We start from the raw sequence: 107,183 nt of genomic DNA on the forward strand, positions 1-107,183 counted from the left end.
TTTGCACTTGCTTCACCTTGACTTCCATTTTCTTGCTTTCCCTTTCTTTTTAATTTTAATTCCAGTATAAAGAACACACAATGTTAAATTAGTTTTCACGTATACAATTTTTTGTCCATTTATCAGTGGATACCTGGGCTGCTTTCATAGTTTGGCTATTGTAGATAATGCTATAAACATAAGGGTGCACATATCCTTTTGAATTAGTGCTTACCTATTCTTTGGGCAAATACCCTATAGTGGAATTACTGGATCATATGTAGTTCTATTTTTATTACTTTTAAAGATTTTATTTGAGAGAGAGAAAGTGAGCTCAAGCAGGGGGAAGCGGTAGAGGGAGAAGCAGACTCCCTACTGAGCAGGGAGCCTGATGTGGGGCTCTATCCCAAGACCCTGGAATCATGGCCTGGGCCAAAGGCAGCCGTTTAACTCACTGAACCATCCGGTGCCCAGTAGTTCTATTTTTAATTTATTAAGGAACCTCCATAGTGTTGTCTGCAATGGCTGCACTGGTTTGCATTCCCACGCACAGTGCACAGGCTTCATTTTTCTCCACATCCTCTCTAACACCTGTTGGTTTCTTGTGTTTTTTATTTTTAGCCAGTCTGAGAGGTGTGAGGTGGTAACTCATTGTGGTTTTGATTTGTATTTCCCTGGTGATGTGATGTTGAGCATTTCTTCATATATCTGTTGCCCATCTGGATGTCTTATTCGCAGAAGACATGTCTTCTGCCCATTTTTTAATTGAACAATTTTGGGGTTTTTTTGGTGTTGAGTTGCATACATTCTTTATATATTTTAGATACTAACACTTTATGAGATATGTCATTCGCAGATATTTTCTCCCATTCAGTAGGTTGCCTTTTAGTTTTGTTGATGGTTTCCTTGCTGTGCAGAAGCTTTTTATTTTGATGTAGTCCCAGTAGCTTATTTTTGCTTTTGTTTCCCTTGCCTCAGAAGACATAGCTAGAAAAATGGTCCAGCTGATGTCAGAGAAATTATTGCCTGTGCTCTCTTCTAAGATTTTTATGGTTTTAAGCCTCACATTTTGGTCCTTGATCTGTGTTCAGTTTATTTTTTTATATGGTATAAGAAAGTGGTCCAGATGCGTTCTTTTGCATGTTGCTGTCTAGTTTTCCCACCATCATTTGTGGAAGAGGCCGTGTTTTTCCCATTGCATATTCTTGCCTCCTTTGTTGAAGATTCATTGACCATATAATTATGGGTTTATTGCTGGGCTCTCTTTTCTGTTCCATTGGTCAATATGTCTATTTTTAAAAATATTTACTTATTTTAGAGAGTGAGCAAGCATAAGTGGGAGGGCAGAGGGAGGGAGAGAGACTCTGAAGCAGACCCTCCACTGATCACAGAGCCAGACATGGGACTCAGTCACAGGACCCTGAGATCATGACCTGAGCCAGAATCCAGAGTCAGACACTCAACCAACTGCACCACACAGGCACCCTGTTACTTGTCTGTTTTTATGCCAGTACCATACAGTTTTGATATTTACAGCTTTGTAATATAACTTGAAGTCTGGAATTTTTTTTTTTTTTAGATTTTATTTATTTATTTGACAGAGATCACAAGTAGGCAGAGAGGCAGGCAGAAAGAGAGGGGGGTGGGAAGCAGGCTCCCTGTTGAGCAGAGAGCCCGATGCGGGGCTTGATCCCAGAACCCTGGGATCATGACCTGAACAGAAGGCAGAGGCTTTTCCCGAAGTCTGGAATTATGATGTCTCCAGCTTTGCTTTTCTTTTTCAGGATTGCTTTGGCTATTCGAGTTCTTTTGTGGTTGCATACAAATTTTAGGATTGTTTGTTCTAGTTCTTTGAAAAATATTGTTGCTATTTTGATAGGGATTGCATTAAATCTGTAGACTGGTTTGGGTAGTACAGACTTTTTAACAATATTTGTTCATCCAGTTCATGAGCATGGAATGTCTTTCCATTTCTTCGTGTAATATTCAGTTTCTTTCATCAGTGTTTTATAGTTTAGAATACATATCTTTTACCTCTTTGATTAGGTTTATTCTTGGGTATTTTATTACTTCGGGTATAATTGTAAGTGGGATTGTTTTCTTAATTTCTCTTTCTGCTGCTTCGTAATTAGTGCATAGAAATGCAATGGATTTCTGTACATTGATTTTGTATTCTGTGACCTTACTGAATTCATTGGTAGTTCTAGTAGTTTCTTGGAGTTTTTAGGGGTTTATATATATAACTATCATGTCATCTGCAAATAGTGAAAATTTTACTTCTTCCTTACCAATTTGGATGCCTTTTATTCCTTTCTCTTGTCTGATTGCAGTGGCTAAGACTTCCAGTATGATGTTGAATAAAAGTTGTGAGAGTGGACATCCTTACCTAGTTCCTGACCTTAGGGAAAAAGCTTTCAGTTTTTCCCTATTGAGCATGCTGTTAACTGTGGGTTTTTCATATATGGCCTTTATAATGTTGTGGTATTTTCCCTCTATACCTATGTTGTTGAGGGGTTTTATCATGAGTGAATGTTGTACTTTGTCAAATGTTTTTTCTGTGCTTATTCAATGATCATGTTTTTTATCCTTTCTCTTATTGATATGACATATCATGATAGATTTGCAAATATTGAACCACCCTTGCAACCCAGGAATGAATCCCACTTTACCATGATGAATAATTTCTTTAGTTAGATTCAGTTTGCTTGTATTTTGTTGAGGACTACTTTTGCATCTCTATTCATCAGAACTACTGGCCTATAGTTTTCTTTTTATGTAGTGTCTTTGTCAGGTTTTGGTATCAGGGTGAAGCTGGCCTCATACAATGAATTTGGAAGCATTCCTTCCTCTTCTACTTTTTTCTTTTTTTTTTTTTTTAACTTTTATTTATTTATTTTTAAAGATTTTATTTATTTATTTGAGAGAGAGACCACAAGTAGGCAGAGAGGCAGACAGAGAGAGAGGAAGGGAAGCAGACCCCCTGCTGAGCAGAGAGCCTGATGCAGGACTCAATCCCAGGACCCCGAAATCATGACCCGAGCCAAAGGCAGCACCCTAACCCACTGAGCCACCCAGGCGCCTTTTTTTTTTTTTAAAGATTTTATTTACTTCTTTGACAGAGGAAGAAAACAAGCCAGGGGAGCAGAAGAGGGAGAAGCAGGCTTCCCACTGAGGAGGGAGCCCAGTGTGGGGCTTAATCCAGGCCTCTGGGATCATGACCTGAGCCAAAGGCAGACACTTAACTGACTGAGCCACCCAGGCACCTCTATTTTTTGGAATACTTTGAAAGAATAGGAATTAATTTCTTTTGAAATGTTTGGTAGAATTCACCTGAAGAGCATCCAGTCCTGGACTTTTGTTTGTTGACAGTTTTTTGATTACTGATTCAATTTCATTGCTGGTAATAAGTCTGTTCAAATTTTCTACTTCTCTCTGATTCAGTTGTGTCTCCAGGAATTTACCCATATCTTCTGGATTGTCCAATTTGTTGGTATATAATTTTTCATAATATTCTTTGATAATTTTTTGTATTTTTGTGGTGTTGGTTACTTTCCCTTTTTCATTTCCAATTTTATTTAAGTCCTCTTTTTTTTTTAATGAGTCTAGCTAAAGATTTATCAATTTTGTTGACCTTTTCAAAGAACCAGCTCCTAGTTTTATTGATCTATATATTTTTAAAATTTTTATTTATTTACTTGACAGAGAGGGAAATATCGCAAGTAGGTGGGAGGGGAACCGGCCCTCTGCCGAGCAGAGAGCCCCACGCAGGGCTCGATCCCAGGACCCTGAGATCATGATCTGAGCTGAAGGCAGAGGCTTAACTCACTGAGCCACCCAGGCACCCCTATCTATCCTTTTTTAAATTTAATTTTTACTATTTCATTTATTTCTGCTCTGATCTTTATTATTTCCTTCTTTCCTTCTATTGGTTTGGGGGTTTGTTCTTCTTTTTCTAGCTCTAGCTTTAGGTATAAGGTTTGAGATTTTTCATGCTTCTTGAAGTAGGCCTGTACTGCTAGAAATCTCCTTAGAATTGCTTTTGTTGCATCCCAACAATTTTGGACCATTGTGAGTTTTTTTGTTTTTGTTTTTGTTTTTTTTTTAGAATATTTTATTTATTTATTTGTGGGAAAGAGGGAGCACAAGCAGAGGGAGCAGCAGGCAGAGGGAGAAGTAGGTTCCCAAGTGAGCAAGGAGCCCAGTGCACAGGGCTCGATCCCAGGACTCTGAGATCATGGCCTGAGTATGCTTAACTGGCTGAGCCACTTAGGTATCCCTGGACCATTGTGTGTCTTAATTTTCATGTCTCTATGTATTTTTTGATATCCTTTTTGATTTCTTGGTTGACCTATTCATTGTTTAGTAGCACGTTATTTAATCTCCATATATTTGTGATCTTTCCAGATTTTTTTCTTATGGTTGATTTCTAGTTGCATAATATTGTGGTTAAAAAGATGCATGGGGGGTGCCTGGGTGGCTCAGTGGGTTAAGCCGCTGCCTTCGGCTCAGGTCATGATCTCAGGGTCCTGGGATCGAGTCCCGCATCGGGCTCTCTGCTCAGCAGGGAGCCTGCTTCCTCCCCTCTCTCTCTCTGCTTGCCTCTTTGCCTACTTGTGATCGCTCTCTGTAAAATAAATAAATAAAAATCTTAAAAAAAAAAAAAAAAAAAAAAAAAAAAAAAAAAGATGCATGGGGGGTACCTGGGTGGCTCAGTGGGTTGGGCCTTCACCTTCAGCTTGGGTCATGATCTCCGGGTCCTAGGATCAGGCCCTGCATCTGGCTCCCTGCTCAGCAGTGAGCCTGCTTCCCCCTATCTCTGCCTGCCTCTCTGCCCACTTGTGATCTCTCTCTCTGTCAAATAAATAAATAAAATCTTTAAAAAAAAAAAAAAAGATGCATGGTGGGACTTAGATACTTTTGATTTGTTGAGGCTTGTTTTGTGGCCTAATATGTAATGTATTCTGGAGAATGTTCCATGTGCACTTGAAAAGAATGTGTATTCTGCTGTTTTAGGATGGAATGTTCTGAATATATCTGTTAAATCCATCTGGTCCAATGTGTCATTCAACGCCACTGTTTCCATATTGACTTTCTGTTTAGATGATCTGTCCATTGGTGTAAGTGAGGGCTAACGTCCCCTTCTGTTACTGTATTACTATTGATGACTTCCTTTATGTTTGTTATTAACTGCTTTTATGTATTTGGGTGCTCCCATATTGGGTGCATAAATACTTACAATTGCTTTCTCTTCTTGTTGGACTGTTTCATTTATGATTATATAGTGTCCTCCATTTTCTGTCACATCCTATATCCAGTTCATCAGCAGAGCTCATTGTTATTCCTTCAGAATCTATCCAGAATCTGACCAGTTTTCTCTGCTTCCACGACTAACACTTTGGAATAACCTACTGTCATCTCTCACATCTCTTTCTGTTTCCATCTACATCTTTTCTACCTTCACTATTCTCTCAACACAGTAGAGATCCTCTTTTTTTTTTTTTTTAAGACTTTATTTATTTTATTTGACAGAGATTACAAGTAGGCAGAGAGGCAGGCAGAGAGAGAGAGAGACGGGGAAGCAGGCTTCCTGCTGAGCAGAGAGCCCGATGCAGGGCTCGATCCCAGGACCCTGGGATCATGACCTGAGCTGAAGGCAGAGGCTTTAACCCACAGAGCCAGCCAGGCGCCCCAGTATAGATCCTCTTTTTTTTTTTTTTTTAAACATTTTATTTATTTATTTGACAGACAGAGATCACAAGTAGGCAGAGAGGCAGGCAGAGAGAGAAGAGGAAGCAGGCTCCCTACAGAGCAGAGAGCCCGACATGGGACTTGATCCCAGGACGCTGGGATCATGACCTGAGCTGAAGACAGAGGCTTTTAACCACTGAGCCACCCAGGCGCCCAGTATAGATCCTCTTAATGCATAAATCTCATGTCATTCCTCTGCCCCAAACCCCCCGTTGGCTCTTGACTCAGAGTAAAAGCCCAAATCCTTACAGTGGCCTCCACAGTCTCTGTGATGTGACTCCTATCCTCCTCTAACCTTACCCCTTACGATTCTAGCTCCAGGCTCCTTGAACCCATCACATTTCTGCCTCAGGACCTTTGCACTTGCTGGTTCTTTTCCTTCAGGTAGATGCGTGTTGTCTCTGCTCTTCAGAGAAGGCTTCCCTGTGCACCCTACCTAGTTCTCACTACCCTCTGTTCTCCTATGCTGCCTCATTGTTCTCATGGCACTGATCACCACTTAACATATTTCTATTTGTCTACGTACTTAGCATCTCTCCTTCCCTACTCCATGAGAACAAGGACTTGTTTTGTTCATTGCTCTATCTTCAGTGCCTAGAGAAGGACATGGCACATAGTAGGCATTTCATAAATTCTTGTTGAATGGAGGGATAGATGAACAAATTACTGTTATCTCCTACACTAGTTAAGGGTAGATGCCCCCACTTTGCATCTACCCTTAAGGTAGATGCATCTACCTTTGTTCCCCAGTGTGAACTTATAAGCAGTGACAACATACGTGATTGAAACAATTTGTATTATGTAGAAACTCATTTAGCCAAGCACAGTGGAATAGGTACTAGAAACGCTGGAATTCAAGAGAGCAGAGTTCCCAACCAGCCTGTCATTCGGGAGCTTTGTGTTCTGGGAAGAACTGTCATGTGGGCCTCTCAGTTTTCTCATCTGTAAAAGCAAGTGCTGTAAAGCTTACAAGGACTAGATTTTGAAATCTCTGTCAGACTCTTGTCACAGACTTGACTGTCTGTGGTTGTAAATTTGGGGTAATTGGATATTCATTTGACAGATGTTTCTTGTGCTAGTTTCCAGGAACTAGTTGAAAAAGAAAAAGAAAAAAATATATCTTTTTTTTTTTTTTTAAAGATTTTATTTATTTGACGGAGAGGAAGAGAGGGAGCACAAGTAGGGGAGTGGGAGAAGGAGAAGCAGGCTTCCCACTGAGCAGGGAGCCCGATGTGGGACTCCATCCCAGGACCCTGGGATCATGACCTGAGCCAAAGGCAGCTGCTTAACAACTGAACCACCCAGGCGCCCCCACCCCCCACAAAAAGAGATCTTAATGTCAAGAGCTCATAGACTTAAGGAACAAAGTAAAATAGGATCAACTCAGTGCCAGTAAGTGCTGAGTGTTAGAGGCAGAAGCTGACCCTGGGGTCAAGGCTGGAAAGGGCATTTTAAGCCAAACCCAGGGGCATACAAAGGCAGGAGGCGGGGAAAATGGCATTTTAAGCCAAACCCAGGGGGCATACAAAGGCAGGAGGCGGGAAAACGAATTTTTTGGGCCAGATGGCTTTTGTATGGGGAGATGTATGCCTTGCATCCCACAAAGCTGAGGTCTGTTTCAGCCAGGAGAACATTCACTACTGGAAAACAGCCAGAGGGGGCATGCCCACAGCCCAAGTTGTCCAAGTTTAGGAAATGACTGAGCTTGTTTCCTGTAAGATCTGACTTCTTCCTCATCCATCTGCGGTGTCCCCGAGGCCACCTCACACCGTCTCCACCTGGCCAGCTGAGGACAAGCCCAAGGCTGGACACAGAGGCAAACCAGTCTTTGGTACTTGGTGGGTTTCAGGAGAAAGGGCAAGGTCTAACCTCAGGTCAGGCGCCCGGAATGGGGCAGAGCCCTTGCCCTGGGCATGACCCGACCTTCTCTAGTGGTCGAAATGGCCTAGTTACCAAGCTTGCTGCGGGGGCGAGGTTGGGACTGGCCCCTCGCTCATTGGTCGGCAGAGAAGTGCCACCGAGAACCCTTGTTATCAGAGGCTAGAAAGAGAGCCCATTGGTCAGGACACATCATAATGGCCCCCCGCAGCACGCAGGGTTCTTCTGATTGGTTCATTGTCTGCCTCGGGAGACACCTGTTGCCTAGATCCCAGGCAGGCTACTTGGTGCCCTGAAACCGAGTGCTTCCAAGCCCAGTCTTGTTCCCCATTGGCTGCTGTGGGGGCCGCCGCCATCTAATGACGAGGGAGGCGCCGAGTCCCGGAGCGCGCGCGCCCCCTGCGGCGGGATCTAGGGCCGCGGGGACTGCAGGTGCGTAAGCTGAGTGCAAGGCCTAGGAGCCCGGTACCCCTGCAGAGGACTCCGTTCTCTCGGGACCTGGCCTAGGGCCCAGCCCCAGCCTGCGCTTGGGAAGCTCTGCCTCTCCAACCTGGAACCCGACCCGGAAGGCCTCAGTAAGTTCGAAGCAGCCACGCGGCGTGGGAACCCACTCGCGGCAGCAGAGAGGGGCCTCCCGACTGCTGTGTGTGCGGTCCACGCCTCCGTTTACTTCTTGCCCTAATTGTTGACCTACACCTGAGTGTTTATCCGCTCCTTTACCGGGCGTTTTGGGGCTGCCCTGGCGGCTGCCTCTCCAAGCCCTTTGCCCCGACGGCGGTGTTTGGAAGCCCAGTGCCACAAAGAATTCGGATTGAGACCCCAGCGGAGGAGTGGTGGGGACAAGGGTGAAAGCCCGGTGGGACAATGTTCTACTATCCCAACGTGCTTCAGCGCCACACTGGCTGCTTCGCCACCATCTGGTAAGGCCTGGGCTGTGCGCGCTGGGAGGGACACCCAAGGGCCCCAGCCTGACACCCCCCACCCCTTCCAGGCTGGCAGCGACTCGTGGCAGCCGGTTGGTGAAGCGCGAGTACCTGAAAGTGAACGTGGTAAAGACCTGGTAAGGCTGGGAAGGGGAGGAGCGGGCAGGTGAGTGGGCAGGAGAGGTGGTGCTGGATGGGTGCGCCAGGCTGCGGGGCTGGGCCTTGGAGCAGTGGTGATCGGGGCACGTTGTCCCCCCAGTGAGGAGATCCTCAATTACGTGCTGGTACGAGTTCAGCCCCCGCTGCCCGGCTTGCCCCGGCCGCGCTTCTCCCTCTATCTGTCAGCCCAGCTGCAGATCGGCGTGATCCGGGTCTATTCTCAGCAATGCCAGTACCTCGTAGGTAAGGGGGGCAAGGCTCAGATAAGGGGCAGAGTCGCCTGGCCCTGCGGCAGCGAGGCGAGGCGTGCTCTCCACCTTGCCCTCCCTGCCTGCAGAGGACATCCAGCACATCCTGGAGCGCCTACACCGTGCACAGCTGCAGATTCGCATGGATATGGTGGAGACTGAGCTGTAAGTGCCCCCAGGGACTGGACCACTCAGCCTTTGGTGGGGATCCTCCCTGCTGGGCGTCAGCCCTCTGCCTCAGTGCTGGACAGCTCACATTCTCCCTTGGTCTCAGACCCAGCCTACTGCTTCCTAACCGCCTGGCCATGATGGAGACCCTGGAATGTGCTCCAGACCCCTTTTTCGGGGTGATGTCTGTGGATCCCACACTTCCCAGCCCCTTCAGTATCCCTCAGGTAGGGCTCATTTCCCACAGATGCCCCAGACTGGCGAGCTGACAGTGCGGGAGGGGAGTGCTGTTCCTGTGTCTGACCGTGGGGCTCGGGAAGGGGCCCTGCCACAGCTCTCCCCTCCAGGAGTCCGTGCTGGGGGACTGTCATGACAGACCCCTCCAGACAAAGCAGCCCTTGTCCCAACTTATCACCACACAGTTCCCACTGCCAAGGCTCTAAGCCAGGCCCTTAGCATCTCTTAGCCTTAGGTTTCTGTGCCCATGTCTCTTCCTCTATCCATGTCCTGACACGTTTACAGCTTAAGATAATGCTACTTCCTTCTTTCAAAGGCACCTCCGGCTCCCCACTGCACACAGCCCTCCATGCCCCTAACGGTCACCCTTGTTCTACACTAGTTAAGTCCCACATGTCTTTAGCAGGCCTGGCTCCAGTCATTTACCCCTTTCTATGAGGCTTTATCTCTGGTCAGAGCCAAATGTTGCTTTGGAACTGATCCCATTGCTAGTGTGCTTGTCTCACCCCTTGTGCTGACTTGCTGGGGTACTCTACACACTGGTCTTTCTGTTAGACCATAGGCTTCTTGAGATCTTTACCCCCCCAACACTTGACGTAAGGGTGCAGTGCTTCTGCACAGAAAAATGGACAAAATCTAGATAGTGAGGGCAGGAATGGAAGGAAAAGAGAGCAGATGGTGAGTGGGCTCACTGTGTGCTGGTGTCACAAAGCTGCGGCATGAAAAGGAATATTTTCATTTGCTGTCTGAATAAGGTTGTGGAGGTGGGAGAGCGGGCTGAGGATGAATCCTCCCTTTCATCCCCAATCCTCTCCCAAAGATTCGACAGCTCCTAGAAGCTGCAACCCCAGAGAGGGAGCTTGAGGAGGCCCCGCCTGAAGTCCCCGTGGAGCCTAGGAAGCCTGGTGAGTAGAGAGCCTCTTTCCTGAGAGAGGCCTCAGAAGGCCCAAGAACTGAAGACCATCTTTGAGCTTCTCTTAAGAGCCAGGCCCTGTGAGGGGCATTCCATTTGTGTCACCTCATCTCTGCCTCACAAGAGTCCTATGAGATCAGAATTCTTATTGCCATTCTCCAGAAGAGAAAAGTGAGGCCTATAGTGCTTGAGCAACCTAGCCAGGGTCAGATTGCCAGTGACTGGCCAGGTTGACTGAACCTAGGTTGACTTGATTCCAGAGTCTGTGCTTTGGCTGCCTCACGTGGCATGGGAAGCTGGAAAGCCACAGAGGGGCTGATGTGACTTTCCTGCCTTTCCAGACAGGATCTTGGTCACCTTGGTGTCTCCAGAGGCCATCACCCTCCAGGAGGCAGAGCCCATCCGCATGCTGCAGATCGAGGTAAGCTGTCCCCTTCCAGAGAGGTGAGGCCTGAGTCCTGCCTCTGGTGCCCCCGCCTGCCTCATGTTACCGTCCTGTTTGCCTGAGTCCTGCCTTCTCATCTCCATTCCAGCCCTCCCTGTGTCTGGCACTTCAGCGCACGGTGGGCCCCCTGCTGCCCGCCTCTCAGACCCAGTCTCCTAGAGCCACTTGTCCTTTTCAGCAAGGGGATTGCATCCTCTCTTCTTACTCTCTTATCAGGGTGAACAGGATCTCCCAGAGGTCAGCCGCCGAGACCTGGACCTGCTGATTGCTGAGGAAGATGAAGCCATCCTGTTAGAGGAACGGCGAGGCAGGCCTCCCAGGGAGCGAAGGGCACATCCGGCTCCAGAGGGTCAGTGCCCTGACATGGGCAGGCTGGGTCTGGGCAGTGCTCCTAGCTCCTCCTGTATGCTCTAAGCCCCAGTCTTCTTTTTGTAGAGTACAAGGAGGAGCCCCGGGCCCTGGAGGGGGAAATGGCAGTACCCTCGCTCTCACCTCCAGCTCTCGCACGGTAAGGGCAGGATCCCTTGGGCCAGGTAGGAGGCTGATGCTGGGAGGGGTGAACTCATTTCTCCTGCCCATTTTCCCCTCAGGGTGGAAGAGGCAGCAGAGCCACTTCCAGTCCTGGCTCCTGAGGAGGTGAAGCCAGTAGGCTGGGAGCCTGAGGCTCTACTTACTGGTGAGTGCCCATTGTGCCTGTGGCCTTCCTGGGGCTATGTGCATAGCTGCCACCACCCAGGGCTCTGTTGAAGGGAGGCCTTCTAGCTTCTGGCCTAGGCAACTGCTGGGACAAATGCCTGTGGCAGAGCCGTGACCTAGAGTGTTGTTGCAGAGGTGACCCCACCACCAGAGCTGCGTCTGCCAGCCCCACTCAGCCCAGAGGTTAGTAGTGCCCCTTCCAAGCTTTCTCCGCCTCTTTGTTCTCCTCTCCCAGAGCTGCTCATCTGTATTCAGATTCCCCAAGCCCTGGGCCACTGCTAGCCTATCTAGGATTTGTGCAAATTGGTAGAAAGTGCCCTGTTCACTCTCCATTTTCTTGAGCCTGCACTCCCCATATGGGCCCCCCATGTGAGGTCAGAGCTGTACCCAGAGGCCCTGCCCAAGCTCTTTCCCAGGGTGCCTCTGGAGTGGGGCCCATTTGTAGCCCACCAAAGTGACAGGAAAAGGAGTAATGGGTAGCCTTTGCCCTGCCTCCCTTCCCCATTCAGAGGCGGCAGCCTCCAGTGCCCCCATACCCTCGGAGTCCGCCTGCTCGCCGCCGCCGCCGCCAGCTACTGTTCTGGGACAAGGAGACTCAGATCTCCCGGGAGAAATTCCAGGAACAACTGCAAACCAAAGCCCACTGCTGGGAGTGTGTGAGTGCAGCCCAGGCTCTACAGGTGATGGAGGGAGGCAGGGAGGGCTCAGGGCCATAGCTGCTGGGGAGGCACTGGAAACAATCCTCAAAACGCATGTGTTCCAGGTTTACAGAGTCAACTCTCCTCGCTCCTTTAGTGACCCCACGGAGCACATGCCTGGGCACCACCTAGCAGTAGGCGGGGCAGGCAGGGGCCGGAGCCAGCATGGGGGATCAGAGGTCTTGGAACAAAGCTTTGCAAGGAAGTGGAGAAGGGGCAGGGAGGAGGGGCTCCCTCCTAACTGGGCTTCTGGCCTCCCCCTATACCCCCCATGTAGCCAAAGGTGCAGCCTCCCGAGAGGACTATCAGGAGTCCCACGGAGCTATTCCGAACCCCAACTCATGGTAAGGAGTTGGCATGTGGGGCCTTCTGAACCCACAGTCCACTGTCTTGGTGTTCCTCACACCTCAGACCCCATCCCTGCCACCCCTCCCTCCCAGCTGGCTGGCTCCCCCCAGAACTGCTGGCTCTCTGGACCCACTGTGCCCAGCCACCCCCAGAAGCACTCAGGAGAAGGCCACCCCCGGAGCCTGAGGAGGAGGTGGCAGCTGAGGAGGAAAGGAGGATGGAAACTCTGAGTGATATTGAGGTAACTGCATCCCCTTCCTCCTCCTTTGGGAGTGGCCTGCTTCACCTGAGTTCCCACAGGCTGCCTTCTGCCCACCTGAGCCAGTGGTGCCAGGTCCTGTCCTCAAGCGCAGGCCGAGACCGCGTCACCCTGCCCCAGGTGCTTCTGTGATCTCAGGGGCTTAGTTCCCATTCTCCCATCTGCAGGTCCCAAGGGAGGCCCAGGAGCCCAGTGGGCCCCTCATGCTATCTTCAGGTAGGCATCTGGAGAAGGGAGAGGGCCACCACCACAGCCACTGTCCCAGGGAATGGGTACCTTAACTGCAAACGGTTTTCACTAGAGAGAGCACTTAACAAAAGGGAGCCTAGATCTCTTTCTTCTTACAAGTCACTGCACAGCAGTCACATCTAGTGTGGCCAGGGGTCCTCAAGGTCCCGACCATTCTGATCTAAGCAGACCCACTCAGGACCTTCCCCTCCCAACAGAGCTCTCTCTAGAAGTGGTGGAGGAAGAGAAGTCCCGCACCAGTCTCATCCCCCCAGAAGAACGCTGGTAAGCCACCAGTCTGGTAAGCCACCAGTCCGGGGGAACTCAGGGTGGGGCCCTCATCCATGTTACAGCTGCCACCTCCCCTGCTCCCTGGAAGGTGACTGCCATGTTCTTCCAGGGCCTGGGCTGAGGCAGAGCAGCCCGAGCCCCCTGCACTGCCTGTGGTGCCTGAGGTCCCGGAAGTGGCCCTGGAGCTGCCTTCAGTGCTGCCCCTGGAGCCTGAGCTGCTGTCGCTGGAGGCCCTGTACAGGTGCAGGGAAACACTGCTGGGGGAGGGAGCGGGGCGGTGGGCAGGCTGGGACTCCAGCTGACCGTTACTGATCCCTACAGGGCTGTGGCCCAGGAGCTGAAGGCCAATAGGGAGCCCGATTTCGACAGCCTGGTGCCCCCACTCAGCCCCCGCTGGATGGCTGCCCGGGTATTCTACCTGCTCCTGGGTGAGTATGGGGACGTGTGGGCCCATGTGTGGGGTGAGGACACATAGGTCCAAAGGCTGCCGCAAGGATTCCCCCTGACTGGCCCCATCCTCTTCTCTTGACCAGTGCTGGCGGCACAGCAGATCCTCCGCCTGGAACAAGAGAAGCCATACGGGCGCTTCCTCATCCAGCTGGGGCCCCGCTTCCACTGCGCTTAGAACTGACAAAGCTGCCAGGAAACTGGCCACATTAAACCCGTCTTGCCTGCCTTGATTCTGAACTCTGTGTTTCCTGCTCTCAGAGCTACCGGTCAAGCAGTAACCGAACTGCCTTTATTAGGGTAGGATGTCAAGACTCCATTTGCACTGTCCCACAGCGTTAACAGACCCAGCCCCAGAGACACCCCCATAAGGCAGCAAGCGGGGCTGAGACTCCCGAGTAGCTATGAGGCCCAGAATCTTTGGTAAGGCGTGAGCTGAAACAGGGCTGAGAGGTGGTCCTGGGGCCCGGGCAGGCTCTACTCTCTCTGGCCCGGCTGCAGCCCCCGGTCTAGGTGAGGCCCAGGGCGGCCTGGAGTTCCTGAGCTTTGTCACCAGGCAGCGAGCCCAGGGCCGAGTGGAAGCTGTCAGTGTGCTGTCGGGCCAGGAATGTCAGGAGCAGCAGCAGTGTAGCCTTGGTGTCTGTGTGGAGAGCGAAGAGGGAGAGAGCGGGGAGGCCCGGCCTGTAGGTCCCTAGCTGGCCCCCACGTCCCCCGCCCCTGCCCACTGCACCCAACTCACCTGGTGGGATCTTGTTCTCAGCCAGGATGAGGCTGCAGATGCGCAGGAGCTCAGGAGCCACATCTACAACCTGCAGGGCAGGGGAAACAGGCTGACTTGGGAGTGCCAGCAGCCCTGGGCCCCAGCCCGAGGAGAGCCGGAGTCTCCTGCTAGGGATATACACTTGACACTGTTTCACATCTGAGATAACTGGGAAAACCCAAGAAGGACCCATGAAACATGGTGGGAGTAATTTTTTTCTTTGAAGGAGACAGATGGTGACCAAAAGCCCAGACACTCAGAGGAGTTCCACCAACACAGCAGGCTCTGAAGGTGCAGGAGAGAGGTGAACGACACAGGAATATGGGCACCAAGTCCAAACCTAGCTGGTTGATACAGATGAATCTCATTTAGAAACCCAAGCTGCTCTAACTGGAAGGGACAGGGAGAGTGGCCCAGAGATGTCTATGCTCTGAGGAACACTGTAGGAAGAAACCCCAGTGTAGGAAGTCAGCCCAGGGAAGCTGTGACTTCTGCCTCCCACCAGAGGGTGTACAGGGCCAGGGAGCATGGGGCCTCCGGAGAGAAAACTGCTGTGCCGTGAGGGGGCCGTGGCCACTGACCCTGGCAGAGTAAGGACACAGGAGTGTCCAAGAGCAGTTTAGGCTGTGACTGCATCAGCTATAAGGAAGGCCAAGCCTGCCTCTGGCTGGAGCTTGAAGCTCCCCTCTGACTTACCTGGTCAGGGCTGCTCTGGTACAGGAAGCTGAAGAGGTGCCCTATGGTGACCCACTCCTCCAAGTCCTCCTTAAGGGGCAGGGCATGCAGCAGGGCAGCCAGCACCTGGACACAGAGAGGCCTCAGACCCCTGTTCTGTCTCCTTCCCCCCGCCCCCACAGCTTCTGGGCCTTGCCCCCAGCCCTCACCTGGGGCTCCGGTTTCCTTGTGGGACTGGCCATCAGCAGGCGGGCCAGTGCCCCACAGATGTTGTCACGGACGCGATCGTGGCGCTCCCGTGCCAGGAGGGGCAACAGCAGCCCCAGCAGCTTGGGGAAGTATCTGGTTCCACAGTCAAGGAACAGGCCCACGGCAGACCTCTCCCATCCTAGAGCCCAGGGATACTCTCCACTCCCCACTGGCTGCCCCCACCACCCCCCACAGCCCTAGGATACTCCTGAGCAGGCCGGCCCCCATGCTCTGCCAGCACACCCAGCCCGAAGACCGCATTGCTCCGCACCTCAGGGTCAGCCTCCCGGGCGGTGCTCAACAGCACAGGGAGGAGCCGGGACACGAACTGGGCTGAGGCACCACCCAAGCCCTGAATGGACTCTGCCAGCGTCCCCACAGCAAAGGACTTCTCTGCCACAGTGCAACCCTGTTTCTGGTTGGGGGAAGAGTGCGAGTCAGGGTGGGGCCAGGCACTGGGCACACAGGCAGGACGGGGTTGGAGGCCAGGGCACAGAGCACTCACCGTCTTGCACAGAAGCAACGGCAAGAAGCTGGCGAAGAAGGGGGCAAAGGCATCTCCCCCCGCCGCAGCGGCCAGGGCAGGAATGGCCTCTCCAGCATGCTCTAGCAACATGGCATCATACTCGGCCTACGGGGCCGGGTCAGTGGCTAAGGTACCGGGGCTAGCTCTGCTGCAGGGGCCACGCCCCACCCAGTGCTCTGCCACTGCCATAGGTGGCCCCCATGGTGGGTCCTATGAAGCCCAGCTTTTGCCTCCTCTCCCCTCTTGATCCCATCCTCCCTGGCCCTAGACCCTCACCTGCAGAAAGCCTTTCCAGAATCCCCACTGCCTTCATGGGAGCAGGGATGCATTATTCAAAGCCATAACCAACCTTTTAGCAGCCCTGGCTCCCTGAGGCCAAGCCCAGGGACACTGTCCATCCCTGCTCTGCAGATACCCCAGGGACAGCCTGCTCCCACCGTGTGCCTCCCGCACTCTCACCTGCTCCTCCTCCTCCTCCTCCTCCTCAGGGTCCTGACAGGCTGTCTGCAGGAGGAGAGTTCAGCTCAGCCTGGGCTCTCTGGTCCCTTATCTCCATGATGGGGAGGTAGGGGGAGGCTGGACCTGTAGGCTCGGGCCAGGCCAGCTCCTCTCCCTGCAGCCCACCTGCCCTGCTCACCTTCTGCTGCAACACAGCCTTGAGCATGCCACAGAGCTCAGCGAGGCGCCCGGGAGGCTGCAGCGCAAGGGGCCCACAGCCGCGCAGCACTCCCGTCAGCGCCTCGAGCACAGCCATTACCACCTGGCGCTCCCGCTCACTGCTCACTGCCTGCATGTAGGATGGTACCACCCGGGCCAGGGCGACCTGCAGAGCTGGGGACATCATTGGCTGAGGCCCCGGTTAGGCCCTGCCCTCCCCCGCCCCCCACCCCACTGTCCACAGTTCCTGGAGGCCCCACTCGCTGCTGCTCACCCGCGGTGTTGGGTTCCGAGGGGCAGCTCTGACAGGCCTTGTGCAGTGCACAGCAGAACTGCCCTAGGGCCTCATGGGCTGCCTTCCGCACGTTCAGGTGAGGGCACTGTAGGATGAGGACGTGCAAGACAGGCCTGCTGTGGTCATGGCCAATGCAGGGCCCCTCACCCCAGGGACCCCACCTGCTCTGTCCGCTGGCCCTCTCACCTCCAGCAACTTGAATACTTCTTCAAAGACACTCTCCATGTACGGAAGGAAGGCCACACTGTGGATAGGCATACAGCCATGGGGACGGAGCTCCCAGGTGGGGTTCCCAGTGTCAGGAAAGGGCCAAGGCTCACCTGGTATTCACTGCGATCTCCCCCAGAGCAGCACAGGTGTCTTCCTTCTCATCAAAGAAGGCGTTCTCCACGCTGTACCTGCAGTAAGATGGGGGTTGGCAGTGATCAGGCACCTACGGGGGCAGGGGCACAGGGCCCTTGCCCAAAGCCAGGGTTCCTCTGAGGAGAATGGCACCCCTCCGCACCCTGAGATCTCAGAGTCATCCTCCTCTTCCTCATCCTTGTCCATGAGCTCCTCCTCTTCCTCCCCATCACTCTCGTCGTCAAACAGAAGGAAGGAGTTGCTTCCGTCATACTGAGGCTGGGCAGAGGAGGTGCAGCAGGGACTTGGGCTCAGCTGTGCCCAGATGATTGCCACCCCAGGGCAGCCCTTCCTGAACCAACTCCGCCCACCCATTCTCTGCTCACCACAATGCCCTCCGTGGAACGCAGGGACAACAGCATGAGCGTGGTGATCTGCGGCAGGTGGGGTGCCAGGCCCTCCCCCATGAGCCCTGATAAGGCTGCAAACAGGCTGTACCTGGTGGAGGCAGGTGGAAGCCGTACAGTCCTGCCTGCTGGAGCCAGACAAAATGGGGAAGCCCGGGGAAACCCGCAGTCCAGAACCACAGGACCGGGTTCTAGGCTCAGGGCTGGGGATCCAGTGGGCAGGCAGGCAGGAGGTGCGGGCTGGGGGCAGGAAGGGGGTTCACTCACGTGCAGCGCCGCAAGTCAGGGTCGTCTACCTGGTCACACAGGCCCAGCCCCAGCTGGCAGCACTCTTCAGCCAGGGGCCTCATGGGCTCCCCCACTGCTCGAGCCAGCACCCCAAGAGTCTCTGTGGGGACAAGGGCCAGGTTAGTACTAGGAAGCAACCATGAGCCAGACGGATACAAGGCCAAAACCTAGGGGACTGAAGATGGCAGCTGGGGGTTAACTGAACAATCCCACTGGTTTCTGGGTACATTGGGAAGAGTGCCTCCTTGGATGGGAAGATATCTGTGCTGGCCTGGGGGAGATCCTCATGAACCCCTTGGCCCTTCCCCAGCACTGAGAGCACCGCCTGAGCCCCTTATGCACCGAGGCTTTGGATCTGCACAGGCTGGAGGTCCTCGCGGCCTGTCAGCAGGAATTCCCGCAGGTGCTCCATGATGGTGGGGAAGTAGGGCAGCAGGGAGGCCTGTGCAGCTGTGGCTGAGGGACAGAAGGACAGAATCAGAGCTGGAATGAGAATCACCGGGACCACGTATCACAGGCTCCTTAGGGTAACCCAGTACCCGCCGCCTTCTCCTCACCAATGGCTCCCAGGGCGCTCACAGCCAGCTCCTTGGCCCGGGGGCTGCTGGGATTCCTCAGAGGCTGCAGCATGCACTCCATCAGCTCCGGAAGGTAGGGCTGCACTTTGGGCCCTGTGGGAAAGGGCAAGCTAATAAACAGCCCAGGTCTCCTACTTTCTGGGGGCCCCCTGCCTCCAGGCTGACCTCTAACATCCAACCCAGGGCTCCTTGGCAGCCTGCCACACACCTCTCCCTGCCGCAGGCAGCATGTCCCACCCCCTTCATCCAAAATGACAGCTCTGTCCCCTCCCTCTCACACCTACCTAGATTCTCCACGAAATTCTCCAGGGCATAGCAGGCCTTGGCGAGGTGGTTTGTGTGCCCAGGAGGCACTGACTTCAGGTAGGCAAGGAGCAGTGGCATCACCTCCCCTGCATAGCTGCTGATGTGGGGCTGGGGGAGGGGTAGGGAGGCCCCGAGTCAGCTGACCAGGGCTGTGCCCTAAATGCGCCCCACTAAGTGCAGTGGCAGCAGGGATGGGTGAAGAGATGAAGCTGAGGGGAAGCTGGTCCTGGGGACGGGTGGGGTGGCCACCCACATTCAGGGTGGCCACCCACGTTCAGCCTCACTGACCTGGAGGTTCTCTGAGAACTGGCCCAGGGCAAACAGTGCAGCATTGCGGACCACCTGGGATGGGTCCTCCAGGCCCTTGCACACGATCTGCAGCAGTGGGGGCAGCAGCCTGGGGGTGCGGAAGCCAGATTCTGGTTGAGGGGCGGGGCCAGAAAGCCCTAGGCTAAGCCCTGCCCCTTATTTCCAGGGTGAAACCAGGGCAATGTCACTGATAGCAGGCACCACCCCCTGCTCTCCACAACTGAGGTAGCCACATTATCTTTCAATCCAGAGCACCTGCAAGGGGAAATGCTCCCCATACTTAAGCTCCAACAGCCGTGAGAGACTAGGACCATCATGGGCCGTGCAGTGGTCCTCCCCATGGCCCGCCTGCCCTCTAAGACAGAGGAATAGGCACCTCTGCCTGATGTGGTCACCAGCTCCATCGGATAGTACGGCCAGCACTAGGAGGCCAGCCTTGCGCTGATACGGTCTCTCACTCCGCAAGGCTTCTTCCAGCACAGGCATCTAGGGGAACGGATGGTTCTCTGCTGAAACCCTGGTCCAAGTCTGCCCACTCCTGCTGCAGCCCTCCACACCTGCCAGGGCCCAAATAGCCTCAGTGGTGGGAAACTAGGCACACTGAGGGAGAGGGAAGGGCACCGGGAGGACAGAGCCATATTTACCAGCAAGGGAAAGAGCTTCTCCGGGGGCAAATGTAATGCCAACATGTCCACAACCTGAAAAAGATCGGGAAGACTTTGCTGGACTCCATCTCTGCCCCACAGCGACCTAACAGCCTGCCCCAACCTGTCGCACATCTCACCTGTACAGCAAAGTGCTTAGGAGTCTCTCCTACCAGCCCACTCTCCAGCTCTTCCTCTTCTGAATCCTGGTCCTCAGGATCCAGCTGGCCCAGAGCAGGCTCAGCAGCCATAATGGGGAAAAGGGTGTGTAGTAAGGGTGGCAGGAGACGATTCTTCAGTAAGGCCTTGAAAGGGAAGGTGGAACTATGTCCCTGAGAATCTGCTCCCAAGATGGACTCACAATAAAAATTCCAGCTTTGGGCACCTGGCTGCCTCAGTACGTTAGGCATCTGACTCTTTGGCTCAGGTCATGATCTCAGGGTTATGGGATCGAGCCTCACATTGGGCTCTACAGTTGGCAGAAAATCTGCTTGAGATTGTCTCTCCCTCTCGTTCTGTCCCTCCCCCTGCTCATGTGCACACAGCTCTCTAAAATAAATAAATAGGGGTGCCTGGGTGGCTCAGTTGTTAAGCATCTGCCTTGGGCTCAGTTCATGAACCCAGAGTCCTGGGATCGAGCTCTACATCAGGCTCCCTGCTTGGTGGGGAGCCTATTTCTCTCTCTCCTACTCCCCCTGCCTGTGTTCCCTCCTTCACTGTATCTCTGTCAAATAAACAAAATATTTAAAAATAAAATGAAAAATGATAATAATAAAATAAAATAAGTAAGTCTTAAAAAAATATTCCAGCCCCCTAGGTCACAAAGGGTCCAGCAAGAAACTCCCAAACTTCCAGCCAGGAGCTGGAGTGAGGCCAGATCAAGTTTTTTTTTGTTTTTTTTTTTTTAAGATTTTTATTTATTTATTTGACAGAGAGAAATCACAAGTACATGGAGAGGCAGAGAGAGAGGGAAGCAGGCTCTCTGCTGAGCAGAGAGCCCGATGCGGGACTCGATCCCAGGACTCTGAGATCATGACCTGAGCCGAAGGCAGCGGCTTAACCCACTGAGCCACCCAGGCGCCCAAGATCAAGTTTTGAAAGCTGCAAGATACCCCTGAGATGAAAAGAATGTCCCAGAAATTAGCCCAAGGATGGAAATGGGGGTGCAGTCATGTGTATCATGGAGTACTCACCTTGCTCTTGATTTTGACCAAGAAACTGAGGCAGCAGAGAATCCGTACGCGTATCGCATCACCCAGAGCCACATTTCTAGCCACCTGCCCAGAGACGAACTTGAATCAGAAACAGGCAAGGGAACTCTCAGCAAAATAAGCAGCAGAGGCTATGCCCATCCCCGGCTCACCTCCAGGCAGAATGTGAGGACCTCAGAGAGGTGGGAGGTGATGATGGGCACCTCTGACTCCAGCAATTCATCCAGGGCCTCCACAGCCTCACAAGCCTTTGCCTGCCAGCCAATCAAACAAGTCAGAGGGTAACCATGGGTTACTTCAGTGGACCGGGCCCTGTGGGCCTGTACTCTCCTCAAAACAGAGCTCCTGCCCGAATGTTGTCCTCACCTCATCTGCAGAGATCAGAGTCTGCACGGCCACAATGAGCTTGGGTACCAAAATCCGTGCAAGAGGCTGGAGGGCAAAAAGCATAATGCACGCTCACTCATCCCAGGCCCCAAAAGCTGGCTGCATCCTCAAAGCCTGGCCACAGGAGCCAGGTACAGCCACCCACAGTATCCCCTCTCAACTGCTAGGGACAACAAATGGCAGAGATAGAGTCTAAAATAGTTCTGCATCCTGCAAGGGTGAGGACACGGAAGCTCTGAGGGCAGGGAGCCAGGGAAGGGGAGGACCCGCATCTCACCACATCATCAGTGCCCAGGTAAGGGGCCATCATGGTCAGAGTGCGCAGGGAGTAGAAGAGGAGCCCAGGAGACCCCACCTCACCAAGGGTCTCATTCAGAAGCCGAAGAAGCTCCCGGTGGTGGGGCTGGAAGGCCTCAGGCCGGGAGGTCACCACCACACTTAGCAGCAAAAGCCCCATCTATCCAGGTGTAGGGGATGAGAGAGAAAAGCTTATATGGTCTATCCAGCCGCTCAGTCCCCCTCTCCCTTCCTTCCTCCCACCCACCCACCATGTGCTAGTACCTCTCTCTCTGGGATATGAGGGCTGTGGGTACTGTGTTGAAGAAGCTGCATGAGCTGAGGCCAGGCCTCCAGGCCTTCCTTTCGAAAAATGGTGCCAGAGAGCTGGGCCAGACTAAGGCTCACAGAGTGCCTGCAAACAGGAGAGATTGCCCCTGACCCCCAATCACTCTCCAATACCCTCCCCAGCACATGCTGGGCCTGCCTCCATGAGGTGGCCAGGACAGAAACCTCCAAGTGTGGGCAGAAGGTTTGCCAAATTGGGACACATAGGAGGGTGGCTCACAGGGAGACCAGCAGCAAGGTGGGTGTGTAGTCTGGTGAGCCTGAACTCAGATAGACTGAATTTCGGTTCCATTTTTCTGATTCGGGTTTAGGAGACCATCACAACCCATTCTCATGAAATTTAGTCTTCAACAATCTTAAAATCCTTGCTCCACTCTTGCTTTAGAACGGACAACATCTTTCCCCCTCCCCGGCCCTGTCCGGAGCTGAAAGACAAGGCAGAAATCCACAGAGGGTCTCAGCCTGAGTCAGTCAGGATCCCAAGAGGAGGCAGGTAGGCACTTACTCGGTCTCCCTCTGAAAGGCGGTCAGGACCAGCGACTTGAGGCTGGAACGCAGATGGCAGGTGTGAGTACTTGGCCCGCCTAGGAGCCGCCTCCGCCCGGCCCCGCCCCCCTTGGCCCCTCCCACCTTTCCCGGTGCTCGGCCGTCAGTCGTCGCCAGCGGGTGCTCAGTCGTCTGCGGGTCAGCACAGCCGCGAACTGGCGGATCTGGGACGAGGAAGCACGCATGTGAGGGTCCGGGCAGAAAGGGACTGAGCGGCCCGCAGGGGGGCAAGCTGGGGCTCGACCGGTGGCGTACTAAGGGACGCTCCGCGGGCAGGGGCAGGCGTTTCACCTGAGGATCGACCGCCGAGGCGAGCAGGTGGCAGAGGGCGGGCAGGGCGGCGGGGTCACGAAGAGCGGTCTGGAGCTGCTCGGTGGCCTGGGAGGAGTCCCAGGGTCAGAGTCGGGGCTTTCCCACCACCTCCTCCCGTTCGTCCCGGTCCGATCACCCCCCACCCCACCCCCGTCCCGTACCCGGCGGATGCGCTCGGTGTCCGGCAGCAGCAGTTCCCGCAGGATCTGCTCCAGCCCGGCAGGCTCCATGGCAGCGGCCGAGCCGCCGCTACTGGGTCGGGTGTTGGGGGGGAGGGACAGCACGTGGAAGCCCTGAAACCCGCTTCCGGCGGAAAAGGCGTTGCTCCGCGCCCTTCCCGTCGCCACGGTGATTCAACTCGCTTTCCACAGGGAGCTTCGGATTCGCCACTTCCGTCAGCTTATCGCGGAAACAGGCCCCGGCACCGCAGGTTCCCCCGGACAAGAGTTCCCAAGCTCCGCGGAGAACTCGCGTTCCGTGTGTTCCGCGGCTGACCCGGCTTCCTAAGGGACAGTGCCCATAACGGCAGGGCTTGAGTTCTTATTTCCAGACCAAGCCCCCCAACTACAGGATCCTTTTTCTTAATAAATTTTATTTTGATAATTGTAAAAAGAAAAATCAGGACGAAAACTAAAGGCAACTTAAAAAGTTCAAATATATACTCCTTATATAATAGAGATTTGTAATTTTCAGGCTCTCCGGGGGAAAGGAGGCCCAAAGGGCAAAGGGGAAGGCAACAATGCCATCACACAATTCAGTCAATTAGAAGAGACGTTGGTAAGAAAGATCAGTGGGCCTCTGGACGTGAAGAATGGGAGAGAAGAGCAATAATTTTGTCATCCAAAACTCAGTCCATCTTGAGGTTAACATAGATATAACGGATGAACTTTAGGGAAGAAAAAAAGGAGATGGTACCTAGCATGAGGAAGAAGACATAACCAGTGAGTAAGGAGTAGCCAAAAAACTCTACTGTCTGTACCGCCCCTGACATGTTGGAGCGCCGGGCATAGTAGAAAACGGAGTAGAGGAAGATGAAGAGCCCAGTGGAGCCAACACTCAGCACAGATCGCCACCACCAGCGGTAATCCTCCCCAGACAACTGGAAGTAGGTGAGCGCAATGGAGATGCATGCCCCCACGCTCAGCAGGATGGCGAAGACAAAGAAGAGGATGCCATACAGAGTATACTGTTCCCGACCCCAGACTGTGGCAAAGATGTAGTAGAGCTCCACAGAGATGGCACTGTGAAGAGAAGACACGACACACCGCATTAAAGGGCTGTGCACCGCCAGCACAGTGCCAGCTCCAAACCCAGCAACCACCCCTCCGTTGTACCAGGTCACTGTGGAAAGTGGGTCTGCTTCAGTCCCTGCCCCGGAGTGCCTGGCTCCATGGGGACTCTTCTACCCATGACTCGCCGCAGTCGTTTCAAGAACATCTGCCCTCATCAGTTCAGAGCAAGGATCTTGCCTGTTTGATTTTCAGCTGTATCATTTGCCTGGCACTAGAGGTCCTCAACAGATTGAAAAAGTAATGATTTGGGCTTCAAGCACCTTGTGCTGCCTGTGGACACTAAAGTCCGAAACCAGAAAGATGGTGAAAGGGAGCAGTGTCTCCTGAGAGCTTCCTAAGTGAGACACCCTCACCTGTGAACTGCTTCAAGCGGAGTCCTGCTTGGAGAAAGGAGGACCCATGATCTCTTACTGGTAAAGCTGAACCAGGGGTTATCACTCTTGTTGGGTTAGGGTCCTGGGAAAGGAAAAGTCAGGAACCTGAGAGTGATGGCCATGGCATAAAGGGAGGATACCTGAAAGGCAGGAAGCCTCCAACAGTCATGTGGATGAGTGTAGACTTGTACCAGGGCTGGGGTGGGATTTCCCGGGCGATGTTCTTGGTGCGACAAGGTGCGTCAAAGGGGCTAGCATTGTTCTTCCCGAAGATGCCTCCGATGACCGTGAGGGGAAAGCCCACCAGCAGCCAAACTGTCAGCAGCAGCAGTATGGTGGTGGCTGGCAGAGCCTGTGTCGAACCATTAGCCCAATGCACCGAGTTCACCACACTCCACGTCAGGAAGAAAGGCACTGCAGGGATGGGCCCCCAGAAGGAGGGTCAGCAGGGGGAAGTTGCATCCCTGGGACCACCCACTCAGACTAGCCCTGACAGGCAGAGAGGGTGTGAAGTATCCTGCTCCCAGGCAGATCTCCGCCCGGCCACAGCCTGTAGTATCCGTTCCTTATCTTACCAACATCCCCTCCCCCATCCATTATCATTAAAGTGCAAAACAACTGTTATGCTGTTACATAATCTAAGAGTAACACAATCCACCTGCCTCCAAGGCCCTATCCCTCTGTGGTATCCTATCCAGGATTCCTAGCATGAGACATCCCTTTGGATTAAGGCCTTGTCTTCAGAAAGCTCTGGTTCAAACATAAATGTGATAAAATATAAATCAGACAGGATTGGGAACACAAAAGGCTTAGAATGCACACTACTACTGCCTTTGAAAGGACAAACTGGCTTGTAAGGCTAGAGTCGGGTAGCCACCTCCAAATTAAAAAAATATACTTTTTTTAAGGGGGGGGTATCAAAAAATAAGTTCCCAAAAGAGTGTTATTTCATTCTTGATGTAATGGTCAAGAATACAGGATCTTGAGTCACAGTGCCTAGGTCTGAAACCTGCTCTACTCCCTCTTAGGAGCGTAATGTCAGGCAAATTACTTAACCAGCCAGAAGTTCATTTTCCTCATCAGTAAAATGGGGACAATATTACCTTCACATAGGATTACTGTGAGGATTAAATGAGAGGAAGGGGTGTCGAGTGCTTACCATGCTGCCTAGAACATTTTGCAAAAGAAATGCATTCTTGTTTTCTGAATGGTTTTGTTTCTTTTGCATACTTTTATTGCTTTGAAGCAATAAAAATAGAGTGCTTTGAAGCACTCTATTCCGGGTTCCACAATGTGTTCTAAGTTTCTCAAATCAGCCCACCAGGCCAGCCCACCAGGGAAAGGGCAGTCCTCACCAGAGAAGAGGCTGGTGGTAAGAATGATGTTCCACACCCAACGCTCGCCTCCAATCTGCCGGTAGAAGTGGCTGGACACGTAGCCAGAGATGCAGCAGGTCAGGGCATACAACAAGATGGCTGCTGAGTTAATGGCCCCATGACGGTGCACATTGAACATGCCCAGCAGCGCCATGACAATAATGCCTGCAGGGTGGTAGTGGAAAGCCTGTGTCAAGTCTTAGTCTCTCCCTTTTCTGGCAATTTCAGAGGAATCGGTCCCCTTCCACCCAGACCCAAGGTCTCCAGAAAACAATATCCCCTACTTCTGTTGTCCAGCAAACCCACAGCTGAATATACACATCCTTTCTTTCTTTCTTTTTTTTTTTTCCAAGTAAGCTCCACATCCAGCATGGAGCCCAAAGCTGGGTTTAAACTCATGACCTTGAGATCAAGACCTGAGCTGAGATCAAGAGTTGGATGCTTAGCTGACTGAGCCACCCAGGTACCCCATACACCTCCCCTTTGAGGCCACCCCACTCCCCCTTCGGTCTGCCCCTCACCTTGGACAGAAGAGAAGATCTGCAGATCTTTCCAGAACAAACCACCTGCTTAGTTCTACCCCTTGAGAGAAATCCCTGATTAATTTTTATCACCTCACCAGTGCCAAGGGCCAGGAACTGGGCACCCACACCAAGCACAGCACAGAGCAGACCACGGTATGGAGGGAAGCGGAAGACATCTGTATGGATAATTTTCCAGCCATTGTCACCTTGGTCAAAGTCATCACCAGAACCTGCAGACGTCGTCTCCTCATCCAAGTTGTATCGAGCCAGGTCATTTCGAAGCACACGCATGAGAATGACAGCCACAAAACCCACCAGTAAAAACACAAGCACCATGGAATTGATGATGGACAACCAGTGGATTTCCAGTGTTCTGGGAAAGAAACCACCATCATCACCTCGGCGCCTGTCACTCCGACGTTCCACTGAAGTCTCAGACCAGCGCACACTGTAGGTGTGGGTGAGGCCTAGGAACTCATCAGGTCGTAACCCATCTAAGCTGTGGGGCTTGACGTCCCGCACTGAGACATTGGCAAATATAATTCGATCTCCATGGAATTCTAGGTGGAAGTCCAAATGGGTCCAGAGCCCTATTTTGTGGCTGTGAGGCAGGAAGCCACTCTCCTCCATGTAGCCCACAAAGCCACGGATTGGCAAGTCGTCCACTACAAATTCAAAGTAGTACAGTTCCTCAATGGCCTGGCGAAGTTGTTCCACCTACAAAGAGTAAGTCAGGAGTCAGACACGGCCTCCCCAGGCAGAGGGTTAGAGCAAGGTTTCACAACCTGGACACCACTCATATTTGAGGCTGGATAATTCTTTATTGCAGGGAGCTGTCCTGTCACTATAATAAGCACCATACCTGGCTCCTTCCCACTAGGTGTCAGTAGCACTACCAACAGTAACAATCAAACTGATCTCTAGGAGACATTACCAAATGTCCCTTGAGAGACAAACTGAACTGCCCCGTGTTAAGAACCATTGGGTTAGACCCTAGTATGCTGGGATTCTCCAAAGAGAGCAATATGACTTGATAGGGGTTAAGGTGTAGTAAAAGGAGAAAGGCAAGGTGGTGGAAGGTCTGGGTAAATTAAAGAAAAGTGCCCTTAGGATCTGCTAAAGAAAAAAGCATAACGGTAAAGATAAGAGTGTAAAGGAGCTAGTTAAGAAAGCCAGTAAGTAGGTATGGAAGGAAACAAATATGCAGTAGTGACAGGTGGGACCTTATTACCAATATGCAGCTTGGAGTCAGGAGTTCTGGGCTCTAGTGTCACCTCTGTAATTCAATATCCACGCAGTCTTGGAAAAGTCTCTCATGAGCAAGTATGTTTCTTCCTCAACTGAATGCAAATAATACCATGAGTCCTGCCTACCAGTGGGGTTGTAGTTAGAATCGAGTCGGGTCATTTCCATAGAGGTGAAAACCATAAATTAGGAGGCACTCTTATGAGTCCCTGGGAGGGAGGGCTAAGCACTCGCCAATGCAGAGAGGCTGACCTGTGCAGAATTGAGCTGCATGTGGCACAGAATTCTCTTCTCCACATTCTCCCGAAAGCGTATCTCGTATAAAGACTCGGCCATTCGGTCCCCATCCAGCACTTCACCCAGGCTAAGGCTTTTGTGACGGATCTTCTCAGGGCAGCAGACCGGAAGCTGATAGTAGTGGTAAGTCTCCTGAGGGTTGTGGTAGGGTCCCACTTTGTTGACGTAGAGAATGACGGGGTCACCGGCCTTGTAGTGTGTCACACCTTCCACCCCTGGCTCATAACCTGAGCCCAGCAGCAGTATCAGGACTGGCAACCACTGGCAGCTCCAACTCCCCGGCTGCCCTAGGACTGTCATCCTTAAGCCAGTGGAACCTGTTTGGGGGGATCCTGCAGTTATGAAAAGCAGGGATCAATTCCTGACGCCCCAGCTCAGGTCCTTCGAAACGAAGCCCCATAGCTCCAATCTCTCCCCCTGGCCGCTCAAACCCTCCCTCGGGAGGCCGCCCTCCGACCCCAAAACAATCCTGTCTATCCGCCTCTGCGCTCTCGTCCTCTAGATCTGGGGTCCGCGTCCCACTGTCCGCCTGCCCCGGACCTCCCAGCGCGCCCAGCCCGTTTCCATGGCAACACCACGCGGCCTCGCGCCTCCGGCACCTTCCCGCCGCACCCGCGGGGTCCTCACCGCTGGGGTAGGGCTGGCCTCCGCGGCGCCCGCGGCCTCCGCGGCCCCGTAGCTGCCCTTGGGCTCCTGCCCGGGTCTCCCCCAGAGCGGCGCGGAGCGGCGGCCCGGAGAGGACCTGACGACCGACCTCCACGGGGTTGGCCGCCGCGGCGCCTGATCGCAGCGGCTGCGGCCGCAGCACGCGGGACGCCGCACTCGGCTGAGTGAGGGGCTCCTCGATGAGGTTTCTCCAGCCGGGAGGCCGGCCCAGCTCCGGAGAGCCCGCAAGGCTCGGCTAGTTCGCTCCCCCGGCGGGGCCACCCCACTGGCGATGTGCAGAGCAGCCCAGGACACGTCAGTCTTACCACTTCCGCCTCTCCCTCAGGGGCCTCAGCCCGGCGGAAAGCTCCTTGCTTGGAGCGGAGAGGGGACCACGCCCCCACGACTGCTGCCGTGGCGCGGCTCGGCCGACGGCTTCTCGGGCAGGAGCTACAGCTGAGGCCAGTCTGCGCGGCCGTGGACGCCCCTTCGGGGTAAGAGTCGCCTTTGGGCCGCCCGCCGGTCCCCAGGGAGACTTGGGGCCCGGGCGGAAGCCCGGGAGCCGCGTCCGCGGCCCGCGTCCAGTGACTGTCCGGAGACGGAGCCGGGTTGGTGGCTGGGCCCACACCTAGCGGACGCCCGGAGCATTTGCTGGCTGAACCAATCGGACTCGCCCCGAACTGCAGAGGGCGAACTCCGAGAGGCGGTCCGTGGCCCCCAACCCGGGCGGGGCGGTGGGAGGGGGGGCAGTGAGACTTTGGGTGTCACTGTGCTAGGACAGCTCGGGCACAGTCCATGCAAGGGTCCTGGAGTCTGGATCTCTCCTCACTGCTGCTCTCCCAATCCGTCACGAATGGTCTCCCGCCGAAAAATAAATATATGAATAAAAAATATTTTCCCGGGGCTGCACCGGAGGCCTCCCTGGCCACATAACGACTATCCCATATTCGAACTTAGGCTAGCCCGAGCCAGGTCTGGTGCGGAGGTAGGCAGAAGAGACAGGGTGTTACCCCTTTTATCTGGTGAGTTGGGCAGCCTGACAGGGTTATTGTTATTTGCAGGTAAAGAATCTGGGCATACGTTCGACTCTTTCTTTGTTTTTGTTCGTATTTACCTGTGTGGGTTCGAGCTTAATTTCGTATTGCAGGTTATTCTGGAAAAGTTTACTTTTGCCTGTCTCCGCTACTCCAAGGGCGTCTGCCATTAGGAGAGTTTTGAAAATCAGACCCAGGGGCAGTGACTTCCTTTTGGCCAGCGGGGGGCAACATTTAATGATGCAGACTTAAGGTTCCCTTTCCCCGCGGAAAGACGTTATCTAGTACAGGGGTAAATCCTAAGTGGCTTCTGACCTGAAAAGTCCTCCATTTACCCTCTTCTGCCCTCTCTGACCCAGCCCTCCTCTCTGCAGGAGGAGGAGGTGAGGTTCTAGGAAGTTGGAATTGAGATTTTTAGCTAAATCAGTGAATTTTGTAATTAGAAAAGTAACTTAGAGAAGCCAGAGACGTGGGACTGTTTCTCACTCCATCTCAATCACCAGTCTCCTCAGATCAATGCTGTTAAGCGCCCCCTGCTGCTTATTTCCTCAATATCTTCCAAATACTTGCCTTCCATGGCTACCTTAGTTCAGGTCCCATCCTCTCTGACCTAAACTACCACCACAACCACCTTGCTAGTCTCCTGGGCACCTCCCCTCTTGGGTCCATTTTCCACTCTGCTGCTGTCAAGATTCATACATCTACACACTGTATATACTATTCCCTGCAACGGTGGTTCTCAAATCTTGGTGTGAATCACATTCGGCTAGAAGCTTATTAAAAACAAGGAGCTCTGGGTCCACAAAATCAGGATCTTAAAGCTCTGAGTCCATAAAATCAGGTGGTGACTAGGCATCATGATTTTTAACAGGCCCTGACTTTGACCATTTTGATCAAAATTTGACCATGAGTACACAGGAGAAACTCCAAAAGGCTTGGTATATGAGGCCTGTCAGACCTGGATCTTTATTACTTCTCCAGGTACATTACCCTTTTGGAACCCTATTCTGGATTCAAATTAGGATCTTGAATGTCATGTTCTTTCAAGCCTGCAAGCCTCATACGATTCCTTCGGCCTAGACAGCCCAGTCTGTCGTTCCCTATTTACGTGCCTGGAGACTCCTCTTTAACAGTGCAAATGCCTCTTCTATAAAGCCTGCCTTTACATCTTCCAGTCTTTGTTTATAGCACTTTATCTCACTGTACTGTTATTTTACTTATGTGTCTGTCCTCCTTGCTAATTACTAACTACTCCTAGGAAGACTGTAATTTATCCATCTTGATATTCTCAGGACTTAGCAGTGTTTTTGTGTAAAGTAGGCAGCTTAATACACATTTTCAAATGAACTGATTTACCCACTGGACATGAGGAGGACAGAGCTGCCACCAAGCCACCTGTCCAGAGGAGCAGATGGGCAGGGCTGGGGATGGGGGGGCTTCCTGACCACGGTGTGCCCTGGACAACTCATCTTGCTAGTGTGAGAATGATCTAGCTTCCAACAAACTTTGGAATTACCCTGCCAGCAGGATCTGCAGGCTGTTCATAAGTAGGAATTTACCAGTAGCCTACCACATAATTTGTTGTTGGAATTGTTTTTGTAAGACAGCAAATCTCATTCTTCTGTTCTTTCCCTGCATGCCATGCTCCCACCTTGCTCACGCACAGTCTTATATCCAGATAACCCCTCTAGCAAGAGACCACAATCTCTTGTCCTCCGTCATTCCCTCCAGACTTGTTCTTGTTTCATGGAGAACTGCAACCCCTCCTTTTGTCCCTCTGACCTTTTTCTAGCTTGTCTTTCGAACCCATGTGGCTTAGATTCTGCATTCCATCATTTCAGCCACATTCTTGCCTGTGTTCTTGATGCCTCTCTTCCATTCTTTCATTCCAGCTAGCAGGGGAAACTTTAATCTGTTCATCTGTCAATATTCAAGCACCTATGGGGCACCTGGGTGGCTCAGTCGGTTAAGCATCTGCCTTTGGTTCAGGTCATAATCCCAGGGTGCTGGGATTGAGCCCCGCATGGGGCTCCCTGCTCAGCTGGGAGCCTGTTTCTGCTGCTCCCCCTGCTTGTGCATGCTCTGTCAAATAATTACAATCTTTAAAAAAAATACTCAAGCACCTATACCCAAGATAGTAAAAAAAAATCTTAACACTGTGTTAAAATCATGTGTCTATAAATTATGTTTTTTTTTTAAGATTTTTATTTTTTTATTTTTTTGACAGACAGAGATCACAAGTAGGCAGAGAGGCAGGCAGAGAGAGAGGAAGGAAGCAGGCTCCCTGCTGAGCAGACAGCCCGATGCGGGGCTCGATCCCAGGACCCTGGGATCATGACCTGAGTGGAAGGCAGAGGCTTTAACCCACTGAGCCACCCAGGTGCCCCTATAAATTATGTTTTTAACTTCAGTTGGACCCCCAGTGCTGCCCAGTGATCCTGCTCATTTTCCATATCAGCTCTCTTCCATTCTCCACAACCCATTCTTCTCAAACCTCTGACTTCACCTCCCTCTTCTTGTCAGCTGGACCTCCCTTACAGCCCTAGCGGGAGATGCAAGCAGAAAAAACACAATTACTATGTTATGACACTATGTTAGATGTGGTGACAGAGAAAGTACTCGGGCTCTGAGAGCACCCAGGAAGGAGGAACATCAAGTTTGGGCTTGAGCAGTCAGTAAAAGGTGTCCTTAAAATAGCTCATTAGCTAAGTCCTCAAGGAAGAGTAGGGGTTTGCCAGGACAGAGGGAACAATGAAGAAAAAGTAATTGTTTGGCTGGAGCACTGCATGTATTTTAAAAGATAAAACTGGGGGCATCTGGGTGGCTCAATTGGTTAAACATCTGCCTTCAGCTCAGGTGGTCCTGGGATCAAGCCCCTCACTGGGCTTTCTGCTCAGTGGGGAGCCTGCTTCTCCCTTTCCCTCTGTCTACAGCTCTGCCTATCGGTACTCTTTCTCTGTCAAATTAAAAAAAAAAAAATCTTGGAAAAAAAGGATAAAACTGGAGAGGTAAGCAGGGTCAGATGCTGAAGCCATATAAAAGAATTTGGACTTGATCCTGAGACGGGAGGACATTGAATTGCTTTAAGTGGGAATAAAGTAAGTGTTAATGCCTTGGGGTTCAGGGTGAACACTGGTGGGGAACAGAAAGCTTGCTAGAATTGGTGGAGGCTTGACCAAAGTGGCAGCCGCTTCAAGAGGCTGGAATGTATTATTAAAGATAATTAGGAGGCAGAAGAGGTGACAGATCAGATGTAGGGGCTGAGGCAGAAGGGAGGGTCTAGGATGACACCTGGGTGTGTAAACTGAAGATGACTGTAGAACTTAACAGAGGGTGCCTGGGTGGCTCAGTTGGTTAAGCGACTGCCTTCGGCTCAGGTCATGATCCCCCGCTCCTGAGATCAAGCCCCACGTCGGGCTCCCCCAACTCTGCTGGAAGTCTGATTTCTCCCTCTCCCTCTGCCTGCCTCTCCGGCTACTTGTGTTCTCTCTGTCAAAAAAATTAATAAAATCTTTAAAAAAAAAAAAAACTTAACAGAAAGAGGCAGTCTAGGCCAAGAACATAAAGAGTTCAATTTTGGACATGGTGAGTTTAAGAGACCTAAGAAAGACCTGTCCATGTGATGTCCAGTAAGCAGCTGGATGCTGGATCTGAAGTAGAGGACATCTGGGGTAGACATGAGATTAGGAGCAGTCAGCACTGGTTTAATAACTAAAGTGTTGGGAACGGGTGAGATCCTAACAGGAGAACATAAAGCCCAGAGGAAGTAAGGCCTGTGGCAGGATACGATGAAGGGACAAATAGAAAAGATAAGGCTCCAGTGAAGTCTGAGGAATGGCTAGAGGGATAGGAGGAAAACTACAGAACTTAGGGTCATGGGAAGCAAGATAAGAACGTGTTTCAAGGTTCACAGGTGGAGTCTCTACCATCCCTTCAATCTGAGACCTCATAACCTTGTAACTGTTTTTACTTGTATAAAGGTATGAAGGTGATGCTCTGCAATTTTGGAGCCTAGGCTTAGTTGATCGTGCAATTTCTGATTTTTTTTCCTTTTGAAATTCAGTGCTACTCTGAGGGTTGCTGGAGGGGAAGGGGGCAGGAGGGATGAGGCAGCTGGGTTATGGACATGGGGGAGGGTGTGTGCTATGATGAGTGCTGTGAATTGTGTAAGACTGATGAATCACAGACCTATACCCCTGAAATAAATAATACATTACATGGTAATTTTTTAAAAAAAAGCAAAAGAAAAGAAAAATCAGTGCTATTATGTGGAGGAACTCTGGCTAGTCTGGCTGGATGGTGAGATCATATGTGGCAGAAACAAACCATCCCAGCTAAGATGAGACTACCAGAAGAACCACCCAACTGAGCCCAGCTCAATTTGGAAAAAAAAAAAAAAAAAAAAAAAAGGTGGTTGCTTTAAGCCAAACAAACAAAAAACACTGTAAGGTTAAGATTCCTTAGAATAGGCTCTACAACGCCTTGTAATTCTCTGTAATATTCTCACATGTGTGTTTCATTCTGGATAATAAAGTCTAGGAGAACAAGGCGTTATTGGCGATTTTATCCCAGCACTCAGCATGCAGCGTAGCACACAGCGGATGCTCAATAAACATGCATGTTCGACTAGATCTATAGGGGGTCTCACCAGACTGCAGAAGTTGCCTCCGGGAATATGTTCCACAGTGCACCATTCTCAAGCCTTGTGGCCAGTGGTGGAAAGGTGAATTGTGATGTATGTGGAACATGGGACCCTGGGGAGTTCCGTAACCAGGAGGAGAAAGAAGCAACAACAGCTAGTGGAGACAAAAAGAACTGCTGCTCCCTTCTTTCCCCTCCATGTTCCTAGTGGAGAGTTGAGCCCAGCATCCCAGACTTGCGTTGACTATATAGGCAAGCATTCAGAGACTGACTTCACTTTGGTACCCTAGCCCTCAGTGGCTCAAGGTTGGCTTTCTGAGTAGATAATAGGCTTTTAAGTAGCAAAGTTCCCTGCTCTCAGCAAGCCCAACATCATGGGGAAGGGAGACACCTCGGAGGTAGCACCACCCACCTCAGCCTACCGCTCTGTCATGGAGGACTATGGTTATGAGGTGGGCAAGGTCATTGGCAATGGCTCCTATGGGACGGTGTATGAGGCTTACTACACAAAGCAGAAGGTGATGGTGGCTGTCAAGATCATCTCAAAGAAGAAGGCCTCTGAGGACTATCTTAACAAGTTCCTGCCCCGTGAGATACAGGTTGGAAAGGGGGCCGGAAAAGGGAACTGATACCTAGCTGCTTAAGACTTCTCAGAAGGGCTATGGTTAGGAGGGGGAGGAGATAAAACACACCCCCCCACCTCCCAGTCAGGGCTGAATGTCTTCCTAAGCAGATGGAGAATGATTTGATGGAAATTCAACCTCTTTCCACCCACCTACTCACCTCCAGCCCCTCACAAAGTGAAAGTCCAAAGCATAGGGTTTGCCCACAGACCATGCAGGCCTCTGGAGCTTAATCCTCTTGCAAAGTTCTAAGTTCGTTAGAACAGCAGGAGGAGGGCTGGGAGCACAGCCAGGGTTCTCCCTTCCCAGGTCTGATGGGTCCCTCTTCCGGGGCCAGGTAATGAAGGTCCTACGGCACAAGTACCTCATCAACTTCTACCAGGCCATCGAAACCACATCCCGAGTATACATCATTCTGGAGCTGGCTCAGGGCGGGGATGTCCTGGAGTGGATCCAGCGCTACGGGGCTTGCTCTGAGCCCCTTGCTGGCAAGTGGTTCTCCCAGATGACCCTGGGCATCGCCTATCTGCACAGCAAGGGCATCGTGCACCGGTGAGGGTGCTGCCACCAGGCTGGGGCCCATGGGCTCTCCAGGGGGTTTCATGCATGTTTCCCTTTTTCTGCCGCCTTTTCTCCCTTGGCCTTCCTCAGTTATCTAAGCCCCTTCATCCCCTCTATCTTAATTCTCTGCTCAAGAACATTTCTGTAGCACCCACCGTGAGCACGGCACTGTGAACTACAATGACGAGCCCCCTGTGGTCCTCAGGTACCATCCTCTCTCACCTTTGGGCTCTGCTCACAACTCCATGGCTCCTCCTCTCTTCCCTGTGTCCGCCTAATGGCACCTCTCTCCACTCTGCCTTTTCCATCTCTAGCCTCTGACCCCTGGCCCTTCAGCTCCCGGTCTAATACTAAGCCCTCTCCCCAGCCTGACCCCCAGCCTTTCTGCTGCTGGTAGGGACTTAAAGTTGGAGAACCTGTTGCTGGACAAGCGGGAGAATGTGAAGATATCGGACTTTGGCTTCTCCAAGATGGTGCCTTCTAACCAGACAGTGCACAGTAGCCCTTCTTACCGCCAAGTGAACTGCTTTACAAACCACCTCAGCCAGACCTACTGTGGCAGCTTTGCTTATGCGTGCCCGGAGATCTTGCTGGGCTTGCCCTACAACCCTTTCCTGTCTGACACCTGGAGCATGGGTGTCATCCTCTACACTCTAGTGGTCGCCCGGCTGCCCTTTGATGACACCAATCTCAAGAAGCTGCTGAAAGAGACTCAAAAGGAGGTCACTTTTCCATCTAACTACTCCATCTCCCAGGAATGCAAGGTGCTGGCTCCCCCAGGAGGGCTGAGGCCTCAGGGATGACCCATAGGGAGGGAAGACCCATCCCAGGCCTCCCCACCCTGGGGGAGGCTCTTCCCCACCAGACCCATCTCATACTTTAACCCCTGCCCTAGAGGAGTTGACTGGGAGGGAGCCCCTGGGCTCCACACCTTACATGATAGTCCTAAGCAGGTTTTAGCCTCTGTCTCTTTAGGTCAGAAGGGGATTATGCAAGTTTTCCCCCAAGGTACCCTTCCTTTCCCTCTCCTCCACAGAGTTCAATGCCTGGCTCTTCCGGATAAAATCAGGACCACACTCCCTTTCACCAGAGTGGTGTGATGGGCTCTCCTGCTTCTCTCTTAGGTCCAACTGCTCACTGCCCGTGTGGCACAATGGGGGGCGAGCTCAGCCAAGACCTCTCTTTCCCCTGCCCTAGAACCTGGTCCTCCAGACGCTACGCCAAGCCACCAAACGGGCCACCATCCTGGACATCATCAAGGATCCTTGGGTGCTCAAGTTCCAGCCTGAGCAACCCACCCATGAGATCAGGCTGCTTGAGGCCATGTGCCAACCCCCCAGCACCACTAATCGGCACCAATCCTTGGAAATCAATACCTAAAAGTGGCTGAAGGAAGGGGTTGAGAGAGGAGCAAAGCAGGAGGGTCTGGGGCTAAAAATCTTTTATACCAAAAATAAATCTGATTTAGTTTCAGCAGCTGGGGTCAAAGACACTCTTTCTACAGGGGAACATTAGCAGGGAACACTTACTGAGGGTAAGAAGTGGATTTCTTTCTTTCTTTTTTCAAGATTGTATTTATTTATTTGACAGAGAGAGAGAGATCACAAGTAGGCAGAGAGGCAGGCAGAGAGAGAGGGAGAAGCAGACTCGCCGCTGAGCAGAGAACCCGGTGCGGGGCTCTATGCCAGGACCCTGAGATCACGACCTGAGCCGAAGGCAGAGGCTTAACCCACTGAGCCACTCAGGTGCCCCAAGAGGTGAATTTCTAACCAGAGTCTGTAACCAGTCATCTTGGTATCTGTTAAATCAACAGGGTAATTCACAATGTAGCTCATACGTGGCTCATGGAGGAGAGTGCTGGGATGAACGCCCACTTTTGGGAAGCTTCATTATTCTGGCCAAGTAGATGCTCATTATTTTACATCTCTGTGCATTCTAAATGATCAAGCAGTGGGGTAGAGCCCTGGGTTGCTCTTTGGTTATGGCTCTGCCTCAGTATACAGTCCAAAGGGATGGCATTATTTGTTCTCTTTGAAATGGGTATCAAGATGGGTGAGATATCCTGGTTCCTTCTCCCTTCTCCCGATGCCACTTTAACCACTACTGAACAATCCCAGTGCATCACGGCCCCTCGTCTACTGCTCTTAGAAACAGAAATGACAAGGGCACCTGAGTGGTGCAGTTGGTTGAGCGTCCCATGCTTGCTTTCTGCTTGGGTCATGATCTCAGGGTTGTGGGATTGAGCCCTGCATCAGGCTGTGCTCAGTAGGGATTCGGCTTGGGGTTCTCTCTCTCCTCCTCCCTCTGCCCCTCCTGCTTATGTACACATGCTCTCTCAAAATAAATCAATTTTAAACAACAACAAAAGACACCAAAATGACAGTTCGAACCAAGCCTACTAATCATGGATTGTGAATAAAGGAAAGCTACTTCCTTCTTTAACCCTGTATTCTCCCTCCCTGTCCTTGAAAATGGACTTTGCAAAAGGAAAATGAGTAGTAAATCGTGGGGCTGTCTTGGCAGAGGCATGACTGGGGTTAGCAATGGCAGAAGACTCAGACAGCTCTGCATGGTTCTAGGATATATAATTCCTTTGCTTAACCTCAGCACTAAGCCAAGCACCTCTAGGACAGACCAACTTGAAAGATAACAGCACCTACCTAGAACATAGGAGGTCAAGATATCATCAACTCCCATTTGTTCCCTGTTCCAATACTTCATTATTCCCCTCATTACTCCCATTGTGATTCACTGCTTGACACAAAGCTCCAAAGGCCAGGGAAGAGTTTCAGGTTGTAGACAAGGCAGTGTAAGCACTGTGTTTCCATTGGCCCGATTTTATTGCGAACAAGGGCACCGTAAGTGCAATCACAGAGAAGGGAGCCTGGGGGCTCCTCTTTCACCATGGTCTTTTTTCAGAGTTGAGCCAGGGAGGCGAGGGCGACAACCCCTTTTCACAAGGTCAAACTATCATCCTCAGCAGGACTTCCCCAAAAGGCTTTGTTCCTTTAGCTTAGCACTTGGCACTTAAGGAAAAGGGAATAAGGCAGCACCGGGAAAACAAGCCCATAACTCATCAGGATACCCACTCAGCCAGCTGCTTTAGGGCTTCTTCATCTTCATCTGCTTCAGGAGCTTTGGGGAAAGGACACCCAGAAAAGAAAGAAGTGTTAGGGCTGTAGCAACTTCCAACAATCCTCTGCTAGAATGCTGAGTCTGCTGAATTTTGTCTCCCCAGCAAAGAACCTAAAGGTATGGTCCTCCTGCTTGGTGAGCTGCTGCTAATTCCCCAAGCACCCCCATATTAATTAGGAGAATATGCTGCTCTCTCCCAGTACCTGCAGCCTTATACCAGGGTACCCAGCTTGCCAAGTGAGGCTCAAGTGGGACTTTAGTCTTTATTCCTGCTCAATCAGGTGCCCTTATGCAGTCAACAACCTGTGCAACTATAGCAGCAGTCCTCTCTGCCTGGTTCCTTTGAAGCAGTATATAAGAGGAATAATCTTTCCCCATATCTATCCCACCTCCTCAAGTCCTTAAGACAATAGAATAGCCCTGAGTACCTGGCCCTGCAGGCAGATGTATAGAGGGTACACTGGGCAGTTCGATGGGGGGTTCTTCCTCCTTGTCACCCACAGTTAATAAGTCCCGGGCCAATTCCTCCTGCTCCAGCTCCTCTAGCTCCTCCAACAGTTCATCCTGGATATGGAACAACAAAACTGTTCAACCTAAAGAAATGAGGGGGAGCCTAGGTAGCACAGTTGGTTAAGCATGTGACTCTTGATTTTAGATCGGGTTGGATCTCAGGGCCCTGATCTCAGGGTTGTGAGATCGAGCCCCATGTCAGGCTCCGAGCTCAGCACTGAGTCTACTTTGGACTCTCTCCTGCTCCCTCTGCCCCACCCCTCCCACGATCTCCTGCTTTCTCTAATTAAAAAAAAAAAAAAAAAAAGATGAAGAAAGGGAACTCATACTTCCAAAAACATACCACTTTTGGAGTCCCTCTTCTCCCGCAAACTTGCCCCATGATTCTCTCGGGCCTTCCTTCTGGCTGGTCTCTTGCTTTCTCCCATATTTCCTGATCCCTTACTCCCAATCACCTCATCCACAACATCTCCAAAGCCCACAGGCTGAGAAATGGCATCTGAGATCTGCTGGGCCACCTCCTGTTGTTCTGTGATGTCAGCCATCAGTTCATCCACCTTGTCAATGTCCCTAAGAACAAAATATACAGCCAAGAAATCAGGCAACAACCCTCCTAACCCTCCTGTCTTGCCTGAATGAAGACCCCCGCCCCACCACCTCCTGTGGCCTGAGGCTGATAAACCCATGGCCATCAGTTAGAAGATATGGGAAATTGTACAGAGACAAGGCTGGCTTGAGGATTGACAAGAAGCCACAGTGGGGAAGACAGGCTGTACTCCCTTCTCTGAAGGGTCTTCAAAACTTAGAAAAATCATCTTTCCTCCCTATAATGATTTAGCCAGCAAGGAAACCTTACAGGAAGCAAGGAGACTGACAAAGATCTTGCTGTCCTAGACATCTGTACCATAAATTCCCATTCTGAGAGGTTTTAAGATTCAAAGTACAATACAAGCTACTTTCCCCAGTGCCTGGGCCCCCTGCTGCCCTCCCCCCGTACCCACATGTCCTGGTAGGCCTTCTTCATGCCTTGGGCAGCGAGCTCCATGGTACGAACCACTTCTGCATTGGTGGTGGCATTTTCAATGGCCTCACGCTGAAACTCCAGGGTGGATAATGTTCCATCGGTTTGTGCCAGCTGTTGTTCCAATCTTTTCTTCCTCCGCAAAGCCTGTAGGGCGGCTGATGTGGCACACACCCTGAACATCAGAGCCGGAAGCCCCTGATTCCCACCTGGGCCCACCCTGTTGGCCCCTCTCCCCCATTACCTCTCTTGTTCTTGATCCCATGCTTCTTGGCCATCTGTAGCTCCTGTTGAATCCTCTGCTCCAGAAACTCCTGTTTCTTGATCAGTATCTTCTCTGTGTCCTTCAGTTTCTGTATTGCCTCTTCGGGGGTTGGCCCCTTCTCTTTCTTCCCTGGAGTCCCAACCAAGCCGGCCCATATTGTGTGAAGGGAAAAAAATCAGCCACCAGTCACCAAGTGCAGAGTGTGCTATGCACTCAAAGGCGGTCCCGTCAATCCCTAAATGATTCTCTACAATGAATGTACTATCTTCAGTTTACAAATATGAAAAGAGGCACAAAGATGTTAAAGTGGTTTTGTATGTTTAAAATCACAACTACTGGGGTGCCTGGGTGACTCAGTGGGTTAAAGCCTCTGCCTTCAGCTCAGGTCATGATCCCAGGGTCCTGGGATTGAGCCCCCGATCAGGCTCTCTGCTCAGCAGGGGGCCTGCTTCCTCCTCTCTCTCTGCCTAGTTCTCTGCCTACTTGTGCTCTCTGCCTGTCAAATAAATCAATAAAATCTTAAAAAAAATAATAAAATCACAACTACTAAGAATGGAGAAAGAATTGAAATGTGGCTTCCGAATCCAATATTCGCTGGCTATTCCAAGCTGCCTTTCAAGTCATTTCCAAGACTTTTTGTTGTTGTTGTTGTTAAATAATAAATTTTCTTTTTTGGAGCCGGTTTAGGTTTACACTGGAAGGTAGAGTTCCCACCCACTCCCTGCCCTCACACACGCACAGCTGTCCCATTATCACATCCCCACCAGAGTTTGGTCACTTTTTATAATCACTGTTCCACTTGCTGTCCTAGGAGATGCCCAAGGTCCTGATTCCACAGGATCAAACTGAATGAAGTACAGGGGCTAGAGAAAAAAAAAAGTCTGGTCTCAATTTTCCCCTCCATCTTCTGCAGTTCTAAGAGTTATTCTAAAAAAAAGAAAAGAGAGAAAAAAAAAAAGATGGCCCTTGCCTGCTTAAAATCCTTCCAGACTCTACTGCCTACAGGATAAAAACCAAAACGTTAATGAGACATACAAGGCCATTCCTAATCTGGCCTTTGTTTACCTCTCCAACCTCACTTCCTTTTACTTTCCTCTTTTTTAGCCTGGAGTCCTACTTCAGGCTGATACTCTCAGGCTGATTTGGTTTCCACCCCCCACTGACAGAGTGACTCTTGTCCCCCTTCCCCATTTCAGCCTGAGGCACTTGATGTCATGAAGAAAGTGGCAGCTGGGTGGAGAGATAAGGCTCAAGTCTACTGAGGGGAAGTCTCCTTCCGCTCAGGATTCTCCCCAGGTTAGCGTAAGGAACACACACACACACACACACACACACGCACACACACACTCTCTCTCTCTCTCTCTCTCTCTCACGACAGCCAGAACTCCTTTCTCCTAAACACACCATACTTCTTCCTGCCTGTTTCGCACACAGTGCCATCTTCCTGGAGTCCCTCAGTTCTCCACCTGGCATACTTCTCGCCTTCTGGATCACAACCCCCGCGCTGCTTCTGTGCTTCCCCGGATAGTGGGAACATCTCCGTCAGGGAGTAGCTACACCACATTGTGTATGTCCGTTTCTGCTTGTCTTCCCCCACCACGTAGGAGCTTTAAGTAGGCAATCTTTCTTCACCACCTCAGATCCCCTCGGCCAGCATAGAAGCACCAGTGTTTTGGAAAGGGCTGGACGACAACAGGCGGAAACTCACCGCCGCAGCCTGAAGGGCGGGGAAGCCCCCACCCCCGCTCACGCTCGGGGCCGGCCCCCCTCTCTTCTTTCCCGGGTGGGGTAAGGCAGGCAGCGGCAGCCAGGCTTCCGGACAAGGCGGAGCCTCCTGGCACGTGCATCGCTGGGCAGCGGATGGTGTTTTCCGGACAGCCCGGGGCCTCCGCCTTCCCCCCAGCCCCCTTGGCCAGAACCTTCTGCCTACCGGCTCGCCCGCACTCACCCCTCCCGAAGAGTCGGCTGAGACCACTCATCGCCACCCTCGCCTCTCCCGCCTCCGCCCCACGGCGTCCTGCGACTTCCGCCTTTGCTCGGGGAGGATGCAGCCTGAGCGCTCCGAGGCCCGCCTGGGCCAATCGCTCCTTGGGGCACCCCGGCGACATCATCAACTGGAGCCGACGAGGCCTCTTCTACCACGTGACCCGAGCCACAGCGGCGCCCCTCCCCACACCCCTTTAGCGCCACTTAAAGCCGCCGCTTCGCTTGGGGCTATTAAAAAGGCCGCCGCACCCCCACCCCAAAATACAGTATTTGTTTTCATGGGAGTGTGCAGGGTCGTGCACCACACTGCTTGGCGTCAGTGGAAGAGTTCTCCAGGCCCTTGACAGTGCTCAGCAAGCGGGATGCGGCGAGCACAAAGCGGGCACAGTCGGGGGCGCCATAGATTTCTCCGGCCCAACCTGATTAAGTCTAACGCCACGCCCTCCGCTTCTTGGCCCCCAGCATAGCCGAGGCCGGCTACTCCGCTAGGCAAACAGAAACAAGCCGGAAGATCTCTTCTATCACACACAAACATACTTTAATAATTTACAAATACATCTGGAAATGCCTTCCCGATTTCCTTTCCGTTTTATGCCTCCAGTGAGGCTCAGCCGCAGGACTGGACCTCAGGGTCCAGCTTGGGCCTTTGCAAATGTCTCTAGTCCTTCAGTTAGGGTTTGAAGACACATTCCATTCTGGACAAGAATGCAGGTAACTCCTAAGAAGAAAAGAAGCCACATTTCATCAAGCCTGTTTTTCCTCTCTCATTTTTTTGGATGTCACCCAAATACTGTCACGCAAACTACCCATCCCACACACACCTACCTAACCCCTCATTGGAACCCTTTCTCCTCGTTCCCCAAATCGCTAATCTCACCACTCAGTACCCAGTTTGCTGACGTCTATGATATTCCGCTTCTCATCATCAAAAAAGATCATCTGGGAGAAAACCACTCCAGTCTTCTGCTGCAACCTGTGCAAGGAGGGACAGGGTAGGACCCCGCTGGCTTCTTAGCTCTTTCAGCCTCTCTGGGCTCCCTCCTGCTCCCCTCATCTCCACCTACCTTTCAAAGTGGGTGACCTTGCTGCCGGGATAGATTTCCCGATGAACAAAGTATCTGTCAAGGTCAAAGAGCTCCAGAAGCTGCTTGGCCCCTTCGATCTCCCCGGTCCTGCAGTAGGGTGTCATAGATGGGATCCGGGGAGCCAGAGCGGCAAGCCAAGTTATATTTAACCAGGGAGAAGTCAACTTGCTATTTTTCCAGGACAGGTAGGCATCCTAGGTCCTCATTCAACTCTTTGGCCTTCCCGTCTGACACTGGCGGCGCGGAGCCAATGTTTATTAAAAGCACGGTAAAGGGTACAATTACAGAGCAATGCAAATGAATGCAAATCCGCACAGCCCAAGGTTTTCTAGCCCAGGGGTGCCGCGAGCCGTCTCCCGCCTGCGTCCCTCAGCAGGAGAAGGGCAGAGTTTTCTCTTCGCTCTCCTTACCGTGAAGCGGCTGCCACGGGCACGCCAAGGTCCTGCAACCGTCGCAGGACATCGGGCACCTCTGGGTACAGTCGGACCGCCTGGCCCCGCCGATCCCGGACGGCCCCGTCACTGCGGGGCGAGAGCACGCTCAGCTGCGGCCTGGGGCCCAGCCCGGCGCCGGCCTCCCCAGCGCCGCCTCACCTGCTCCTGTGGGAAGGGGGGGTCTACGTGCGTGTCCACCCAGAACGGCCAGAGCGTGTAATCTGCGGGAGGACGCACGGAGAGCTCAAGCTCCGAGCGCGCGCGCCTCGGGGGCCGCCGCCGGGGTTTGGAAGAGAGCGGCCTGGGAACCTCCCCAGTCCCGTCCCCTCACCCAGATCGAAGACCGCCAGCTTCGGGAGCCGCTCCATGGTGGGCGCCAGCAGGCTGCGCGCACCGAGGCTAGGCGAGCCTTATTTTCGCGGCGGCTCAGGAAGCAGCTCCGCCTGCCTTACAGAAACCGCAACTACAGCGTCGCCGCGCCGGGCCGGGCTGTCGGCTGGAGACTGCGCAAGAGCGCCTTCTGATGGTGCGGCGGGGAGGACTGCAGTAAAGTGCCCACGCTACAGCTGGGGTGGGGGCACCGCGGCGGTCCAGCCGCTACAAGGCACCTTCTTCCCTTGCTCCTCCGCTCCGCCCAGCCTGGCCGGAGTCGGCTACATTAGAGAAGCCAGAGAAGGGAGCCCTTTCGTCTGGCACCTCTCTCTCTCATTTTATCTTATCAGTTGAGACGTAAGTGACCCATAGCTTGTCACTCCTCACACAGCCTTTCTCCAAATCTGCTTCTCTCTGTAAATACAGAACCCAGAGCCCCGTGCAGCATTTTAGCCACAATGTAGTGTCAGTAAAGCCCTTAAGGTCTTTCTTGAACCAGGCCCAAACGTCCGGCAGGGCTACAACGGCAGAGAATTCACTGTCCTTATTTCTGCCACCCACATCAGTAGTATACTGGTTAGAGTGTAACAACCACTTTGGGGGGAGGGACTGATTTGCCACTTGAGGCCAATTTAAAGCTACCAGCATGAAGGGCACCTGGGTGGCTAGGTGGGTTAAGCTGCTGCCTTCCGCTCGGGTCATGATCTCAGGGTCCTGGGATGGAGCCCTACATCGGGCGCTCTGCTCAGCAGGGAGCCTGCTTCCCTCTCTCTCTCTCTCTGCCTGCCTCTCTGTCTACTTGTGATCTCTGTCAAATAAATAAATAAATAAATAAAATCTTAAAAAAAAAAAAAAAAGGGCGCCTGGGTGGCTCAGTGGGTTAAATAAAGAAAGCCTCTGCCTTCGGCTCAGGTCATGATCCCAGGGTCCTGGGATGGAGCCCCGCGTCGGGCTCTCTGCTCAGCAGGGAGCCTGCTTCCTCCTCTCTCTCTGCCTGACTCTCTGCCTACTTGTGATCTCTGTCTGTCAAATAAATAAATAAAATCTTTTAAAAAAGGAAAGAAAGAAAAGAAAGAAAGAAAGGAAGGAAGGAAAGAAGGAAGAAAGAAAAGAAAAGAAAAGAAAAGCTACCAGCATGAAATCACTTATGGGGTTGGGAAGAGATGCCAATTATTAGATCTCCTGAGCTGGTAAGAACTGGCTCCACGCCACCCAGAGTAGACTTTCCTAGAGTCTCATAATCCCCCACCCCAAAGGCACATTCCCTCCCATTGCCCTACTTCTTCAGAGATATAAATGAGTGTGTACTGGGTCCATTTCAATTTCAGTCACATTTGTGCAATACAAGAAAGATTCCAGGAGGTCAGGAAATATTTTATTGACAACTAGGGACATGGCCATAAGAGAGGGAAGCACACAGGACTGCAAACAAAAACCCAATAGCCAGCAAGGGCCCTTTGGGCCAGGAACCCTGCATCCTGGGGTCCTCACGGTCTCCCACCAAACAAGACTGGGCATCCAGGAGAAGGGGCAGTGGCTCTGGTGTCCCACAGAGTGAGAGGATATATGATGTCTCATTTCGAGAGACAGGGTGAGGAGGTAAAATGGAGGGAGGGTCCATCACTGCCTAAGATCACCTCCTCCTCTCAGAGCCAACACCAGATGGAGGACTGAACCACCTAGGATCTTGTAATCAGCTGCTGTCTTTTCATCATTCCTGCAAGAAAAGAAGGCAAAAAAAAGTGGGGAGGGGGCGCTTAGAAACACCATCTAGAACAGGATTCATACACTGGGTTTCTTAAGTCTTTTTCCTGATCTATGAGCTCAGATGAGAAAAAAAAATTACATCTTTATTTTTACTAACCCTTACCCAAAATTTGATTATTTTGATTGCTTTGATTATTTTATTTTGAACACAAGCAAAAAAACCCAAAGTGATATTAGTGACATGTATAACTGGTTAAGAAAAGAAATTGGATATTTTCATACCATATTACAACTGTTTGCAAGTATTTTGAAAATAGGTAAAAATTAATGGTAATTAAACCCATTAGATCTTAACATATTAATAAACCACATATATTATATCAGAAATGTTTTTAATATTTTGAGAACTGTATCTCAATATAGTTTCTTTTGTAAACCTATGTATTTTATGTCTGCCAAAATCTTATTCTGAGAAGGAATTCACAGGCTTCACCAAATCACCAAAGGATCTGAGAATCCTCCACCAGTATTTGCTCCCTCAACCTCACGTTAGATTGTTACAACTCGTGAGTATCCATGTCAAACTCACATCTGTTTTCCACTGTAGATGAGCCGCTGCTGCTGTGGGGGGATTCCCTCTTTCTCCTCCACACGCTCCTTGATTCGCTCCACCTTTAAGGGTACAAGTAGTCAGGGACTGCTAAGGGGTAGAACCATGGAAGCGGAAAGAACAAGAGCTATGCAGATAGCATGAAAGCAAAAAGGACTAAATTCATCAGCATATCCAAACGAATGTGCATATAGGGAGACAGGCATTAAGTACTGGCCATACATTACCTTATCTGTAGGTTCAATGTCAATTTCAATCTCCTTTCCCGTCAGGGTCTGAAACAGGAAAGGGTTTCATGAGTCCTGCAGCCTAATATACAATTTGTCTTCTAGGTAAAGCTCCCTGTCCTGGTCTCTGGGGATCTACAACTTCCAAGAGCAGCTCATTCTCAACAAAGCTGCTCTGAAGAATCAGAGGGCTTTGACCCAAACCTGTATTTATCAAACACTTTAAGGCTGTAGACAGCTTTGACAGGGCAAGATGCTATGAGCCACTTGACCCTCTTAATCCTACAGGTTATATTACCCCCGATCTTCTACCCTATCCCATCAGAAACCATGAGAATAGTGTCATTCCTTTGGAGAGACTGCAACAGAGATGTCCTAAGGAAAGCATGCCTTTCAATCAGGATGCCCTGGTTTCCTGTATCAAAGCTAGAAACTAACATTCATATAATTCAAAGAATTCTCAAGGACACCAGAGAACACCTCTGACCAGCTTTAAAAAAAAAAAAAAAAAAAAGAAAGAAAGAAAGAAAAGAAAAAAAAATATTTTATTTATTTGAGAGAGCGAGCACATAAGAGCAGGGGGTGGGGTAGAGAGAGGGACAAGCAGACTCCCCGTTGAGTGGGGAACCCGATGCAGGGCTTGATCTCAGGACCCTGAGATCATGACTTGAGCCTAAGTCAGACGCGTAACTGACTAAGCCACCCAGGTTCCCCCAACTTGTTAAGTAACACTAAAATTGAACATTCTATTTTCCTCTTTCTCCAGACTTCTAAGTACTAAAGTGCAGCTCTAATCTTCTTGACTTCTTCCATAGGCTAAGGGCTGCTGATAATACATACAATAATTACACTGATTGTACATTTACACATGTTGCACTTCATCTAATCTAATCTCCCATTCATCCTTGCTCTTAAAGCTCTATCTGCATCAGTCTACAGTAATCCAGACCACAAACACACCAAGCGCAATCTGACTTAAGGGCATTTCTTGGAGTCTCCTGCTTCCCTTCTTGCCATACCCTTCCCTACTCTTTCCCAAATGTTCAAGGACTCTAAAATTGATGAGTGGTTCCCCAGCACACTTTAATACCTCTTGCTAGTTACTTAAGTGTTAAACTCTCTAATTTACACTCCAACCTCCTAAAAGGCAGAAATTCATCTTCCTAATCTAAGCACAAAGCACAGTTTGACATGTAAGGAGTCAATGAGTATTTGTGAAAGGGCCAAATACACCAATGAGCATGTCATGATCATAGCCAGCATTTAACGAACACTTTCCGACAGTCAGAAACTTCACTAAGCATCAATACCTTTAATCCTTCTAAGTATTCATGAGATATTATACTATTACCATCACCATTTTATAGAAGAGGAAAATGGGGCTTGGATAGGTTAAAAAGCATGCTGATGAAGTCAAAGGGAGAGTGTGGACCCAAACACAGACTCTCTGACCCCAGACCCCGAGCCTCTAAAAAGAAAAGCTCTGTACTCAGTACTGCCTGATCCTCAGTGGTCTGGTATTGGGACCTGATGTATGCTCCTGTGATAGGTTCACAAAATAACATGTTTTCTACTTATGGGATTCACATACCCAACATGATGACAGTACTTAGGACCTAATTACTCAACCATGAGAATCAATTCAGTACTAAGAATATTTTTAAAAATGCAAGAGTAATAAGAGACTCTTAATGTCACAAAACAAACTGAGGGTGGCCGGGGGTCAGGGGGTTCATGAGAGGGTGGTTGGGTTATGGACATTAGGAAGGGTGTGTGCTATGGTGAGTGCTGTGAAGTGTGTAAGCCTGACGATTCACAGACCTGTACCCCTGGGGCTAATAGTACATTAAATGTTTATTTAAAAAAATTTTTTTAATAGAGAGTTTAATAGAGAATTTTATAAATTTTTTTATAGAGAGTTTAATTTTAATTGTTTATAAAATTAAAAAATTTTTTAAAAATGCAAGAGTAACTCCTTTAGATTTAACTGTTTGGGCACAAAAGAATAAATTACAACAGTGTTTCTCAAGATTCTACCCTAATCCAAGCTGGTGTGTGTGGAAATTTATGGTAAAATGGGAAAAATAATGACAACAGTAAGATTTTCATAAAGCTAAGAAATATATTTAGGGGTGCCTGGGTGGCTCAGTCAGTTAAACTTCTGACTCCTGATTTCAGCTCAGGTCATGCTCTCAGGGTCATGAGGTCGAGGCCCAAGTCAGGCTCTGCACTCAGCTGTCTGCTTGAAATTCTCTCTCCTTAAAACAAATAATTAAAACCTTTTAAAAATTAATAAATAAAAATGGTTTTATTTTTTAATTATTTACTTATGTTTTAAGATTATGTTTATTTATTTGGCAGAGAAAGAGAAAGCAAAGCAGGAACAGAAGCAGTGGGAGTGGGAGAGAGACAAGCAGGCTTCCTGCCGAGCAGGGAGCCCGACATGGGGCTCGATCCCAGGACCCTGGGATCATGACCTGAGCCAAAGGCAGACACTTATCAACTGAACACCCATGTGCCCCAAATAAAATTTTTTAAAAAATGTCCTTTTATGGGCGCCTGGGTGGCTCAGTGGGTTAAGCCGCTGCCTTCAGCTCAGGTCATGATCTCAGGGTCCTGGGATCGAGTCCCGCATCGGGCTCTCTGCTCAGCAGGGAGCCTGCTTCCTCCTCTCTCTCTGCCTGCCTCTCTGCCTATTTGTGATCTCTCTCTGTCAAATAAATAAATAAAATCTTTAAAAAAAAAAAAAATGTCCTTTTATTAAATAATAGAAACAGTATGTGGTGGGTTTTTTTTTTAAGCCCTTTCCTAACAAAATGAAAAGTTTGCAATTCTGTGTCATCCATAAATTATTTCACTTTATTGCTCTTGATACTTTAAATGCAAAGATTCTCCAAGCAGATAATCTACTTCTAGATTAACTAGAAAGAAGGAAAAACTTGAAACTTGAGTACATATCCTAAGAGGAACATGATTACTAAATAGCACAGTTTTACTATAAAACACTAGGAAGAGTGCCTATTAATGCCTATTAATAAGGAAACTATTGAATTATGGTTACATCCACAGGATGATATATTTATTACACAGCAGTTTATACACTAACATGGAAAGATCTAAAGAATGTACAATTAGGTATCATTTTCCATATGTAGATACACACACACACACGGAAGGATTAACAGTAATTATCTTTGAAAAGAGTAGGACTGACTGAGGGGAGGGTTTATCAAGGGGAACTCTTTATCTGCACTATTAAAATTTCTAGTAAAAGTATACTCCATCACATAAATACTAATAAACAAATATCCATTCTGGTTTAGAAAATATTTTAAAGAGTAAAAAGGACACTAAGAGGGGCTCCTCGGTGGCTCAGATGGTTAAATGTCTGCCTTGGCTCAGGTCCAGGGTCCTGGGATTGAGCTCTGCTTCCATTGGGCTCCCTGCTCAGCGGGGAGTCTGCTGCTGCTTCTCCCTCTGCTCTTCCTCCTGCTCATGATCTCTCTCTCTCTCTCAAATAAATAATATCTTCAAAACAAAACAAAACCCTAAGAGGATTGTTCTCCCAAGGGTAAGATGCTTGGACATAATGACATTAAAAACAAAAAATAGTGATTTGTAAAATTTTAAAAACTCTAGGACAGTAGAAGTCTATGAATATATCCAGAGAACAATCTGGCAAAGTGGTGTCCCAGTAACAACACTTCTGGGAAGATAATCATGAATATGTTAAAAAATATCTATGACAATGGTCATTATAGTCTTTTGGTACTGAAAAATTACAAACAACAAACAACTGGGGGTTAAATTATGCCACAAACACAGAGAAAAACTACAGTCCTCAAAGAATGTGTGGAATAAGGGTACAATTCCAGTTTTGTTAAAACACACACACACACACAAAACAAATACTGTATTATTTATAGGCTTTCAAAAAAGTCTGGAAGGATATATTCATGAATGTTTTTATCTTGAGTTGTGAAATTATGGATGCTTTTAATTATATCATTTGTGCATTTCTGTATTTTTCATTTTTTTTAATACCATGGATACACTGTAATGAGAAAAACATTATTTGTAAAACAATGTTCTTGATGGGAGTATAAGGAAATGATTCTGTAAAGCAGCACTGTCCAACAGAGATATAAACATAATGCAAACTACATACACAATTTTAAATATACCAGCAATCACATTTTTTTTTAAAAGATTTTATTTATTTATTTGTCAGAGAGAGAGCGAGCGAGAGCAAGCACAGGCAGACAGAGTGGAAGGCAGAGTCAGAGGGAGAAGCAGGCTCCCCGCGGAGCAAGGAGCCCGATGTGGGACTCGATCCCAGGACGCTGGGATCATGACCTGAGCTGAAGGCAGCTGCTTAACCAACTGAGCCACCCAGGCGTCCCAGCAATCACATTTTTTAAAGGTAAAATTAAGGGTGCCTGGGTGGCTCGGTGGGTTAAGCCTCTGCCTTTCGCTCAGGTCATGATCTCAGGGTCCTGGGATGGAGTCCCGCATCGGGCTCTCTGCTCGGCAGGGAGCCTGCTTCCTCCTCTCTCTCATTCTCTCTCTGCCTGCCTCTCTGCTTACTTGTCATCTCTCTCTGCCAAATAAATAAATAAAATCTTTAAAAAATAAAAATAAAAAATAAAAATAAAGGTAAAATTAATTTTAACATTCTTAAACCCAATATGTTAAAATATTATCAATTCAATGTATAGTCAATATAAAAAGTAATATATTTTACATTCTTTTGTTCTAACTAAATGTTCAAAGTCCTGTTTCATACTTAGAGCACATCTCAATTCAGATCGTAAATTTTCATCTGAAATACTTGATCTGTATTTAAATTTCATAATTTACAGTTTAAAAAGTAGATTTACATACCTAACTTATTCCAAGCATACTTAAAAGTTTTCCACTGACTGAATAAAGTCTCAGGCTTTATATTTAAGATAAGTAAAATTAAGGCTGCCTAGGTGGATCAGTCATTGGGCATCTGCCTCTGGCTTGGGTCATGATCCCAGTGTCCTGGGATCAAGCCCCACATCGGGCTCCCTGCACAGCCAAGGAGCCTGCTTCTCCCTCTCCCACTCCCCCTGCTTGTGTTCCCTCTCTCACTGTGTCTCTGTCAAATAAATATATAAAAACTTAAAAGAAATACATATATGTATACATATATATACATAAAATTAAATACAAATAACATAAGTAATGATTAACTTCTAATTCCTCAGTCTCACTAGCCACATGTCAAGTGCTCAAAGCCCATGTGGCTAATAGTTACTGTTCAAGCATTCCAGCTAATATATGAAGCAACGATAAAATTAGATATCCCTGTTTTATTGCCTCCAATGAAACAACAGATAGAGGCAATGAATTTAAAAAAAAAAAAAAGCAAAAAAAGCTGATAGAATTACATGCCATACCATCACCTATGTATTATTCTCACAAAAACACATACAAAAGACTATTCAAGCCTCTAGATCTTACTACCAATTGACAGGAAATACTGAGGAAAGGGGAATATATTAAAAGTCAACATGGGGAGCAGCTCCTGGGTGGCTTGGTCCATTGAGCTTCTGACTCCCCATTTTAGCTCGGGTGGTTCTCTGGGTCATGAGATTGAGCCCAACATAGGCTCCCTGCTTAGCAGGGAGTCTGCCTGAGATTGCTCTCTTTCCCTCTGCCATTCCCACCTCTTGCAAGTGCTCTAAAATAAATAAATAAATATTTTTTTAAAAAACCAAAACAAAAAAGTCAACACGGGGAAAAAGTCAGCAAAATCCAAACCGGGAGACTCCATCGCACAAACAACCTACTTTATTCAAAACGAAGAGGGAGAAAAGGGGGAAGTATAGTTTTTTGTTTTTTTGTTTGTTTGTTTTTCAAAGACTTTATTTATTTGACAGACCCTGGGAATCATGACCTGAGCCAAAGGTAGAAGGCTTTAACCTACTGAGCCACCCAGGCACCCCAAGGGGGAAGTATAGACTTTTTAAAAAAATTTTTATGTATTTATTTGACAGACAGAGATCACAAGTAGGCAGAGAGGCAGGCAGAGAGAGAGGAGGAAACAGGCTTTCCGCGGAGCAGAGAGCCCGATGTAGGGCTCGATCCCAGGACCCTGGGATCATGACCTGAGCCGAAGGCAGAGGCTTCAACCCATTGAACCACCCAGGCGCCCTGGGAAGTATAGATTTTTGAAAGACACTTAGAATCCCTATCAACCAACTTCAACATATAGCTCTTAGCTGGACTCACATTCAAACTGTACAAAACAAATGAGAGGATGGGATACATTTGATGATAATGAGAAATCACTGTTAATTTTTTAGGTATGATAACTATTCTTACATTAGAAAAATAAGAACCCTTTTTTACAGACAGATACTGAAATACATACAAATAACATATGCTATCCTATTTGGGATTTGCTTCTTAAAACATCAGGTAAGGAGAGTTGGTGAATATAATTAAGATTGGCCATGAGAAAAAAAAAAAAAGACTGGCCATGAGATGATAGGTTTTGAAGCTGGATATAAGGTGCATTATATCCTTCCCTCCCCTGCTAATAAATATGTTTGAAAGTGTCCATAATTAAAATTCAAAGTGAACAATTTTAAAAGATATTCTTGATACTGTGTTTCTTCCCCAAATCTGGTCATTGTGACCTGGGAATACATCCAATGCTGTTTAGCAAGTCAATGATGAACCTAAGCTGAACATACTGCTTTAGCTACCGGAGGGATATAAAAGAAATTAAGTGTTCCAGCCCTTGTAAAAAATCTTTTCAACTGAAGATTTACAACCAAGAACAATGAGACATACAATTAATAGAACAAACCAATATAAAGGGAAATGTCATATGGAATATTACTATCCAAACACAAGGTATGATGACAAAGTGCTATGGTGGGTGAGAATCAATCAATTTAAACTTGAATGAAATTAACATTTCACACACAGTATAATAGCTAAAATAAAAATGATGGACATAACTACAAGTTAACTAGGGTACAGAGCAGCTGGAATGCTTATTCATTGCAAGTGGGAATATAAAATGGCATAACCCCTTACAAAACTGTTTGGCAGTTTCTTTTAAACTTACATATATTTACCACATGACCCAGTAATTCCATTAATAGGTATTTATTGAAAGGAAATGGAAACCTATATCTACAAAAAGCCTTGTATAGGGTGCCTGGGTGCCTCAGTTGGTTAAGTGTCTGCCTTTGGCTCAGGTCATGATCTCAGGGTCCTGGGATCGAGCCCATTCTGGGTTCCCTGATCAGCAGGGAGCCTGCTTCTCCCTCTATCTCTGCCACTCTCTCTGCTCATTCTCTCTCTCAAATAAATTAAATCTTAAAAAAAAAAAAAAAAAAAGATTTCTGTAAGTGTTCATAGAAGCCTTCTTCAAAATAGCCAGAAACTGGTAACAACCCAAACGTCCATCAATAGGAGAATGAACCAACAAATTGTGATACAGTCATCCAATGTAATCATATACAGTAATGGGAACTACACAGACGACAATAAACACAATTCTGTGTGAAAGAAATCAGACACAAAATTATATATTCTGTAACTCCATTTATATGAAATTTGAAAACAAAAAAAACTAACTTAGGTAATTTTCACAGGATGGGGATGAAAATGTTCTAGATCTTGATGCTGGATGTGGGGTCAGGGAGTATTATGATGAAAAAGAAATTTAAAGAACACTATGTAAGCTTTGATTTTTTGTATGCCATGTCTCAAGCTTAGACACTTCAAGCTTAGACTCTAAATGTTAGGGGGGGTACATGGTAGGAAAACCTGTTTGGAGGTATTATAGAGAAATAAAGATATCAGTGAATGAGACCCTACAGCAGAAAAAGGGTAATGGGAATGGAAAGAAAATCAAGCAAAAAAGAAGTTATCAAAGGAAAAATCAGGTTCAAAAGTGAACAATGACTCTAAAGAACTGGGTTCCAGATACCAGGTAGATTGATATGAGATGAATACTGGGAAGATGGCCTAACGCAGAAAGTGATGTATTTAATTTTAGAAAGACAGAAATAAGGCATCAAAAGAAGATTTAAATCAGGAGAGATTTTGTTGTATAGGACTGCAGAAAGATATGGAAAAAGTCAGCTACATGGAGATTACAGCTGAAGAATTCACAAACCCTGATAATAAAACCTATCATTTGTATAGTAACAGAAGAGCTAACTAATTGCTTTCCCATGTAGTTAGCATGATAAAACAATGCAACCTACAAAAGAGGAAAAGATGAAGGACACAGAAACCTGTATGCGGAGGCACAAAGGAAATTGTTTCAGTAAAGGAGACTGACAAATTTAGAGAAATACCAAACGAAAATGGATTCAAAAAGACAAAATCTAGAACCTTGCTAGTCAGTGCAGTCCCCAGACAAGCAGCATAAGCATCACCTAGGAGCACGTTAGAAATTCAGAATCTCAGGTCTTAACCCAGACTCACGGAATTACAATCTGCGTAACAAGATCCCCAGGTGATTCTTAGCCCTTTCAAATTGAGAAGCCCAACCACAACATAGTATTTATAAACTTATTTTTTATTTATTTTTTTAAGATTTTATTTATTTATTTCATAAAGAGAGAGACAGTGAGAGAAGGAACACGAGCAAGGGGAGTGGGAGAGGCAGAAGCAGGCTTCCCGCCGACCAGGAAGCCTGATGCGGGGCTCGATCCAAGCACCTTGGGATTACCAGCCAAGCAGAAGGCAGTCACTTAACAACAACTGAGCCACCCAGGCACCCCAACACAGTTATTTTTTTAAACTGCAGGTCTCAACCCATCAGTGGGTTATGAAATCGACTTAGAACAGAACTAGAAATACCAGAGCATATCACACATGGTAAGTTTTCATTTTCGTTTTTATGGGACATGAGGTAAAACTTTTTTAGCGTAGGGTGAGGGTTTTTTTGTTGTTGTTTGTTTGTTTTAAGTTCACAAAACCCAGCACACCTGGATGGCTCAGTCAGTTAAGCATCTGCCTTTGGGTTAGGCCATGGTGTCAGGGTCCCGGGATGGAGCCCCAAGTCCACAAGGAGCTCCTGCTCCACAAGAAGCCTGCTTCTCCCTCTGCCCCTACCCCTGCTTGTGCTCTCTCTCTCAAGTAAAATCTTTTTTTTAAACAATAAGTTAATAAAATCCTGAACACAAGTATAGTAAAAACCTTTTTTTTGACTAAGAGGATGTGAGAATCCATATCCAAAAGCATTCCAGGGTTTCTCAGACATCTTGGTGTGAATATACCAAGATTCACACCAAGAAATACATATGTACTAATAACACATACATGTGTTTAATACATATAAAGTGAAAGCAAAAATTTCGTGAAACAATACCCTGATATTTCTACTTTCTTTCTTTTGTTGTTGCTTGTGACCCATTCAATTGATTTTACATTAGTGACTCTTTTAGTCACTACTCAAAAGTTTGAAGACCCATGATTTTTAACACACTCTTTGGCCTCAAACCTCAGCTAGGAAGTGGTTTGGAAAGACTGAAGAGGTGAAGAATGGCTGCTAAGCACGGTAAACACATTGATGAAATAACAGCAGACTACTCAGCTGTAAAAGGACCAAACGGATGTTGCACTCCGTCAATTTTTAGTCTCTGTCTCCCTGTCCGAAGGTAGAAAAGAAGCAACAGCAGATAGGACTAATGAGGGTTGGGAACTGGTGAAGAACCACGGGAGATGGAGATGAAGAAACGCTGCTAGTACCAAGAACCAGGCACGGACAACCAACCTGCCTCAGCCAAGGAAGTGAGGCTGGTCCAGGAGGCCCGGCTCAGAAAGGCAGGCGCTGACTGAACACACTCCCAGCTTTGGTTCCTGAAGGCCGGCTGAGATACCGCACATTGGCGACAACCAGCAAAGGCTTACAGTCTAGCTCCTGAGAGGCCCCCGGTTCCCCAGGCTAACGTTTTTGTGCTGTGCTTGCTTGGAAGCAACTGCATTAGGGGCTGGGAGAAGCAGGTAAGGAGAGTAATGCAGAATGGAGATTACAGTTTATTCCAAGAATCCGAGAAAGGGAGCCAAGCTACTGCTTGGCCTTCTCTACGACCGCAGGGGTTCGAGTACACCTAGACCCCGGACAAAGGCGACCTCCTTCTGGGTCATGGCACAGTCCTGGCAGAGAGAGCAAGACCCGCAGAAGCCCCGGGGTTGTCAGGCCGGGCCAATCCCCAGCCCTCAATGCCCCCTTGGGGTGGGGGTGGGGGGCCCTACTTCCCATCACCCCTCGCGCGGAGCCCTGAGGCTGTCAGCACCCTCCAGGCTCGGGAAAGGCGTGGTTTTCCTTCCCCGCTTCTCCCGCAAGGCACAGCGGCCAGCCCAGTACCACAGCGTCTTGGCAAGGCTGGAGGTGTTCCCACCTTCACTTTAATTAGCATCTTCTTCCCAGTTTGGAGCTGCACACAGATACTTTGCTGCTTCTACCGCTGCGGTCGCCGCTGCCGCTCCCCAGCAATCTGCTTGCGGGAGTCACTTCTGCTTCCGGGTCACTGCCTGGCTCCACCCCTCCCTCCCCCCTCCCCTTTCCACCGGGTTCCCGAAAGGCTCAGGAATGCTCCCGCGTTTCGTTTTGGTGGCGTCGTAAATAAAAAGAAGGCGGAGGTTTAGTTACAGCAGAGATGACGCCTCCGCGATTCTTAAGAGTTTCTGGTAAGCCGGGGCTTGCGAAGCGGGGTCGGAACGAACTACTTCTCCCATCATGCCAGGGGAGAGGCCCGCGCGTTCCACCCTGGGAGTCGTAGGCTTCCGCTCCTCGGATCCAACGGCAATCTCCGTGTGTGAACCCTGTTACCCAGAAGGCCTCGCAAGACCGCGGCTGAAACTGGGATTTCCCTGTTTCTCCTTTCCCCCCGCAATTGGCGGAACCTGTTGGTGTGGCCCACAAGGCTCAGCGGGGCTGCACGAGGCTAGTTGCTAAGCAAGGGGTACTGTGGTCAACTGCCACCTGAGCCACGGCGACAGGAAGTGAGTACCCCTATTCCGGAAACTAGTTGTGGGAATATCCCCCATTCCTAATCACCCCCAAATCAGCCTCTTACCCCAAGTTGCTCTTTGCAAGGGTGGGAGAAGGAAGAGCAGTGGGGGTAAGGAATGCACATTTTGGGGGTCCTTCACGACTCCATTGCAGTTCTTCTCCCCACTAAATAGTACCTGGGATGGAGATACGTAGAGTAATTGCAACCATGGGACAGATCAGAGGTGACAGTCTCAGCCAATGCCCGACCTTCCATAATTTAAGCGGAGAGAGAGATGAGCACAGCCGTAAGATCTAACAGGGCATTTAGGCCCACGGGGAGATTGGTTCAGATCTCTCCACCTGACTTTTCCTACCTTCCAGTTCTCGGATTTGTTGCTACCCCAGGGTCCCCGCCATGCCTCACATCGACAGTGACATCAAACTGGACTTCAAAGATGTTTTGTTGAGGCCCAAACGCAGTACCCTTAAGTCTCGAAGTGAGGTGAGCCTGCTTTCCTAGCTCCTGGTGGGCCAGGACCGAGACAGATTTCTGGTTCTTGTCCTCATACAATACTCTTTAATTTGATGAATGAAATGCATTTTCCTGTTCATATCTCAGGTAGATCTCACAAGATCCTTTTCATTTCGGAACTCAAAGCAGATGTACACTGGGATCCCCATCATTGCTGCCAATATGGATACTGTGGGCACCTTTGAGATGGCCAAGGTTCTCTGTAAGGTAGGACTTCCCTTATGCAGGTTTTCCTACTGGTGATCAGTTGTGTGAGCTGACTGCAGACATAATTTGCAAACTGCCCCCCCATCGGCTGTGTGGCAGGTAACAGTCAGGATGTTCCAATTTACTATTTAAACCATTTTCTCTAATATTAATGCCCTTATCTGATAAGTTCAAAGGCACATCTGAATTAGTAAGATTCAAAGCTAAGTTTTACCCCATTTTTCTGATATATAAACATAACTTCCTTTTCTCCCATCCAGCAGTTTATACACCTTGCCAACTCTTCCACCTCCCAGGTCATCCCCTCCAAATCACATTCATCCCTCCCATTATGCCATTGGTCACGACACTGAATACCTACTGTTTTAGTCCAGAAACTAAATACAGCGTGAGCATTCAAAAATTCTTAGCTAGAAGATCCTGGAAAAGTAGCTTATTGATTTTCTTTCATGTCTGCTACCCTTTTTTATTTTTTTAATCATCCTCTTCTTTAAGTCCTAGGTTTCTGGGAATTTCTGGGATGTGCCCAAAATGGAATGTTTTTCTTATGCACAGGTTATTGTTCACTTTGAAAACAGAAGATGCTGCTCCCATCCGTAATATTACCTTCCTCTATACTTATAGCTGAGAAGGTAGATAGTTACTCTGGGCACTCAAAAAACATACGCATTCTTCTGGTTAATCCATGTAGCCCTGGTTGATGGATTCTGCTGCTGCTTGTGGCTCTGTTAGCCTTAAGGACTTCATCTCCCTTTCTCTATTTTCAATCGCCGTAAGTCTCTGTGGAATGTCTTTTGTCATTTCTCTGAGTTTGATAGTTATACGGTTTTAGTACTTTATTGCTGTTGCCGTTTACCAACTGCTTAGGAATCTTCTTCTTGTCCGTGGTCTACCTGCTCTGCCCAGTAGAGTTGAGGAGTAGTGAATCTGACTTCAGCATTAACAAACGTGCTGATATATGTGGCCCTTGTGGAGACTGTCTTAATACTTTGTGTTGAGATTGGCTTTTCAGTACTACTGATGGGTGCTGAAGAAATCAGATTCTAGAGATAGGGCCAAGTTTCACAGTAATAATAAGGTTGGATACACTCATCTTTTTTTAGATCTCTAACATGGCATGTAATTAGATGTGCCTATCATGTCCCACTATACCAGTACATCTCCAAGATCTACTGACCTCATGGAGTGATTTTTCTTTGTGTATCAACACATTGATGGCAGAGTGTTGTTGAGGAAGTAGAACTCAATACCAGCTTTAGCTAGATGGTGTTGATGAGTGAGTATAGCAATACCACTTCCTTACTGCTGATACATGACTTCCTTGGATTTTTGTCACTTGCAATATTTGTGCTATCTCTGTCAACTGCTCTTTTGCCTATGTGCATGTCTGCACCTTTAAAGCCTAAGCAGTGGGGCACCTGGCTGGCTCAGTCAGTGGAGCACGTGACTCTTGATCTCAGGGTTGTGAGTTCAAGCCTCACATTGGGGGTAGAGATTACTTAAAATCTTTTAAATAAATAAATATATAAATAATAAGGCACAGGCACCAGCATTTACAGTGGCCTCTGAATGCCTTTTTCTCAAATATTGGGTATTGTTTTGCAACTTGTTGACCCTAGGGAATATGAGTCTGATGAGTTCACTGTATCCTTGAACTTGGTTGACTGAAATAGATAAAATGAAATGGACTTTTTTGGTTGGTCTGTGTCTCCAAAAAATGTGTCCTTTATTCCAGTGGAGATGGAGAAAGAATGGGGTAGCATCTTATTAGCTCCACTGAGGGCTTACCTTTTGTGAGCATTTAGACTCACTGAATTATTGCTTTTAAGTAGACCAGAAGATACCCCAAAATAAGTGAGTTCAGTACTAGTTTATCATTGGGGGAGGAGCCAAGTCAGTGCAGGCAGACACTGGCTCTGTACAACCTCGTCATGGATCTTTCTTGTCTGCTGCTTGTCCTACTGCACCAACAGCTTGTCTTTGTCACCTTTTAAGTCAGAAGCCCTTACGTGCTGGTAAGTGAAATCCACTCCAGGTGACTCTGTACCTGACCTGTTGGAGCATTGGGCAAGCAATGGCTTATGGTAAAGCCCTACTGGTATTTGTAGGGAGAAAAATGGTTAAACTAAAATCCCAGCTCAACCTGTGGTTTCTTTCAAGTTGCTTTCCAAAGCTTCATCCTTTTTCTCCCTCAGAATACTAAAAAGATGTTTCTAGCAAAAGAGACACTAGTATAGTTCTCTCCTTTTTGATGGTTTTTTCTTCTCCCCAGTTCTCCCTCTTCACAGCTATCCATAAACACTACAGCCTCCAGCAGTGGAAAGAGTTTGCTAGCCAGAATCCCGAGTGTCTTGAGGTAATGCTGGTCCTCCCCTGATCCCTTCCTTATCCCAGTTTTCCATGCATCTCTTCTGGCTTCCCGGGGACCAACCCTCCCCTTTCCAGCCCCACTGGCTGCTCATTGGGTCACCTGTGACATGCCACTGGCCCTGTCTCTCTCAAGCATTTGGCGGCAAGCTCAGGCACAGGATCTTCGGACTTTGAACAGCTGGAACAGATCCTGGAAGCTCTTCCCCAGGTGAAATATATATGCCTGGACGTGGCAAACGGCTACTCAGAACACTTTGTTGAGTTTGTAAAGGACGTGCGGAAGCGCTTCCCTGAGCACACCATTATGGTATGTTTCTAGTGCCTGTGGCTGGTATGTTCCTCTTCCTTCCACTCTCCTGACACTCCTCTTTGTTTTATGTCAGTTCATTTCTCCTCTGCTGCATTATGATTTTCCTAGCCCACTGACTCACATCACTGGGCAATAATCCATGGTTCCAGGCTTAAGAAGTTTAGATTGGTTAGTGCAGTTAGCTCTGTCCCTTGACCCAGGCCTCGTGCCTACCTACGGTACATATTCATCTGCCCACTGAGGTGCACTAGAATCACATTAAAGGGGTCGCAGGAAAGCGTTTTATTTGTTTACAAGCTTAGAGGAGTGATGACAAGGCCGCTTTTTCTCTGTAGCATCAAGGGGTCTTTCTGTACTGTCCATTGGAAGTAAATACAGCCGTGCAGGTGGCCATTTAGCTTATAGTATCGCATCTCCCCCTTTCTCTGAAGCCAGAAACTGTATGATGTAATGGCTTAAGGACAGGATATGTTAGGGTCTCTAGGAAAGGATGGGAAGATACATCAGCTCTGGCCTTGGTCCAGTTGGACCCCAGCTTTATCCTAGTGCAACAATGATACTGGCCACTCACCCCCTTACCTCAGCTTGGGAAGTAGAGTCCTTGCCCAGTAGAGGAAACCTAGGTACGCTTCTTTGTATTAACGCTGGAAGGTCACAGTCCAGCCATGCTCTGTGTGAGAGCACGCCACCTCCTCTCTGGTTTCCGACCCTAAGAGTGCCCTGTTTTGTGCCTCAGGCAGGGAATGTGGTAACAGGAGAGATGGTGGAAGAGCTGATCCTCTCTGGGGCTGACATCATCAAAGTGGGAATTGGCCCAGGTAAGCTGCTTTACTGGGGTCCTTGGGCTACTGCCCCAGTGGCACACGCCCCGGGAGCACTTCACTGTTCCCGTGACGTTCTTCTCAGGCTCCGTGTGCACCACCCGCAAGAAAACCGGAGTGGGGTATCCACAGCTCAGTGCCGTGATGGAGTGTGCAGACGCTGCTCATGGCCTCAAAGGCCACATCATCTCAGTAAGGGCCACAGGCAGGGGAGGGGAGGAGGCTGCCACACCATTGTGTTTCCTGCTGTGTGGAAACTGTGGTAGCAGTGGATCAGGACTCCTGGGTTCCTGTCGGCTTGGAGGTGGGCTGCGGGGACATCGCTCAGAGTGCTTGGGCAGTCCATGTTCTCTCTTCACAGTGCTCCTTACTTTGCAGGATGGAGGCTGCAGCTGTCCTGGGGATGTGGCCAAGGCTTTCGGTAAGGATGCTGGGAGAGCAGGGAGGGTCCTGTAGAAGAGGATAGGTCACCTCTGAGGGTCAAGGATCAGGCTTGGAAAGGCTGAGAAAGCCATTCACATTCTTTCATAATATGAACTAGTGACCCTGAAGCTGTGGTGTCACTGGGGGCAAGGAAGCAAGGGAATCGACCAGAGTCGATACTCTGGTATCGACTGCCCAAGTGTAGGCCACGGCTATCTGTAATATCCCCTGTACTATTGGACTAAAGTTAGAGACCTTTGCCCTTGGGACACTTGGAATGAGTCTTGTTTAGCTGCACACAATGAAAAGACCAGAAAGAGGAAAAAAAAAAAAAAAAACCAGAAGCCAGGCAAGGAATCTCCAGAGGCTCTTTGTAAACTCTTGAGGAAATCAAGCCCACTAAGGCATAGAGGCCAGAGCAGAGCAGGCCTGTGTGGGTTGTGGGTCAGCTAGGGAAACAAAAGCAGGAAGATGTTAGACTCATTGTCAGGACTGAGAATTTGGCGTGAGTTGCTTCTGAGGGTGGGCACGTGGGCCACATTTAATTCATCCCCCCACCTTGTTGATGCTGGTAGGGGCAGGAGCTGACTTTGTGATGCTGGGTGGCATGCTGGCGGGGCACAGTGAGTCAGGCGGTGAGCTCATCGAGAGGGACGGCAGGAAGTACAAGCTCTTCTATGGGATGAGTTCTGAAATGGCCATGAAGAAGTATGCCGGGGGCGTGGCTGAGTACAGGTGGGTGCAAGAGAGCCAGGAGCCGAGGGTTCCTGGAAAGTGTGACTAAGTAGGGTGGTGGCAGAGCTGCTGGCTGCTGGGAGAGGCACGCACGGTTCTGGGAGGAAAAGTGGTGAATTGAGGCTCAATGCCAGACAGCAGGGGAGAGCCATCACTAGGCTTAAGGATTCCAAAAGGAAAAGAGTAAGAAGGTTTTTCCTCCTCAAAGGGCCTCAGAGGGAAAGACGGTGGCGGTCCCCTTTAAAGGGGACGTGGAACATACTGTCCGAGACATCCTTGGAGGCCTCCGCTCCACATGCACCTACGTGGGAGCAGCTAAACTGAAGGAATTGAGCCGGAGAACCACCTTCATCCGGGTCACCCAACAGGTGAATCCAATCTTCAATGATGAGAGCTAGACCTGAGCAGCTGTGCCCTCTCATGGCACTAGCCCCTGAGCACAGGGCCTCTCAAGAGGGCTCCTCACCCATCTCAGCCACTGTGGCTATTTCTTACTCAGTCAATTCCTGTCGCCTTACTCCTGAGGGCTCCCGCAGTAATACCGTACTCTGTACCCACAGAATGCCCAGGGCACTCACTGGGGAGGAAGCAAGGCAGGCAAGCTGAGAAAATGAAGTAAGACAGTCAAGTGTGAATCTGGGGATTCTCACTCCCAGCATCCTGATAATTATTAAAAGGAAAAGATGCTGATTCCTCCCTAAGCGTTTAATGGTCTGGGTCTGGAAGAGGGAGGCTCTTGAAATCATGTTTTATTAATGAGCTTCTGTCGGGAGCCGGTACAGGAGGCCTACTCTAAGAGCCGTAAGGGACTGAATATGATTGGCTGTTCATTTAGGTCCACTCTCGCGGGAGGTGCATGAGCACTGCATTGTGATTGGGTAACACTGCCTGTATAAAAACGCATGCGCCGAGGGTAGAGGGGGAGAAGAAAAAAGCGATTAAAGAAGAAGGTTCGCTGCTACGTGAGTCTCCGAGTCGTTCTTGCGGGCCGAGAGCGACAACCTTCATTAAATAGGATCTCTGAATACCTAAAAAACCCAAAAGTGTTGCCATATTTTAAATATCTCAATAAAGAGATCCCAAGGACTTTGAAGAGATTCTGGATCTTTCTGCACAAGACTGGCATCTGGGTGCTGCTCCAGGGTAAGTGGAAGTGGAGTTGGCACTGACCCAACTGAGCCAAGGACAGGAAGTACTTTTTCCATGAAGTATCTCCATTGCAGTGCCACCACCTCCAGGTAACCCGATGGCATGAGAGTTTACAAAGTACATTCTGGCATCGGGACACACAGGTATTTTTAGCATAGCAAAGGGAAACTTCCCTTCCAGACTGTCAACCTTTCTTGGCACACATGAACATTTTCCAGGGGAAGTCAAAAGGCAAAGGGATTCCTCCAGTCTTGGTGAAGCCAGTTCTAAGGAATGACCTACAATGACTTGACATAAGCCTTGACTTCCCTCCCTCACACCAAAACAGTGTTTGAACAAATCCAAATTTTAATTAACAAGGATTACAAAGTAATTTTAGCAAGGTAGTCAGGTCACCCAAGCCCAGGCTTCTGCTTTATTCCCACTAAACTGTGTAGAACTGAGGAACTCCTTCCTCAGGCAGAGAGCAGAGGGAATTCCAGTCCTATCCTAAGTGTCCAGACCTGTCTCTACTGTCAGGGAAGGGACAGACATGGCCCTGGGGCCAGAAGTGGGGAGATACTCATAGAAGGTAGGGATCAAGGTGTCAAACTTTGTCTTCTGATAGTTTTCCAGAGACTCCTGCAGAGAAGGGAGCAGGAAGATGCTATCATCATCTCATTCCCTGAGACCTCCATATTCTGGAGCATGTGGATTTCTGTCTCATTCTGTTCAGCCCCTTCCCCAGCTTTCTGTTCCTTCCTACTCACCCTTCCTTCCTTCTGGCCATTTTCTTCTTCATCAGAGTCCAAAACCAAGTCCCCTATGGTAATAACAGAGCTGCACAGAGATGGAGGACACACTGCAGGAACGAAACAGATCACAGTACCCTTCTAGGTGAACAGGCCCTCAAGACTCAGCGAGAAAGGAAACTGTCTAGCCCAGTCTGACTCAGGATACTTACATGGCTTCCTGGTCCTAGGAGGGGATAATGACAGTCTCAGGGGGTCCATGGGGCAAACCAAGCAATTCCTGCATTGGGAGCAAGCAAAAAAGATAAGGTGAGGGGAAAGCAGGCCAAAAAATGTCCTGCTAGGAGAGAGAAGCAACTGTTCCACTCACTCTTCTTGCTCTGAAGCAAACACCTCAACTGGGTTCTCTTTCAAAGCCCTTCCCCCCAGCGGCTGGGGTGGACTCTTTGGCTTTCCAGTGGAAGCTGCTCTCGTGCCCACAGCATCTGCTGGATCTGCCATGTTTGTCCCATGTTCTTCCCTGTTCTCAGGCTCAGATATTACTTGGGGTGGTGAACCCAGATTCCTAAAGGGGAACAGCATGACTGTGGGGCGCTCCTTATGGCCTCCCTTAGTGGATGCCCATCGGGACTGGATTCTTCGCCGGCCTAGAGGCGCCAGATTGAAGTGGTGGCCAGCCTTAGGTTCTGGGTCCTTCCTGGAGGTTGGTCCTTGAGGGAGGTATGGGCCAGAACTGGCTTCTGGCAAAGGGTCGTGATGTGCTAGTTTTAACTGCCGAGGATTCTGCTCCGTGGGCTCTGTCATGCTCACCGAATCGTTAACGGAGCACTCTGAAAAAGAAAACGAAGTTCCTCAGAACAGACAAACACAACTCCATCTAGTTTCTTACAGCTCAGGTCCATGTAACCCTTCTGACAGCCCATCTCAAAAGGTCTCAGGCCTGAACAATCCACCCCCAAGTTCCTAGTTCTCCCAGAGGGTCCTCATACCTGGAAGTGGCCACCCCATGTCCACAGCATACTGGCTCAAGACAGAAGAAGTAGCGATAGAAACTCCAGGCTGCATCCAACTGACCACATCCTGAAGCTGTGGGCAGAGGGAGAGAGGCATGAAGACCACAGTCCTTGATACAGCCATCCCCCACTCTGCCCTTACCTTATCCCAACAAAACCTGCTGTGTCTGCAATGCAGGCAGGGCTTTCTCTAGTTGACACAAATATTCAAAGAACAGCTTTTCCATGGCATCCAGAAAGGGTTCCCCATACTCTTGTTCAAGTTCCTGCAGTGAGGAGAAAAGCAGGTCAGAAGAGGACTAGAGCAATTTTAGCCCCATTATAGCTTCCAAACCAGCCAGTCTCACCTGCACCCTGGAAACCAAGTCCACTGGGGCCTCTGCTAGCTGCTTCACCTCTTGGCAAAAGGTCTCCTGCGCCTCCAAGACCTTCCTCAGATCCTGCTTTGTCTGTTGAGGGTAAGGAAAAGGAGACAACTTAGGGTCACTAGGACCCAGTGGCCAGAAGGAGAATCAACTTTGTAGCACCCAGTGTTAACTGGGGTATAGGGCTTGTTCCAGAGATTACTCACCGCTTTGGGGTCCCGCACTACAGGTCCAGACTCTGGGAAATGGTGATGCAGGGCATTCAGAACCTGGGCCCACGGCCGGCCCTGCTGGATCAACTCCACCACTACCTGTGAAGGGTACTAAACTCACAATCTCCACTTCGGGGCAAGCGCCCTTTTCCAACGAGTCCCAATCCCAAGCGGTCAGACCTCCGCAAGTCCCCTCGTATCCCTTCCCTTTCCCATCCAACTCCTACTAGCTCTAATACCTTGGCCTTCAGACCCATACACAGGCGTTCGTGGTGGCGGTAGCGAACTAAACCAGGGGCAGCAATGCGCAGTGATCGCAGAAACTCTAATACTCGCGGGAAATGCTCCACGCAACGTCCCCGCACGACTTGCCAGCTGGCGGCGGCGGCGAAGCGCAGAGCCGCGGGACCAGCCTCTGGGGGCGTGGCCATGGCCGCGGGCTCTGCCCCGGGGGCAGGCCCTCTGGGTTTCTAGCTCCACTGCGAGGCTTCTCAACTCCGCCTAGGGGCGAAGCTTCCGGCGGCTCTCAGCGGCTGCGCTGTTTCGGTCTGCGCTGGGTACTTCGCGATGCTATCCCTTCCATAGGCCACCGGAGTCCTGGAGGTGTTCAACGCGGGCTGAAGCCTAAATGCAGAAGCTGGCCAGCTCCAATGGCACCAGGTTCTCTATTTTCCACGCCGCCTCCCCCTCAGGCCCGAGGGCTACCTCGCTTCCGGCTCTGCGGCTAGTCTCCCTGCCCCGGAAAAGGGCGGTAATGGAGAGCCAATGGGCTACCGGGCAGGGAGACGTGACGTCGCGTCATAAGGCCACGCCCCAACAGATCGGGCGCCTCCCCGGACCGCGCTCCCTCCTTCAGTATCCTCGGGGCGGCGGGGAGTGCTGTTGTAGGGCTTCGTGACCCCTACCTTTCTTCGCGGAGCCTAGAAAGTCATGTCTTTCTCTAAGGCTGGACTTACGTGTCTGGGAAACGAAGAACATGCCCTTCCCCTCCCCATCATCGGCGCCGCTGATGTACGATTCCTTAAATCCTAGCCCGGAAGCTGCGCCTGCAAAGCCTTGCCCGGCGGCACGCCCTCTTCCGTAGAATTCAACTGTCCCTTTTGCAAAACAGTAGAGGGCGCCCACCTTTAAAAAAAAAAATACAAAGTTTGAAAAGCTACATCACGTGGTTAACTTGGTTTTCCCAGGATGATGAGACTATAGGTAGTTTTTTGTACTTTTCTGTTTTATATATATATATATATATATATATATATATATATATATAATCATGTAGTTTTAAAACAAATAAAAACAAGTTTTCCTTTTCGGATTTCTATTATGTGCTTACTCCAGCCAGCCCCTGATGTGATCGACTTGTCTCCTTGTCACCCTTCCTGGTGTCTCCCCTTATTTTCATCACCAAGTACAGAGCCTGGCATACAGTGCATAGTCTTTAAATGTCGGTTGAATGAATTACCCACCCTGACTACCTTATAGGAATGTAGTGGAACTACCATTCTTTCGGACCATCTCACTTCCTAGAGGTAGCGCCCCCTGGATCCTTCCTTGACTCACCCAAGATGAAACTTCTCAGGTGATCCACAGGGACTGCTGGACTGAGAACCGGAAGTTATCTTCCCTTTTAAATTCTGCGCTTTCTCCTGGGCCCTGTAGTTTTGTGCACAGCGCCTCTCCTCACTTGTGAGTGAGAAACCCAGACCACAGCCCTTAACTCACTCCTCCTTCTTCTCCACATCTAATTGTCATCAAGTCTAATCAGTTCTACTTCCTCTGAAACTTTACACCCCACCCCATTTTCATTCTCACTCTATCCTATTCCAGGTGTTCCTGTCTCTCACCCTCCCCACACCCAGCCCACCTCCTTTCTAATTTCTTTACCACATTGCTTTCATCATGAATCTTGTGAAATGCAAAGTTGATCATGCCATTGCTAACTGAAAGCTCTCTCTTACTTTCAAAAGAAAGCCCAGACTCTGAAATAGTCCGAAATAGCCCAAACTCTGGCCACGCTTCTCTTCAGCCATATTCCTTGCCACTTTGCATGTATGCACCTAGATGCCAGCAAACAGGTTTCATCTTCCAAATATACTATGTTGTCTTACAGGTCTGTGCCTTGCACATACTGGATGATTCCTCTGTCCTCCTTGCCTCTTGGACTTGATCCTTTCTCATCTTCTGTGGTTCATTTGATAACCACCTCCATAAAGCCCATCAGAGTTTTCTTGGAGTCCTCAGTACATCTTTTATCACCACCACTGTTGCAGAAGCTATCTTGTAAGGTGATTGTAAGGACTAAATAAATTAGTAGTTATAAAGCACTTGGAATAGTGCTTGGCTCATAGTAATTACTACATATGTTTGTATTGTTAATGTTTACAAATCCATCACCCCCATTCAGGGGGAGCCTGGGAAGAGCTGGTTCCTTTCTTGTACATTCAGCACTTTGTTCATATATTTACAGCTAATACAACCAGCCCCTTTTTAAGTCTTCTTTTTACTGCCTTAGGAGCCCATTGTCTTGGAAGCTGTCTTAAATCCAAAGGTTCAAGAAGACAAGTGGTCAGAGCTCCAAACTTTGGCCATGTAGTCTCATGGCCACTGCTGGCACAAGAAGAGTCTTGGCACAGAGATCATGGGGAAAATACAACCGAGAAGAAAAATAGAAGGTGGCTGTCCTCAATTCTTTCTGTGCATAGGAGTCCACCCCTTATTGAGCTTGTTAAAACACACATTTCTTGGCCTCTGCTCTGGTTAGTGAGGTCTACACTGGAGCCTGGAAATCTGTTTTCTTTTCTTTTCTTTTTTTTTTTTTTAAGATTTTATTTATTTATTTGACAAAGATCACAAGTAAGCAGAGAGGCAGACAGAGAGAGGGGAGGAAACAGGCTCCCCACGGAGCAGAGAGCCCAATGCGGGGCTCGATCCCAGGACCCTGGGATCATGACCTGAGCTGAAGGCAGAGGCTTAACCCACTGAGCCACCCAGGCACCCCAGAAATCTGTATTCTTACCATCTCAGTTGATTCTAATATAAGTGTCTAGAGACTAGACTTGAAGAATCCTGGGGTAAGGGAAAAGTTTCAGTCAAACCAAAACCAAATCCTCCAAGTCACCCAAAGGAAAATTTCCATGTAGAAGTGAACTATACAAAGGGTATTGACTCTCTGTCTCTGACCATTGCCTTCCCCTGCAGTTTCCTCTCTCTGGTGAAGGACCCCTGTCCCTGTGGATGGCACCCAATTGGAGTTCTCCACAAACCTGAGACCTGGGGGTTCTCCTATTACTGCTCCTCTCCTCCCTCCACCCAGACACACCCATACCTCTCCAAGTACTGTGCACTTTATCCCCCAGATATTCCTCCAAGCTTTCCACTTCTGTCTCCAGCACCACCCTTCTGGCCCAAACTACTTACCATCTCTAGCATAAACGACTACAACTGCCTTCCAATCAGTGTCTGCAACCACTCCGACCTTGCTCCAATCTATTCTTGACACCACAGGTGGAGTCATCTGTTCAAAACACAACCTGGTCACATCAACTCCAATTCCTTAATGCTTTCAAAGGCTTCCCACTGCCCTAGGGCAGAAAAAGATCCCTAATCTGGCCTATGAGGCTCCACAAGGCATGGTTGGCCCTGTGCTCCTCAACTCCACATCCTCCACTCTGCCCTTTGCCCTTGCTGCCTTAGCTACACCATCTTTCTTTGTCTTGTTTACTCTTCCAGACTCCCTTCCACCTCAGGATCTTTTCACAGGCTATTCCTTTGATCTGCAGTGATCTCCCTTCCCTCTCCCTTCTCTCTCCCACTCCCTTCCCTAGATATCCTGCGGGGTCACCATAAAAGTTTGCCTAAGGACCACCACCATGTCAGATCAGTGCCTTTAGTGTTAACTTCAAAGTTATTTACTCTACTTTATTTCATGCAGTTACTCTGTTTCTTTCTCAGGCTGCAAGCTCCATAAGGCAAGAGCTAGGATTGTCCTGTGCTCTGGCACTTAGTCCATTGCTTGGGACACATCACTGAATATTTCTTAAATGGGTAAAAGAATGGGTCCATTAGCCACTACCATGGCTGGACCCTGCCAGTCAGAGTCTTCTGTAAAATTCTGGTTCACCTGTGGACAAAAATTCTCTTTCCAAAAAGAACCTTAGAATGGCCGAAGGTAGCCATTATTTTTAAAAATTAACTTTATTTAAAATAAAGTACAATCACTGTGGTCTTTTTCATAAATATGGGAAGCATTTATAAGTCACATCTTGTAAACTTTTGTTTTTATATTTGTGATTAACTCCATATGGTGTATTATCAGGAAAATAAAATCTTCCTTTTGATGTCTTTACTTCTTGCAGAATTTTCAAGCAGTCCACCCTAAAGAGCCAGCCTTCCAGCTTCCATGATTATTTGGGGGAGATTTATGCTTTCCACAGGGTCTGTCATACTTCTTCCACCCATTCAATGTCCCCTTAGAAAATCAGCCACAGAGGGGCATGTGGGTGGCTCAGTTGGTTAAGCACCTGCCTTTAGCTCAGGTCATGATCTCAGCGTCCTGGGCTGGGATCAAGCCCCGAGTCAGGCTCTCTGCTCAGTAGGGAACCTGCTTCTCCCTCTGCCTGCTCTGCCTGCCACTTCCCCTGCTTGTGCTCGCTCTCGCTCTCTCTCTCTTTGACAAATAAATAAATAAAATCTTTAAAAAAAGAAAATCAGCCACATAGGTTGGTACCTGAGCTCTCAGGCTTTGACACCCAGTCCAGACTGCTCCCTGGACCAAGGGGCTGCAGGAGATTCTAGCATTGGCCACAAGCTTTGCCAAATGAAACCCACTCAGCTAGGGTTCAGGGACCCTCAAGGCTCGGACAGTTCTCAGAGCCTAGGATGGGCCCCTTCTCTGCTATTAGGCCTCAGCTGAAGCTACCACAGTCCACACTAATGTTCCTAATTTTAAATCTTGGGGCAGAAGTGATTAAAGAGAATTCTGGTTCTTTATACTCAGGAAACCCTGGGCTATTGAGGCAAAAAGTCCATCTCCTCCCTAGTGGTCATCTTTGTATACCAGGTGTCCCAGGGGAAACAAAACAGGTCACCAAGATACTCAGACAATGACTGCTTCATCAGTCCAGGGGCACCAACTAGGAGAGCAACCCTAGTGGATTTCCTAAAACCGAGATTAAGGATACCTTCTTTTTATTAAAAATAAGGTGGGGGGCAACTGGGTGGCTCAGTGGGTTAAAGCCTCTGCCTTCGGCTCCGGTCATGATCCCAGGTTCCTGGGGTCGAGCCCCGAATCGGGTTCTCTGCTCAGCGGGGGGCCTGCTTCCTCTCTCTCTCTCTCTGCCTGCCTCTCTGCCTACTTGTGATCTCTGCCTGTCAAATAAATAAATAAAATCTTAAAAATAAGGTAGGGATTGCCTGGGTGGCTCAGTTGGTTGAGTGTTTGACTTTTTATTTTATTTTATTTATTGGAGAGAGAGAGAGAGAATGAGCAGGGGGAGGGGCAGAGGTGAGGCAGAAGCAGGCTCCCTGCTGAGCAGGGAACCCAACAGAGGGCTCCAACCTAGGATCCTGGGATCATGACCTGGACCAAAGGCAGATGTTTAACCAACTGAGCCACTCAGCAGCCCCAAGTCTGTGTTTGCCTCTTAATTTCAGCCTAGGTCATGATCTCAGGGTCATGGGATGGTGTATCAGACTTCAGGCTCAGCCTGGATTCTGCTCGTCCCTCTTCCTCCCCCTGCAAAATTAATTAATTAATTCTTTAAAAAAAAAAATACCACTCTGTAATATAAAGAAAGAGGTCAAGGAAATAACCATATAAATAAACATAAACACGCATAAAGTTGGTTTCCTTGGTATAGTCTTCTGAGGTAAGTCCCAGTAGGAGTCTGCACTGATGGTTATTACTCAGCCCGCCAGGTACCCATTTAGGGATCCCCCAGGTGCTCTTTCCTAGAGCTGGTCTAGTCACCCATCATACATTCTTCTCCCAAATGCCTCAAAACACAGTCCACTGCTCCCCCCAGCTCCCAGGCTCCCCTTCACAGTTCAACCTACTTCCTCATCCATTCAGCAGATAACTTGCGGAACACTTGCTGCATGTCACCGACTGAATCAGCCTTAAGTAAGAGAGGGAGGTCTCTGTCCTCACGATGATGTTCTAGTAGACAGGACCTAGAGGCCTGCAGCCAAAGCACAGTAGTCACGACACCAGGGATTCTAATGCCCACCTCCACAGAATTGAAGGAGATGCCCCTCTAGAGCCCCCAGCTGGAGCTTAACCCATTGTGGGAGCTCAGTATGTACTTGTTTCTTTCTCTCCAGCTGTTTGGAGAACAGAATTGCCTTGCCATTTTTTGTGTTTCTGTATTTCTTTTTGAGGATATGGCGCATTTTTGAGCTCTAATAAACACAGGGAACCAGGGTAAAATGAATAAATGTGAAGCAAGTTACAAAGTTATTAGAAATCTTAAGCTCTCACATTTTCTCCCCAGTGTTCAATTAAAAAAAAGATACTGTTGTGTTGCTGCTCCAGCTTTCTGGAAACTATTAAAAAAATGTATCCACCACCTTAAATATGCTCTAACCCTTTACCCAAAAATTCTCACTCTAGGGTTTTTTTTTTTTAAGGGAAATTAAAAAATAAGCACAAAGATATATGTGTTTGAATAAGAATATTTATGCATGTAATAGCAGAACATTGCAAAGACTTAAACTTCCAGGAAGAAGGGATTAATTTAAAAAATCAGGTCATCCTATGGGACTGAATTTGTTCATTTGTTATTAAAAATGGGAAAACTTGGGGTGCCTGAGTGGCTCAGTGGGTTAAGCCTCTGCCTTCGGCTCAGGTCATGATCTCAGGGTCCTGGGATTGAGTCCTGCATAGGGCTCTCTGATCAGTGGGGAGCCTGCTTCCCCCTCTTCTCTGCCTGCCTCTCTGCCTGTGATCTCTCTGTCAAATAAATAAAATCTTTTTTAAAAAATGGGAAAACTTTTAAAATAAAATAAATAAAAACATTGGGAAGCCACTGGAGTTTACTCCATAAATTCAAGGAACAATTAAAGGTCACATCTTGCAAGCTGCTGCCTTTAAATTTTAAGGAGCAAACACCTCTTGCACTGCTTGGTGCTAGGCCCTGTTCTGGGTCTTGGGGCTGTGGAACCGAGACACAGAATGTCTCAGTTCTTCCAGAACTCACATTTCAGAGAAAAGGGACAATTTAATAAGCAGGAAAACACCCCAGTGTCCAACAATGAATGCTAGGCAGGACATGAAACAAAATAGGATGATAAAGAAACCAGGGGCCAGGAAAATAATCAGATGGAAGGTCAGGGAAGAGCTCCCTGACGAAGTGGCCTGTGAGCTGAGACCTGGATAACAGGGCAGGACTGGCCTTGCAAGTTGGGGGCAGTGCTCCTCCAGAAGGAAAAGCAGGGGCCAGGCCTGTAGAAGGTTTTGGGCAGAGGACTGACTGGATTAGATTTGCCCTGCCATTCCAGCTGCTATGTGCAGAACAGAGGACCAGAAGGCAAGAGCGGAAGTGGAGGAAATGATCAGGAGGCTGGGGAACAACCCAGATGAGAGCTGAAGGCAGCTGCATGCAGCACCTGGGAAGGGAAGAGGAGATGAGGACCGGTCAGATTCTGAACAGCTCTGTATGGAGATAGACCATCAAGGTCCACTGGTCCACTGGATGTGGGATGTGAGAGAAGGAAAGTCAAGAGTGACTCCAAGATTTGGGGCCCATGAAACTTGGAAAGATGGAGTTGCCAGTTGCTGATAGAGGGGATGCCACAGGATGTAGGCTGCAGGAGGTCTGGAGTTCAATCTTGGACACATACCACAAGGGGCATCTATGAGATATCCAGTAGATGTGCTGAGAAAGCAAGAGATAAGCAAGTCTGAAGTTCAAGGAAAACAGATACAATGTGGGAGTCCAGCAGTCTTTACAACCAGGAGACTGGTAGGGCTCACCGAGGCAGTGTGTAGCTGGTTGGGGGGGGGTACCTGGGTGGGGGCCTAAGTCACTTCAACACCCCAAGGCTCAGCTGGGGCCGCAGGAGGACCAGGAGGAAGGCCTGGAAGCCAAGACCACTGTCCAGTGTAAACATGATGTTTTGGGAAAATATTTAATGCTGGGGGAAAATGCTTATCCCAGTTACGTGGCGGGGAGGGATGGGAAACAGCATATAAAACACAATGTTAACAACTATTTTCTGTACCTGGTGGTAGCTGAGGCTTCTTGTCTCCTTCTTTACAATCTTCTGTATTCTTTCAATTCTCAACATTGAACATGTATTTCTTTTGTAAAAATTCTTAGATGAGGACATTTGAAAACAAATATTGGAAAGTGGTTTTTGCTGCTCAGAGAGAATGCCAGCCTACTTGTATCTCCAACATGTCTCTCCAAAAGGCAGTTTAGATCCTTCTCTCCCACTGTAGGTGCCAGGGAAGGGAGGTGGTCCAACCCCACTCCAGGGGGCTTCCAAAGGGTTTTGGTCAGTAGCTGCACCCTGGGGTTGGGGGGTGGGTCAAACACTCAAGGTTGTCCTGGTGCTAAGCAGCCCTATCTCAAGAGTTGCTGAGCTGGTCCCATTGCTGACCCACCGGCCAGCCTTCTCTGACCCAACAGCACCAGAAATGCCCCATGCATCCCTGGGACAGACTGTGAGTCCACACTCCTTGGCCTGGCATGAATTCACAAATGGACAGAACATTTTCCTTAAAAACAGTTCATTAAAAAATAGTTTATTAGCATCTGTGCTGCCCTGTGCAAGTAAAGAATGGCTTCCTCCCCAGATGCCCCAGCCTCCCCTCCTGGGCCTCTGGGGAGCAGCTCTGCAGTAGGCCCCTGACTTGAGGCAATGTCCTTGCTCATCTGACTCCAGTCCCATCACTCCTGGCCAGGGGCTAAGCCCCACCCCGAGATGCCATAGGGATGGTCTCCCCTGAGTGACTGTCACCTCCAGCATCTGCGAAGACGCCCCCACCCCTAGGGGCCGGAGCCACGTCCACTTGGATGACACCGTGCACCTGGGAGAGCTGTGGGCTGTCCAAGCTGGCGATGAGCTGGCGGGGGCCTGGTCGCACAGGCACGAACTTCTGGTGCAATGTCACTGTCTCATTGCCCCCAATGTCCCTGTGGACAGAGACAGGGTCATTGGTGATGTGGCAGCCAGGAAGGAAGGAGCAGGAAGTAGAGCCCTTCAGGCATTTCTGGGCTCAGCTGGAACCCCTACACCCATGGCCAGGACAAAGCCTGAGCCCCAAGGCCTCCTGGCTTTTGCCTCTACATAGTCAAGTCAGTGGCCTCCCAGCTGCCTAAGCTGGGAATCTTCTGGTCCTCCCAAGACTCCTCCCTCTGCACTCCCACAAAGACCTGTACAGAAATAGCTATCTTGTCTCCCCTACCTCTCCACCACCAGTGCTCCGGCCCTAACCATAACCATCCATACCTATCTCATCTGGGGTTTCCAGGACTGAAGAAAGTTAAACCCAGACTTTGGGGGTGCCCAGGTGGCTCAGTCAGTTAAGCATCTGCCTTTGGTTCAGGTCATGTTCCTGGTGTCCTGGGATCAAGCCGCAGATCTTGCCTAGTTCCCCACCCTCCTGCTCAGCAGGGAGTCTGCTTCTCCCTCTTCTTCTGCCCCGCCCCCTGCTTGTGTGTGTGTGTGTGTGGGCACACACTCTCTCTCAAATAAATAAAAATTTTTTTCAAATAAATAAAATCTAAAAAAAAATGAGATTTGGGGGCTTAGTACAGTACTGCCAAATAATTTCAGTTTTGCCAAGAAAGGAAGTGGAAGAAAATTATCTCAAAACATTGGACGGACGCTATCTCAGAGAAAAAGGATAGTTCTTCCCAAGAACAGACAACTGGTATCTTTTAAAGTGACACACACTTGTGTGTGTGTGTGCATGTGTGTGTGTGTGAGAAAGAGAGAGAGACATACACGTGTGGGTATGCACACACTTACTAGTGTCTTCATTTTCTCCCTTCCTCATGGATATCTAGCTATTTAGTCCCAGGCCATCCCTCTGGAAGTCACAATTTCACCAGCCTTCTAACTGGCCTTCTTGCTGCCTAGGTCCTATCTTACTTTTCCACTCTGGTCTCTGTTAACTCAGAGGTGAGCTGAACCCTTTGCGGGTTGGGCTTCCTCAGCACTTACGGGATGAAACTGAAGCTCCCTAACCCGACACACAGGCTCCCTCTGACTCAGCCCTGCCTGCATGGCCTCATCATCCCCCACCATTCCACCATTCTTCCTGCCCACCAGCCCTGAGAGTCAGCTCCTTCCCCTCCCTGAACTCATGCTGTTTTCACGCTCTGCTCCTGGGCTGGCTCCAGGCCCTGCTCATACCACACTCTCAGTGAAGGCTCCCTTGAGCACCTCCTGCCCTCAGGGAAATAAGCCTTGTCCTGCTCTGAGCTCCCCCAGCAGCCCAGGTGTGCGCTTTACACACTGAACATGACTGCATCCCCATCCTGCTGGCACATGCCTCTTAGCATCCGTCCTTTCCTGCCTCTGCCTGAACCCTTGCTTCTGGCCCCCTAGTCAAACTAAGCCTGCCCTGGGGATCTCTTCTCTGGCCCAACTCTGGGCAGACACCTCAGTCCTCCCAGGGAATGAGCTGGTACCACAACTTCAAAGATGCGCTCTCCTTGGGACAAAACATCTAGCTTGGAGCCTGCTTCCAAAGGGCTTCCCTGGACCACTTTGTACTCTTTCTGCTACTGCTGTTAGCTGTGTGGTTTATGATAAGTCATGAAACTTCTCTGATTCTCACTTTCTGGTCTGCAAAATGGGAGTGAAATGCAAAATAAGGGGGTGGGATCAGATAGTCTTGTAGGTGCCTCTAAGCTCCACAAAGGAGGGAAGAAGTGGCAGGCATGTAGTATGTACAGTCCATCTGTTAAGTTAAAGACCAAATTTCTAGACTTCTTATCAAAATATATAATTAGAGGGGCACCTGGGTGGCTCAGTGGGTTCAAGCCTCTGCTTTCGGCTCAGGTCATGATCCCAGGGTCCTGGGATCGAGCCCCGCATCGGGCTTTCTGCTCAGCAGGGAGCCTGCTTCCCCCTCTCTCTCTGCCTGCCTTTCTGCCTACTTGGATCTCTGTCTGTCAAATAAATAAATAAAATCTTAAAAAAAAAAATAAAAAATAAAATAAAATTCCAGGTGTGCCTGGGCAGCTCAGTCAGTTAAGCATCTGCCTATGGCTCAGGTCATGACCCCAGGGTCCTGGGATCGAGCCAGTAGGGACCCTGCTTCTCCCTCTCCTGCTCCCCCTACTTGTGCTCTCTCTCTGTCAAATAAATACAAATTTTTAAAAAACACTCTACTTAATTTACACTAGAACTGAACTGTACTATTTCAGAATACAGGCTTTATTTGTAACATATTTCCTAGGGGAAGCCGCTTTCCAGCTTCCAGCCAGCAACATCAAGATCTCTTCCAGCCCTGACCTTGGTATCAGCTGCGACCCTGATACACCTACATCTGTGAGTTTAAGTGGGGTACATCAGCTGCTACAGCTGGAATGTGCCTGAAACTGAGCGCAGGTAATGAAACCAACTCTCTGACAGGGACACCAGAAATGAGACATCCAAATGAGCACTGTCCTGCAATTACGTACTTGTTCAACCTTGTTGCCAAGATTTGAAACATTTCTAAAAACTCCTCTCAGACTTTTCGTCTGAGCCACTGAAAACCACAGGTCCATCAAGTGCACCCAGTCTAGTGTCTCTCTCTGTCTCGCCCCCCAACCCCCAGCCCCTGCCCCGGCATCCCATTCCTCCTTTACAGCCAAGCTTCATTTCTGATGGAAGAGGGCATCCCCACCCATCTTGATCATCTGCCTTATTAATTAATCTTAGCTCTAAATAGCCTCAGGCTGTTTCCCCAAAGTCAAAACTGTCCCAGAAGGCCACCCTAAGGACATTCTAGAGACTATGATTCAGACTGTGGGGGAAATTCCCCAGAAGGGCTTGGAACAGACTTCCAGCCTCCCCTGGTGACTGGTTTGGCCCTGACAACAGCCATCTGGAGGAGTAAGTCTGGAATGTTTACTAAGTGGACAGTCGCCCCGCTGGGAGGCACACCTTAGGCTTAATGGGGTTTCCATCCCACAGCCTTTGATGTGCCAATGAGAGCAGAGTAACACCCAACTTGGAATCTAATATATCTGAACCACCAGCCCAGGCACTTCCCCTCAGAGTTCTCAATTGTTCTGTAGACCCCAGCCTGGGCTCGAAGTAGCGAGGAGCCAAAGAATGTCTAAGGAGAACCTACCTTGAGAAACCATCATCCAAACCTCTTGTTTGGGGGTGTGGGGCACGGACTGGGGCCTTTAAAGGCAGGGGTTGGGGGAGGCTCATACAAGCCTCACAGCTAAAGAGAGGAGATGGATCCCCCCATGCTCAGCACAGGGGTCCCCTCTTTACTCCCAGTTTGGGGGCAAGAATCTAAGGTCTGGTGGAGGTGCTGAGGGGAGTCCAGCTCTGGGAACCACTCTCCATCATCTGTAGGTGAGAGATGTCTACACGGTGAGCTACCCGGGAGTCCCAAGCTGTACTCTCTAAGGTGACAGGGACCCACGTAGGGTGAATGGGGGAAAGCACTCTTCTGTGGCATATCACATCACCAAGGGTCAAGGCTGGGGCCAAGATCAGGATAGCAACTATTCAGCTTTGGCCTGTTGGCAAAAGTGAGCGGCCACCGCCGAGCAGAGCCTGCTGTGTGTCAGGAGAAGGAGTGGGCAGGGCAGGCAGGGACCCCCTGCTTCCCTCATCCCACTCCTCCACAGGGGCCACCCCTTTCCCTCAGGCACTCTTTGTCAAAAGAGGGAAACACCTGCCCCTGTCCTCAGAAGTCTGATCTTAAAGGTCAGCCTCTGGCCTTCTCTGCTTTCCCTCTGCGCTATTCTGGGGAGGGATATCGCAACGTGTGCACATCTATGTCAGAGATGACAGCACAGGCCCAGGGACACAAGCATTTTGTCACCACACTGGGTACAGAGGCTCGCCTGGCCAGGGCTGAGGCCCAGGGAGACTGATGGGGGGCCTGAGGCACAGGGCCCTCATCTTGGGAACTGCTGCTCTGCCCTCATGATGCAAAGGCAGCAAGGGGGTTGTGAGCCTGCCTGTCAGGTGTGCCATCTGCCCCTTATGGCATGGCAGCCAGCTTCCCTGTGGTAAAGCGGGGCCAACAGTGGCCATAATCAAAATAAGAACAACCAACAGAGACTCACGCTGGGCCAAGGCCAAACTAAATGCTTTACGTGCCTATCTCACCTAGCTCTCTGAACCTCCCTCGGAACCCAGAGTGTTGTCATGCCCACTTTCCAGGTGAGAAAATAGGCTTCAAGGAGATAAGTCACCTGCTCCAGGGCACAGAGCCAGTGAGTGTTGGAGTTGGGACTTGAACCTAAGTCTTCAGGATCCCAAGGCTTTGCTTTTAATCATATGATGAGCTCGAATGTACCTTACAGGGTTTTTGTGGTCTTCGAATGAGATAACGACCCTGAAGTGCCCAGTGGGTTCCTGAGCGCTGGGCATGTGGCAGTGATGAGCTGCTAATGACTCCTAAGGGAAGTGCCGGCTCCCCAGGGAGACCGCAGGGAAGGACCAGCCTAGCACTAGGCACATGCCAGGTCTTCTTAACTGCTCCTGGCCCTGAACTGAGTCAGGAGACATTGCTGGCTGGCTCCAGACTGCTGTACTGGGTTCTGGCTGACTATTGTCCTGACCAAGAGAGGAAGCAGCGTGGGACCCATGGCAGAAAAGGGCAGGGTTGGGGAGAGGCCAGACTCACCCCACATTGAGGATCTTGGGTCTCTGTAGGCCAGAGCCCTCAAGCCGGAAGACGACGTTGGTGAGGGTGACAGGCAGGGGGTTCCTGAAGACAATCTGTACTTCGCACTCCTGGCCAACCACAGCTGCCCCCAATAACTAGGAGAAGAAGAAGCCCCCTCCATGTCAGAGAGCCCGGCCAGATACAGTGGAACCATCACTCCACCAGAAGGAAAACTCTGCATCAACATCTCCCCAAGTCCCACACTTCCACCCTGGGGAGAAACAGGGCTCCGCAAAAGCCAGAGAAGAAACTCCAATCAGGAATATGAGATCTGATTTTACCGATGAGGACACGGAGGCCCAAAGACCCAAAGCCAGTCTCCAATCTCCTTCTCCTGGAACTGCTCGCCAGGCCAGCCCTCTCCCAGCTTCTTGCCCTCGCCCCCTTCCCCTCCACCTTCTCCCAGCACCCCACCCCCACGCATACCCAGGGCACCCAGCAAGCCACACTCACTGTGAGGGAGAGGTCTGGGGTACGCAGACGGAAGGTATGCTGCTTGGCCAGCACCTGGCCACTCTCCTTGACGTGGCCCGAGACGTTGAGCAGCATGGAGCCCTGGTCTACAAGGTGGGGCCTGTATTCCTTGTAGGCCACAGGCATGGACACACGGTCCGCTGTGGAGAAGACGCAAGGTGTCACGGGGGCCTTCTTACCCAGACACGTCCTCCGGGGGGGTTCCCGGGCCCACAGCCCCAGGGTTCCTGGCCGCCCATGGGGCAAGGCTGGGGAAGGGGCTCTTACAGGCCCCTGGCGCCAGCACCACTTCCTTCTTGCTCTCCTTGAACACAGGCCCTGTGACCCCGGTGTAGAAGGTGACCGAGAGGTAAAGGTGCAGCTTCACGGTGCGGGGACTGCCGCCGCGATTGCTCAGCACCACGGAGACTGCCAGGTCCTGCCCCATCACTGCGTCCTGGGCCTCCACCTGCATGGCCACATCCTCTGCCGAGTCGCGGCTGGAGTACACGTTGGGTTTGCTGCCATGTGCGGCTGCTGTCTCCACTGCCCTCCGCTCTGCTTCTGAGCCTGGGTGGGGGTGGGGGTCGAGGGTTGGGGTGAGGTTGTGGCTGCTGCTGGAGTGGGCAGGTGCTCAGTGGGAACCCCAGGGATGGGCCAGAGCCAAGCAGGCCGGAGGACTGGTACCTTCTGGGTGTTTATACATGTGGGTGACATCGTCCCGCATGTTGGATCCAATGGCCTTTGTGATGATGAGTGTGCCAATGGCCTTCTCCTCTACATACACGATCTTGAAGCTGCCATCGTCCTGTCGCTGCCAGTAAACTTTGTCACTGTTGACCTGTCAGAGGAAGGGAGTGGTGGGGGGCGATGAGCCAGGATGGAGCAAGCCTGAGGGTCTGAGGGTGGGCCTGACCCCCAGCTGCAGGGAGGGCTAGATCCAAAGGTCAGGAACTTCCTTGCACAGTCGAACTGGGAGACTTTCCAAGCTGAGCCAGACGAAGGCGGAGACGAGAAGCTGGGAGGCTCCGTGTAGTACATTTGGCATTAATAACAGTAATCCCTTACGCTCATCCACTGGCTTTATGACTTATAAAGCAGTTTCATACTCATTATTTCTTTTGATCCTGAGCACAGGAAGCACAGCAGCCATGATTATCACCCTTTCACAGTGGAAGAAACCTAGACTCTAGAATGAATGACTTACCCAAGGTCACACAGCTACTCTGTCAGCGGTGAAGTCAGGACCAGAGAACTCAGACCCGATACCAGTGCTCTCGTCCCACCAGACTGCCTCAGAAGGACCTGGAGCAGAGCCCTCACCTCGGCAAAAATGAAGGGTGTGTCATACTTCATGTAGACCAGGCCATTCTTGATGGACTCCACAGAGCAGGGCCCACAGCAGAAGATGCCTAGGGGAGCAGAACAAAAAGGGGGGGATCAAAGGAGGCTGAGGGAACCCTCTGATCCTCAGGAGAGGCCCACCCAACCGGGCCCATTGCCCACTGCCTCAGGGTCACCTGCCACCTGGTGAAACCCAGGGAAGGAACACAAAGAAGAGTTCGGTTCCATTTGGCCTCAGTCAACCAGGGCGAGGCCAAATGTGGGACAAGCCTGCCCTGACAACCAAATCCTTGGCACATCCTTCCTCCACTGGCTGAAGCTGGATGGTGGCTGTCTGTGACCCCAGAGGTTAGGACCCCCATCCTGCATCAAGACAAACCCAGAGCCCATTGTGGCTCTGCCTGCTGGCTGGGAAAAGAGCCACCCTTCCAGGAAGATCCAGAACAAACCCTCAGCTCTGGAGCCTGCAGTGTGTCCTCTCTTTGGGGAGGTAGAAAGGGAGCTGGTGGGAAATAGAGTCTGTTCTCAGCATGCTCAGGGGAGATTTCTGGTGGAGATGGACTGACAAGGAAGAAGCTTGGCACAGAGGACACAAAATAGGAAGTGAGGGCCATCCAACAGAAGAATCTTAGAGGGGTGCCTGGGTGGCTCAGTCTGTTAAGTGTCTGCCTTCAGCTCAGGTCATGACCCCAGGGTCCTGGGATCGAGCCCCACATCGGGTTCCCTGCTCAGCATGGAGTCTGTTTCTCCCTCTCCCTCTGCTGCTCCCCGGCTTGTGCTTTCTCTTCTCTCTCTCAAATAAATGAGATCTTAAAAAGAAAAGAAAAGAAAGACACAAGGAAAAGAATTTTAGAAAACACCAGCACTATGGTTTCCTTTAACAGATGAGGAAACAGGCCCAGGGAGGCCAAACAGATATCAGGGTCTGACAAGACAATCAGATCAGAGAAAGAAAGGAACAGATATTGACAGAAAAGCTGCTATGCTCCAGGCATGCTGCTAATCTCTCGAATGTATGATGACCTCATTGAATTCCCCCAACAACCCTATCTAGTACATATATATATATATATTCCCCATATTATAGAAACACCAAAGTGCAAAGGTGCAAGCAACTTGCCCAAGGTGACCTGAGAAGTGATCAAGCTAGAATCAAGCCTGGGTCTGTCTGGTCTCGGAACCCCTGCAGGCTCTGCACCCCAATGTTCCCCAGAGTGGGGACGGGAACTCAGCTCTCCCAGGGTCCTGGGCCAGGCTGTCCTGGTGGGCATCATTGGGTTGCAGGAGTCAGGGAGCACCATTCTTAGAGATGACTGAGAGGGAGGGATCTGGCCAGATAGAAGGAATGTAGGCTAGGCAAATGCCATCTGACATGGGGTGAAGAAGGGAGATGTGGGGAAGAAGGCAACAAGATGCGGGAGGCCTGGCTGCCTAGCCCTGGAATGTTAAGGTAGGAAGGGAGGGCTGTTTGAGAACACAGTGTACAGCAGGTCTAGTTTTGGCAGAAATGTGTGTGCTGGGGAAAAGGAAATCAGTAGGTGAGGACATCAGTGATGGTCTCTGAGGTTTGGGTTATGAGGACTATTTTCTTCTTCAAACCTGTCTGAACTCTGGTTTTACTCTGTACCATACATACACCTCAAAATGTGCAACAGAACAGACAAGAGGGGAACTTGGTGAAAGTGAGAATGTGTGAAGGGAGGAGTCAGGGATAGGAGAGGCTCTGCTGCTGACCTACTGCTCTGTGCCCTAGAGAAAGTCACTTGACCTCTCTGGGCTACCACTGCCATGTGTCCCACAAGAGCTTGAGGTGGTCTCCAACCCAGCTGATCTCCAGCATCAGCAGGGGAACTTTCAAACTTTCAAAAATATAGATTCTTGTATCCATCTATCCCTGAGATGTCTGATGGGTCAGATTTGGGCTGGGAGCTAGACATTTACTGAAGACAAAACAAAAACATCCCGAGAGAGAATTAGGGAACTTTTACATTTTGTGTTATTCAATTCTAGACTCCCCCACTCCACCTTCCGGGCATGTACTACTTATTATAATGACCTTTTTAACTTTAAATATATATATTTAAATAAAAGAGGCCTTCAATTAATTATCTCCGAGATGTATGAGTAAAAAAGCAAATGAGAAGAGTGGGTGTATTTGCAAGGGAAACCTCTTACTGAACTCTCTTGAGTCTTTTGATTTGTGAGCCATCTGAATATATAAATCATAAGAAATCATAAACAAAGGAAATCTAAGCAAACAGATGGTTACACAGAAAGGCAACGATTCACTAAAGGCCAGGCGGCGATTCTGTTGGTAAGCCCATTTAAAAAAACATGGGGGTTAAAGGGCCTGGCCCTTTAAGGGCATGGCCCAGACCGGCCCTGACACTCGGGGTCTGTCACCCAGGCTGGGAGATGGGGATGGGGCCAAGGTGGGACACAGGGGCCAAGCAGGGCCCCGCCTCACCGCTGCTGGTCTCCTGGGGCGTAGCATCCACCACCTGCCACCCATCAAAGCCCGACGGCAAATCTGGCCTCTTCATCCAGCAGTCGTTCCACACGTGGAAGTTCCTGGATGGACATGAAGGGTGGGCTGGGTCTAAGCAGCCTGTTCAGGGCCTCCCCACTGTCTCCTCAAAGTCCAGGTCGTGGTCACCATCCCTTGGCAGGAATAAGCAACCCAGGCCCAGCCCCAGCCTCACCAAACAGAATCGTGGTTCAGGTGCTCCAGGGGCTTCATGTTCTCATCAAAGTAGATGTCCATGGTGAGAGATGTGTCTGTGTCGTGTGCTGAGTTGAAGTTGGTGACAGTGCGGGTAGCCAGGCCCAGGCAACGCAGCACTGTGGAGGAGCCAGGGTTAGGGTTCAGGGCCCAGACAGGGTGGGGGTGGTGGGCAAGGTGAGGAACAACAGGGTGACAAGGGTCACTGGGGTTGCCAAATGGTGTCAGGGGTCTGGAGGTCTTGGGGCCAGGGAGCGTTGGGGGTCAAGGGAAGCCAGGCTACCTGCCTGACTTGTCCCTGCCTGGCTCTTCTCCCTCCTTTCCTCTAGGCCTCTCTAAGTAGTTAACACTAATTAATGATAATTAAGGTCAGCCTACCATCCATCCCCCCCACTTGTCCCTGCTCTAGAGCCACCACTGGGTGGGGCTCTGGTTTCCCTCCCTCTTTCACATATGGCCCAGGCAGCTCCTGGCCCAGGCCCTCCACTACCTGTGGTGGTCACGCCAGCGAAGACCCAGCACTGGCCATAGGGGACAGAATAGCCAGTGCGTAGGTAGCTGAGTAGGATCTCCACGCTGCCCACCCAGGCTGAAGGGTTGGTGCCTCGAGAGTAATCACCAGACCAGTTTCCAATCAGGACCCCGTTGTCGTCCAAGGAGTTTACCTGCCCAGGACAGAATGGAGTGGGTGTGCGTGGAGGGAGATGTCTGGGACCTTCCATGTAGTCTCTAGCCCTGCCCCTGCCCCCACCCCTTACCCATAAATGCCTTGGGATCTAGCCAACAGCCTGAGCCCTGCCCACCCCTCCCAAAATCAACAGGTCCCCCCCACAACCGCTGCCAGATCTGACACTGTAATGGGAATCCTGGGTGTGCCAAGTTTTGGGTTTGGCCCTACATTCCACAAGAGCTGGGACTGAAGCCAGGAAGAGTGGGGTGGGGCCAGGCAAGAAGGAAAGAGAGGTAGTAAGACCCCTCCCACAATATCCTTTGCAAGGGCAGGATAGGGCCGAGTTCCTGGAGAAATCAGAAAAGGCAGCAGCGTTGGACGGAGAGGGCAGGAAGCGGACACATAATAACACTCAGAGACATGAGGGTGCTCACCATGGCAGAGATGACCCGGGAGACACTGACAGGGTCCCCACGGCCTCCATATGGCATTCCCCGCCGGTCCAGGATGTACAGGCAGGCATCCAGCACTCCATGATCAAACTGGAGGGAGGGAGGGCAGAGGTGACGCCTAGGTCACCCACTCCTTCACCCCACCCCACTGGCCTCTTTCTCCCCCAGGCACATGCGGCCATGGCCAGCCATACCTGTCCATAGTTCCAGGTCCGCTCACCAATCTGGGCTTCAGTTCCATAGTAGATTCTCCCAGACTCATTAAGCACATACTCTTGTCGCCAATCCTCATGGTCCACGTACACGATGTCCTCTGTGTCCCCAAAACACACATACCTGGTCCCCTCTGGCCCTCTCCCTGGGCCCCACCTGCCCCTGGGCCCATTCTGCAGAACTACTGTCCACAGAGGAGTGAGAACACTGCTAGCCTGACAGCACTTCTCTCCCAGGAAGGATAGAAGGAGCGTGACAGAGATGGTGGGAGGAAGGCAGCTGTAACCAGAGCTGTTCACCAGCAGAGGCAAGGCTGCATGACCTTGGGCTGTCACCTGTCCACGCTGGACCTCGGTCACCTCACCTGGACAACAGGAGGCTGGCTTCTCCTAGTGCCAGGGACCTTGTCTAGGATTCTAAGAAGGGAAACTGACTGGTCCTCCTCCCTGTCCATGCCCTGCTCCTGATTCCAGCAGGCTCACCTGGGCACCAGGGATTGAAGAGGATATAGATCTCATTGCTGGGGTCAAAGGGCAACTGGAACTCGCCAGCCTCGCAGCGTGTGCGGATGGTGAACTGAAACTTGCCGATGATGGCGTTGGGGGAGGTGTGGACCCGGAGGTTCAGATTCTGCCCACTGGCCTTGGTCACCTGGGCTTTCCAGCCTCCACTGCTCCCCTTGCCCACCGGGATGATCACGTGCGTGCCCTTCCCCACCTCGGGGTTGTTTCCTGGAGTAGAGGAAGCAGCAGTTAGCTGATGAGGCTTCTCTGAGGGGAGATAGAGCCTTAGATTTCTCCCAGCCCCACCCAGAATGTGTATGAGCCAGCATGCGTGTGTGTGTCCCTGAGTTGGGCCATCACCTTGGTCTGTGACAGTCTCTGAGAGCAGCTCTGTCCCCACCCGATGCTGGCCCACATGCCAGGGCAGAGCCCCAGTCCAACATCCCAAACCTGTTCCCCTGACACTGAACTCAGAGCTGGGTAGAAGAGACCAGGCCACCATCACCCTCAACCTGGCCTGTCTCAGTGGCTATGCTGGAGAAGCAGGGCTGCCCTGACTGGGTCCAGATGCCCTGAGCCCCTGTGGAAGGGCAGCCCAGATTCTAAAGGAACCCTGCCTACTCTGTGGGGCTGCAGCTTCCAGAGCCTGGAGCATCCCTGGTGGCAGTGGTGGGGGTACTTGGGAAATTAGAGGCTGGGGTGGGCAAGGCTGGGCTCTAATCAAAGGGTATGAGGAGTCGCCCGCCCCCGGCAGCAGCATAATCACCAGCCTGGGCAGTCAACGGCCACCAAGCAACGCGGTGAGGGAGGCACCTGCCCTGGGCCACGGGGACGGAGAAAGAGAGAGACAGAGCTGGACAGAGAGGAGGGAGAGAGCCAGCCACACCCTGGGGAAGGACAGAAGACACAGAAAGAAAGACACACAGAGGCAGCCACGATGAGGAAGAAGTTGAAAGAAGCACCTGAAGAGAAAGTATTTGAGACAGATGCCCCTGGAGGCTCAGAGTCTGAGCTTAGGAAAATGGGACACCAGGACCCTCCCTGAAACATACTCCCATGCTTGCCCCTGGCTTACGTGGCAGAGGTGAGGAGTGGGGTGAGGGAGGAGCTTGAAGATGTCCCTCCGACCTTAATACCAGAGCTGGGAGGCCCTGCTGGCTAGCACCCCTGCACCCCCAACACTAGGGCTTTTGTCCTCCCGCTGCAGGCCCCACTGACCGATAAGCAGCTCCAGGGCGACATGATCAGAGGACTCATAGGGCCGAGAAAAGTGGAGGACCACGTGGAAAGGCTGTCCACGGCGTATAATCAGCTCATCGTACTCAAACTCGTCTGTGTGGTGCTCTCGGCGGTTCTGGTCTGACCGTGCACTCAGCAGATCCACACCGGTCACCACCAGCATGCCCTCTGCAAGGCCACGGCTCTGGGTCAGCGAAGCCCTGTGGGAAGCCCAGGCCTCCATCCTAGGCCTCCCAGGCCCCCATTAAGGCTTCTCAGCTCACAGAGAAAGTGGACAGGAGGGCCTCACCTCGGATGGTGCCATCTCCAGCGGCGTTCACATCGCCGGTCCGGGAGCCAGGTCGGCGGGAACCTGAGCCCCGGGAGTCAGGTCTTCGACTTCCAGAGCGAGACCCTCGGCCTCCGTAGGGCTCATCTGTCCCATTTCGGCAGGAGCAGCAGGGACAGCAGCGAGCCCAGAAGGAACGGCCTCCTCGGCGAGACATTCTGTCTGGCTCTGGCTCTGGCTCCGGAGAAGGTGTGGTTGGGGGTTGCCAGGGGTTCCCACCCCAGCGGCCCACATCTGACCGAGGACCATCTGTCATGCCTGTGTGGAAGAGGCACGGAGGCTCCGATCACCCACTCAGACCTCCTGTACTTAGAATACCCCAGTCAACACACACAGAAGTCCTCCGTCTGGAGAGCTCAGTCCCATCCAGCTGAGATGATCTGATCTTGCCCCAGCGACTCCCCCAAACCCAACCAGGGACCCTCCCCAAAGGCTGCTCAGATTCACCTAAAGAAAATACCCACGTTGCAGAGAAATCTTCTCCCTTTCACCTCCTGTGACACCCACCAAACCAGACTCCACGTTAAGAAACCTGCCCTCAAGAATTCATCCCAGAAAGGAGTGGATACTTGTCACAGCCTCAGGACCCAGTACACAGACCAACCCTGGGACCCGCTCCTCCACCTGCCAGTTACTCAGTTTAGAGGTCCATGAGCCACCTGCCTCTAGGACTCATTCTAAGCAGAGAACCCCCACCCCCATTCCTTAGCAGAGGCTCACTGCAGAAGACAGGCAGTGAGCCGCAGGACTTGGGGTTCTTGGCATTCCCCACGTTGGGTCAAACACCCGCACAGAGCTGTGGGGGTGGCAGGGCACTGCAGGTGCGGTAGCCCACGGTCCCCAGGGCGCAGAGCCTCTGAATCGGGGCAGCCTGAGCCGGGCTGGCAGGCTCTGGCTGGGCCGTGCCCCGGTCCGGCCTGATCCAGGACCCCAGGCTCAGCACCGCAGTCCCCGATGGAGCCTCACCTGGCTGCGGTGTTGGCGACAGCAGCGCTGAGTGCCGCGGCCGGGCTGGGACAGGTCGGAACTGCTGGGACGGGGTGAGTGCAAGGTGTGGGGCGGGCGGGTATGTGGTTTATGAGGGGGGGAGGGCGGGGCCAAGCTGTGGAGAAGGGGAAGCCTGATTGCTCCGTTCCCCCCCACACACACCCTGCAGAGGCCCAGCCTCCAGGGGCTGTCTCCAGAGGTAGGGGCAGGAAATGAGAGCTGGCCTCATCCCCTTGTCTCCTTTCCCCTTTCCAGGAACTGTGGCAATGAGATGATGCGGGGTGGGGCCGGGGTCTGCCAGAACTCAAAGCTGAGGTGAAAGTGGAAGGCTTTGGTGAGACTGCCCCACTGAGGGACGCGACCCCAGGCTAATTCCTGCCAGACTGGGGCAGAAGCGGCACCCTCTCCTGGGTGAGAGCCCGAGGGCAATGGGGCAAGGTGCCCCTTCCACCCTGGCCCCTATGCAGGGGACCTCTGTTCCCAAGCTCAGGTGGCCTGCCTCTGCTCCACTCTTACAGGCCCCCTGCTGCCAGGCTCTGATCTGGTATGGCCCAGGCCAGGCTCAGCCCTGTGAAACTGGCCCATGGGCCTGGTCCTGGTCCTGCCCAGGGAGGTCCCGGGCTCCTTAGCTGCAGACTGGTGACATCAGCAACCAGGCCCTCAGACTGGCTCCACCAGCCAACCCCTGACCTGCCGGCTCTACCAGATCCTCTGATCCCCCCACCCATCTGTCCTTCCTTCTTCCTCCAGCTGCTTCACAACCCCAGCATGAACGAACTGCCCCCAGCTTCCTGTGTCCCTACAAGTCTGAGATTGTGTTGGGGAGGGGAATGACGGGTTATGGTCAGGGTAGGATTAACTCCTTGTTTTCTCCCCTCAGCCTGGGGGCTTGGTGAAGGCTTAGATCCTTGCTCTGCTGCTCGAGTGGGAATTGAGGCCCCCTCCCTAGAATGCAGAGTACCCCTTCTCTCACCGAGAAGGGTGGCCAGTCAGCTGGAGTCCAGGATTCTCCAGCCTGGAATTCTTCCCAGAAATCCTGACCAACCGGCTCCAGGCACCTGCCCTGTGTGTCTCCCAACTCCACCCTGGCACTGGAGGAACACCGGGGATGCCACTGAGAGAACCCTAAGGCCAAGTGGAGGTCAGGCATCTTTGCGGAGGCTCTCCTGAAAGTTCGGGAACGTTGGGGCCCTTTTCGTGAGGTCTCTTCCTTCCATCCTGCTGTTGTCTTAGCTCCGCCCATGTGTCCCCCGAAAGAAGACAGTGAAAATGGGGTTGGCAAGATGACACAAGGAAGCAAACTTGAGGAAGGGCCGAGTTTGGTGATGCATCAGGCAGGGAGGGGCCTCGGGGAGCAGGGACTGAGACTCTGAGACCTGGCAGGGAGCCCTCCACACCCACTTTGACCTTTGCCTGCCCAGTTCTCAAGCCCTAGACCTGGAAATACCTTCAACACTCTCAGGGGACACATAAGTAAAAATCAAAATTTCAGGCAAGTGTCAAGCAGGTCAGCCAAAGGGCTTTGTTGAGGGTTGCCACTAAGAACTTGTTGGGCAGAGGGGAAGGCTCTGAGCAGCCGGAAATGTGTGAGCACATGTGGGCCCCAGGAGATTCCCAAGGAGCCAGGGAAATGCCTTGTCACACTCTCTCCCTTTTGTTTCTCCTTCCCCACCTAGCCAGGTTTGACTCAGTGCCTGAGCCCCTGAGCCACTCCCCTCTCCTCCCTCCAGGAAGGCCAAGCACCTAGGGCTTTAAAGTTAGGACAAAGGGTGTATCTGGGGGGGCTCTGTGGGAGCTGACACTCAGCTCAGTACCTTGAGAGCTGAGGCCAGGCTCTGCCCATCACTAGGTCCCAATGCGGAAGCAAGAACACGTGTCAGGAATCCCCAACGGAGGTGCAGAGACAGCTCCCGCACGAGCCCAGCATACAGGGGAGCACCCTACCAGCAGCTTCCTCCTCAGTACAGTGGGCCCCACCTTCTCATCCCTGAGCACTTGGGAGGGCCAGCCCTAGCATATTCATGGGCTCTTCGACTACAGGATGCTCCTCATGAGGACCGATGCTGTTGTTGCAGAGGGTGGCACAGACACCCTCATTCCTCATGGGACCAGCCCTCTCGGCTGTGGTGAATGAGCCAGGGCATGGAGGGCCTCTGGAATGGGCAGGAGTCATGGGAGAAACTTTTATGAGTCCTTCTAGTTGGAGACTTGGAGCTGCTCTACAGCCCAGCCCCGACCAGAACCTGAACCCAAACCCGATCCCTGCCCCAGCCCAGAGCAGAAGGTGAGCTCAGATTTTGCTGATTTGCCCCAGTATAAAGACTTCGGTTCCCCACAGTTAAGAAGCAGCAGAACTGAGATGAAAGCACAAGGGAAAGCTGACACAGCCTCACCCTCTCCCTTTCTTGTCCAGAATAGCTGGCAGGAGTAATAGCAGTAGTGGCACAGCGTAGCAGCCCGAGGGGGCCTCTCCATTGTTTATTCAGTCCCAATAAGTTAAAGAGCAAGTGAGGGGGGGAAGGATCTCTAGGTGAGGATGCTGTTAATTGAAGGCAACAGCTCAGCCAGGTGCTCAGAAGCACCCACTGCTTGGCATAGCGGGTTGCCCTGCAGGTGGAGGAGGACCAGCTTGGGGCAGGAGACAAGAGGCTGGAGCACTGTTGGCTGCTGGAGGCCTTGGGCAGGAGAGTCAAGGAAAGTGTGGCCGGTTCTCCCAGACCCATGTGATCCTGCATAACCATCCCGGTTTTCCCACCAGAACAGGGGCTGCTGCTTGGCAGTCTGGCTGCTAGGCATCTGGCACACGGCCCTGGACAGAGTAAGGCTCCAGACTGCAAACCCCTGACCCCAGGGCCAGGCAGGAACCCAAGCGGTGGGTCGGATATGGTGCTGGGACTGGCAGACTATAGCCAAGGACAAAGTTAGCTCTGGTTCCAGGGGTACCCATATCTCCACTCGAAAATGCCCAAGGCGGGGCACCTGGGTGGCTCAGTGGGTTAAAGCCTCTGCCTTCGGCTCAGGTCATGATCTCAGGGTCCTGGGATCGAGCCCCGCATCAGGCTCTCTGCTCTGCAGGGAGCCTGCTTCCTCCTCTCTCTCTTCCTGCCTCTCTGCCTAATTGTGATTTCTGTCAAATAAATAAAATATTAAAAAAAAAAAAAAAGAAAGAAAGAAAATGCCCAAGGCTGGCTGAGTGGAAATGCAGGCCAAAGGCTGCTTTAACTTCCTTTTTTTTTTTTTTTAAAGTAGACTCCACACCCAGCATGGGGCTTGAACTCACAACCCTGAGATTAAGAGTCATATACTCTACTGCTAAGCCAGCCAGGAGTCCCTAATCTCCCATTTTTAAGTAGAACCAGAATTCTAGGTTTTTTAAATACAAAAGTTTCAGGTTTTTAAAATATCAGGTGGTACCCAAGAACACCTGCAGGCTAGTGGTCTTTGAACTATGGCTTGAGAGAGTCACTTCCGCCCCGCGAAACCACCAGTGCAGGGCAATGAGGCCTGTGTGGCCTCAGGCTAACCTCTCTCCTTAGCCCGCACTGCCACAACTGCCCCCCCCCCACTCCCCACATACTTGCTGTGTGTCCCTTCCCAGTGTGGCACCTCACCCCACCCGCTGCCCAAAAGGCACCCAGGAGGAAGGATACGGTTGTTACACAGGGAGAGCTCCCGCAGCCGGGGCAGGTTGGCAACACCATCCAGGGACTCTATAGTATTATCATTGGCCTGCAGGACCTGGGGAGCAGAGAGGGCAGAGAAGTCGAGGCAGCGCAGCTGGCAGCATGGGACTGGGGCAATCAAGTAGGGAGGTTGGGTGATCAGCTTACAGTACAGGGAAGGCTTCTAGGGTCAGGCTAGGTGACAGAGGCAGAGAAGGCAAGGGATCATCAGTAGGGGCTGGGAGGATCTGGACACCTCTTTGTGGGGTACGCAGACCTCTGAGGGGGAAGGGAAAAGGGCCACCTGGGACAGTGACGGAGCAAATCTTTACCTCAAGGCAGCGCAGGGCAGCCAGGGCGGGGGGCAGGGCTCGTAGACGATTGTGTGACAGGTCCAGGTGAGTGACCAAGAGCAGCTGCTCCAGATGGCAGAGTACCGTCAGATCCTGAGGAGGGGTATATCCAGTGAGACTTGGGGGAGGGTCTGTAGCCATGGCTCATGAGGCACTTACCCTCTGTGCCCCACACAGGGCCTTGGGGACCCTGGCCGAGGACAGGAACAGAACATGTGACAAGCTTACCTTAAAATACCAAGCAGTCCACATCAAGGACAAGGGATAGACAGGGAGTGCTGGGGTTGGGAGGCGGGTGGGTGGAGGGGCGTAGGCGGCTTGGAGTGGGGGGCAGGCACGGGGGGGGGTGGAGGAGTGCGCTGGGGAAAGCACCGATACTGGCAGGAGTGGGCCTGCTGAGTCTGGGGGATCAGTGTGGTGGCAGCAGAGGTGGGCGGCAGTGACGTGACGGAACTGCTGTGTTGAGAAGACTGACTGGGAAGGACCAAAAGACAGAAAACAGAGTCTGGGAAGTTTGTCAGACCTCTCTGGAAATGACCCAGGCCTTAGGCTTAGGGGCCTGTCCCAGGGAGAGAAGCATTGGAGTGAGCGGGTGTGGGTGAGGGCTCACTGTGGGGAGGAATGAAGATGTGACTGGCCCTGGGGAAGGGATGGCACAAGGTGGCCCTGGTGACTCAGGACTGAGACTGGGTGACCAGAAAGATGGGGGCAAGTGACAGAAAGCAAGGCCAGAAAGAAGACTAGGTTGGAAGGAAGATGGAGTCAACCTTGGTTAGGTAGAACATCTGGAAAGACACCTGCTGAGGCCAAAGCCAGGGGCACAGGGAGGCCAGAGCGTCTCCGCTCAAGGGCATGGAGTGGACACAGGAGCTGGCCAGGTCACGAGGAAGGAAGGGTGGGCCCTGGGAGGCGCCCAAAGCAGCCATACCTTATGACCCAGGTGCAGCACGCGCACCTCAGCGTACTCCATCTTGAGCACGCTGTTCTCCACCAGGAACTTGCTGCGCAGGTCGTCCAGGTATGCGGCCCGCATCGGGTCCACAGCCTGGCAAGGAGGGGGATGGCAAGGAAGGCCCATCAGCTGTCTTCCTGCTGCCCTCCGGGCCTCCCTGATCCCTGCTCCCACGGCCTGACTTGCCTTGAGGGTCTGGAAATACTGCAGTGTCTCCTTCTCATATAGTAGGGGGTCCAGTGCCCGCATCAGCAAAATGATGGTGAGCAGACACCCTAAGGAGAGGGTGAGGAAAAGGTCTGTCTCTCCTAGAACCTTCTCTACTCCCATCTGGAGACCCTTCCTGCTCTCCCCGAGAGGCCCTCCTGGAAAAGGGCCTCCTCAGAAGAGCAGGATGTCAGGGAATGGGGCCTCACATTTATTTTCCGGCTCCAGCTCCTGCAACTCCTTACAGGACTCAAGTTCAGACTGGAGCACCGTGGACTTCTCCACCGACAGCTCACACCTGAGGATGCACAGGGCAGGGGAGGGGATGACGTCTACTCGGGGCGCCAGTTGTCCCCAGTATCTAGTGTGAGACCATCTGCCCAAGCCCAGCCTCCCACCCCAGGTGCCCAGAGTCCATAGCCCCTCTCCTGGTCCAGGTGCTTCCCTGCCATCACCTGAAGAGCTGCTCATCAGTGGCTGAGTCCCGGCACCAGCCCTCCTGGCGGCCTGCGAACAAGAATGGGTAGTAGAAGGGGACCACCATGAGGGCAGGAGAGGGATGAAAGTGCTGCCTCGAGGGGGAGAGGTAGAGGTTGTGTCACCTTTTAAAAGCACACACTCCTTTTGGGCATCGCCTGCTGTCCAAATGACACGAAATGTATGCTGGGGCAACTGGTCATTGAGGGAGGCAGCGGGCAAGTCACAGAGCTGGAAGCACCGGGTTAAGGAAACGCTTGAGCCTCACCACTTCTCTGTCCCACTCCATCCCCGCCCCAGCCCCCTACTCTGTCCCACTGGTCCTGGGATACCCAGACGTGGCTGGGCCGGGTCCTGCCATCTGGGGTCCTCCACTCCACAGCCAGGGGTGACTCGTCCACCATGAGCAGCAAGGTCTCTGTCCCAGACCCCACCTGGCCCAGGGGACAAAGACAGACCCGTCAGCCTCAATGGCACCAGGCCCACATCCATGATGCTCTCCGGCAAAAGCTGCAGGACTCACTAGGATGGGCCGAGAGAAGGAGACAGTCAGACAGGCCTCATCTCGGCTCACATGCAGGCAGCGCAGGGCATCCTGAGGGTCAGCTGGGGGGAGACACACCCTCAGGTCTCCTTAAATCCTCTTCCATTCCTTCCAAGCCCAAAATGCCCAGCCTCTTTCCCCCCTGCTCACCTCGTCCCAGGAGCCAGCGGTGATAGAACCAGGCGCTCTGATCATTTGGGTCAGTGAAGAAGGCATTCTGTACCAGCTCCAGTTCTGCAAGGGGCCAAGGAGGCATGGGCTATGGCCAGGACCCTGAGGGGGCCCCTGGCCATCCCAGCATCCCACCCTCGCCCTGGAGTACCGCCACCTCTTGGTTCCATTCATCTGTTGGCCCTACACAATGGCTGCATCTTTCCCACTGGACACTCGAGTCCGCTGTAGCCAGGGGTTGACTCTTAGGTGCCCCCAAAGCCAGGCACAAAGTAAGGGCTCAATGAGCCCAAGGAGCAGGTTCAGGAACAGGGTTCGGGAACAGGGCTGGAAAGGCAACACCACAGAGTCTTGCCCAGCACCTCTGACCCTGCTGACCTTTGAGGAGCACATCCTCGGGGAGGCGTCCCTGGGATCCAGAGTCTGGCTGGGGGTGCAGCTGGGGCAAGAGACAGGAGCGGTAATGCCAGGAGGAGTAGTTGGAGAAGTTTCGGGTGATGAGGCTGTCGGTGAAGGCTAGCTCCTCTGCAGGGGGCACAGCTGCCTGTGTGGCCACAAAGCGCCGGTAGTCCCAGCAGTGAACTAAGGGAGGAGAGACAGCACATCTCAGAAGTAGTGCAAGGGGAGCCACACAGCTAGAACCCCTGGAGTTCCCGTGGAAGCCCTCAGAAACACATATGTGTGCTCTATGGGGGATGCGTTTGGCTCCTTTACCCCTTTTGCCATCAGCTCTGTGGGCCTGTCCTAGCCATCCCTCCCAACCCTGGGCCTTACTGAGGCCCCAGGGACCCAGAGCGTGGGGCACAATCGGCAGGCAGGCACGTACAGTTCCGCTCATCGACCTCGAGGAAGCGGGCACATAACTCCAGTTCCCGGGCCCAGTTGGGCTCTGGCAGGCGGCTGAGCAGCCAGCAGCGGTGGTGCCAGGTACCATAGGACTTGGGGTTCACCCGCAGGCAGCTTTCCAGGAAGCCCAGTTCTGTCTTCACCAGAGCTGCCAACTCCTCAGGGGACCTGCACTCAGAGGGAAATGGGACTCAGGGCCCTCCAACACGAAACCTCAGCTCAGCTCGCCCTTCACTTTCTACACCCAGCCCTCAGCTCCCCTCTACCTATGTCCCTGGCTGCCCCATTCTTCCTTTACGCCTGGACTCAGGCAGGACAAGGCCAGGGCCAGCTTCCTGGGGCCCTGAACTCCTACGCACTTTTGGGCCTCCAGCTGCTGAAGCACCTCACGACGACAGTTCCAGAGGGTGGCAAAGTCGGGGTTGGCTCCCAGAATCTGGCTTGTCAGTTCCAGCACTGATTCATCCAGCTCACCAGCCTGGCGCTTAGAAGATAGGTAGCAGGGTCAGATATCATTATCAGTCTCCCACTGCAAGGCTAAATAAGATAAGCAGAGCTACTGAAAATTCTGTAAACCCCGCGCTACACAATAGGTACCATGCAGAGAGCTTCAGGGTTTACGGGTATCCTCTGGTTGAATGTTCACAACAACCTTATGCAGTAAGGCCCATTTTATGGAAGAGCAAACTGAAACTTAAAGGGATTCAGTAACTTGCCCAGGGTCACACAGCTTGTTAAGCGATGGAATGCAAATATGGATCCAAGCAGTCTGACACTAAGGCCCAGCTCTTGGTCTCTGTGATATAGTAAGAGGACCACCTGGAGAATGGGCTACCTCTGAGGGCCCCACCTTCTGGAAGACCGTCTGGGTGGCTGACTGGTATAGCTTCAGTTTCTGCTCCCGCTCTAGCCTTTTGGCCTTCGCCTGCTCTTCCGATGTCTTCACCTTCAGGCGCCCGTGCTACAGGGATGGGGGAGTTGGAAGGGTGCAGGCTGCCTTGCAGGAGCAAACCCACCGAACTCCCCCGACTGCGGAGCCCCAGGTTTATAGATGGCAACGGAGGCAAAGCCACGAGGGGCCACGGGCATGCGGAGGTGAGGGGCTTGACTCAAAGGTCTCACCATGGTGCCAGCTCAGGGCTCAGGACAGGGGAGGGCGTCCAGTGGAAGACCGAGAAACCTGGGGAAAGAAGCGTCAATCACGGGAGCCCCGCCCCCAGTAGCCCCGCCCCCAGCGCGTCCCCGGAAGCCGCACGGGAGTCTTGGCGGAGACCCCCGGGACGTGAAAGGGTCTTGAGACAAGCGGCGCTAGTCCTAGAGAAGGCGCCCACCTAGACCGGGACTCGTACCCGTGTCGCCTCGCCCACAGCCGATCCTCTCCGGGGCCGGACCCAAGCCGGGGCACGTAAGAATGGAGACCACTCCGCGCCTGGAGACTACCGCTACCTGCCCACCCCACGGATCCCAGACACTCCCGCCCCCCCGCGGGCGGACCCACCTGCGCTGAGGGGAGGCGTGGGCACTGTGAGCTGCGGCGCCCGCCACCGAGCCCGGGCGCAGGGTAGAGCGGCGCCACGCTCCGTCTCGCCGAGACGCAGCGCCCTCTGCAGGCCTGGGGAGGGGCCGGCGGCGGAGTAGGCGGGCTCGGGAGGCGCGTGCGCCGATCCTCTCCCGAAAGGCCAAGTCACTGTAATTAGCGCTCTGGTGCCTATGAGTGCGCATGCGCGAGGGTGTGCTGCGCGTGAAAGCCGTGGGGGTTGTAATTTCAGTCAGCTGCTCAAACTGCAGTGTTTTCAACAGCCGGGGACTCACGCAGTCACCATCCCACTGACCTCACTCACTCTACTTGCGAGGGACGCCTCCTAGTTGCCACATCTTACGGGTGGAGTGGAGTCTCCTGTCGTTATCTCCACTGACCGTAGTAGCTTTGATGCACCGACTTCCTTCCGCTTGATAACCTTTCCTGGCTTCTGCGCCTTTGCCCCTCTCTTCTCATCTGTTCACCTTCTTCTCCCCTAAATGTTAGTGATCTACAGGGCCCTTTCCTCACCCTCTTTCACATCACACACTATTCCTGGAAGAAGATTCACAAATCCAAAGCTTCTGCTTGGAGTTGGAACTCCCCAGAACTCTCTCCTGGACCCACAGATTTCTGGCCCCACACTTTCTCTAGGTGATTTCATCCACATTCATGGTTTTAATTACTACTTGTGAGCTGGTAACACTCAAACTCGTGTCTCCAGACCAGATGTCTTGTGAGCTGTAAAAATGAACTGAAAAACACATATAGTTGAGCTGGGGGGTGGGGGGGCGGGGAATATATGTATACACACACACACACACACACACACACACACACACATATTCAAAAGTCTATTGGATATGACCTGGGTGTTCCAGAGACATCTGAAGCCCCAAAACTAAAAAGATACCACATCCCATCCATTCTTAAACCTTCGGCTTTATGCATCCTATTGTAGAGAATGGCACTATTCTCATCTCACTTTTCCTTAGTAGCTCTTAAATACTCTCTCCATTCACATTGCACAAAAAATTAAATTCCTTTCTTCCTTGATTGTTGAAAGTCCTTTCAATGTTCCCTCATCTCCACTCTGTCCTGTGCATTATGAGTTCATCGTCTGTGCTTCTGGATCAACTTTACTAAAAATTCAGTTTTGATCATGTCACATCTCTGCCTAAAAGCCTTCTATGGCTCCTGGACCAGCTCAGGAAGGTTTCTTGGTGAGCCTTCTTGGGGTTCAAGATGGCCAGTGAGTGTGTATGCATGAGTGAGCATAAATGATGTATTTGTGAGAAGTGTGTGTCCCTGTGGCATGTGTTTATAGCTCACATTTAAGAAAGTATTTCTTTATATTTCTTTAAATTCTTTATATTCCTTCCACATCTTTCTCAGGTCCTGGAAATGTATATAAAATGCCCACTATCGGGGCACCTGGGTGGCTCAGTGGGTTAAAGCCTCTGCCTTCGGCTCACGTCATGATCCCAGAGTCCTGGGATTGAGCCCCGAGTCGGGCTCTCTGCTTGGCAGGGAGACTGCTTCCCCCTCTCTCTGCCTGTCTCTCTGCCTACTTGTGATCTCACTCTCTGTCAAATAAATAAATAAAATATTTTAAAAAAACGTGCCCACTATCTAGTCTGTCTTTCCTAGGCCTTGCAACAAATTACAGAGGAAAAGAGACACTTTTCCTGGCATTGTATACTTGTGGTCCTAGTGAGGAAAGATAACCACTTATTGGTTATCTTTGTGTCAGGCACTGTGACAGGAGTTTTGTGTGCACATAGGATTATCTGTGGAGACAGTAAACAGAGTATGTGTGAATATGGACTCTTGGGCACCTGGACGCAGATCCTGGTTTTGCCACTTAATAGCTGTGAGATCTGCGGAAAGGGACTTAACCTCGGTGTTGTTTCCTTTGTGTCTCAGTTTCTTCAACAGTAACATAGAAGAAGTATTACCTACCTGGGAGAGTTGAAGTGGGGATTAAATGAAAGAATCTTTGTGAAGTGCTTAGTTGAGAACAGTGCCTATACCAAGTAAGGGCTCAATAAATAGTAATGGTAGTGATAGTATTATTGTTTCTCATCTTCATGAAAAATATACAGGACATTGAGACTTGGAAAAATTAAGTAACTTGCTAAGGGCCATCCATGTAGTAAGTGGCCAAATGGGACCTCCGTCTGGTCTGGTCCAGTTCTCCCACCTCACCAACTTCTTTTTTTTTCTTCCTTCCTTCCTTCCTTCCTTTCTTTTTTGTTTTGTTTTGTTTTGTTTTGGTCACTACCTGCTATTGCTTCCTGCTCTATACACACTCACATATACAACCAGATACCTGGGAAAACAGATTATATCTTAATCACTAAGGGAGGGGCAAAGGGGCTGGTTGAAGGCCAAAGTAGGCATGAAATGATTTTTAGTGATTAGCAATCTTGAAACTAGAAAGGTAGAATCAAGTAGGCCTAAGAGAGGAAGTGAATCTCAGGAAAGAATCTGCATCTGGGAAGATAGGGCCCAGTTTAGAAAAGAGAGGGCGGGAAGGGCATTTCAGGTATGTACTGGGACACGGAGGTGGGGGAGAGAACAGACCTGGCTGGCTGGCAGGTGGGGGAGAGAACAGACCTGGCTGGCTGGCAGATACCAGGTAACTTTGTAGGTAAGAACAATGGAATGAATGACAAGTGTCTTGCTTTAAGGCAAAGGGTGCTATCAGGAGTTATATTTGGTCTCCTGTGTGGGAGAAGTGGGAACCACACAGGTGTCTGAGGGCTGTGATCTGAATGATGTTTAAGGAAAAGCTCTTACTGCCCTCTATGTGGACAAAGGAACAAGCAATAATTGAGTACCAACAGAACCCCACACATCTTTTTTTAAAAAAATATTTTATTTTTTTATTTGACAGACAGAGATCACAAGTAGGCAGAGAGGCAGACAGAGAGAGCCGAGGAAGCAGGCTCCCTGCAGAGCAGAGAGCCTGATGCGGGGCTCGATTCCAGGACCCTGGGATCATGACCTGAGCCAAAGGCAGAGGCTTTAACCCACTGAGCCACCCAGGCGCCCCCACACATCTTCTTTAATGTACTTACTACCTATATCAAGTTGTTATTTTTATCCATATTTAAAATGAGGAAACAATGCATATAGTGGCTTCACAGAAGTTAAGTGGCTTCCCAAGGTCATACAGCAGGGAGGAAACACAACCAGAATTCGAACCAAAGTCTGGGTGGCTGCCTACCACATAGGTGGGAGTAGCAATTGCTAGAGGCTCAAATTTGAGCTTCTTGAGGCCTGGAACCCTTGTTCCCTTCATGCTGACCACCCGTTCCCCTGCCAGTTATGTCTCTGCAACCACTCCCCAACACACACACACACACACACACACACACACACACACACACACACACATTCACAATGTTCCAAGAACCCTGAGCCAGTCATGGACCAGAGATGGTTTGGAGGGAGCAAGGAGACCATGAGCCCTGGGTCACAGTCCCAGTCAAACTTGGCTAGAAGCCATGATCTGAAGGTGGGGAGAGTAAGGGGGAGATGGGTCCCATCACCAGTGCTGGGCCTTGTGCAGAGTGTGGCAGCATATGAAATATGTTGATATTTGTTTAGTACCAGAGCTGGGTTTGAGAGTGTTCTGGGTGCCAGGGATACAGTGCAGGACCAGAAAGACTTGGTCTCTGTCTTCCTGGAGCTAGACTTAATGCAGTGCTATGCTAGACTAGAACTTTCTGCAGTGTGGAAATGTTCAATGTCTGTGCCATCCACTGTAGTCACCACTGGCCTCGTGTGGCTTTTGAGCACCTTAAATGTGCCCAGTGCAATGAATCTAATCTAATCTAATTTTAATTTATTTACGTTTGAACACCTACATGGGGCTAGTAGCTAGTATTGGACAGAACAGTCTCATGGGTGAGACAGACATGTCAGCATGTAACAAGCTGGAGCAGGGCAGGGGCCCATGGAGAAGGGGCACTGACCCAGACTGAGGTCAAAGGGAGTTTGTTCTAGATCTAGTGATATATAATAGTTTAGTGTTTCTTTTCTTAAAACTCCTAATGTTTCATGGCACCTGGGTGGCTCAATGGGTTAAGCCTCTGCCTTCAGCTCAGGTCATGATCCCAGGATCCTGGGATCAAGCCTCACATCAGGCTCTCTGTTCAGCAGGGAACTGAATAAATAAATAAAATTTATTTTTTAATAAATAAAAAATAAATCTCTGTCGAATAAATAAATAAAATATTAAAGAAAAAAACACTCCTAATGTTTCCTTTTTCTTTCTGTAAAACTTGTCAATGAAGAGCAACATATACACTGAAAGTATACAGCTTTGATCCTCCTACTTTAAACTCCCCAGCCACAAGGGGGCTATTGTCTTCTAGAAATACAGGGAGTAGAGAGCAATGTGAGGAGGGGGGCCAGTGAGTGGATATAGACCCACTATGAGGTAAGACTTTCTAATAATTAAAGCTGTCTAAAGATGGAATGAGGGGCGCCTGGGTGGCTCAGTTGGTTGGACGACTGCCTTCGGCTCAGGTCATGATCCTGGAATCCCAGGATCGAGTCCCACATCAGGCTCCCAGCTCCATGGGAAGTCTGCTTCTCCCTCTGACCTTCTCCTCACTCATGTTCTCTCTCACTATCTCTCTCTCAAATAAATAAATAAAATCTTAAAAAAAAAAAATAAAGATGGAATGAGTGAGTTGTGAGCTTACCATCATGGGAGGTCATCAAGCATGTGTTGTTTAACTGCTTTTTGACAATGTGGTCAAGGACATTGAAGGACCCACCCCAGAGTTCTGAAAGGTTCTGATCCTTGGGTGGACCAGGGGACCAGAATGACTCAAAGTCCAAGAAGATCCTCTATATCACCCATTCCCCCAGCTCCTGGAATTCCTTGGGTGTTTGGTCTGAGTTCTTGGATTTTTTTCTCTTCTCCCTGCTCCCCAGTTTCTTCTGCCAGGCTGGGAAAATCCCTCGATGGCCGTGATGCCACCATATGCCCACAGCACACTTCCTGACTAGGGAAAAGGAAGGAACGGGCTCGATGATGATATGGGGAGGACAGATTCAAAAGACAGGAGGACCCCAAAGGGAAAGTTCCCACAACAGTGCATGGTATTTCACCCAGGGCACAGTGGGTGCTGACTCATGCCAGCATTTCTGGGGGAAGAGATGCAGGAAGAGCATCCAGGAAATGGGACTGAGAAACTGGAAAAACTCCCTGAGCCAGAAGTGGAGCCTCTGTTATGGGACCAGGCACTGCACGGAGCGAGTGGTGATCTTGACAGCATTGCCTTACAATTGCTCAGAGTAAGGTACAGAAGCTGAAGGGACTCCAGCTTAGAAAGGCTCCACTTCTGCTGTTTCTCTGGTAGGCCTCATTCACACATGCTCTGTATTTTCCCTTGCGTCTAAGTATAAGAAGTCCTCCTTTGCTCCCGCTCTAAGAGGAAGGCAAGAAAGTGAATCATTCTCTGCGTTTCATCCCAGGCCCCCATACACCTGATAACATCTAGAGACCCTGAGCATGTTCCAGGACGTTCGCTTTGAACAAATTGTGGCCGGCATCGGTGTCCATACCCCTTAACTTCAGTGATTTACGGAATAACACTGACACCTGGCTCGGATGGGACCCTAGTCCAGATGCCTGTAGGAATATGTGTGCTGGACCCCTTTCCAGAATAAACCCCCGAGCCCCCAGCAATGGAGAAACTCACTCCTTTTCTGAGCGTCCCCGACCCTCTGTCTCCTACACTCTAGCACTTATGTTATTCAGTAAACTCTGCTCTCACCTCCTCCTGGCTTGAGTTTGAATTCTATCCTATGTGAAGCCAAGGATCCTCTTGGCTGGTCCTGTGGCACCCCCTCTAGGTCTTTGGACCCAGCCTGCCCACATCAAGAGCACTGGTAGAGGTGGGAATGTGGCCAAGAAGCTCACTGCCTGGCAGAGCCTGAGTGGCAAACACCCCTGAACAACTCCAGGGGTGCTTTGGGTTCAGGGCATATGAAATGTGAGTAGTGCCAGGAGGCAGTACCCTCAGGCTCTGTGCCCCTGTGAAAAACAGAAGCCTTGGAACAAGGTGAGAATGTGGGTGTCTGGAGCAGAAAGGGGTAGATGCTCTGGTTGGTAGATGAATATGGAGGACAAACAACTAGTCCCGGAAAGGAGGCACTACTTCTTTGCGGGTAGACCCAGCCCTGACCCCTTCTCTGTCCCCTTCATTCATTCAACAGATAGCAACTAGGTGTCCTCTGTGCTGGACACAGTGACAGGCATGGGAGCCATTGTAGTGAGGAAAACACAGATACAGCCCCTGCCCTCATGGAGCTTCTGGCCTAGAGTAGGCTTGTCCAATAGAACTTTCTGGATGAGGGAAATAGTGTAAAGAGGCAGCCAAATAACTGTACACGCAAGTGTAAGGTTATGGTCATGCCCTTACAGAGAGGGGTATCCTGCCATGCTGGGTGTGTCCTATGGGTGGGGGAGGAGCTGCCCTCTGGGGGAAGGGGGAGATTTCCCAGGGTAGTGAGCTTAGAGCTGGGGCTGTCGACTGGAGGCTGGCTCCACACCTCCTCTGTGCTGCTCCAGTAGTGGGGCCTATGGGGCCTGCATTCTAGCCCATTCTGTGGGGTACAGCATCCCCATTTCCACTCTCACTGTGAACTACCCAAGGAGGTTCATTTGACCACCTCAGTTCCCTCAGCCCCTCACCTAGCCTCACCACTGAGCCACAGTGGTTGCTCAACAAACATTTACACAATTTAGCCAGTCATCAGGCAACAATCAGTGAGCCCCAGAACAGCCCCTACTGTCATTGAGCATATACTTGAGTCGGGGAGACACACCCTGTAGAAACAAATACATACAAAAGGTGATTTTAGCCAGTCATAAGTGCCCCAAGAAAAATTAAAGAAAAGACTGACACGGAGCTGGCAGGGGTGGTAAGAGTCCTGGGGAAGAATGGATGAGTGAAGGAATGAATGGTGAGCAGTTAAGGTCAGAGCATGCGCACTGCACCCCCACTGGGCTGGGGCCGGGATTAGGAGGGGAGCCAAGACTCTCAGATCCCAGGGCAGGGAGCTTGGAGCAAGGTAGGGAGGGGTGGTCAGGGGTGGCTGCACTCCAGGCCTCATGGGCAGGGCTGAGTGCTGGGGGAGGAAATGGACAGGGAGTGCTGTGGAAACTCAAAATTCCGAGTAAGGAAGGAGTACACCGGAAGTGCTGACAGGAACGGAACTGTGTGCTGGTCCCCCTGTGCCTCCATTCATGACTCAGGTTTGAGCTCAGAGGAGAAAGGTGGGGCAGGGAGGGCCTGGCATTGAGGTTCAGGGAACCTGCCTTGGGTTGGCTAGCCTGACCCCCTGCCCCCTTGCAGAGGTGGGGGGGAGGGGTCACCCAGCTGGCAGCCTTACTGGTCAGTCTTCTCCTGGGCCCAAGCCCCTGAGGAAGCGTCATGGAGGCTGAGATGTATGTGGTGAGACGGACTGAGACTAAGGACTGAGGAATAGCTGAAAGTGGCAGTCTGGGGAGGGTCAGACTGTGGAGGCCAAGAAAAACAAGGCTGTACCCACCTCAAGCCTAGCCCAATTTCCAGAGACAACTCAGTTCCTTAAGCCCTAATGTCACCCTCCCCTCCATAAATAAAACTGAAGGAGGCTGAGGTAGAAGGAAAAGTAAATAAAGTTGAATTTCTTCTAAACCCAAATCTCACTAACAAGGACGCTTGATAGCAAGAATGTGACATTCCACCAGGAAACTACCAATTGTCTTCATGCTAGTGCCTCATTAAAGGGAAAAATGGCCTTCAAAATCCTGACAGTCTTCTTTACCCTGATAGCCCTTCTGAACACCCACTTTGTCCTCACCCACCGCCGAGTCCACCCCTACTCTGCTTTTAAAAACTCTAATTGTAATCTGGCTCAGGGTCCAAGTCCCCACCTCACTGTGTCGGGTATACTTGGGCCCAGGCTTAAGCTTGTCAAATAAACCCTCGTGTGATTGCATTGGTGCTTGGCTCCTTGGTGGTCTCTCGGACGCAAAAACTCGGACATAACACAGACCTGGGCACATAAGCTGACCCAGCCCGTCGGACTCCGGTAGGAAAGTGGGACCCTTTCCAGGAGCTCCCATTGGGCTTGGGAGCCCAGCCACGCTCTGGGTAGTATGGATACTCCAGGCACTGTGCTCTTCTGTCTGCAGGATTTAAAGTTTCTGTGAATGTGGGGAGTGTGTGTGTGTGTGCGTGCGCTCGCTTGTGTGTGTAAGGGGGAAGGTCCAAGGCCTAACCTCTGACCTGGGGGGCTTGTCAACCTTAACAAAGGGATAAGGTGAGGAGGACATCTATGGCTCCCATACTAGTCAAGAGCCAAGCGAATGTCAGAGGTTCCCCAGAAAGGATACAGGAGCAATGGAAGGAGGCAAAAGCTTCTAGGACATTGAGATGGGTCTTGTGAGAACAATTCTGGCAAGTAGAAATGGGACTGGGGTTGGGAGGGGGTGGCACCTCAGGAAACAGAATAGCTGGAGCAAAGCCACAGAAGGGAGTGTGGTCAATTTGAGGGAAGAGCAAGTCTGAATTTGGCCAGGGCACTCTTGGGTTGAATGACCTTGGGAACACTTTTCGCCATCCTGCCCAATTGCCAACCCCAAGATCCTCCCAAACCAAAACCAAACAACCCTTTTCCTCCAAAACCAAGCAGCAGAGGCAGGAGGGTGCTTGGCAAAGAACCCATGCTCTGGAGTCACACGTTGTGAAAGGGTCCGTAGACAAAAGGATGAGACTGATACAAAGCGAAAGTTAAGCAGGGCTTTATTTCTCGCCAAGCATCGAGAATCAAACTGACCGGCCAGGGCCATCTCTTGCAAGGAGGCGACCCCTCCCAGCCTCACAGACTAACTTTTATAGAGTAAAGGCCATGTGGTTGAGCCTGGCCACACACAGGTGGCCAATTGAATTACATTCTACCCCATGATAGTCATCTAATTCAGCCTATGACCTTGGCTAGAATTGGCGCCTTTGTCTGGCACCCAAAAGGCGGGGGCTCACACTCCCTGGCAGGTAATACGT

At 50.7% G+C, this 107,183-nt stretch overlaps 11 protein-coding genes and 1 long non-coding RNA gene across 32 annotated transcripts; 4 read left to right on the forward strand and 8 right to left on the reverse strand.

Moving 5' to 3' along the window:
- The first annotated feature begins 6,944 nt into the window (after nt 1–6,944).
- REC8 (REC8 meiotic recombination protein) lies at nt 6,945–13,898 on the forward strand. Of its 3 annotated transcripts, XM_013057612.2 has the most exons (19): nt 6,948–8,525; nt 8,597–8,665; nt 8,788–8,930; nt 9,025–9,100; nt 9,210–9,330; nt 10,161–10,245; nt 10,595–10,674; nt 10,915–11,047; nt 11,134–11,206; nt 11,289–11,374; nt 11,528–11,577; nt 11,904–12,050; nt 12,370–12,436; nt 12,533–12,681; nt 12,867–12,915; nt 13,146–13,212; nt 13,328–13,459; nt 13,540–13,646; nt 13,752–13,898. In XM_013057612.2, exons 1-19 carry the CDS (start codon nt 8,470–8,472, stop codon nt 13,841–13,843), a joined length of 1,782 nt encoding a protein of 593 aa, XP_012913066.1. In that variant the 5' UTR covers nt 6,948–8,469; the 3' UTR covers nt 13,844–13,898. The 3 variants fall into 3 exon arrangements, with proteins under 3 accessions (XP_012913067.1, XP_012913066.1, XP_044923784.1); XM_013057613.2 differs by lacking the exons at nt 13,540–13,646; nt 13,752–13,898 and having other exon boundaries at nt 6,945–8,525; nt 13,146–13,228; nt 13,328–13,460; XM_045067849.1 differs by lacking the exon at nt 8,788–8,930 and having other exon boundaries at nt 6,949–8,665.
- A 45-nt stretch (nt 13,899–13,943) lies between these two features.
- IPO4 (importin 4) lies at nt 13,944–23,157 on the reverse strand. The gene is made up of 30 exons (XM_004755239.3): nt 22,943–23,157; nt 22,761–22,847; nt 22,554–22,633; nt 22,429–22,470; nt 21,861–21,990; nt 21,577–21,756; nt 21,279–21,344; nt 21,065–21,166; nt 20,895–20,978; nt 19,842–20,006; nt 19,702–19,755; nt 19,434–19,543; nt 19,037–19,145; nt 18,727–18,856; nt 18,422–18,535; nt 18,207–18,320; nt 17,844–17,964; nt 17,556–17,667; nt 17,333–17,448; nt 17,148–17,225; nt 17,014–17,071; nt 16,807–16,912; nt 16,513–16,706; nt 16,335–16,379; nt 15,855–15,980; nt 15,556–15,764; nt 15,310–15,442; nt 15,122–15,226; nt 14,405–14,474; nt 13,944–14,305 (listed from the first exon to the last, which is right to left on the reverse strand). The coding sequence occupies exons 1-30, from the start codon at nt 23,009–23,011 to the stop codon at nt 14,175–14,177; spliced, it is 3,240 nt and encodes a 1,079-aa protein (XP_004755296.1). The 5' UTR covers nt 23,012–23,157; the 3' UTR covers nt 13,944–14,174.
- LOC123388324 lies at nt 22,564–23,436 on the forward strand. The gene is made up of 2 exons (XR_006602890.1): nt 22,564–22,654; nt 23,153–23,436. It is a non-coding gene; the product is annotated as an uncharacterized LOC123388324 (long non-coding RNA).
- TM9SF1 (transmembrane 9 superfamily member 1) lies at nt 23,354–29,170 on the reverse strand. Of its 3 annotated transcripts, none has more exons than XM_045067848.1 (6): nt 28,861–29,170; nt 27,845–28,206; nt 26,443–27,064; nt 25,803–25,988; nt 24,588–24,861; nt 23,354–24,022 (listed from the first exon to the last, which is right to left on the reverse strand). In XM_045067848.1, exons 2-6 carry the CDS (start codon nt 28,187–28,189, stop codon nt 23,629–23,631), a joined length of 1,821 nt encoding a protein of 606 aa, XP_044923783.1. In that variant the 5' UTR covers nt 28,190–28,206; nt 28,861–29,170; the 3' UTR covers nt 23,354–23,628. The 3 variants fall into 3 exon arrangements, with proteins under 3 accessions (XP_044923783.1, XP_004755299.1, XP_004755298.1); XM_004755242.3 differs by lacking the exon at nt 28,861–29,170 and adding an exon at nt 28,517–28,852; XM_004755241.3 differs by lacking the exon at nt 28,861–29,170 and adding an exon at nt 28,517–28,852 and having other exon boundaries at nt 27,845–28,221.
- Nucleotides 29,171–33,740: 4,570 nt separating this feature from the next.
- Nucleotides 33,741–36,866, forward strand: TSSK4 (testis specific serine kinase 4). Of its 4 annotated transcripts, none has more exons than XM_004755244.3 (4): nt 33,741–34,808; nt 35,170–35,384; nt 35,761–36,157; nt 36,518–36,866. In XM_004755244.3, the coding sequence occupies exons 1-4, from the start codon at nt 34,584–34,586 to the stop codon at nt 36,680–36,682; spliced, it is 1,002 nt and encodes a 333-aa protein (XP_004755301.1). In that variant the 5' UTR covers nt 33,741–34,583; the 3' UTR covers nt 36,683–36,866. The 4 variants fall into 4 exon arrangements, with proteins under 4 accessions (XP_004755301.1, XP_004755300.1, XP_012913072.1 ...); XM_004755243.2 differs by having other exon boundaries at nt 36,591–36,866; XM_013057618.2 differs by having other exon boundaries at nt 35,791–36,157.
- Nucleotides 36,867–38,214: 1,348 nt separating this feature from the next.
- On the reverse strand, nt 38,215–42,441 carry CHMP4A (charged multivesicular body protein 4A). Of its 3 annotated transcripts, none has more exons than XM_013057610.2 (6): nt 42,273–42,441; nt 40,304–40,453; nt 40,040–40,217; nt 39,494–39,608; nt 38,957–39,092; nt 38,215–38,528 (listed from the first exon to the last, which is right to left on the reverse strand). In XM_013057610.2, the coding sequence occupies exons 1-6, from the start codon at nt 42,433–42,435 to the stop codon at nt 38,470–38,472; spliced, it is 801 nt and encodes a 266-aa protein (XP_012913064.1). In that variant the 5' UTR covers nt 42,436–42,441; the 3' UTR covers nt 38,215–38,469. The 3 variants fall into 3 exon arrangements, with proteins under 3 accessions (XP_012913064.1, XP_044923790.1, XP_044923789.1); XM_045067855.1 differs by lacking the exon at nt 42,273–42,441 and adding an exon at nt 42,033–42,255; XM_045067854.1 differs by lacking the exon at nt 42,273–42,441 and adding an exon at nt 41,729–42,022.
- Nucleotides 42,442–42,826: 385 nt separating this feature from the next.
- On the reverse strand, nt 42,827–44,337 carry LOC101685197 (magnesium-dependent phosphatase 1). The gene is given in 7 exon segments (XM_004755236.3): nt 42,827–43,028; nt 43,198–43,283; nt 43,375–43,482; nt 43,806–43,916; nt 43,989–43,999; nt 44,001–44,050; nt 44,161–44,337. Coding segments are annotated over 7 exon segments (495 nt in total). The 5' UTR covers nt 44,198–44,337; the 3' UTR covers nt 42,827–42,936.
- A 1,217-nt stretch (nt 44,338–45,554) lies between these two features.
- On the reverse strand, nt 45,555–57,305 carry NEDD8 (NEDD8 ubiquitin like modifier). The gene is made up of 4 exons (XM_004755221.3): nt 57,149–57,305; nt 46,746–46,793; nt 46,498–46,580; nt 45,555–45,918 (listed from the first exon to the last, which is right to left on the reverse strand). Exons 1-4 carry the CDS (start codon nt 57,164–57,166, stop codon nt 45,822–45,824), a joined length of 246 nt encoding a protein of 81 aa, XP_004755278.1. The 5' UTR covers nt 57,167–57,305; the 3' UTR covers nt 45,555–45,821.
- Nucleotides 57,306–57,445: 140 nt separating this feature from the next.
- GMPR2 (guanosine monophosphate reductase 2) lies at nt 57,446–64,235 on the forward strand. Of its 2 annotated transcripts, XM_004755229.3 has the most exons (10): nt 57,453–57,752; nt 58,126–58,246; nt 58,364–58,483; nt 60,756–60,839; nt 60,987–61,160; nt 61,900–61,981; nt 62,070–62,176; nt 62,363–62,405; nt 62,983–63,142; nt 63,351–64,235. In XM_004755229.3, exons 2-10 carry the CDS (start codon nt 58,160–58,162, stop codon nt 63,538–63,540), a joined length of 1,047 nt encoding a protein of 348 aa, XP_004755286.1. In that variant the 5' UTR covers nt 57,453–57,752; nt 58,126–58,159; the 3' UTR covers nt 63,541–64,235. The 2 variants fall into 2 exon arrangements, with proteins under 2 accessions (XP_044923786.1, XP_004755286.1); XM_045067851.1 differs by lacking the exon at nt 62,983–63,142 and having other exon boundaries at nt 57,446–57,752; nt 61,900–62,176.
- Nucleotides 61,422–67,650, reverse strand: TINF2 (TERF1 interacting nuclear factor 2). 6 transcript variants are annotated; one of them, XM_013057614.2, is made up of 9 exons: nt 66,852–67,648; nt 66,607–66,711; nt 66,383–66,484; nt 66,194–66,301; nt 66,012–66,108; nt 65,393–65,852; nt 65,235–65,302; nt 65,041–65,132; nt 61,422–62,434 (listed from the first exon to the last, which is right to left on the reverse strand). In XM_013057614.2, the coding sequence occupies exons 1-9, from the start codon at nt 67,041–67,043 to the stop codon at nt 62,309–62,311; spliced, it is 1,350 nt and encodes a 449-aa protein (XP_012913068.1). In that variant the 5' UTR covers nt 67,044–67,648; the 3' UTR covers nt 61,422–62,308. The 6 variants fall into 6 exon arrangements, 4 of the variants coding, with proteins under 4 accessions (XP_012913068.1, XP_012913069.1, XP_004755290.1 ...); XR_006602889.1 differs by having other exon boundaries at nt 62,385–62,434; nt 65,833–65,852; nt 66,852–67,650; XM_004755232.3 differs by lacking the exon at nt 61,422–62,434 and adding an exon at nt 64,622–64,912 and having other exon boundaries at nt 66,852–67,649.
- Nucleotides 67,651–75,323: 7,673 nt separating this feature from the next.
- TGM1 (transglutaminase 1) lies at nt 75,324–91,880 on the reverse strand. Of its 2 annotated transcripts, none has more exons than XM_004755215.3 (15): nt 91,772–91,880; nt 88,353–88,649; nt 88,043–88,231; nt 86,804–87,052; nt 86,303–86,421; nt 86,091–86,198; nt 85,477–85,651; nt 84,967–85,105; nt 84,732–84,835; nt 82,244–82,332; nt 81,608–81,761; nt 81,209–81,490; nt 80,921–81,081; nt 80,426–80,562; nt 75,324–75,746 (listed from the first exon to the last, which is right to left on the reverse strand). In XM_004755215.3, the coding sequence occupies exons 1-15, from the start codon at nt 91,851–91,853 to the stop codon at nt 75,518–75,520; spliced, it is 2,514 nt and encodes an 837-aa protein (XP_004755272.1). In that variant the 5' UTR covers nt 91,854–91,880; the 3' UTR covers nt 75,324–75,517. The 2 variants fall into 2 exon arrangements, with proteins under 2 accessions (XP_004755272.1, XP_004755273.1); XM_004755216.3 differs by lacking the exon at nt 91,772–91,880 and adding an exon at nt 89,358–91,692.
- RABGGTA (Rab geranylgeranyltransferase subunit alpha) lies at nt 91,829–98,230 on the reverse strand. Of its 5 annotated transcripts, none has more exons than XM_004755217.3 (17): nt 98,089–98,229; nt 97,713–97,770; nt 97,441–97,551; nt 96,950–97,074; nt 96,571–96,758; nt 96,123–96,326; nt 95,724–95,807; nt 95,553–95,635; nt 95,362–95,463; nt 95,155–95,260; nt 95,008–95,059; nt 94,762–94,850; nt 94,532–94,620; nt 94,322–94,438; nt 93,373–93,486; nt 93,029–93,116; nt 91,829–92,053 (listed from the first exon to the last, which is right to left on the reverse strand). In XM_004755217.3, the coding sequence occupies exons 2-17, from the start codon at nt 97,713–97,715 to the stop codon at nt 91,905–91,907; spliced, it is 1,704 nt and encodes a 567-aa protein (XP_004755274.1). In that variant the 5' UTR covers nt 97,716–97,770; nt 98,089–98,229; the 3' UTR covers nt 91,829–91,904. The 5 variants fall into 5 exon arrangements, with proteins under 5 accessions (XP_004755274.1, XP_004755275.1, XP_012913063.1 ...); XM_004755218.3 differs by lacking the exon at nt 98,089–98,229 and adding an exon at nt 97,940–98,082; XM_013057609.2 differs by lacking the exon at nt 97,441–97,551.
- Between the last annotated feature and the right edge of the window lie 8,953 nt (nt 98,231–107,183).

The sequence above is a fragment of the Mustela putorius genome, unplaced genomic scaffold, assembly GCF_011764305.1.
Source record: "Mustela putorius furo isolate JIRA1106 unplaced genomic scaffold, ASM1176430v1.1 tig00003898_pilon_pilon_pilon, whole genome shotgun sequence".
Lineage (NCBI taxonomy): Eukaryota > Metazoa > Chordata > Mammalia > Carnivora > Mustelidae > Mustela > Mustela putorius.

Excerpts from the sequence above, each read along its gene's own strand:
- NEDD8 (XM_004755221.3), bottom strand. Across the intron at positions 46,581-46,745 it reads ACATTGAACCTACAGATAAG|GTGGAGCGAATCAAGGAGCG; the intron begins GTAATGTATGGC and ends GTACCCTTAAAG. Across the intron at positions 45,919-46,497 it reads ATCTACAGTGGAAAACAGAT|GAATGATGAAAAGACAGCAG; the intron begins GTGAGTTTGACA and ends CTTTTCTTGCAG.
- GMPR2 (XM_004755229.3), top strand. The coding sequence starts at position 58,160 with ATGCCTCACATCGACAGTGACATCAAACTGGACTTCAAAGATGTTTTG. Across the intron at positions 58,484-60,755 it reads TGGCCAAGGTTCTCTGTAAG|TTCTCCCTCTTCACAGCTAT; the intron begins GTAGGACTTCCC and ends TCTTCTCCCCAG. Across the intron at positions 61,982-62,069 it reads CAAAGTGGGAATTGGCCCAG|GCTCCGTGTGCACCACCCGC; the intron begins GTAAGCTGCTTT and ends CGTTCTTCTCAG.
- RABGGTA (XM_004755217.3), bottom strand. Across the intron at positions 95,060-95,154 it reads GGAGTGTGTGCTTTTAAAAG|GCCGCCAGGAGGGCTGGTGC; the intron begins GTGACACAACCT and ends TCTTGTTCGCAG. Across the intron at positions 94,851-95,007 it reads ACTGATGAGCAGCTCTTCAG|GTGTGAGCTGTCGGTGGAGA; the intron begins GTGATGGCAGGG and ends GTGCATCCTCAG.
- TSSK4 (XM_004755243.2), top strand. The coding sequence starts at position 34,584 with ATGGGGAAGGGAGACACCTCGGAGGTAGCACCACCCACCTCAGCCTAC. Across the intron at positions 34,809-35,169 it reads TCCTGCCCCGTGAGATACAG|GTAATGAAGGTCCTACGGCA; the intron begins GTTGGAAAGGGG and ends TTCCGGGGCCAG. Across the intron at positions 35,385-35,760 it reads AGCAAGGGCATCGTGCACCG|CCTGACCCCCAGCCTTTCTG; the intron begins GTGAGGGTGCTG and ends CCCTCTCCCCAG.
- TINF2 (XM_004755232.3), bottom strand. The coding sequence starts at position 67,043 with ATGGCCACGCCCCCAGAGGCTGGTCCCGCGGCTCTGCGCTTCGCCGCC. Across the intron at positions 66,109-66,193 it reads CTGCATTGCAGACACAGCAG|CTTCAGGATGTGGTCAGTTG; the intron begins GTTTTGTTGGGA and ends CTCTGCCCACAG. Across the intron at positions 65,133-65,234 it reads TCCTAGGACCAGGAAGCCAT|TGTGTCCTCCATCTCTGTGC; the intron begins GTAAGTATCCTG and ends TCGTTCCTGCAG.
- TGM1 (XM_004755215.3), bottom strand. The coding sequence starts at position 91,853 with ATGGAGAGGCCCCCTCGGGCTGCTACGCTGTGCCACTACTGCTATTAC. Across the intron at positions 88,650-91,771 it reads CTGGACAAGAAAGGGAGAGG|GCATGACAGATGGTCCTCGG; the intron begins GTGAGGCTGTGT and ends TCTTCCACACAG. Across the intron at positions 81,762-82,243 it reads CACCCTTCATTTTTGCCGAG|GTCAACAGTGACAAAGTTTA; the intron begins GTGAGGGCTCTG and ends TTCCTCTGACAG.
- IPO4 (XM_004755239.3), bottom strand. The coding sequence starts at position 23,011 with ATGGAGCCTGCCGGGCTGGAGCAGATCCTGCGGGAACTGCTGCTGCCG. Across the intron at positions 19,146-19,433 it reads GGTGACCACATCAGGCAGAG|GCTGCTGCCCCCACTGCTGC; the intron begins GTGCCTATTCCT and ends CCGCACCCCCAG. Across the intron at positions 15,443-15,555 it reads GGGGGCCGGCCTGCTCAGGA|ATACTTCCCCAAGCTGCTGG; the intron begins GTATCCTAGGGC and ends CTGTGGAACCAG.
- TM9SF1 (XM_045067848.1), bottom strand. The coding sequence starts at position 28,189 with ATGACAGTCCTAGGGCAGCCGGGGAGTTGGAGCTGCCAGTGGTTGCCA. Across the intron at positions 25,989-26,442 it reads GTTCCTGGCCCTTGGCACTG|GCATTATTGTCATGGCGCTG; the intron begins GTGAGGTGATAA and ends ACCACCCTGCAG. Across the intron at positions 24,862-25,802 it reads TACCACCAGCCTCTTCTCTG|TGCCTTTCTTCCTGACGTGG; the intron begins GTGAGGACTGCC and ends CCATCCCTGCAG.
- CHMP4A (XM_013057610.2), bottom strand. The coding sequence starts at position 42,435 with ATGATGTCGCCGGGGTGCCCCAAGGAGCGATTGGCCCAGGCGGGCCTC. Across the intron at positions 40,454-42,272 it reads CAGCCGACTCTTCGGGAGGG|GGAAGAAAGAGAAGGGGCCA; the intron begins GTGAGTGCGGGC and ends TTGGGACTCCAG. Across the intron at positions 39,609-40,039 it reads AAGAAGGCCTACCAGGACAT|GGACATTGACAAGGTGGATG; the intron begins GTGGGTACGGGG and ends TTTTGTTCTTAG.
- REC8 (XM_013057612.2), top strand. The coding sequence starts at position 8,470 with ATGTTCTACTATCCCAACGTGCTTCAGCGCCACACTGGCTGCTTCGCC. Across the intron at positions 9,331-10,160 it reads GCCCCTTCAGTATCCCTCAG|ATTCGACAGCTCCTAGAAGC; the intron begins GTAGGGCTCATT and ends CCTCTCCCAAAG. Across the intron at positions 11,207-11,288 it reads TCACCTCCAGCTCTCGCACG|GGTGGAAGAGGCAGCAGAGC; the intron begins GTAAGGGCAGGA and ends TTTTCCCCTCAG.